Genomic DNA, 144,179 nt, shown 5'->3' with positions numbered 1-144,179 from the left:
TGCGATAGTTGCCTTTAGAGCTAGCGGGTGTAGTTCGGTCAAAAGAAAATAGTTCCTCCATGAAACTGCTCATAACAAGGTCTGTGGATTATCTTGAGTAACGGGGTCATGCTTTCTGGAAACGAGACATTGCTGTGGAGTTGATCAAATGTATTTCTTTGGCACTTTGAGCACCACAAGCCGAGTGCCATCCAGTTCCATTGTATTGGAGAGAAGGCAGAAACTCTGCGGCCGATATCTCCAAAACTCAGGCAACTAACACAAAACGTTATAGATGGATAAATAGCACTGCAAGTGAGAGGGAATGTATTTTGGATTTTAGGGTGAGCTGTCCCTTTAAGTTAATATATTTTCACTGTATTTTCAGTCTACATCATTTAGCCAGATGCCTGTTCAGGTTCAAATAGAAACAATGTGGGCAGTGGGCACAGTTGTTTTCAGTGCTATTTCACAAATCTGGAGACTAGAATGAATCTCGATGCATCCACTGATTTAACTTTACATTTAACTTCACTCAAACAGCATGCCAGGACACTCTTTTTGCTGTTTTATCTGCTTCCTCTCTTGTGTGTGTGTGTGTGTGTGTGTGTGTGTGTGTGTGTGTGTGTGTGTGTGTGTGTGTGTGTGTGTGTGTGTGTGTGTGTGTGTGTGCGTGCGTGCGTGCGTGCGTGCGTGCGTGCGTGCGTGCGTGCGTGTGTGTGAACCTGTCACCTTGTTTGGGGGGAAGATTGGTGCTTACCATGGGGGAGGAGAAGAGGTTAGTTAGGGCAATTGCTTTTAATAAACTCTTGAGCCGGTTGTTACATTGATAGAGGGGGCTTGAGCTCAAGTAGGTGGGTAACGATAGGGGCTCACAATCCGAGCCCTACTGTGGTGCAAAATGCCATCCCATTGCCCCCCCCCCCCCCCCCCTCCCCAGCCTAAATTGCAGGGGCACTGACTGGAAAGAGGAGGCGGCTACCGGGGCTTTAGTAAATCATTTTGATTGGATTAGGGTCACTGAGGCCCTTCATAATGTGAGAGGTCAAAGTGGCTGGATTAAGTGCCTTTGTCAGAGGCCGAGGAGAGTGACTCTGGAGCTCACAGGCCTTTGATAGGGCTTAGTAGGAGAGGGCTTCCATTGCGTTGGATTTGATTGATGCTTGTGTTTGTCTGTGCAACAGGGTCGCTCTCCTCACTGGTGTCTGTGTGTCTGCCGTGCACACTGTTGTGTGTCTGCCGTACACACTGTTGTGTGTCTGCCGTGCACACTGTTGTGTGTCTGCCGTGCACACTGTTGTGTGTCGGTTTCCTCCCTGCCTTTTTTTTGTGGGGGGGGGGGGGGGGGGGGGGGGATGAGAGACTGAAAGGGATAGTAGGCCTTAGATGTAATAGACTCCAGAGGCTTAGCACCTATCAGCTAGCCCATTACCGCCCTGCTCATCTTTACCACGGAGGTTAGGAGCTTGTTTTACAGACATGGATTAAGCCTAGAGACCTCGAAGAATGTCAGACAGGGGATATTTGTGGAGAGAGAGAGAGGGCAGTTTTGTGAATTGAGAGGAGAGGAGGCTACACCTCACAGCAGAATGGAAGACTGAATGGAAAACGTGCTTACAGGTTCGGCCTGTGGAGATGCTAATGTCCTATCCACCCTGTCTCCTCTCGTACGAACACAAATACACAAACGTGGTCATGCGTAATCTCACACACACACACACACACACACACACACACACACACACACACACACACACACACACACACACACACACACACATTGAAATGGCCACACACAAACAAACATGCATCCATGCACGGGCCCACTGTCATGCACAGACACTGCTAAAGAGGAGATGAAAGAGTTAAATAACTCCTTCCTACAAAATGGACCTTCTTTCTCTCTCGCGCGCGCGCGCGTGTGCTCTCTCCCTCACACATGGGCTGGCTGTCTGCCTCTCTCGCTCTCTCTCTCTCTCTCTCTCCACACCCCAAATCACAAGCCCTACCCCGAGGCTATGTCTGCGTCAGCACTCATTAATTTACATTAACCAAAGTGTCAAAACATGCACCGCTGGAATCTGCGTGTGATGAAAGGCAACAGAAGGCTGTGCAGGTGTTCTCAGTCCACAGAGCCGATCCCAGAGCGGTTTCGGCACACTCGGTATTTGCAGAAGATCGACCTATATGGTCATGATCAAGCAACGGTTTATGAGTCATATGACAGTATTAGCGTGTTCAGCATTTTTACAGAAAGTGGACAGTCACAATTTCACGAGTGGCGCCAACCATACAGGTATGGACATGAAGAGTTAGTCACTATTCTACTTGAAACCATTAAAAATTGAATGAGTTTTATATAAAAAAAAATATATATATATACAATATATACAATCCTATTATGTAATCTGCAAAGCACATATACGTAATTGCAAGTTTCATACTATAATCAGTTGTAGCTAACCTCCATTATGTAATAGATTCACACAGAAATTGTCAGCACATCTGAGGTGGCCAAATGACATGTATTAGGAAAGCCACCTTAATAAGCTCAACTAAACCAATCAAACGGAGCCCCATCTAAACCAACTGGGGAAAAAGGTGGGGAAATGCGGGTTGCGACCCATGACCCATGACCCCAGGATGAGAAAGTGTAACAATTTAGGATGTGCTAAGAGGTCCTGTGCTTTTCATAAGCTGCATGTCTCTCCATGCTGGGGGAGGGAGGTTAGCTTAGCACGCCGCTATATCATTAACTCTGGGCCAGAAAGAAAGAAGGGGTGTGGTAAATGGAGTTGATGGGGGGACCTTAGTCCCGCTCCCTGCTGGGCGCTGCTCGGAGCACAATATCTTCGCAACCCAGAGATTAAGCAGGAGAAAAAGTGCTTTTCCCCATTCACACGCCCTTTAGATTGTTTTATTAAAGCATTTGAATAGGGATTTCCCCGTCTGCCGACAAGCGGGGTCCGGCCAACGCATAGTTCTCTGTTGCTATGACTTAACTTGGTCCCCACTAATCACTGGCCGGGGCAAATTTCATATAAAATATCTGGGGCCATTGTGGGCCTAACGCAGCGTGACAGTGGCAGCACAATAGGGGATTCAGCCCCCCAGCAGGTTGTAGGGACCACTTGCCCTGCCAGGGTCTGGCAAAGTTTGGTGGAGGATACCATAAATGGGTCTTAAAACCGAGGAAAGCAGTGCAACTCGCGTGTTTGCAGGGGGACTGAAGGTCAATCCGACTGCAGGTGTATTCAGCACTACATTTTCTACATTCTATCAAACACCGGGCTTGATAAAGACAGTTTAGCTTTTTTGTTCAATTGAATAACATCAAAACACTAAAGCAAAGATGATCTCAATAATATCAAAATCAGGGTTTTATTATAATTGGAACGTTAATTGTCTTTTTGAGAAGTGTAAATGGCTCTACTACATACGGCTCAGCACAAGGTTCACTATTATGGTAGTGTGGTGATTGTGGAGACTACTATTTCCCTCATAACCATCTGAGTACTGTGCTTGCATGGGTTAAAATATTGGGAAAAATCAAAATGAACTGCATAACCGTAATGCATTAAAGTAATAGCTTGTGACTTAATGGTAAGAGTTAGGGCTCTGTAATTAAGAGTTTGAGAGCTTAATGGTCAGTGCATCATGTGGCACTTTATAGACTAGTGTCTTGTCTGGGATTGTAAGTATAATGTCTCAAAACCCTCGCTGTCACAATTCTCTGCCCGAACCCGAGCCCGGCCCGACTGGGCCGATGGGCTGGAATTTCCATTAGATTCCTCGTGCCTGGGTTTGGCCGGGCCGGGCCGGGCTCGTGGTCAGATATAATACATTTTTTATATATATAATTGGGGTAATATTTGGTGTGATAATCAAAATGTTATAACCTTGTAACCTTAAAACCATATGTATTCATCAGACTGATCAGAGAACATGGACATAGTTTAGATTAACAGCCAATTTACTAAGTAAATTTCAGGTTCTGGCCGGGCTCTGGCCCATAAATGCAGCTAATGGGATGGGCTGGGCCGGGCTCAAACAGAATGGGCTCAGGTCGGGTCGGGCTTGCTTTTGGGGGCAATCTAAGCTCTACCCTCTATTCACCCCAAGAACAGCCCAGCCCAGAACATATTTATTTTGCCCCCGATTCACCTTCCTTTTCTCATTTTGCCCCCCCAGATAATCCTCTTTTTCTCTCTCATTCTCCTCTCTCTGCCCCCTTTTGCGCTGCAGAATCATCGTCAGTCAACCATAACGTCACAATTTCCAAAGGCATACCACAGGGTTCCATTTTAGGTCCACTTCTCTTCACGTTTTATAGTTGTAGTTCTGTGAAACATTCTAAAATCCATTTCTACGATGATGAGATGAGACAGTCTTGTATTCCGTAAGCAGCCTCTAAATCTTTGGCATTCCAATTCCAATCTCTAGACTGACTTCACACCTTAAATACACCATTTTATCTTACATCTTTATTGCCCTCCAAACTGTAACTACCTGATTGTATCGCAAACATGGCTCGTGGTAGAAGTGCTAAATAAGAATAAATAGAGAGATTGACCTGCACTATTGTTGGCTGGGTCCAGAACCTTCAAATCTGCACAGTTGGCTGCTTCTGGATCCGGCATCGTGACATGCAACACCGACTAGTCCAATGAGCGCCGAGGGGGACTGACGATTAGCCAATCAGCACCAATAAACGGCGGGACTAACATTGTTGTCAAGCTGTTGTCAAGTGCGCTGAGCCTAATAACAACAATGGCGCTCGCTAGACGAGATATACGCTGCTATCAAGGCTCTTTTAAATAGATAAAAAGTACCAATTACTTTGAAATCCGAACAGCACTCTGCTTTGAAGGCATTTATTCAAAGGGGAGATGTTTTTGCAGTCTCCTCACTGGATTATATTCAGACAGATACGTCGGTCTCTAGTGGTTGGTTAGGGAAAATCGAATCCCCCTCTGGGATTTCCCCTATGGAAATCAGTTAGAGTGGAGGCGATTTCAGACTGAAGAAGGAAATGGAGTGTAACGAGTTGCAAATTCAGTCTGATACTAGGCTAGCACTATTGACTTCCTGTCCTGATAATGTGGTTCTAATCTGACACAGTAGACAACCCTTAGGTGTTCGTAGGTCTTTGGACATTTTAAAGTGACTGGAGAAAGCAGCTTAGGACATTGGTATCCTTGTGCACAACTGCACATTATAGTACTGTGAAGTGTGTGGCGGAGGATGCCAGTGTAGACCTTTCTCTTGCATCATTGTTTCTAATGCCCTTTAGTCTTCAAACTGGTTGGAACCTGCTGTAAGGGAGGAGCTCATACTCCCTCCAGCCTTATATTCCTCCCTTTCTTTCTTTTCCCTCTGTCTCTCAATCTTTCTCGCTCTTTACACACGCAAGCACGTGCGCACGTACACACACACACACACACACACACACACACACACACACACACACACACACACACACACACACACACACACACACACACACACACACACACACACACACAAGCTCAGTTTTGCTGTCATTCCCAAATTTCACTATTGATCCTTTTTATCCTCTGTACTTAACTCTCTGCTGTCTTGCATGCTAATTGTCTCATATATGACCTGTTTTTATGTTTACCCCTGGTCTTTCCACTCTCTCTCTCTCTCTCTCTCTCTCTCTGTTTTTTCTTGCTCTCTCTCTCTCTCTCTCTCTCTCTCTCTCTCTCTCTCTCTCTCTCTCTCTCTCTCTCTCTCTCTCTCTCTCTCTCTCTCTCTCTCTCTCTGTCTTTTCTTGTGGTGTGGTGGTGCAAGACCATACAAGCACATATGTTCAAGGCAACCTCCCTGTCATAATGAATCGTGTTAAAGCAGGGAATGCTGAAGCATGGAATGTCTACAATGGCTCCCCTTGTATCAAATTGATCGCTTGCGATTGCATATCTGGACACTCCGCAGACGACCCCATCTCCCTGTTGTGTCTGACTTGTCCCTTCAGAGTGAGGCCATTTCCTAACCTTTCAAAAGCTTAATTGAGTCTCTTAATTATAGGCCTGTCAGGCCTGTCTCTTCCTCTCATCTCTCTGGAAGTTCCTGATCCCTCTGAGTCATCAGTCAGCTATGTCAGACAGAGACAGGGGGCCTTGCTGGCCTTATTCAGAGGCAGGAGGAAGGATGTCTGGGCAGGATGAGCTGAACCCACACGCCAGTACACCTTGGTGTCCAAGAACTAGACAGACACCAGTCCACCTTGGTGTCCAACAACTAGACACACACCAGTACACCTTGGTGTCCAAGAACTAGACAGACACCAGTCCACCTTGGTGTCCAACAACTAGACACACACCAGTACACCTTGGTGTCCAACAACTAGACACACACCAGTACACCTTGGTGTCCAACAACTAGACAGACACCAGTACACCTTGGTGTCCAACAACTAGACACACACCAGTACACCTTGTCTCCAACAACTAGACACACACCAGTACACCTTGTCTCCAACAACTAGACACACACCAGTACACCTTGGTCTCCAACAACTAGACACACACCAGTACACCTTGGTGTCCAACAACTAGACACACACCAGTACACCTTGGTGTCCAACAACTAGACACACACCAGTCCACCTTGGTGTCCAACAACTAGACACACACCAGTACACCTTGGTGTCCAACAACTAGACACACACCAGTACACCTTGGTGTCCAACAACTAGACACACACCAGTACACCTTGTCTCCAACAACTAGACACACACCAGTACACCTTGTCTCCAACAACTAGACACACACCAGTACACCTTGGTGTCCAACAACTAGACACACACCAGTACACCTTGGTGTCCAACAACTAGACACACACCAGTACACCTTGTCTCCAACAACTAGACACACACCAGTACACCTTGGTCTCCAACAACTAGACACACACCAGTCCACCTTGGTGTCCAACAACTAGACACACACCAGTCCACCTTGGTGTCCAACAACTAGACACACACCAGTACACCTTGGTCTCCAACAACTAGACACATCTCCTAGTCAACACTAATACTGGACTATCTACAGTTAACCACTTGACCACTCTGTTGGTATAATTCTTATGGCCCAATCCCACCGCAGCTAGTAGCGCGGTCCCGCTCCGCTCGACTCGACTTTTGGTCTCATCCCACCGGTATAAACCGGCCCAGCTCGGTTAGATTTGGGGCTGAGCTGGGCTACTTTTAGTACCTGCCTCGTCGTGGTTCTATTCTGCCAACCCGGGTCCATACCGTGACGTGAAAACATTGTAGGCGACTGATTGGTCAGGCAGAATCGTGTTTACTCTCTATATCCTACTGACTGTCAATGCAGCGCTGCATACCAGTTTACCTTCTTTTCTCTTCTATTATGCTTTTCTATCAGTCTTTTGTTTTGCTGCCTTCGCCTCTGGTGAAATAAAATCGGCGCGGTGGTTTCAATTGTCCAAAAGTCCGCTGCTCTGAAGCGCTTGTGTAGTTAGTGCTGCGTCGGCTCCGCTAGGCCGCAGGCGCCTGGTGAAGCCGCGGTTTTGCCTGGTGAGAGGCCGCGGGGGTAGAGGCTTCACTCTAGCGCAACCCCCGTCCCTCGCGCCCGTCCCTCGTGCAGCGCTTGTGAGTTTTGACTAACAACAAAGTGATATCCATTCTCCTGGTCGATTGTCACTTTTGCCCATGTACACTGTAACACCCGCCCAACATGCTGTGATGGTATGAGCTGGCTGCTCAGGCCAGGATCAAGGACTGTGATCATGCCAGCACTGCTCTCTCTCTCTCTCACACACACACACACACACACACACACACACACACACACACACACACACACACACACACTGTAGGTAATTTAGAGGCACCAGTATTTCATAAACAGTTTAAAAGTTCTGTGTATGGATTTAATTGTAACGTTATGTTATAGCCTATTTCAGAACATGGGTGGAGGGCAGATATGCGGTCGCTGTGACGACCAGGTGTGGGCGGGGGCAGATGAAGGGCGGTCGAAGCAGAACGTCCATCGGGTTGAAGCAAGTAGAGCCGAGTGGTGACGGGCTGTGCAGGGCTGTAAAATGTGGTGGAATTGAGCCATTATTGGCTTGAGTTGAGAAAGATTTGCCGATGCGATAATACAAGATGGAACAGTAGCAAGTATCAATAAGCAGGTGGTGACCTACATTCCAACGACTTGTACAGATACATCATACGGATTTACTCCATCTTAGTTATGGCCAATACATGACTCAAGCTTTCTACAAATCTAATATGGAAAATAATCACTAGCATCAGGAAAAGGATGACTCATATATGACAGTTCATGATTATTTCATTCTGCAGTGGTGTTTCTCGCAGGAAGTTGCCTCCCAGTATTTTTCCATGCTGTATATCTTATGCTTATGTACTTCATTTTCCAGCCACACGAGAATCGGCATTTGTTCATGCCATTGCCTCGGCGGGAGTGGCGTTCGCTGTGACCCGCGCTTGCGCCGAGGGTTCGGCCACCATCTGTGGCTGCGACACACGCCACAAGGGCCCGCCTGGCGAGGGCTGGAAGTGGGGCGGATGCAGCGAGGACGTGGACTTTGGCAGCATGGTGTCCCGAGAGTTTGCCGACGCGAGGGAGAACCGTCCTGACGCACGCTCCGCCATGAACCGTCACAACAACGAGGCGGGGAGAACGGTTAGTTGTTTGTTTTTTGCTCTGAAGACTCTTTGAGATGATTGCCAGCTGTTGTTCTAGCAGTAGCAGTTACCTGATAATAATAGAGTGCCTAAGTCATTCATTCATTCCCCATTCATTTTTCCATTGATGTTTTGTAAAATCCTTATAAAATACAATATAAAGAGTGATTCAGCTACGAGATGAATCACGAGTGACCATAATTTTTTTGATTTGGACTCTTTTTTTTGGGTCAGAGTCAAATGTGTTATGGCCATCTGTTATGGTCATAGTCCAAGTAAAACTCTTACTAGAGGAATACCCTGTGTGACCAGTGGAGGCTGCGCAGCCATTGCGCACCATCACAGGTTCGGCCATTAATCTGCGCAACCATCGCAAATTCGGCCATTAATTGGCCCTAGGTCAGGCTTTACACTTCCTGAAAGATTCAGCGCGATCGCACGTACAGTAAAATGGCATCGCGTTGTGGTTGAACACAATTTCTGCTCACTCACTCACTCACTCACTCACTCACTCATTCACTCACTCATTCACTCACACGCAGAGACTTCACATTCTTGTTATCATTGGAGAAATGAATGGGGAATTCACTTCCGGAGGCCCCAAGCGGGCCCGGGAGGTAGGGGGCGGGACTTAAGCACTCTCTGATGTTTGATTAACACCTTGGCTTCTTGCACTCATCACTGTGTTTCTGTATGATTCTCAGTCCCTCAACGACAACATGTTCCTGAAGTGTAAGTGCCACGGACTCTCGGGCAGCTGCGAGGTCAAGACCTGCTGGTGGTCTCAGCCCGACTTCCGGGTGATCGGTGACTACATGAAGGACAAGTACGACAGCGCGTCGGAGATGGTGGTGGAGAAACACAAAGAGTCCCGCGGGTGGGTGGAGACCCTGAGGCCTAAGTACAACTACTTCAAACCCCCCACGGACCGCGACCTGGTTTATTACGAGACGTCGCCCAACTTCTGCGACCCCAACCCCGAGACCGGCTCCTTCGGCACCCGCGATCGCACCTGCAACCTGACGTCCCACGGCATCGACGGCTGTGACCTCCTCTGCTGCGGCCGGGGCCACAACACCCGGACTGAGAAGAGAAAGGAGAAGTGCCACTGTATTTTCCACTGGTGCTGCTACGTCAGCTGTCAGGAGTGTGTGAGGGTCTACGATGTGCACACCTGCAAATAGGGACCTCTCTGGCTCTTCTCGTCTCACCAAAAACTTCAAGACTTTTCAGTAGGCAGAAGAACACATACAAGAACGTACTTGGTAAACGTGAGAGACTCGAACCCTGACTGACCTGTCTGTGGATTCAGCCAACGGCAGGCAAGATGATGGCCTTGTGTTTCGAGCTGTGATGCTGAAACGAGCCAGTCTCTGCCTTCATTTACTGAAACATTTGAGCAGATGTTCATATCAGGATGCATTATCCACATGAACTGTGCATGGTGCTGGGTGATGACGACGACGACAGCAATGTTGCTGTCTACGACGACGATGGCGATGGATGGAGTGGGACGGGGTTGCCGAGTCGGGACTTGCAGGGACAGAAATGGGTTGCATGTCCTGACGTAGGAAAGGAGAACTGTCAGCTAATTGTGTCCAATTGACAAGCACCATATTGGTGAATTTCTCTCTGTGTTCCAAGTAGTTAATGTTGTTGAGAATAGCACAGCACTGTCAATGCTTTCAAGTCTATGGGGCATACAATGAATTCAGTGACCAGTTATTCCATAACAAATTTGTTTTGCCAAGAAAAAGAAGACAACATTTATGAGCAATTGTAATTTTCCATACACTCAACAGCATGCATTCTCCTCCTCAACATTATTAGTATGTATGTTTATATCTGCTAACTAACATGGTGTGAATGAGTCGTTTGAGTGTTCATTTGTTACAGATGTTTGGGTAAGAATGCACTTGCACCTGAGTGAATGTAGTCGTTACACTGTAAAGCGTTTACGCATTTGCAAACTCTTAAGCTAGCAAGTTAATCTCTGCTTTAAATGACTAATTTTAACTGAGAGACGACATGAGCCACATCAACCGAATATTCATGGCAAAATAAGAATATACACCGCCTGCATTTCCTCCTGCAATGTTGGCGTATCATTAAACTCCTGAAAGAGAACTGGAAGCTTTTGTAAAGAGTAACAATGGTTTGAACAGCAGAGTTATGACCAAAGACAAAAAAAAAACTCCACTAAGTCGAGGTGGTCAGAGAGCTGTAAATGAATTTGAAAGGTCAGCACTTGTGTCTTGTTGAGGAATATGAAGCATGTTCTCCTTGGTATTATCAGTATTAGCAACGTCTCATACGACTGGGTGTGGGGAAAAAAACAATGTTATTTATAAAAGGGACATTCCCACTATATTTTTTTGTTACATTCATACCCATATTAATATTCTTTTATTTTGATATTTGATCAAATTGAAGTAAATTTTGTACTCTCCAGAGAAAAAAAAATCACAAATGACAAACCACAAACTAAGCTGTATCATAAGCTGTACAAAGTGGAGTATATTTTGCAGTTGTAAAATAATGACCAAAACCTGTGCATGTGATGATTCTCAGCTGTGGCTTCTTGTGCCCCTGACTAAACAAGCAGCATCACTGAAACTATCAATACTTCCCCTATTTTAATGCTGCTAAGTAAAGATAATATGTGTATGTTTAGGTTCTTTAATATATATATATATATATATATATATATATATATATATATATATATATATATATATATATATATATATTGCGCGTGTGTGTGTGTGTGTGTGTGTGTGCGTGCGTGCATGCGTGCGTGTGCGTGTGTCTATGTTGTATGTTTATGTTTGCATGTTTTGATTCTTTCTATGAAAGAAACCTATTAGACATAGTTTGGAAAAATGTGAAGTTTTTTTTATATATATATATATATATACGGTACATACTAATTCTTGCATACAGTAATTCCCAATTTAACCAAATAGACCAAAATAGTTTGATATATTATTTTAGTTGCAAACTGATTTCCCTATTAGCCTGGTTAAAACCATCCGGATCTGTGAACTCACATTCTGTTTCATTCTGTGAGTCTGTCTGGACTCCGAGCTGTTCACAGTCATGTCAGTGGGTGGAAGTAGCCAGTCCTTCAGCCAATCAGAGTTGGATCCAGTCAAATCCAAATCCATTAGAAAGAACGGCGAAAACGTCTTTTCTGCCGAGGAACTCCGCTGTTGCACGCGTTCTTGTTTAATTGTTGTTATTGAGTCTATTTCTACAATAACTGCACTTATGGCAGTCTAAACTCGTTGCTGCTCGAGCCGGAGAGCCATTTTGCCAGCGGCGTTCCTGATTGGCCGGTTACGATGTCAACTACGAGGCAGGTCCCTGATTGGCCCCTCCGCCTTGTGGATTCTGAAATAGGCCGCCCCGGTTCGGAGGTCAGACGCTCTCGCAGAACGAAACACAAATGTGAGTTCACGTGACCGGATGGTTCACCAGGCTAGTTCACCCATGGTTTTGCAGTCATAGAGATCATTTGAGATGAAATACAGCACAGTATTTATTTATTTGGAAAATGAAAAACTACTGAATGCTGAGACAAGTCGTAACAAGAAAACACTGGCACACATGTTTATGAAAAACTGTGCGTACATTTCATTTCTAGTCTTCACTATGGAGGAACGTGTAAAGTAGCTGACGAATCAATGTTTACAGCCAATGTGATGTTACATCTCAGGCATGTATAGTTCTCAGATCTGAATCTAAATGGCTCCAATGTGCTATGTTTCATCATGAGTGACTCCAAATTATTAATGAAAGGTCATCACCAGTTTCACATTGTAAGACGTCTTCAATAAACGCAGCAACCAGTTATCTTGCATTTATCACGGTACACTCTATATGGTTCTGTGTTTGATTGCTTGTGTGTAGACAACTTGCTTATGTTCTAATTTTTTTTGTTAAGTCTGTAAATCCAAAGTTTTGTACAAACTAGTTTTGACTTTTTATGGATTTCTAAAATTGGATGTTTTTTTTATAATTATTTATTTTACCCTATGTACATATTAGTAAGTAAAAGTATATATTTGCAGATGAAATCCGTTTTTCAAAACAGTGTTGTGACTTGTAACACTGTAGCCTTTTTTACCTCATGTCTGTTTTTTCACTGACTGCACACAGGTAATGTTTGTCCTACTGCCTGTAGTAGATTTCTAGATGTTAACTCTGTAACACCAAAATAAAACAACATAAACAACACAGATTACATTTATTTGTTGCAAACATGAAAGTAGTTGGTCTATAATGCATGACAGAACTGTGGATGGTTGCGTGCCAAAGAACTAGTTATAACAGTTTTATGATTCACAAGTGGTGCAACGTTCTAGAGACCAGAGAGCGTCATCAAACATCACTGCTGTCTGAGTGGATTTGAATGGATATGTTATGGGTCTTGCTTCACTGATGATATCATTAAGGCCATGTTAGTTTAGATTCACGATGGTTGATTGCATTGAACTGCATGGTAATATAAAGTATGATTGCACTATTTTTCAAATATGATCCCCTAATTTGTTTAATGTAATTTTATCATTAATATAGACAACAGAATTGCATATCTCATTAGCTCATCTCATCACAATATTGAAAGACGATAAACAATAATAGGGAATGATTGCCCAGCCTTAATTTAAGAGTATACCCAGTGTACAGAGTGTTTCAATGCAGCTGTTGGTGTAAAAATATCTTAAAACAACAGTTAAAGTCACAAATTCCGCTGGCACCTCCAGAAGTCAGACAGCCATTCCTGTCTTACTTCTCACTGATAAATGATGTTGATTTAAGCGCATGTAGAGGTGAAATCATGCTCAACAGGTGGGAACATCCACGCCTGAACACTCTGTCTTCTTCTCTGTCTGCACATTTCATATAAGGTATTACAACCAACAGCCAAACGCTTCAATCATGATAGATACATTTTCATGGTCCATTTGCAGGTTGCTGAATATTAACAATTTCCCCCTCTGCAACACCCAGGACTATCATCATATAAGTACAACCCGAGTTTGTGTTACCTACTCTACTGTACACCTATGTCATCTTTAAAATATCTCTTTAAAATAAATGATCCCCTTCAGAGTAGCTCTTTGTAAGTAGGCATTACATTTTTCCATTAACATGTTGTGTGATGCTTGTTTGGCATGTCAGACTGGATCACTGTAATACCACACTAGGCCACCAGTGGTTCACACCAATCAGCATCCTATGAGGCAGCCACGGGCGGGATTTAGGTGTGACGCCGGCGAGAAGCCTGTGATAGACGTGACAGACAGATGGTTCATCCAATCACCTGCCAGGTACTTTTTGGAAAGTGCCTGCCCTCTGACACGGTCTGACATTCCCAGATGGTTATGTGAAGAACAAACCATCTGGCAGCATCAAGTTAGGCACGTTGGGCTTCTCAATAATGAGCCCCACAGGTGGGCAAAAGTACAATTCACACAGAAAAGGCCTGAAATGCCTGAAAGCCATTGCATTAGCCATTATTCCTGTCTGTAGATGGGGCAACGTAAAGACGACAATACCTCAACTGCTATGGATACATTGTTGCCCTTCACACACAAAAAAAGGAAAAAAAGAAGAAGAAATCTAATCACGATGGCATAGTTATAATCTGGATGAGCTGTCAGTCATGAACGCAATTAGATTTTGGGAATAGTCGCCCAAAACATGGACACTGCTGCTTCTGTCAATGGTTTTGTGACAGGAAGAAAGAATAGTCATAATTTGATTCTTTTGAGAGTCTCTGTGCTGTCAGAGAAACAATAGGGGAGCAGGAGGAAAAGAGAATCTCAGTGATGAGAGTTTAGCAATAGATGGAGCTTATTGAGGAGAAGGAGCTGATCTGGAGGCAGATTAGGGCTGCGAAGTGAATAGAGCCCACCAGTACGTCGGCTCAGCCCCTGGACCCCTGATAGTCTTTGAGTCTGGCAACAATGTCACCACCAGAGGTAAGGTCTCTCTGCTATCTAACCCCATTATCACAGCGAAACATTGATACACACCCCCTCCGGAGTGGAAGCACCACAAAAAAGTGACACCCTTCCGTTCTCATTCATGCCGGTTCATTCGTCCGCCCACCCCCACATCAAACTATACTTTAAGCCGTCTTTCAAAATCCCTCTTATTAGCAGAACTTATTACTTGGGTCGACTTATTTGAAAATGAATAAAGACGACTCACTGTCCCCCTTTCCCAAGGCTCTGAGCTCCGGGTCTGGGTTTTTTACTGACTCGGAGGCTGTCGCCCGGCTCACACACACCTCGACCCTTGACCCTTTTCACACCATCTGAAAGGGAAGAAAACAAGTACAAAACATGAAACAGATCACAGGATGAACAGAAACTCCGACCCTGCAGCAACGCGCTCCTTTTCGCTGAAGGAAATGGGCCCTTCCCCTCCAGGGCCAGACCCACCTAGTGGCTTTGTCACCCAAGTGAGAGAAACATTGTTAGCAGATAGTTGCCAGGAGGAGGCTGCGGCGGCTCCAGTGAGAGAGATGGCATCCTGACTGTGAGAACTTCGACACGGCCGGAGCCCAAGCGGCACCACCCAATAACCATATAAATGGGAGACAATGGGCCCCCTAATTGCAATCTGCGTTCCCTTTTTTTATGTCCCTGTTTTGGCTGCCGCAGGACAGGGCGAGCGGGATCATGGTTTTCACCCTGACGTTTCACAATAGAGAACGCCACGCATTTGAATAAAGCTGTGTTTTTGGTGGGGCAGACCGGGGCAAGATACGCAGCGGACCGGCGCAAATAAGGCCCACACTCAACTGACACGGTGCAAAACACTCCCACAGGAGTCACACTTCTCTTTCACGTGCTTTCGGGTTTCACCCTGCCTGAAGCTTTTGATGTTGGAACATGGAAATCTCCAACTGTCACGTTTAAACACATGTATATGCACACATGATGACACAGCTGGAATGGTTGTTGAGGAAATGTTATTGTACGCAAACATTATAAAAGTGATTAAAAGTTAATCTCGGACAATGACAAAGAATCACCCACTGTACTAGTTAACAGTTCTAAATGAAATATGCCTTTGACGGAAGGCTGAGGATGGGAAGAATGTGGTCGTCAAAGCTCTTCTTGTGTAGATCATACACAGCAAAAGTGTTTTATCACACAAAGCTAATCACGTATTTACCACTTTTGGATCCGATTTTTCGCTTATGGGCAAAAGAACCAGCTCAGATCGTCTTCTGGTCCAAATCATTCTTCCATAATGAGCCTTTTCCCTCACTTTACCTTCATCGTGGTGAAACATCTTACATCTGCAGCCATGACGGCCATATTTTCTCCTTTACAGCCGAGGAGGGAAACGTGCAAAGTATGTCACCTGCCTTGAATGGAGATGATGGGTTATCTGGGAGCTTTCTAAAGAGGACAGCCATCATCAGAAGACACGTGGCACCTGTAGGACAGCCTTGTCCCTTTTGAAGTGCCTGTTTGTATTGTTGGAGCCAACAAAGACATTCTGCCACCTCTGTACTTACAAGAACACATTAGTCAAACTAGGGAGATAACGGCGGGGGGAGGGGCATATGGAAGACATGCTAACGCACCATACAGTGTGTGTGTGTGTGTGTGGGTGGGTGTGTGCACCTGCATGTGTGAATATGTGTGTGTGTGTGTGTGTGTGTGTGTGCATGAATATGATTAATACATGGACTGAAGAGCCTGCATACATGGTAAAAATAAAAAATAAAATCCACAGATGATCCCTGTGTGTTCAGGTATGCTGCTGTAAGATGTGGTCTGGGTGCATGTAAGGGTGTGTGTGTGTGTGTGTGTGTGTGTGTGTGTGTGTGTGTGTGAGGGTGTTGACAAGAGGTCACACCAGACCAGTGTGGGGTGAGACTGTGGTGGGGAGGAGGAGGCAGCAGCCATGATGATCAGTCACAGTCACCTTTTCACCCCTCTCAAAGCAGTTCAACAGGTAGGATGTGCACGCACGCATTTCCATTCACGGTCTCATATTAACACTTCACAGGCCACTCGTGTCTTTCATCTCCGGCGGGGTTGTTTGGGGTTAAGATTCAACATCCCTCGTATTTAAAACAGACACAGAGTTTCTTGACTAACTTGCGGAAATGTGAATCCTATTGCTTTCCTTTGTTATCATTAGGAGCAATTATATACTGTATACCTGCATGCATACTTTGGGATCGTCAACTTATTATGGCTGACTTACAGTGGTTAGACTAGACTCTATGTGTGGTGCGGCCCACAAATTGTGTGTGTGTGTGTGTGTGTAGTGTGTGTACGTGTGTGTACGCGTGTGCATGTAGAGTCTATGGTGGCATTTCCATGGTACAGCTCGTAAGCAAAAGTGAGAAGCTGCACTGGAGCAAGACGACTGCTCACGCGAGGACACGGCATCGCCACGTGTGCAGAGGAAACGCCATGGCCATGTGTGCAGGTAGTCCCAGCGAGCGCGGGGGCACGCGAGACGCCACGTGGTCTTTGTGAGCAATACTGCAGTTTGCAAAGTAGTAATGCATACTTGAGCATGTACACAACCTGGAGGAGTGAGCACAGTTCATCCCTGTACACACTCTGTCTCTGTGAGCTCTCTAAGCTGTTTTCTCTGTGTGCAAGATTCATATCATTTTGACGATCAGGGGTGGGCTCATCGCTGGAAGCCCCTCAAGGACCCCCTGGGGGTCCCCGGACCCGCTTTGAGAACCTCTGCCCTGAGCAACACGCATGCAGAAAAAGGAAGAGAGGGGTAGAAGCAGGCACTTTTTTTTTGTAAACAATGGCTCTGTCCTGGAGGAGTGCAGCCATATTTTGTGGTAGCACACTCACCAACCAATCACTCAGCCAATCAAAATACAGTGTCAGACAAGGGGCGGGGCAGAGCTGTGTAGATTGCTCTGGGGCGGGGACTTTAGAGTAACCAATGAAATTGATGGACACAGCACACCAGCGATGAGCCCGCCCCCCGACTGTCAAAACTAAATGAAACTTGAGCGCAGAAAAAAAGCAGCTTGGAGAGCTCATGGAGTAGCTTAATTGTGTGTGAGGGTGAGGGATGAACTCTCTCTCCTGGAGTGAGCGCACAAATATGGATGTCTGCTTGCAACCTGCAATGTTGCTCACAAAGACCAAATCCCCTCGTATGAGAGCTGGTACTGGGCTCACTACAAGCACCAGAGCACTCCGCTCCCTACAAGCACCAGAGCACTCTGCTCACTACAAGCACCAGAGCACTCCGCTCACTACAATCACCAGAGCACTGCGCTCACTACAAGCACCAGAGCACTCCGCTCACTACAAGCACCAGAGCACTCTGCTCACTACAAGCACCAGAGCACTCTGCTCACTACAAGCACCAGAGCACTCCGCTCACTACAAGCACCAGAGCACTCCGCTCACTACAAGCACCAGAGCACTCTGCTCACTACAATCACCAGAGCACTCTGCTCACTACAAGCACCAGAGCACTGCGCTCACTACAAGCACCAGAGCACTCCGCTCACTACAAGCACCAGAGCACTCCGCTCACTACAATCACCAGAGCACTCTGCTCACTACAAGCACCAGAGCACTCTGCTCACTACAATCACCAGAGCACTCTGCTCACTACAAGCACCAGAGCACTGCGCTCACTACAAGCACCAGAGCACTCCGCTCACTACAAGCACCAGAGCACTCCGCTCACTACAAGCACCAGAGCACTCTGCTCACTACAATCACCAGAGCACTCTGCTCACTACAAGCACCAGAGCACTCCGCTCACTACAAGCACCAGAGCACTCCGCTCACTACAAGCACCAGAGCACTCTGCTCACTACAAGCACCAGAGCACTCCGCTCACTACAAGCACCAGAGCACTGCGCTCACTACAAGCACCAGAGCACTCCGCTCACTACAAGCACCAGAGCACTGCGCTCACTACAAGCACCAGAGCACTCCACTCACTACAAGCACCAGAGCACTGCGCTCACTACAAGCACCAGAGCACTCCGCTCACTACAAGCACCAGAGCACTGCGCTCACTACAAGCACCAGAGCACTCCACTCACTACAAGCACCAGAGCACTGCGCTCACTACAAGCACCAGAGCACTCCACTCACTACAAGCACCAGAGCACTGCGCTCACTACAAGCACCAGAGCACTCCGCTCACTACAAGCACCAGAGCACTCTGCTCACTACAAGCACCAGAGCACTCTGCTCACTACAAGCACCAGAGCACTCCGCTCACTACAAGCACCAGAGCACTCCGCTCACTACAAGCACCAGAGCACTCCGCTCACTACAAGCACCAGAGCACTCTGCTCACTACAAGCACCAGAGCACTGCGCTCACTACAAGCACCAGAGCACTCCGCTCACTACAAGCACCAGAGCACTCCGCTCACTACAAGCACCAGAGCACTCCGCTCACTACAAGCACCAGAGCACTCTGCTCACTACAAGCACCAGAGCACTCTGCTCACTACAAGCACCAGAGCACTCCACTCACTACAAGCACCAGAGCACTCTGCTCACTACAAGCACCAGAGCACTCCACTCACTACAAGCACCAGAGCACTCCGCGGTGCCGTTTCACTACAAGCACCAGAGCACTCCGCGGTGCTGTTTCACTACAAGCACCAGAGCACTCCGCGGTGCCGTTTCACTACAAGCACCAGAGCACTCCGCGGTGCCGTTTCACTACAAGCACCAGAGCACTCCGCGGTGCCGTTTCACTCCTCTCACTTATTCTTGCCAGTCTTGCCATGGAAATGCCAGTATACACGTGTTTGAGAGTGAGTGAGTGAGTGAGTGAGTGTGTGTGTGTGTGTGTGTGTGTGTGTGTGTGTGTGTGTGTGTGTGTGTGTGTGTAGGAGGGAGGGTGGGTGAGTGAGTGAATGAGTGAGTGAGTTGTGTGTGTGTGTGTGTGTGTGTGTGTGTGGGGGGGGGGGGTGAGTGAGTGAGTGTGAGTGTGTGTGTGGGGGGGGGAGTGAGTGAGTGAGTGAGTGTCTGTGTGTGGGGGGGGGGGTAAGTGAGTGTGTGTGTGTGTGTGTGTGTGTGTGTGTGTGTGTGTGTGTGTGAGAGAGAGAGAGAGAGAGAGAGAGTCAGTGAGTAAGTGAGTGAGTGAGTGAGTGTGTGTGTGTGTGTGTGTGTGTGTGTGTGTGTGGGGGGGGGGGGGGGGGGGGGGGTGAGTGAGTGAGTGAGTGAGTGAGTGAGTGAGTGAGTGAGTGAATGAGTGAGTGAGTGAGTGAGTGTGTGTGTGAGTGAGAGAGATAGGGTATATCAATGACAAGGTGACTAGCAGGGGAGAGGAGAGGGGTTATCATTAGGGGGACTGGCGCTGGCCTCTGGTAGTTCCAGTAATTACTCCACAAAGGGTGCTGCTTGCCTTCCCACTGCTTTTCCCACACACTGCACTGCAGGCTCAGAATTCCAATCGGCCCCAGACCTGCAATCTCCTCGCTTTTAGCCAGCAAATTACTGACAAGTCCCATTCTTCACAGCACTGTAATTGCATTTTAGTGCTGTTTTTATTGGGGCACCCCCAGCGTCCATGTCCCTCCCTCTCTAAAGCCAAGTCAGGGAGGGGGCGAAGGGTTAATATAGATAGCATTAGTCCCTAATTGGAAGGTCTAAGGCTGCAGGAAAGTTGCATACAAATTTAAGCATTTCATTTAATCTCTTAGCAGTTGGGTTGGGCTACTATAATTACACTTATGAATTACTGTGGATGTATGGCATTTTTAATTATCAGAAAAGACTTTTGCTTTTCAAAACGTTTTAATTAAGTTGTCCAGAAAGTCCCCTCTGGAAAAACATGTCTACTCTGCCATACATCCTAATGTGCTTGTTTGCTGCAGGGATGTGATAGCATCGACGCTCTTCACACCCCATACAAAGAGAGGTATTGAGCATCTTGGCTCCTCTACTACTTTAATCACTCAGTGTTGTCTTTCCCACCCCTTTGCATTACGTTCTCAATCTATTACTATGTGGAAATCATTAGCCTCCATGTCAATACAAGCTCTGAGCAGAGAAAACATCTCATTATGGGACTTAAAGAGATCAGTGGCATTCTTGGCTCTGTCAAGCTGTTCTTCTTTGCTTCAATATAGTTACTTTCTTTTCACAGAGAGGACGAATTCTCGACGTTCCAACGCCGGACAACCAAACAGTCGCCATTTGAAATGAGAAGAAGAGAAAGAATGGAAAATGGCCGAGGGATTATCGGATCTAAACGGGATAAAGGGATAGGAGATTCTCGGTGTGATCCAGTTTAGTTTGAAAGATGGAGGGTCTTAACAAGGATTTGAGACTTTAGAATTCATTGTGCCATTATTTTCATCCTATGCGGTTTCAACTAAATTGTTTGCCGTTTGCTGGCCCATACAAGCCTCCCCATTCTTCACACCTTCACATGCAATTGTGCACACAATCTTTTTTTTTATTACTATTATTTTTTCTGATTTCTTCTCCATTTTCTCCCCAATTGTAATTGGCCAATTCCCCCCTGCTGCCACGGCCGCTGCTCCACCCCCCTCTGCCGATCTGGGGAGAGCCGTAGACTAGCACCATGCTTCCTCCAACACATGCACAGTTGCCAGCCGCTTCTTTTCACCTGACAGCGGGGAGCATCACCGGCAGGACGTGGCACGTGGGAGGATCACGCTATTCCCACCAGTTCCCCTTCTGCCCCTAAACAGGCGCCCCGAACGACCAGAGGAGGCGCTAGTACAGCGACCAGGGCGTGCACACAATCTTTGAAATTACATCTGAAATAACGTGCTAATTAGTCGTTCAATCCGGTTTTAAACAATTTCCTGTTTTTGCTTCACATGCTTAACTCTGGACGTGCACAAAACGAATGATCAAGGTGTACTGCACAAGCAAATATGTGAATGAACCAACCACCCAGGAAACAAATTAAATGTCATTTCTGGGTGAGAATTTGCAGATACATTTTCCAGTGGCATTGTCCGAACAACTCCACCATTCACCATGTGCCCGCCCATCTCAGGAACTGACCCGCAAAGAACAATCAATGACATCATAAGAGTATGTTGTTGCCATTTTTATAACAGCTCTATGATTGCGGTGACCCCCCCCCCCCCCCCAACTAAACAGACACATGAACCCAATTTAAAAAGAGAAAATCTAAAGAGAAAATCACACACTCCAACAATCAAAAATACAGAAGGCAATGATGGATGATGATAATCCTGGAGAGGAATCTATACGTCTACTGTCGTTTTCTATCTACGCATCAAACATGGATACCTCCCGGCCTGAGTGGTGGAGCAGCCAAGTGCCCTCGGGCTACAACCTGCAATTGACTCAGGGAGCAAGCTAATTCGCCTGTGCCCTAATGTGTCCATCTCCCTGGCTGTCAGTCTGAGCAGGTTGACACCTCTGACCCTGTGCAGAGTGTTGACACCTCTGACCCTGTCGACAGTGTCAAATGGCTTGTCAGAGGCCTTCAATAAAGCACAATGACAAGCCCACTAATGCATTACCACACGAGCGCCAGCCAGAAATGAGAGGCTATAGCCCTTTGGAGCCTGAAGGCAGACAGGTGCGCTGTTGAACATACACGTAGACAGACAGACAGACAGACAGACAGACAGACAGACGCACGCACGCACGTACGCGCGCGCACGCAAGCACACACACACAAAAACACACACACACACACACACACACACACACACACACACACACACACACACACACACACACAAAGAAGGCTGTGTGTATTGTAGCGCCATATTGGTAGGAAAATGCTTGTGACATCATGGGAATACTATGAATACTGTACTTCCGGGTGGATAACGCGCACCTGTCGTTCGTTGTGGTTCATGGTCAAAACATGCCCTCTTTGAACTCTAACTACTCCTTCATACTTTAAGGTAGAAACTCTTTTCAAACTTTAAACGGGTCACCACTTTTACTACCTTATCTTAGCTTATTTTTTTATATATCTTTTGTACTTTTTGAGAAATCGCAGTTTATAATCACAGTTTATAAGTTTCATACTTTCTCAACCTTTATGGAGCCAGCCTAGCTGACTTATCAGGCTGTACTTTTACTAAATTCACACTTACTGCGACAGTTCACACAATTTTACACTACATACATATATTATACACAAAACCCTTCAGCTTCTGCTCTCACTCACAATGTCAAAATATAAATGTATAGTTTTTGAGATAATATCAACATTTGTTTGCCACCGCTTTTCAGCTTTATTTCACACTAGTTTATTTATTTTATTATTATTATTATTATTATTATTATTATTATTATTATTTTCTGATTTCCCCCCATTTGCCCCCCAATTGTCCCCTGCTGCCCCGGTTGCTGCTCCACCATCTGCGGATTTGGGGAGAGCCATAGACTAGCACCATGCTTCCTCCGACACATGCGCAGTTGCCAACCGCTTCTTTTCACCTGACAGCGGGGAGCTTCACACCGGCAGGACGTAGCATGTGGGAGGATCATGCTATTCCCATCAGTTCCCTTCCGTCCCGAACAGGCACCCGACTGACCAGAGGAGGCGCTAGTGCAGCGATCAGGATATTTCACACTAATTTCTGCTGCAGCACCACAGCGTTATATACCCGGAAGTAAGTTCTTTGTTGCCATGATGTCCCGCTGATTCGTCTTATAATTGTGACAGTAAACAAAATACTGGGACCTAATGATGATGAATGGTTATTTTGCTTCGATGATGGGATAGTCATGTAGTTATTTGAGTCGACAGCTTGTCTCAGTATCTGTTATACTCAAACCTGTCTCCAATGTTCCAAATAAAAAGCCTCCTCATGTTGAAAAACAAATTGATTGTTTCATCAGTGCATCATTATCTTACAGGGGGGGTTACGTTACGTAACTGAGAGATCAGTTGTCAGTAGCAAGCAACTAATCCCCTACCTGGACCACCTTGGGAGCCTGATCGTTTTGTCACCATCAAGCCTCTTCAATGGACCCACATGGCCTCTTATAATCAGTCTGTCAATATCATGGCTGCCTGGAAGATGGAGAAACAGACTTGGTTACAAATCATTTGACATCAGCATGACAATTTGAGGATGCGGTGCCAACTGTATGGACACCTATAGCTGCTCTTGATGCCACAGGTTTTGGTTGGACACCTATAGCTGTTCTTTTTTTTATATATTTTATTTTTACAATTTTCAGAACTTGGAAAACAAAAACAGACTCAGACAAAACAGAACAAAACAAAACAAAAACAAAAATGTACATATATCAACATTCCAATGTTACAGCATTGTGTTATCAGCTGCATCAAGTGCTTATTGTGCTTGTAAGACCTATAGCTGTTCTTGATGTCACAGGTTTGGGTTGGACACCTATAGAGAGCCGCAGGAACGAGTCCGGAAATCATTGATGCTAACACTCCTGGTTCTTCACTGTTTTCGCCTATGGGAGTTTTGAATGGGTTTTTGGCGCGATGCTTCTAATAATCTCTCTGGGCATGATGGCTTAATCAAACACGAACCAGTGTTTAGTAATATCATCTTCACACACGAGGGCCACTTTTATGAGTTTTGAAGCTTTTACGTGCCGTTAAAAGGGCGGCTAGCTAGCAAACGGCTAAATGAGACTACACTGTTGAGTCGATGGGGATATATACGTCAATAACGTCACCACTTCAAAGGACGAACACGGAAATTATCTTTCCCTCACCTGGTTCAGCCCGTTCAGCCCGGGGTAATCAGTGCACACATCAACAACAGTCCAGGTTGAGTGCTGACGTGACGTGGAAGCCTATGCGACAATGTGTAGTTCTGGATTAGCTTAGCTCGAGCTTTTTACTTCTAGGGCTCGCATTTAAGCTATAAAACTCATGAAAGTGGTCCTCATGTGTGAAGATTATCCGACTGAACTCTGGTTCGCGTTTGATTAAGCTTGCCTTGCCCAGAGACCTTATTTGAAGCATCGCGGCAAAAACCCATTCAAAAATCCCATAGACAGAAACAGTGAAGAACCAGGAAGTCCGGGACTTCCGCGTTCTGACTACAAAAATCCCTGGGGCTCTCTATAGCTGTTCTTGGTGTCACAGGTTTGGGTTGGACACCTATAGCTGTTCTTGATGACACAGGTTTTGATTGGACACCTATAGCTGTTCTTGATGACACAGGTTTTGATTGGACACCTATAGCTGTTCTGATGACAGGTTTTGATTGGACACCTATAGCTGTTCTTGATGACACAGGTTTTGATTGGACACCTATAGCTGTTCTGATGACACAGGTTTTGATTTGACATCTATAGCTGTTCTTGATGACACAGGTTTTGATTGGACACCTATAGCTGTTCTTGATGACAGGTTTTGATTTGACATCTATAGCTGTTCTTGATGACACAGGTTTTGATTGGACACCTATAGCTGTTCTTGATGACACAGGTTTTGATTGGACACCTATAGCTGTTCTTGATGTCACAGGTTTTGATTGGACACCTATAGTTGTTCTTGATGACACAGGTTTTGGTTGGACACCTATAGTTGTTCTTGATGACACAGGTTTTGGTTGGACACCTATAGTTGTTCTTGATGTCACAGGTTTTGGTTGGACACCTATAGATGTTCTTGATGCCACAGGTTTTGGTTGGACACCTATAGTTGTTCTTGATGACACAGGTTTTGATTGGACACCTATAGCTGTTCTTGATATCACAGGTTTTGATTGGACATCTATAGCTGTTCTTGATGTCACAGGTTTCGGTTGGACACCTATAGCTGTTCTTGACGCCACAGGTTTTGGTTGGACATCTATAGCTGTTCTTGATGCCACAGGTTTTGGTTGGACACCTATAGCTGTTCTTGATGCCACAGGTTTTGGTTGGACACCTATAGCTGTTCTTGATGCCACAGGTTTTGGTTGGTGCTGGTTGTCCTCAAGGCCCTGCTTCGACATGCTGTGCATTCCAAACAATTATCTACCCCAAGGTGGAACAGGTTCACACTTTTATCTTTGATGCCTCCTCCAATGGGATATAGCTGGATTTAAAACAGGCAATCGGGGTGGGACAACCCTTAAAAACCTGTATACACATAGCAGACATGAATCGACTTCAAACTACCCCGCTGAGGAAAACAAAAGTCTTTCAAAGAAATGGCTTTTATCCTCACTATTGTTTCATCTTGCGATGTCACGTAATGGCCTCTGTGGACGCTTGATGCGAGTTCCCAAGCGGCTCGAATGAAAATGTCCTTTCAGTCAGTAGAAGGTGGTGAGATGTCCTGGAGGTCATTCAATGGGTGTTAAACTCATTGGAAGAAATGGGCCATGGTAACCTCATGTCCAACCTAGTCAACCCTTTACCAGGAAATCCAGCCCCTGGCACAGACATGCTGCTCTATGTGAATCCTCACACCTTGCCAGTAGACATCTACACACCAGCAATTCCCATACTTAATATATTCCCCCTTCCCACCCCAGTGGCCCCCGGTCCCCCCTGAGGAAGTGCGTCCCCGAAGAGCTTGTCTGAACCATCTGTTACGGATGTCCCGGGACATGTCCCATGACTCAATGGACCCCACAGAATACTTTCCTCTCCTCCAGTTGTCATTTAGAGGAAGGAGAGGGTCACATGGGAACTGATTTAGATGACAGGAAATATAGCCGAACACAGCTGTTCCCAAGTATAAAACTGCAATACAGTAAGAGATCATCGGTAGCATCAAGGGTGAAGGGATTTTTAGTTACAGCTATGTTTCCAAAAGGTTTGTGAAAAATATGGTTTTCACCTCACATCATTGACCCATGTCTTTGAAAACTATCGAACACATCGCGAATTTTCCTGCCATTCAACTTTGTGAAAGCACACTTTACCTCATTCCATTTGTTTGCATAAATAGTGTTGACAAAATACATGAGAACATTCTTCATATGGTGAGGACTTAAGATGGAATCAAACATTTCCGTATGCGCCCGGGGGCGGAGTGCAAAATGTTATGTAAATCCCCTTAACGACCTTTTCAGACTGCCGACAATCGGCATACAAAGGTGATTGGCAGCCGACACTGGTGCGCATTTATCCTTTGCCCCAGCCCGCCTCTGAATAGCGCCCCCTACTGTGAGAGGCGTGGGGTAGGCTGCCCAGTGGCACTTGTTGCCAATGGGTAAAGCCAGCATGGCTCCTCTCATGGCAACGATGTGGGTCGCAGTAATAATGTTGGGTTTGTTTCCTGCTTCGCACCTCCTTGGGATTTTGCCCGACCTATAATCCAGTACATGAGACACAGAGGGAGCCCGCTCCCGCTCCATTGTACCAATCACACAGCAGCCCAAGGGCCATTTCATAATGCGTGTCCAGTATCAACATTATTATGACTATTCTAACTGAACCCTCAGGCCAGGATACACGCGGGCACGTCCAGAATGATCTCTGTGATTTCTCAACATCGGGTCCGGGAACCACCAGGGGTCCCTGAGGGGGTTCCAGGGGGTCCCCAGCAAATTGATGAATTGTTCAACTTCACCATTATTTAATTTCCAACAAGTTAGCACAAGTAGAGTATGTAGAAGAACAACTGTTTTGATCATAGTTTCACTGTTATCTCTCTCCTGCAATACAGATACAGTAATCGTGGAATTCTGGACAAAATCATACCTGTCAATAAAAGTATTCTCAGATTAGGGTCAGATAGACAAAATCTCATCAAATGGGGGTCCGTAGCCCTAAGGCGGACTAAATCACGGGTGCTTAATGGTATGAAGAAGGTTGGGAATCACTGACTTATCTAAATGAATGTGAAGGCTCCCGACGCTGCCGCGATGTCAAAATTCCCTGCACAGATACAGTATCCCCTCTCTCTCTAGAACACAGACAGACAGACAGACAGACAGACAGAGACACACACACAGAGACACACACACAGACACACACGCATGCACACGCACACACACACATGCGCACACACACACACACACACACACAGAGACACACACACACACACACACCCACACACACACACGCACAACAGACCAGTGTTCCCAAGCCCCTTACTGAGCGTTTTCATCCCCGCTCAGAGGGGAGCAAGGCCCCTGTGGATTCGTACCCACTTCCTACTTCCAAGCCTGTTTGGCCCCTTGGCGGCCTTCCTCCATTCACACGCTGCAGACGAGCCTGCTCGGTCGCCCATAAATGTGCTGCGATTTGGGCATGACTGACTCAGCGACATGAATAACACCTCATACGTGATGACCTACATACAGTGCCCCAAAATGTCCTATAAGAGCATATTTTCCGCAGAGATGGATAACTTGGGAAATGGTCAGAGGCCTACAGTAGCCAACGGTTCTGGGGCCCTGGTCCCTAGGTGGGGAATAGGTGTCCCGGAGACACAATTCATATGAATAGGGAGAGAGTGCGTGTGGGGGCGCAAAGTGAAGCGTGTGCGCCAACATGGCCGTCAGAATTTGTTTGTGTTTGTGTGTTTGTGCGTGTGTGCTTTGAGGGGGTGTGTGTAAATATATACACCCCCTACTGGCCTATTTGCCTCTGTCCACACATCACAACTGTCAGTATCTGGTGAGATATGAAGCCGAAAGGAAGAAGCCCTTCAAATGGATATTACGGCGCTGTTCGCCTATGGAGTACGGAAAGGTGGATTCAGCTTTACCTGTAGGATCTTCACTGTGCGCCTTCCACTCTCTACATGGTACCTCTAGGATCTTCACTGTGCCTTCCACTCTCTACATGGTACGTTGCATGTTATGATAATGGTTTTTCTAAGATTTTAAAGCTGTAATCTACATGCAGTGGGGAAGGGGGGGGGGATCAGCCAGTATGGACAGTTTCTAACTACAATGAGCTTTTATAAGCTTTGAAATGCATTCATTTACACACAGTATTTAGTATTTTATTTTGGCTAAATACAGCCTATTTTAAATTATTTTGAATCCAAAATGTACATCTTAGAAATACAATGATGCTCGATTCATTTATCGATTGATTGCGTTTCACAAAAAATATCATTGTTTTCAGCCTACGGTAGCAATATTCCACTTAGAAGGATTGGCTCAGCATCAAGAAGATATCAAAATTGGCGAAGGAATGAAGGCAAAAACACAGCAATAATAAAATATCATTTTGACAGGTTTCATTGCAGGTGTTTTCCCCAAGTCTCCCTGTCACACCTCACCACCTGCACCTGTGCTCTTCCTCCCTGCGTGTGGGGGTTTGACTCGTCTGTCTCTCCAGTTGTTTGGAGGTTCGCCCAAGTCAAACAGTGACTTTGTAGTTACATCTGCTTCATTTGTCTTGTTAACTGTGCTTATTGAAATAGCCCCGAGGCACGGGCGGAGCCGGAGTCAATCGCCCAAACCTACGTAAGGGGCGAGGAGTCTCAGAGGAGTGAATGAGTTGAGGCATCTTGCTCTGTTGTCTGTCTCATTCAGCTTCACAGTTGTGAACTGTGCAGACCACACCATGCTGTCATATATGCTGGCTCGAACAGGTTATCAGTGGGTTGCTTGATTTTAAAAGATTGGTACAGGTGTCGAAATTAAAAGAAAAGACAGCTGGTCAACAGTGTTGTTTTTTGTTTCTGTTTTTTTTTGGGGGGGGGGGGCTCACATGTAAACGAGATGTTGTCTCTATATACAGTATAACCTTGTTTGATGACTTTCTGAACTCATTAATACTCCACCAACATTGGCAGGCCTCTAATTCAGTGGTTTTCAAAGTGCGGTCCTGGGGCCCCCAGGGGTCCTTGAGGGGATTCCAGGGGGGTCCCCAGCAAAAAGGGTAATAATTTATTTTCACTATAATTCCATCCATAAGTAACACAATGACAGAATGTATATATGACTGTTTTGGTCATGGTTTCACACACTTTCTGTAATCAAACATTTAAAAGCAAATGTCTTATTCTCAGATGGGGGACAGGTCTGTGGTGACTGTAATTGGTGTCAGTAGGGGTCCTTGATGTGAAAAAGTTTGGGAACCACCGCTCTGATTGATCAAAAGTTAACAAACAAGTAAACAGTTGCATGTGTGTTAACACATATTGATTTTGCAATATGCTTTAAAACCTGGTTTCCTAATTGTTTGTTTGTTCAAACTAAACTTCATTTGGGTCATACTATTTCTGCGAGAGAAATACGGAGACTGGGAGACAGAGTGGAAGACAGACAGAGTATTTAATAGTAGTGTGAGTTTTATAGATTACATTTAATTGAAATTGGACTGAGACATTTCCATGTTTGAGTGCATCATTGTTTGCCACAGATTATTTTTCTCCCTGTGCGCAAGAATACTGCACGAAAAAGAAATCATTAATTTGATGTGATTCTCAATTAAATGTTTGAATCCAAAACCACTTAAAAGAAAAATAACACTAAGTAAACACCTCCAACATTCACAAGTGAAGACAACAGTTGCTGTGAAAATATGCTGAAAGCAATTCCCCAGGCATTTGGCAGGGCAAAACCACAAATTATGCTTGCAGAGTGAGACGGCATTATGAGGCTTCACTGTGTGGTCCGTCACACACTATAGAGACCCCTCTCCCTCCTGCTGTTCCCTCCCTGTCCCTCTGCCCTTCTCCCCTCCTGCTGCCCCCTCTGCTGGGGGTGGCAGGCATAGTTGACCCTGGTTAAAATTCAACCACTCCAACAATAACGCGCGGGTTAGACTTCTCCTTAATGACCTGGTCGTGGATCAATTAAGCGGAAGTGAAAGCTGCAGAGTTTGAGAACAAGTATCTATCTAGATTTTAAACTGTGAGACTATGAGGCGACATTTGAATGGCCCTTTGCCAGATAGGGTGAAAGTTTTCCTCTTTTTGAGTGTTATTTGTAGAGATCAGTGTTTCTCAACCTTTTTCATATCAAGGATGACTAATTTAGTCCACGGACCCCCTTTTTGATGAGATTTTGTCTCTCTGACTTAAATCTGAGAGCACTTTTATTGTCAGATATTATTTTGTCCAGAAGTCCATGATTATCTGTATTGCAGGTAGAGACACAACAGAGACACTATGATCAAAACAGTCATTCAGGTCACAGATCATGAGTCTTTGGTTGCCACCACCATGTTCATGTACCATCTATGCTCAAGGTTTGTTTTCATCCAGGTTTTCCAAGGGACACAACTAGGCAACTAGTCAGTGAGACAGGTGAGACCCTATGGCAGAGTCTCCTTCCCACCAAAACTTCCAATCTCCTTTAAATCAACTAAATTTAGACAAAATAATATTATGACTGATAAATCACCAAAATGACTTGCATGCATACAGCCAGAGGGGATATTGGTCCCCTAATGAGGTATTTGGCTTCCAAAGGGGTTTCCCCCCCATTAGCATAGTAGCCTATATCCGATAAAGCCTCACTTTATGCTAAAATACCCAATTCACTTCTATGACGAGAAATCACTGCTTTTAAAGAAAATCACAGTAGGCTGTAGGCTAGGCCAGTACTTCTCAATCTTTTTCACGCCAAGGAGCCCCTAACTGACACAAATTAGACCACATAGGCTACCCCCATTTGATAAGATTTTGTCCCAGCTCCCCAATCTGATAAGATTTTTTGCTTTTAGATGCTTTATTACAGAAAGTGTATGAGACCCATGATGGACATAATCATAGGCTACATTCTGTCATTGTGTTACTTGTGTTGTGCATTCATTAATACACAGGACAATGTTACTATCCCTTGTGCCAAAGTCCAAGGCAGACACAAAGAAGCCCAATCCAGATCAATGAATGGAATAATGAAAGTACAGTGAAAATAAATCTTCCCGGGGACCCCCTCAAGGACCCCTGTGGGTCCCCGGATCCCATGGCTAGGCTATGCTAAAATTACTGTGAGCCTAGGTGTGACGCTGACTGGCAAGTGGCAATGATATCATATTGCACGAATTTTAGATGTTTTTTGTGTTTGTTATTATGACTGCCACCTTTTGTCAACAGAGCGGCATTTGTCTGTAACCTACCTGACATGCTGTACTTGTTATTCAGTCGACAATGAAAAGCTTCTCTTCCAGTGTTGAGTGTGTTGGAGTTGATTTTGCTCTTGTTCAAGCTCGATGCGCAGAGGTCTGGAACAGTGGAAGCCATGGACTCCCGATTCTGGTCTCACCTAAAGAAAAAATCATATTCACTATTTAATCAAATTTTACCAAATGTTTGGGTCTGTGTAAAGAAAAATAAAAGAACGAACGCACATCTATGTTGAGGTCAAGTGCTGCCTTACGTTACAGGGCAGACACGGGAAGCCGCACATTCGTAACTCCGATGCAAAAGTATGAATTTAATCGACGTTTCAGTACTTGATGTTTTTGAACTAAAGTGGAATAATAGTGTGCGACAGCATGCTCTGCATGTCGTTCTCCTCCCGGTCACAAGGGGCGACATTCTATAGTCTGATGATCGCGGAAGTGTCACTGGAACCTCTGACGTGTCAAATTATCGCCATTTTCTTGAGGAAGGAAACGCCTTGAAGAGGAAAAGAAAGATAACAACTGTGTAAGGGAAAACTTTTTAAAGCCAATTTACCGTTGTTTTTCGTTGAATGTAAACCTAAAAAATAACGATCCCGTATGTAAGTAACACCATGTTTATGACAGTGGTTGTGAAGGTCGGGTACTGAGAAGGAAATATGCTAAAATGTCTTGCTGCTAGCGTAAAAGCTAACGCCGTTATCGGAGCTGATTCGATGGATCAGATGCTTCCATGGAATTTCACGTTTGGAAAATTCGGACCTATTATTCTACTATACGCTGGTTAAAGTACACGAAATTGGTCTTTGCATATTTGAAAACGGGCGTCTTGTGTTTGGTAACGCTACTTGTTGAAAACAAAAACGGGTACATTGTCGCAAGCTAGCATTTGTGTTTACTCAAGTGAGCCGCATTGGGGCCTCAATTGCGAAACAGCTCGTGTCTCATCTAACCCAGTATTGCTGTTAAAACTTGATCAGTCACGTCCCTACGTTACTAAATATAAACGTTACTGACGTTTTGTACTTCTCATGTGGATGGAAGTTGTAATATAACGTTACAGGAGAACAACTTACTGAATAGCAGCGAGATGGTGCACCTGCACCTACCGATATGTGTTGCGGGCACATTTTGGTCTCTTGCCTTCTGATGTCAAGTTGGGTTAGGAATAACGTTACCATACCATAACGTTTACCATAACGTTACATGTTTGTTTTTTGTTTGTTAAAGAATGTCTGTCCCCTACTCCACATTCATTGGTCCCTAGATGTATTTTAGCTTCTGCTATGGCACCCCGTTTGAAACGGCTGATCTGTTTTCCCCTCAGGTTTCTCATACCAAAGTGGTCTCCCATCACCTGCCACCATGGGGAATATGTTTGCAGGTCTGTTTAAAATGTTTGGGAAAAAGGAGATGAGGATCCTTATGGTAGGCCTTGACGCTGCTGGAAAGACAACTATACTATACAAGCTCAAGCTTGGAGAAATTGTGACTACCATTCCTACAATAGGTAAGTCAGTTAATTATGTAATATGTAATGAAGCTTAGGCTGGACATCTTGTATCAAATTGCTTGCTACTTTACTGCTGTAAAACATCGTAATTGCTGTAATCAAATGTTTTAGAAAGCCAGTTCACATGTAATGCTGCCTTATTCTGTATTATAAGAATTTCAAGTAGGATTTTGACGTGACTATCATCTTTGTTTTCAGGTTTTAATGTAGAGACAGTTGAGTACAAAAACATAAGTTTTACCGTGTGGGATGTCGGTGGTCAAGACAAAATTCGACCGTTGTGGCGCCATTACTTCCAGAACACACAGGGTAAGTGTTGTGCCTGAGTCAGTGCTTAGTGACGGTGTGAATTTGACATTTGTTGGTTTTAGATGGATCTGTTTGCCGTGGGATATACTAACTGGATTTCCCAAATGCCTTGTGTGTGTTTCTTCTTCATGTCCTTGTTGTTTCAGGTCTCATCTTTGTTGTGGACAGCAATGATAGAGAGCGTGTGAACGAGGCCCGTGAGGAGCTCATGAGGATGTTGGCCGAGGATGAGCTACGCGACGCTGTGCTATTAGTGTTCGCCAACAAACAGGTATGTTTTAATTTACTTGGAAGCATCCACCATCTCTGATATAGACTGATACAGAATATACCGATAGGCGTAAAGTGGCCTTTCTAATGTTTTTTCGTGTTTTGTTCTTAGGACCTTCCAAATGCTATGAATGCAGCAGAAATCACAGATAAACTGGGACTTCACTCCCTTCGCCAGAGAAGCTGGTACATCCAGGCAACCTGTGCCACCACCGGGGATGGGCTCTATGAAGGACTGGATTGGTTGTCTAATCAGCTCAAGAACCAGAAATAATCACCTGCTATCCTCAACTAATATACTCTATCCACTCTCTATCCTTGTTCTCTACTCTTCTAGTGTTGCAAATTGAGCTACCTTGTCCAAAAAAACAAACAAAAAAAGAGTACTGGAAGCGCCCTCAAGTCAGCTGTAATTACAACAAAAAAATACAGGCAGGGGAAGGGGGATAATCTATTCTTGTAAAGCTGTCAGGGTTCATATTTAATGTTAATGTAAATACATTTGGTAATAGGGCAGCTTGTTGCACACTTAGAAAACCTACCATGGTTCTTTCTCTTCCTGGCCGTTTGGCAGCCACATGTGTATTGAAATGATAAAGGGAGGCAAAGAATAAAAAATTACCGGCTAACTTTGGCCCCAGGACCTCAGTGCAACCTGATGACTTATTTGTATCAGCTTGTATGTGAACTGGTAATGCGTACTGTAAGGAGTGTTAAACTATGGGGCATCAATTATCAATTATAACACTGATGCACTACTTGCAACCAACTGCTATAGTTACTTTAAAATAGAAGGAAAAAAAACTGCTACTAGTATCCAGCCCCCAAATTACCATTTAGCAAACACTGGCATTTACTAGTCGTACTATCTGTACTGTGAGATTGCTCGGTCCAAGTCAAGAACTCCTGTGAACACTTACCAGCCTTTGTTATACAGTATGTCAGTTGTTAGCTTGAATTGAGAAACGCTGCCATGATCTCTCATCTACCTGCTTTATGATTGACAGAGAGGCAGTCTATTTAGTCAACATTGGATTTTTGTGTTTGTATGACTGTCTCAGGTTGATCATGTTCTGCCTTTGCAATATACCTGAATTAGCAAAAATGCATGATGTGGTCTGTTGGTCTTAGGACGTGTAAATGATTGTCTACATGGCACTAGCTAATTGTTTACATCATTAGGCTGCACAAGAACCATTACCCCATTGAGAACGAATTTTAACAGCCCTATACTGTAACCTAATGTATGTACCGTGTGATGCAATGGTAACGAAACAAGTTGCACACTGATGTCCCTAGTGTCCTTACAATAGGCTCCATCAAGAAAAAGACATGCCTTTTGAGAATTGATTAACACAATCTGGGAGGAGGCATTTTGATGGCAATACAAAATCAGTTTGAGATAAATGTTTAGCGTAGTGCTAGTATTTCTTCCTTTGTTGCACATGTCCTTGGGGCGAACAAGAAGCGATATTTATGCCTTCTTATCCAAGACATGTTGCCTTTTATTTTCATACTTATCTAAAGGTGTGGGTGTTCCTTCACTACTGCTCTGGAAATGTCTTAGTGGTGCATTAAACACTTTTTGATTGATAACTGCCTAAATGTATGTTGCAAATTGTATGTTAATCTCTTAGCAACCTTTGTCGCATTTTTTTTAATGTTAAGTTACTTTAGCTTTTGTTTTGTGAAAAAAGCACTGTAATTAAAGCGACTGGATAAAATGGATCTGCTTTTCTTTCATTTGTCTCATTCTATGCAATAAAATGTACTTGCTGAATGTTATGCTTAATGTAGCTTTGCAGTCTTATGTCCTTGTTAAAACTAGTGTCTTTGAAAACTTCTTTTCATCACCTTTAACGAGACTAAATAGAAATAAATTGTGAGCCAACATGAAGCAATGTAGAAGTGTAATAAGACTTCAAAATTGGTGTTATTGCATCCTCCTGCCAGGTCCGTCACCCCTTGACCTGGGAAGAATGGTGTTGGTGATGGCAGCCACCCAGTGTCTGCTAAAACTAATGAATGTGGATAGCTCACCTTACCTATAGGGGTACGTGCTTGCATAGGCGCCAGAGTTGGGGCGGGGGGGGGCAGCAATCTAGGACGTTCTTTCAGGTTGATTAGGCTGCTATGGTTAACGCAGCCAAGCCTATAAAACATGGCAGGAGAGTGTGGTGGTCGTGGAAGGGGAGGGGGTTAGAGTCTCAGGTCCCTTACAGGGTGTCTTTGTCTGGCCTCCTCTCCTGCTGCTCCATCAGCTTGGTTTGTGTGTGGCGGTCTAACGGTACTCGGCCATATAAAAGGACCAGCCTGCTTTTTTGCACTCTTCTTTGTGAATGCCTTGCTCTTTTTAGTGCACCCCCCAGGTGCCAGCCAGCAGAATACCCTCTTTCAGACCAATCCAAGGCAAATGCAAACACTACACTCTATTATAAGCAGTGGAGTGCATTCCAATGGTATCTCACCAGTCAGGGAGCTGATCCTAGGACTGGGAGGGACAATGGAGCGCTGGCATGACTGAGGAAAGAGAAGGACCGGAGCTGCTGAGTAGGGCGAGACGCACAGTGGGGATGGAGGAGAGGTGCGAGGACCAACAGCATCAAGTCTCAAAAGAGGATTTTCATCATACTGTAGGAGACGCTAAAAGAAACACTCAGTTGTTTGACTCCATTCAAATGTAGGCTTGGTTTTGCAGGGGGTATGTGCGGGCCCCAACATTTACCTGAAAACATTTTCATAACATTGTTATGAAAGATAGATACTAACGGGGTGCTGACATCCTTGTCTTTTCCTTCAACATGCTGTCTCTTTGTATGAAAAGCTGCCAACTCTACCATATATATATATATTTTAATCTGTGACATTTTCATCTAAATAAATGTGTTTTACTCTCACTGATTGTTATAGTGATTAAACCTATAGAGTTCACGAAAACCATGGTAGCTGTTGTTCTAAACACCGGGTGTGAGGTAGGTCTTTCCCTCACAGGAGGTGATGTTTTACATTTCCAAATGCAGCAGCAGCACTTTGGGATAAATAGAAGAAGTCAGTAGTTAGTTTGCGTGAGCAGCAAGAGCCACCACAGCTCAGAAAAGCCCACTGCCTACAACTAATAAACAATGAAAACCTACTCAACAGAAAAGATGTCACAGTACTGGCCCCACAGCGTCTGGCACAGACGATGTCACCAAAAATAAGAAAATGAGAGATTACCATGTTAAGAAATATGCAAAACCTTTTATGTCGCCATATCACTTTTCTCAAAATAATGAATTTTGCACAATTTCCTATCCAATGAAATAAAAACAAATATTCAAAACTGGCAGTGATTAAAAAAAAAAGACAAGAAAAAAGGTTTTGTCACCTAAAATAAATTGTTAAAAAAGAAACATCTGTCTTTTGTTTACAACCAACAATTCACAGGACCTGTTGGTTGAACATATCGGCCTTTTTACATCTGTAGTCCACAGTTTGGCTGTCTGGGTAAATGAGGTCTCTGGGCCAGTCGGGCTGCTGCATCCGCGGGTCTCAGATTGGAGGGGGGGGGGGGGGGGAGGGGGGGAAGACATTAGTCGTCCGAGTCTGTGTCGTGGCGCCGCCTGTGGCTTTGTGTGGCAGCAGCAGGGGCCGTCTTGTGGCTGGCGTGGTTGCGGGGGACAGGAGACCCCCGGTCGGAGGAGTCTGTGTCACGCCGCTGCTGTCGACGATGGGGGTAAGAGGGGGGGCGCTCGGCCTTTGCCCCCCCTCTTGAATGGCTGTCATGGGGTCTGGCTCCACTCTGACTGTGGCATGATGGATTATGATGGTGGTGGTCCTTTCTGTGCCTGAAGAGTAAAAGGAAACAAACAATCAATGATTGGGACCTGGGGGGGGGGGGGGGGGGGGGGTCGGATAAGCCGACGCAAGGCTGGGGAAGAAGTAGCTGCCTGAGGCGCTGATCAGTCATGACATTCACAGAAAATACCACATGTAGGTGAATATGACTGGATATTCTCCAGCCGCAGTAAACTTCATAAAGTTCTGTAAAGTCAACCCATACCATTGCTTCCGTACACGTGCCACATGTATGTTGCCCTACATCATGCTTGTATCACCAATTATTTAATGATTACTTTGCAATTATGCACATAAACTAAATTGTTCACTCTGATATGTACCCCCCCCCCCCCCCCCCCAACCCCAACTTGACTTGCAGGACATACTGTAGTTATGGTGTCAGGTTTTAAACGGCAGAATATCTGCATCCCAGACCGCCCCACGTTAAAAAGATGACACTAGCTGTCTGCGGGACAGAGCCTCGGTGCCCTCTAGTGCTGAGGGAGGAGAGATTTCGCCTCACAGTAAATCTGGAGGTTTCCTCAGTTTTGACTCTCCAACAGCAATACATGTGACACACGACAACACGTGGAGAAATGAGCCGACCTTTTTCTGTTGTCATCCGACTCCGAAGAAGAGTCTCTTCTTTGCCTTTTCTTCTTCTTTTCTTTCTTCTTCTCCTTTTTGCTCTTCTTCTCCTTCTTCTTCTTCTTGCTCTCATGTCTACAAGTATGATAAATAATTAGTGCCTCTCTTTATTGTTCAAATCAAACACGATGGGACATCATGTACTGGCCCTTTTGCCCTGTAGAACTAAATGTTATCTTATATCTGAGGTATGTTCTCACTTCCAGCACATTTTCATGGATAACATTTCAAAACTTTTCCAAGACTTTTCAAGAATCTAGAATATGTGAGGCGGTGACTCTGAATCAATACCAGAAATTGCTACACAGGACGAATAGGACACACCTCTTTATAATGGATTTGAGTGCTTTAGAGTCACTGCATCCATTACATGGAAGCTATTCCAAAAATGCCATTATTTTTCACACACACACACACAATATACACTATAGCAATTTTTAGCAGTTTAATTTGTGCCAATTAAACATTAACTTATTGATGGTCCCCAAGTCACCAAGTGAAGAAACGTACAGTATGTAATAGTAAACAAAACATTGCCATGCACCAACACATTAGAGATACGTTACGTCAACAGCTACAGAAAATAAATCTGCTGGAAGATTACTGTAATGACTAATTTCATTCACACAACAAAATTCCATGACTTTCCCAAAACCTTCAAGGATTTTCCCCAATTCCATGACTTTTCCAGGCCTGGTAAACTAGAACTAGACTTCTCCAGGTTTTCCATGACATGAGAACCCTGTGTGTTTAGATTGATTTCATAAGGTGTCACATGTGGTTAGTGTACTCGTGTAACATAGGCTCACCTTTGCTCCATCTCCTCCTTGTCTTCACTCTCACACGTCCGTTTTGTTGAGGTTTCTGGACGATCCTCTGTCTTATGGTGCTGTGAAGAGTGCACATTTTTAATCTTTGCATTAAGTTGCAATTATTATTATTATTATTGTGGTAACAACAGGGGAACGGGGGATACCATCATACTCATAAATAGCTAATAGGCTACACGTATGGGACAGTTAAGAGGCCAGTCTGCTTATTACACCAGGAATCATTTCAGTCCATCCAAAAAGCACTTAAACTAGTGTTTTGTTATTGAGATTAGCGGTAGGTATTAAGTCAATGGTTCACTATGTTGTCAAAAGGTTTATAAACTGCTTGTAAAGTATTGCTTTTCATAAAATGCTCTCTAACCACACTGATTGGCGCTTGTTAAAGGATAAGTTCACCCACCTCCATGCTGGTAGGTCAGATTTTTTTGTCCACAAAAGCTTTGTGGGGTTTCCCAGGGAAAGAGTTACAGGCTTCTCCGAAACAATTGAAGTGAATGGTGACCAACTTTTAAATGTTAAAAAAGGGCCCCATACGGCTCCTCAAGTGCAATCCAAGTCTTCAAAAGCCCTGACATGCCAAGTTGAGTGGAAAAGACGTCCTTTACCCCCAACACTTTTCACCAATTACTGTCCAAAAATCCAGGAAAGAAAACCAGAAATACTTCTAGCATCGCACCTTGGAGCTTGTGCACCCACTTCAGATGGGCTGCACGTGGATGAGGACATGGCTCGGAGCTACCTGGATACTAGTGATGCGTGGGTCAGGGTTTTTTAATGCCCGCATCAACCCAACCCGTCATTGGAGCCAGTCAGCACCGCCCGGCCCGTTCAAATATCTGAAAATGGAGTAGTGCTCCAGTGACTCAGGAGTAGCGCTGCAGAGCTCTCCAAGGTGTCCAAACTCTGTCTCTCTCCCCTCTCTCTCTCACAGATAAAGGGTTAGTCTGCGTGTTTCACTACTCTAACTCTAAATTATTTAATAATGTTGCTTTGTCACGTTCTGAGCCTGCCCCGCCCGCACCCACGATATTTTCCTAATTTGCCAACCCTGCGGTCTGCCTGCGGGGCGGGCCAGCCCGTGGGACCCGGCAGGTTCTGGGTAGCCAGCGCATCACTACTGAATACAGTGAGGATTTAGGCTAAAAAGTTGGGGTAAATTATGTCTTTTCAAGTCAACTTGGCATGTCGTGGCTTTCGAAGACTGGGATTACTTACGCCTGAGGAGCAGTATGGAGGCTTTTTTCTTTACGTTTGAAAGTTGGTCTTCAGTTGTTTGGGAGAATGATGTAAATCTGTTTCCCTGGAAAACTCCACAAAGGTTTTTGCACACACAAAAACTTAATCCGGCATGTGAGTAGATAATGACTGTATTTTTATTTTTGGGTGAACTTATCCTTTAAGAAATGCCAACAACTTCTGCCTCCGATATTACAATGTTTCTGAATGAGTGAAAGGTCGCCCCAACTTCATGATAAGTCAGATAAGCGTAGGCCTCTTATAAACCGGAACCTTCCCTTTAGTTCTGTGACGTCTGAAATAGCAGGGGAAAACTTACCGTGAAAACTGACAGGCCTATTTTAGCAGCCTCCTTCTCTCTTTGGGAGAGCACCATTTTGCGCGACCCTGCGCTGTAGATGGAAAAAACACATGTAAGTACACTCCAATCACAACGCATTGAGATAAGCGGCCCTCTCTCCACCACTTCAATGTCAAGTGGCACATGTTTAATGATTTTACTGGTACCAAAATAGAGCAAGGTGAGAATTACTTGCACAGATAATGCTGTTATTAACACCCTTTTGGCTCTCTCACACAGCTTCCTCACAAACATACAAAGTAGAAGTAATAACATCAACAGGTAGATGCCCTTTGCACAGTGCTGTCAGCCTTTACTTCCTGGTGCAGGTGATGCCAGGAAACATCAGATGAGTAGTTGGAGAATTACAATCACCACACACAAGAAGGCTGAATTGCTTCACTCTAATTCAGCCTTCATGTGTGCAGTGACTCTCCTTCTTCAACTACTCATAAAAAGTAGAAGCCTGGTCCTTTGAATACCTCAGGAATTACGGTTATTTGAATTTATGAAATTAATATTAATTACATTATGAATAGATTTAATATTCAAAAATATGAAAAATGCACAAGTAAAATTGTCAGGAAGGCTTCTGATATTATGTAGATGTTTTTTTTACAATGCATGTGTCTAAACACAAATCAATTCTTTCTGTACGGTTGTATGGCAATTTTTAAAACTGTCCCATGTGAATATACGTATGCACATGTTCCATACACACTAAGGCTTTGTTCACACCATAGGCAGAAGAACTGAAGCTTGAGGCAGGCTCAAGCTGAACTGACGCTTAACCGTTTACACCAGGAGCAGTCTCTTTTCCCCAGCGCCTTGAACCCGCCCACAACTCCCATTGAATTCATGCCTGGCAGCTTCAAGCTTCACGCATCACGCCTGGAAAATAGGACTGAATCCTGAACGATCTCTTCAGCACGGCTTCAGCGTGCGTGCGGCTGGTGTGAACGGTCTCACGTGTTAACAAGGATGCCGAAATGAAACTGCATGGCTTCAGCGTGGCTTTGGCATATGGTGTGAATGGACACTAATTCCACATAATTGTTTTTCAGCATATTCTCATACTTGTCTAATGTGTTATATCATGAATACATAGTTTTCATATCCAAACCTTTGGTATATTTTCACGTGGTAAATTTTGCCCCACATCTTTTTTTTTTCTTTCTTCTTCATCCCACTAAGTTCCTGGTTTGTGCCGCCTCATGATGCTGTAAGTAACCCACATTTTCATTCACATGCTGGAGTGATGCCAGTGTTGGTTGCTTATGTTTATATAACCCATCATTGGTCTGATATAATCATAATTCTATATTCCTTTGCCATCTTATTACTTCCCAAATTATGGGACAATTTCCACATCAGTGTTTTATCTTATATGCTACAACAGCATCCAGCACAACACAACCCTCTCCCTTTCTTGTGTATTTTGTCGGTTTGCCAAATTCCTTTTGATTTGTAAGTTTATCCGGTTCTGATTGCTGAAAGTAAATCATAGCAGTCATCATGAATTGAGTGAAACAAACAAACAAAACAAAATCAGTATGATAATGCAAAACAAAAACATGTTATAGACACCGTGTTTTTATTTTATTTTATCATAGGCCATAAATCACCTGGAGCTTCCCAAGCCGGAAATCCGGTCCACATCTCTCTCCTCACCATCCGGCTCTTCCCTCCTGCACACATCTGCCAGGTCCTGGTATGAAAAGTGGGGAAATTCAAGCCAAGGTCTACAGGGTTGGAGCTTTTCAATTCAGGCAAATGTATTGAAAATGTGGAAGAACTTTGAGAGAATGCAAACCGGAAAAACATGCAATACCTCTTTGGTCAGGCCAGTTGGCTGTCTCTTGATATTCTTGTGGCCTCTATAACGAGAAGGGAAAATGTTATTTGGATCTAATGCTTTGGCCTACATGTGTCAACAGTTATATAATGGATCTGATACATACAGGGCAGCCATCAATGCCTCCTGCTCTGCAGCCCTCACAGCAGCAAGCTCCTCCTCTCTGGACAGCGGTGCGCCTCCTTTTTTGTCTCTCGCGTACCACGACAGATCTTTGCCTTTCTGCCAGCGTCCTACTGGTGCCATCAAAGAGTTCCCTGAAGATAACAAGGTGGCATTCAGAAAGATGGTGCGGCCATGGTATCCATTTAAAATAACACATGTAAGTACTGAGAGCGAGCGAGCGAGAGAGAGAGATTTGGGCTAAATTCGATTAGAAAAATACACATTGTGGAGGGCACATCTTCTCCGTAGTTAGCTGTTGATCTCATGACATCATATTTCATAAACCCTTGGCTGCAGGCAGTACATGTATAGGAGACGATACGCCTAATATGCAAGTCCCCAGGTCATGGCTGCCTTGACTGCTTGCTCCAAATCACTCATCTGTTGAACAAGCTGTTTATACTTTTCTCCTTATGGCAAAATTCATAATCACAATTCTTTTTTTGATTGATATTGGGATCACGATTATTTAACATTATTTGTTGACTTTGGGAACATCATGCATCAGTCACACCATCAGGTAACGAGGGCACAAAATCAAAAGTTGCTGACTAAATGGATCTGAATTTATCTCTAATGTGCCTGTCATCATGATTATGATATCTGTACTTTGGAGTCTCTCGGTATGAAAACAAAAGTGAAACTTCACATTCCGCAGTCAGTAATGGTGATTTTGTAGACGGTAACTCGTCTTCACTGCCCTACAGACATTAACGGTAGGTGACTTGAACGTTACCCCGTGGTATTTTAGTTAGATGAAAATAGCAAGGCTACACTTATTGAAGAATGTCCTCCAAATAAATTACAACTTCTATCAGTCAGTTAGACAGGGAAGATGAGGGGGCGGAATAGCCGCAATCTACTCTCACTTCAACAGTTTAACTGACCTAGGAGTTTTTGTAGGGCAAATGCCATTAGGCAATATTCTTTGTGTGTATGTTCCGGTGAAATGGATCTCTGTGACTGTGTGTTACTGAATGTTCACTGTAGTTTGGTTGTACATGTATACAGATATATTGTGTATATGGAGAGGCTGTGTGCTGCCATGTCACCTGTGTTCACTTGAATGGCCAAAACAAATTTATTTTAAGGGAGACAATGAAGGCTAATCTGGCCTTTGTCCTCGAGGCTGAAGTTGCAATTGTTATGTCATCAGTGATGCTTTGCACGATCAATCGGAGTTTCTCTGGCTCGAGCCGATTTCTTGTCATCAGTGATGTCACTCCGTCTGTGAATTGTGATGTCATGTCACCAGTGATCGAACCGGGCCGCCTCCCGTAAGATTGTATATTGTAGAGTAAATCCTCCACCTGCTCTCTTGACCCTGTCCCCACTAAACTACGGTACATGGGTTTTCAATGTTTCAAACTCTGATCATTAAATGATCAATAACGTAACTTTAAACGTTTTTTTCCCCCTGATGCATTCCCTTTAAAAACAGCTGTTGTGAAACCGCTGTTGAAGAACTCTTATTTGCACAGTGGGGTCCTACGTAGTGTTTGGCATGCTGACATGTTGGAAGCAGCAGTGCTGACCGAGTGAAGCCTCGGCTCTCTGCTCAGACAGCAATGCGAGCTGAGATCTGTCAGGTCGGCTGAGAACGCGGCAAACAGTTTAGTAACACCAGGCGACTCGACCAGCCAAAAGGAAGTGTAATGAGGGACTTGAACACTACGGAAAAAGGTATGGAAAAGAGGCATGTCGGGGACAAAGTTGCAGCTTACACTTTAACCACGCTTGTTGGCAGCTAGCGCTGTTAGTGCTAGCGTTAGCATGTAGCAAGGCTAGCATGTATGCTAACACGGCGTTATAAGTTGGAGTTAGACTTACCGAGATAATTTTCTCTGTGTTTGTCGACTTTCACATCGTCCCAGTTGAACTGGTCTTGGCCTCCTCTCACTCCCCCGGATCTCGAGGAGCCGAACATTTTGTGTCCACAACTTAGCTTAGTTAGCTTAGCAAGCGTCACAGGGATGCTGCCTGTAGCTTCACCCGGCTAACGTTTTACTTCTCGAGCAGTAGCCTCGTCGGCGGTACCAGCAGGCCACTCACGCATCCGGGGAGTGCCACGACAACTGTTCCAATCCTTTCCTGCGTGTCTGCACTTTGACTACGAGTGCCAGCGACTGTCCCACTGCACTGACCCGCGGTGGAACTGTAAGTGTAAAACCCACAGAAAAGCACACAGCAAATAGGTCAACATTCAGCTCAAGCTTGTTTATGTTGGTGCGTGCGTCTCCATGTGAAGAACAAACGAGCCTGATCGGACGAACGCAGACGTAACGTTATTTTCTCACTAAGAAGCTGCACCTATATCAGCCTTCTTCACATATTGTTATTGCCTACTCTTTTAGCTGCAGAATGATCCATGCGACATGTCTGTGTATTGTCGCGCGCAGTCTAGACGCTCGCGAATGTTTTAATGTTTTGGCCCGCAGTGATGACGTCATCACTGACGTCAGCGTACTGTGCTGTGGCTAATGGCTCTCACAAGGAGAGCGAGTAGAGGGAGACACATCCTCAGGAGACAGACACACAATCTCGGATTAAAGTCATTGCCGATGTACATGAGATATTTTTCCAGGCTCTTTTCAGGTAGGACGACGTGTATTTGTTCGGTCGTTGCGTTGTGTCAGTTAGCCTACTAGTTATCTGCCATCCACTGTCATTCCCGTAATAAACCATTGATAGCAGCCAGTTTCTTCTAGCAGAATAAAATGGCTAATGTCTTCATTGTGTAACGATAGGCGATGGAAAGTTTACTTCTTTTTTACATATTAACCGACTATGCATTAGGCTTTCTCATCTCACTATATATTAAGATACTGGCACAAATATCGAGGTACTGAAGGACAGTAATGAAATGGATTTTGAGAAGGTGGCTTAGCTTACTTGTGCACTTTCTAATGACAAATGATGAATGAAACGAGTGGTGATTGGTCTGACATCCCATCCCACTCCAGCATCAGTTGGATGGGAATAAAGATGAAATAGAGGATGACCAGATATGACAGTTATCTTGACAGAACATCCTTGTTGCATGTACCGATAGAAAGTCTCTCTTCTGAGCAATTAACGTTAGCAGACTGAACATGCTGCTCAGTGATCAAATTGAGACCTAATGGATTTCACAAGACACATGAAATAGGTTGGTGTCAGGCAAAGATCAATCACATGGTGTTCGGTGCACATGGTTTGATTGAATCTAGGCACAAACTAGTGTCAAGCCGTGCTCATTGCCAACTCACATGTCCCTCATTTCCCTTCAATACAGTAGTCTACTCTGTCAGGTTTGAAAAGTTGAGTCTTATGTGGACCAGCTGCAAATTTCAGAAACATTGCCAACACGAGATGCAAATCAGATTAGTTTAAAAAAGTGCTGAGGTTCCTTGAGCTCCAGGGCCAGGCCTGCGATCCCACCTGGTATTAACTCCCGAGTGTTGATCAGTTCAATTGACCAAGAAGCCTGCTGATAACGAGGATCTTTAGATTTATTTTATTTTATTAAAATGTTTATGATTATTAATGAACATAATTTGAAAGTCAACAACAAGCAGCACATGATGATGTCGTGATGACACAGTCAAAAGTGTGACAGTCACCAGCATATGTTTTCCTGATGCTAACAGAAAGCTGAAGCAAATTCATTTCTCAGAGAGAAAACCTATTGAACATCCAGTGGGATATAATAGGCTAGTTTAAAAAAAACTCCTGACTGTGTAAATTAATGTGTGACTCACTCACTCCTGTCCCTTTAATGAGCCAAGTTGCTGTTGATGGTAAACATTGAAGAGGCCATTGGAGAATGACTGTCACTTGCAGCTGCAGAGACGACCTCGCTGCCTCTGTTCTGCTTGGAGACAGTGAGGGGTCAGAGTTCATTTGACTAATAAGAGGTCATCAAGCTTCAGAATCCTGAAATGAAGAAATGAACAGCGACTCGCACACTGCAGGCCTCCAGTGTACAATTATTTATTGGTGCAATAAATACTTGGACATTGGAGCCCTGTTGGAGCTGTTTATTTGTTCATTTCAGCATTTGGTCACTTTCGTCTCAGCACCTGCCCTCTTGGGTTTGGATGTGCCGTGCGTGCATATTCCTAAGGAACATTCCTTCGATGTTCAACCAGCTTTGTATCATTACAAAATCAGTAGTATATCAGTTTTGCAGTCATTCATTTAGTTTGGACAGTTATTGAGAGTTGATTTGAGTTCAGTTTTAAGTTGTGGACCAGTAATGTAATTTGTGGGAAACAGTGGATGGATAAATCCAGAAGGAGGTGGTAATGCAACATAAACGATGCCAACTGCCATAAAATACCACAGAAGAAGAAGAATAAACTGATGAAATCACTTCCGTCACAAATCGTGACTGACACTGCCCGGAACCCACTTAGTCAATTTTGACTAAAAGATAATACTACGGTACTGATTTTGTAATGATACAAAGGTGGTTGAAAATCGGCAGTGTTCCTTTAAGCTTCAGAATCCCCCTTAGTTTATATGCTGTTTTTGTTGACTTTTTATTTTATTTTTATGCTTTCATACTTGACTGATGTAAATAATAGGCCTAGTCGCGATGTGTTAACCATGAGGCCGAGTCTTGGTCTGAGAAGATTGCACCAGGGTGGGAATTTCGTCATTTTAGTGGCAAGGCCATCTGGCCTTCGTCATCACACATTTTTTCTAGGGCCAGGGCGGGCACAAAGGCAATTGCTCTATTGACCTCGTGAAGAGCGATTTTTTTCTGAAATGTGTGTTAAAATGAGCCAATGACACATCCTGTGCATAGGGCAGGCTACATTAAACTGAGACCACTGATGCTTTTAAAGCAACTGACAGTAGCAGGCTGGTAGCAGCAGGGCACTGCCAAGGTGGCCTTAGGGATCTCAGGGCATCACGGCCAGAGGGAAGAGGGAGGGGCAACACAGGCCATGGCCTGATGGCCTCTGTGTAATTCCCACCCTGGATTGCACAATGACCTTCATTACGAGACCGTTGTCTCTTCATGGTTCAACTCCAACAATGTTGCTCAGTCCTGCTCCCGTTTTGTACTTATATTAATAGCTTACCAGCCATAACCTGTTTTTTACGTCTAATATTGTTTTGGAATATTTTCACTTTTTTTACCACTTCAGTAATTGAGGGATGGAGAATTTCCCATCATCTCTGGACAGAGTCAGACTGTTTACTGCCACATAGCCATGGTAGTAGTTTTATAGCAGAAATTAAGCACATAGGAAAATATCTCAATATACTTTATTTGAGACTTTATGTTCAACAACAAAAATCACCAGTGCATAATTATTGCCCAGCTCGCTCTCTCTCTCTCTCCCCCTCCCCCCCTCTCCTCCCCTCGCCCCCCTCCCTTCTGCACTTGCCCAACAAGACACTCGCATGCAAACAGGCAATGCCCATTCACTAGAAAAGCCCGTCTGCACACTCACATACTTCTCTACCTACTGAAGGAAGGTAAGGAGGCAGACTAGAGACGTTATTTTATCGCTTCATTGAATAAGGTTGCCTAAAAACATTTGTGGTTAAAGGGAAGTTATATTATATATACGGTATAGAGAGAGTAAGCTGAGTATTTTAGAAAGAAATTGGAAAATTCCCAGTAGCAGAACTAAGCATAATGCTGAGTTAGTGGCTGCCTGGCTGGCTGTATCATACTATAGGCAGTTTTGAACTTATGTTTCTTCCATGTTCTAGTTTTCTTGTAAGAGGATGTACTTCAAATACCTGCTGCTAGAGCTGGGCAATATATCAATATTATATCTATATCGTGATATGAGAGTAGATATCTTCGATTTGGGATATCGTAATATTGTGCATAAATGTTGTCTTTTCCTGGTTTTAAAGGCTGCGTTACAGTAAAGTGATGTGATTTTATGAACTTACCAGACTGTTCTGGCTGTTCTATTGTTTTCCTTTACCCACTTAGGTTATTATATGCACATTACTGATGATTATTGAAAATCTCATTGTGTAAAATATTTTGTCAAAGAATAGATGGGGATGGAATCTCTCTTTTCTTTAAATTTTATTTTGATTGTTTTAATAAAAGTGCTTGTGATATCTCCAATGTGGCTTTGACTTAGAACTGATCGTTTAGTCCACTTTGTAGAAAATCTAGATATATATATATGTGTGTAGTGTATCGCCATTCAGCCTAAAAATACAGAGATATGATTTTTGGTCCATATCGCCCAGCCCTACCTGTGCTGCTGATATTTCTTTAATAATTCAAGTACAAACCTATTTCTTGTAGGCTCTCTGCTATTTTTCCTTGTCACGCCTTTCTTTGCGGCCATCTCAAGCAGGGCCGGGCTCTCCAATTACAGTCGTACTAATGAGTAATTGTTCCATGACAGCACTGCCGCCATGGCAACCACAGGACTTGCTAAAAAGTGATTGCCTCTGCTGCTCTTATGGGAGATGTTTTGGTCTCATCGGTGTGTGTCAGCAGCTCAGCTGTTTGTGAGAACGACAGCCTTGTTATTTTTAATTACACTTTGTTCCACCGGAGCAGGACTAGTCTGAAAGTCCCGCGTTATATGACTCATGCCTTCCTATAAATGTAGCTGAAATCCACAAGCTGTCGGATTCCAGTGGATATTTTTCATCTCTTCACTTGGGTGCCTGTCCTCCTCTCTGACCTGGGTGCCTGTTCTCCTCTCTGACCTGGGTGCCTGTCCTCTCTGACCTGGGTGTCTGTCCTCCTCTCTGACCTGGGTGTCTGTCCTCCTCTCTGACCTGGGTGTCTGTCCTCCTCTCTGACCTGGGTGCCTGTCCTCTCTGACCTGGGTGTCTGTCCTCCTCTCTGACCTGGAGTGTCTGTCCTCCTCTCTGACCTGGGTGCCTGTCCTCTCTGACCTGGGTGTCTGTCCTCCTCTCTGACCTGGGTGTCTGTCCTCCTCTCTGACCTGGAGTGTCTGTCCTCCTCTCTTGCAGCTATGGCTGGACCCAGGCCTGTGGTGCTCAGCGGCCCATCGGGGGCCGGGAAAAGCACGCTATTGAAGAAGCTCTTGAAGGAGTACGAGGGCATCTTTGGCTTCAGCGTCTCCCGTAAGTGTGCTGTTGCCGGCTCTTATGCTACATTGATGCATTTGCCCATTCAGTTAGTTTGATACCATTACATTTACATTACATTACTCACATTAGTTTGATACCACTATCATGATCATCATACAGATTGTTTTCAATATCGATATGTATTGTTTGTATGTTGTCAATGTTGAGTAAGAAATGGAAAAAATGGAAAGAAAGTACCTATACTAAGCAACATTCATAATGTACACTTAAGCTGTAAATATGGGTCAAAGGTTACATATTATGTTAGCACATAGGAATGTTGCTGCATAGGAAATTGTTGTTAGTATAGTATAGGTACTTATCCATTTCTTGCTCTACACACAATATGGCTCACAACTCGCATGCAAAATCAGTACATTACATTAGGTCATTTAGCAGACGCTTTTATGCGAAGCGACTTCCAATATCACATTTTGTCAACAGTAGAGAAATCAACTATGCAACACAATCTATGACAGCTAAGACTTTCTGAAGGGATAGAGTAGCACTTGTAGAAAGTAGGGCTGGGCGATGAATCAATAACAATATATATCGGCGATAGACAATTCATCAATACAATAAGAAAATAGTTCTATATATCTATGTCCCTTGATAATGGCACGCGCTATGAGTGACACTCATTACAGCCAATCAAACAGACAAATCCTAAAGTTTCCACCCGAACATATTTATTACATAGCTGCAACACTCAAATAAGCTGGTTCAATTATATTGATATTGACTGATATGAAATATTTTATATCAATCATTTTTTTGGCTATATCGCCCAGCCCTAGTAGAGAGTAGTTTGAGAAGGAATAAGTAACATTAGTAGTAAATCAGTAATCACATTAATTTTCATCCCATTAAACCAAATGGTGATGTTAGGTTTGATGTCAAACAAAACAGAGATTTTATAATATTTCATATTTCAACCATACCGCATTTTGTCAGTTTTTTTATAAAATGTGCTTGCTATATCAGTTTAGATTAGCAGAATTGTGACACAATATCACCAAATCACATGACCATATGATTCCACTGAAAGACTATATAAAAATCATCAGTGTTCTCTAGTGGACCTTGGGGGGTGTAAATATATACTTATTAAGTCACGCTTATATGCAAATGTATGTCTTTCTATTCAAATCAATCCATTATGTTTCCCAGATACAACAAGAAATCCTCGGCCTGGTGAAGAGGATGGCAAAGGTGCGCTCTCCTTATTCTTTAGTGAATGCTTAGTTAATAACACTGAATCCCCATTTCTCACTTTCATATCCACTTTCTAGCAGCAGGATTTGTACTTTGCCTTTTTGTTGCCCTGTCTCAGATTACCATTACGTCACAAGGCAAGTTATGCAGGCATCGATCGACAACGGGGAATTCATCGAGAACGCAGAGTTTTCGGGCAACATGTACGGGACGAGTAAAGCCGCCGTACAAGACGTCCAGGCCAGGAACCTCATCTGTATCCTGGACATCGACATGCAGGGTGTGAAGAACATCAAACAGACAGACCTCAACCCCATCTACGTCTCCATCCAGGCGCCCTCCATGCCCATCCTGGTGAGGACATGGCGTATCTTTAAATCCATAACCTCTCAACCTGTTTCTGCCAGAAGTCCCATGTAAAAGAGAGCCAGAGGCCAGAGAGCCCAGGTGCCACAGTGGCCCGGTCATACAGGTTTTATATGTTCTGTGGATATTTCCGAACACCTGCGTTGAGTTGAAATCCCTTTCTGATTTTATTGTTTCAGGAAAAACGTTTAAGGGACAGAAAAACGGAGTCAGAGGAGAGCCTCCAGAAGCGTTTACATGCAGCCCACGTGGACATGGAGTTTAGTAAGTTATTTGTGTAAATTCAAGCTTAATAAACCAAATGATACTTTGAAATCTGATAGGTGTAACTTATTTGCTTCCCTTTCTAGGTAAAGAACCTGGCTTATTTGATGTTGTAATTGTCAACGATAGCTTGGAGGTTGCCTATGGGCAGTTAAAGGATGTTCTTCTGGAGGTGAGTTACCAGCCCTGTACATGATTAGATTATCAACACGCAGTGAAATACATTTTAATGCTTTCAGTTGCACATGAAGACACACATTCCGGCACCTTTGCACCATCAATAAAATAGATTTCCACCAAGCAGCATATTTCACTATTTATACCTCTTTGATAAACAGTTGCATTCCTCTGGAGTCTCAGATAAACTAGGTTTTTTGTCTGTTTTTTTGTGAATCACATATAGCACTAAACCACTAAATCTAAAGTATTGCTATAGTCTATTATTGTATTTGTCTGCATGTACTAACCTATATTACTAGGATATATATATAAATGTGTTGGGGCCCATTCCTCAGATTCAAATTTATTTATTTATTTATCTTTTCCAGGAAATTAAGGTTGTCAAGAAAAAAACAAGTGAACGCTCTTCGTAGGGGAGAAGGATCCTTTCCTTTAGTACCACCCAGCCACTCCTTACAAAACTGCAGACCTCCATTCCAGTCCTGAACATTCCCTCAGATGGCGGTCTGTGAAGTTCACATAACTTCCTCTAGTGTTTAACATGTTTAGAAGTAGTTATTATGAAATGATAACATACTGTAAATGAAAGTGGATTTCTTTTTTTACTTTATCATTTTTGTTGTTGCTCATTGACGGTTTTTATTTGGATTTGTTTGACATAGAAGGGTGCTCCAGTAATGGTTACTTCATATGTGACTGAGAGATGGTACGTAGTTTGTTCTCCTTTGGTCTTTATGTAGGCGGGGTTTGCCAAACACAGATATTCCTTGCATCCTTGTTTCAAAGTTACTCTGTTTCCCAGCCCAGCCTAATCCATGCATTTACTGCAAGTATAAACAGAGACATAACTCATTCAATCAGGTGGATAATCTGGTCTGTTAAGCATACAAAAGGGCATGTTTCTCGATATTTTTGGTTAATCATGGACTCAAACCTTGTGATGGCTGTTTCTGTCTGTGATTGGTCATGCTGCATGGGTGCTGTTGGATTCCCATGTAACACACAGTATGGCCTTTATTTGCCAGATGGCCACAGGTTCCTAATCACAGTCTGAAATGTTCCAAAGACAGAACAGTCAGAATCTGCTTTTTGTTTTGTTGAGGGACTCTTGTAGTGGATTCGGGCAGTTAAAAGACGTTAACACTCGGGTCTAAGGCTGGGTATCGATACTCGATACCAGTATGGTATCGACCAAAAATAACCCAGTAACAAGTGGTATCGAAACTTCTCCAGTCAAGCAATACCTGCATTTGATCCTTTTTGTAGACAGATCTGGTTTTGCTCAAAGCCAATCACCGCAAGCGTTATTCGATTTAATGCAACATGATTGGCCCACTACCGCAGCACTGATAACCCATACAGCCTCTGCTCCTTGCTTTCTAGGGAAACATGCAAGCCAACTGTACTGTTGAGAATTCCAATACTGGTTACTACCGTACCTTGTTTTACAGACCAAGCTAGTAAATTATCACATATTGTGTAAATCCTCAAGTTTGGTTAAACCCACAGCAGGATAATAAATGACAGTGATTACCGTCATGCTATAGTAGGATTCAATCCCATGAGATAGAGATTTTGCGTAATATTTAAATGCCCCATTTCGTGCAGTTGTTATCTGTTTAAAACTTGTCTCTGGGGTCCATAAAACAAGGTTCTGAAGTAGGGCTGCAACAACTAATCGATTCAATCGATTAAAATCGATTATTAAATTCGTTGGCAACGAATTTGATTATCGATTCGTTGGCTTTTTGGCCATTTTTTTTTTTTTTTTTTCCATATTTCATTTGAGTTAAATTCAGATTATCGAAACTGGATTAGCCTGACCAGTTCTACTTGTTTAACAAGCTGAAGCATATGATCTGCCTGTAATTCAAGAGAAGTCTGCCTTTTAATTTCATATTTAATTTTAGTTCAATTCAGATGATTGAAACTGGATTAGCATGGCCCCAGTTTAATTAAAAGTTATGACCAGTTTAACTAAAAATCATATAGCCTGCCTGTGATTCCTTTTTATTTCATATTAGTTAAATTCAGACTATTGAAACTGGATTAGCATGACCAGGTTAACTTGTTTTATTATTATTATTATTATTATTATTATTATTAACTTGTTTAAAAACATATAGGCATGTAATTCAAGATAAGTCTGCATTTTATTTCATATTTCATACAGTTCAAATAAGACTTTCTGAGCATGACCAGTTTGACTTGTTTAAATTTAAAAACATATAGGCCTGTAATTAAAGTCTGCCTTATTTCAATTGGTTTTTAGCCCTAGTTGCACTTTTTTGTTCATTTGAAGTTTATAACAGTGCATGAAGGCATTGTGTATTAAATTAATGCGCTATTTTTTGTGCAATTAATTTGAGTGGTTCAAAAAAAAATCCGAAATTTGGGTCGCGACTTCATGACAAGGAAAATAGTGGGTCCTGAGGCTACACCAGTTGAGAACCACTGCGTTAAAGCATTTTATTTAAGAAGATATGAAGATATCTTTTGCACTTACACCATACATTTGTATATATTTTGTATTCGTTCATGCCCTGTCAAAGCTATTTGATGTAGCAAAGCCCGGTGAGTTTTTGTTTAACAAAAAAAAAAGTTGTTTTTCAATAAACGGATGGAAACAATATCAGTTCATTTTTTAATCCGATTAATCGATTAATCAAACAAATAATTGACCGATTAATCGATTATCAAAATAATCGTTAGTTGCAGCCCTATTCTGAAGTAATTTGCCGAAAATTTCGCAAATTGAGTCTTTCTCCAACTGCTACAACTTCCCACTCCTGAACCCGCCCAGGGCTCATTAGGAAATGCGCTGTTCTTATGCATTATTCATGAGCAACTGCTCGGAGACCCCAGGTTGATCCATTTATGGTCTTTTTCTGGTAAACTGTGCTAGCTGTCCATTAAATGGTGTTTTTCAGGTAACCTAAGCAAGCTGGCCATTAAATGGGGTTTTGCAAGTAATCTCTACAACCCCCGGGAAACTGGGTTGTAGAGATTGTACAACTCCACCCCAGAGAATGGGGAAATTTTGATGCAATTCCTTTCCGTTGAATGAGGTGATTCATAGTAGATCAGCTGCCCTTGTTCGTACATCACAACAAGGACTCTCTGAGAACAGACTGTCAGGGGGCGGGGCTATGAGAAGAGAGCTGCGGGGAGGGGGAAATACAACTCAACATAATTACAAGGCTGAGGGATGACAACAGCATATAGAAGGTTTTGCACGGAATGGGACCTTTAAAACTGATATGGAGCATTGAATGTCATTTAAGGATTTTTCTTTTCTTTTTTGATCCCATCACTTTAAAATTTAGCAGTGTAACTCCAGATGTTTTTTTGTTTTACACTTATGTTGTAAATTTGTAAAACTTTTATATTGTATAGCGTTATCATTTTACAGTTTTACTTGTACAGTGGAACAATATTAAATGGACTCTTATTAATAACAAAAAGAGCAATTTAACTTTGAGAACAATTAAACAATGAGATGTTTATTCTGTACTGTATATCTTAGAATCAAGCACACAAGACATCCACTTTTACTTGAAAATTGAGGTAAAATCTGAGATCACTACCAGCTACTTAACTGTTAACATATTTGTAATTTGGTATGTTTTTCCATGGTGCACTGCCAGCGTAGCTTGCAGTGTGGCTACACAGGGCAATGTCAGGTGATAAGGTAGAATGGTTACTGGGTGGCATCTAGAGGGCGGCATTGACTATAAGTCTGGACTGAGACTCCGTCCGCCCGGTGGGCACACCGTGGGAAGTACAGGATCTGTGCTTGTTTCTTTTCTCCCATAACGGTCAAATCACTTCTGAATTTAGTCGATTTATACTAAAAATGTAGTGCCCAGAGTTTTATTCAGTCCCCTTTTAAAAATCCATTCCTTTACGCGGATAATTTTATAATCTATAATTTTGTTTTTTTGTCCCCATAGATAATATTTAATCATGCAAATATTACACCATACTCCTTGAGATGCATGCAGTCCTCTGGTCACGTATTTGCCACTCACCCAGCTCTTACGATCATTTGCTTGTGGAAAAAATATGAATGTGATTATGTATTTCTCAAGTGCATTAAAAGTCAAGTAGTAAGACTGTTTTGCCTTGTCGCCACTGTTTTGTATACTGGAAAGTGTTCAATCTTCGTTCAATATATTAGAATGCATCAATCTGGGAATCAAACTTATCTGTATGTTTGCTGTAAAAAGGAAGCGTAGAAGAAACTGTCATAATTGACTATATGCAGTTAATTTATTTCATTCAACATTGAGTACCCAAACATGTTTTTCCAAGAACTAAACATGTACACTACAGGCAATTACAATCTATTGATGCTTTAATATTGAAATACACAAAATTATCCATGTAATTGAAGAAAATACATTTCAACAATACAAAGAAAAACACCACACATATCTTTGAGAAGCAGTTATTCTATTAATTTTTGTTAATTGCATAGTAAGTTAGTAATTCTGTGAGCTGAAGTACTATGAACAAATGTCTGCGCTCGACTTAGTTTAATCATAGCCTGTTATGTTTTCTGATTACTTTTACTGGATTTAACACATTTGCTTTCAAAAAGCTAATACATGCTGTCACTCATCTAAACATCTACCACCTACACTTTTGAATATTCTGAGGTGAGTTCACTGGTCATTGCACTACATTAATAGACATTAAAATGTCTAAAAAGCAACACCATTTTTGTACAACATTCAGTTCACAATGAACTGCAGAAGCATGCTCCACACTGATACATGAAGCAAACAAATCAAATACAGTCGACTGAGATCTGTATATAGAGCTAGGTTGTCAGTCCACCTCACAAATGATTTACATGTAAAATGTCATATCTGTACAACTTGTACCAACACGTCAAGAAACTTCACAAACAACCAAATCTGTAAGGAACTTATTTTGGATAAGGGCAACATGCCTTTATTTTGACAGCGTACTTGCTTTTATTGAAAGTTTGACAAGTCAATGTAGCAAAACACAACTGTAATCAAAGTTCTTTGTTATTGATTTGTGCACAAGTTAGTGTTTCCTTTCATGGGATTCATTCATACAAACTCATCACTGTTGCATATTCATTTAACTTAGAGCAACACTTGAAAATAACTTTTACATAGCATGACACCTTGACTTCATTAACACATTTGCTGCTCCAGGAATCTGTAGCCAACACTGATGTTAAGGCTTTGATTTTACAAACTACAGTATCAATCACTGCAAAAGGAAACCTTGCTTGAAAAGTACAAAAGTAAAAACGGAGGAAAATATGCCTATAGTAACTGTGATTCAAAGTGAAAGCACGTGGCATCACTAAGGATACCCAGAGCAGTTAATATTGATGGGTGACAGTTCGTGAACTTGTATGAAGGTATGTATATGTAAAGTCAAAAGTGGCTTTAAACCTTTTATTTTACAAACTTCAACAAGTGACAAGGGAAACCGCAAAGGTATCGCCAGCACAGACACCGAAATGGCATTCACAGCATCTGCCGCTTAACAGTTCAATAGTCAATCCTGAATTTCATATGGTGTTTGTCCACTGCTGAATATTAAACAATATTGTAATATGTCATATTATGTCATAGCATTGTAACAGAGCAGCATATAACTGAAACCTGCTTACATTGACATCTAGCCTACATGATTATAACTAAATATTCCAAACCTGTTTTGAAGTTTTTCTGACTTTAACCATTTGACAACGGGCAAAAACTCACAGGACGGGCCAATCACTTTTCTGATGGGTTGCTTCAAAATGGAATGGTTTGTCATATGCAGTAAATGTAAAGGTTAGAATATGCTCTTTTTTTTTAAAAGTAGAAATGTCCCCATTTAAGACTAAAAGGGCTGTGGTACCAAATTAAAATAGCTTCTCCTCCAGTTATTTTCAAAGCTATTGGTTCTGATAGCGGTTATCACTAATTTGAAGAGTGACTGGGTTGCCCACTGACGTGTAGCCGTAGGTCTGGGTGGACACTTTGGTTTTAAAGCTCTGCTGCCTGCCCTCGACTCTCTGCACCTCTGAGCAGTACGAGGGTTTGACCTCCAGCTTGGCGTGGCTCACTTGGATCGGGATGTCCCTCGCTCTGCTGACTTGGGGGGCGGCGGACGAGAAAAGGCTGCTGGAGAGATGCTCCCTGAAGCGGCTGAAGAAACCGGGCCTCTGCCTCGGGGCCACGACGGGACGGCCCACGTTGAGGAGCACCGGCTGGCCCACCGCGGACCCGCCGATCTCCCTCTGGAGCACAGAGATCTCACAGGGCTTTTCGGTGGGGGGGCGGCTGGTGTCGGAGGAGCCGTAGGTCTCTCCTTCCTCTGGGACGTAATCCTCCAAGTCCTCGAGGGTCAGCACGTGCTCTCCTTGCGTCAGGATCTTAGGCGCCCGCTCTCCCAGCAGATCGCTTTCACCGTCTTCGTCATCGGGCTCGAAGATGACAGTTTCTTGATCGTCCGGGTCGTTGCTGTCCTCTCCATCTGCAGTCAGGACGGATGAGAGCTCGTGGATCTCTCCAGTGATTCCAGAGGCAGAGCCAGAGGGAGCGGCGCTCTCCTCTGCCTCCCAGGAGAGAGGCTGGCTGCTGACCTCTCCCTGCAGCTCGGCCTGCGCCTGCTCAACCAGCTTGTTGTTGGAATTGTTAGCGTTGGGGTTGTCTGGTGGTGACCTCTTGGGTCTGGCACCAGATGGAGTGCTTCCTCTCTCAGACCCTGCTGGTGAGAAGCCTCTCCTCCTGGGCAGCCTGGGTGATTTATTCACCTTGTACTCAATGACCTCTTCTACCTCCACCCACCTTGGCTTGGTATCCATCGACCTGGACGGAGCACGCTCTGGCTCAGTGACATAGAGGGTGGGGATAGTGGTCTTCCTCGGAGTGGGCATTCTCCTCTGCCTGGCTGCGGGAGGCTCTGGGGTGGAGGTCTCAGAGCGGTGGGCCCCAGTGATAGTCATACCAGGGGACTTGTGTCTCTTCATACGCGTGTTCTTCACCACAGTGGTTATAGTCTCCTCACTGGAACAAAGAGAAAAAGGATAACCGGCATTATCAGAGCTATAGAAAAAGATTTCCCCTTCAAAATGCAGGACTGCATCACACTGTTGATCAAAGTTTACAGACAGAAAACTCCACTCCTGCTGTAACTGTAAAGTACTGGAATTGAACTAATTCACTTCCATACACCAGCGTCATTTTCCTTGAATTAAACATAGCTAAAAGCTGTTGTGTGGTGGGCTGCGAAGTTATTTTGTACTCCCGAGCAAAACAAGGAAGCCATTGAGAATTGGTGAGAAGAAAAATGTGGATCTAGCTGTCAAGGAAGTAAGTTGGAATGTTCATCTTCCGCATATATGATCTTTGTGTGCAACACATGACATAGGAGAACGCCAGGATTGGGGGGTGTTTTGGGCGTGGTTTCTGAATGATGTCGCGCTCCGCAGTGTCTCATACCCATACTGGATGCCATTTAAGGCCAAAGTGAGACGCTCTGCCCAAAATGGAATACAAACAAAAACAAGCCTATTCTCATTAAACAGGACGATCAACACAACAGTGTAAAGTCTTGGTATCAAATAAATGCTGCAAATGTAAGGCTGCTAGTTATAGTAGGCAACACCACAGTGAGAACAGCCCCTCCTTTCATCATCCTTGTGGTAGAGCCCTTCACACTCACACTTTAAATACTACATGATAATGCATACATGGGGCCAGGGAAAGAGAGGCAGGCACACCCAACAGACCCTTTTCACGGGGGCCATTTTGTGTCGAAAAGGCAGGGTAAACACAGCTGCAAGCAAAACAGTAATGAGGGTTTCCAGCTAACAAAAAATGGAAGTTGGAAACCTTCAATAGTGTTTTGCTTGCACCTGTGTTTGTTTACCCTGGCTTTTTGACACAAAATGGCCCCCATGAAAAGGGTCATTGGCTGTGAACTGAATAGAGCAGGTGCACATTGATCCCATCTGCCTACACAACATAATTGAGTCCATGGCACCTTTATCAAGCTTTGTCTAGATTGCTAGGCCAAAGAATGATGCATTCAGTTGTGTCACAAAGCCAACAACCGCAGTAATAGTCTTTCCAAACCTGAAACTTGTTAGAATATTGTGCATGTTATCAATCATAAAGTAGAACAATTTACCTCAAGATGGGAATGCTGGGTTCAATATATAAAACCCATTAGGCCAGATTTGATCTTTTTGGATCCAAGATGAATGTCGAAAAGTGAAAAGTCGATTCCCTGTTTTGTTTGTTTGTTTTTTGTTTTTGTTTGTTTGTTTTGTTGCTGCTGTTGCGGCTGTTGTGGTTTTGTCTTTTCTTTTATTTCTCTAAAAAAAGAAAAAACCTATGGCAGTACATATCTACAATGTATACAATGCAAGTATGTAAAGATAATAATCTGTCAATAAAAAGTAAAAAAAAAAAAAAAAAAAAGTGCATGTTGACAAACTAGCTCACAAGGTATATTTCTTGGTAGGATGGTATAAGATGCAGAGGTGTTGTCTCCACTACAGGATGGTAGGATGGTATAAGATGTAGAGGTGTGTCTACACTACAGGATGGTAGGATGGTATAAGATTCAGAGGTGTTGTCTCCACTACAGGATGGTAGGATGGTATAAGATGCAGAGGTGTTGTCTCCACTACAGGATGGTAGGATGGTATAAGATGCAGAGGTGTTGTCTCCACTACAGGATGGTAGGATGGTATAAGATGCAGAGGTGTTGTCTACACTACAGGATGGTAGGATGGTATAAGATGTAGAGGTGTTGTCTACACTACAGGATGGTAGGATGGTATAAGATGCAGAGGTCTACACTACAGGATGGTAGGATGGTATAAGATTCAGAGGTGTTGTCTACACTACAGGATGGTAGGATGGTATAAGATGCAGAGGTGTTGTCTCCACTACAGGATGGTAGGATGGTATAAGATGCAGAGGTGTTGTCTCCACTACAGGATGGTAGGATGGTATAAGATTCAGAGGTGTTGTCTCCACTACAGGATGGTAGGATGGTATAAGATGTAGAGGTGTTGTCTCCACTACAGGATGGTAGGATGGTATAAGATGTAGAGGTGTTGTCTACACTACAGGATGGTAGGATGGTATAAGATGTAGAGGTGTTGTCTACACTACAGGATGGTAGGATGGTATAAGATGCAGAGGTGTTGTCTCCACTACAGGATGGTAGGATGGTATAAGATTCAGAGGTGTTGTCTCCACTACAGGATGGTAGGATGGTATAAGATGTAGAGGTGTTGTCTCCACTACAGGATGGTAGGATGGTATAAGATGTAGAGGTGTTGTCTCCACTACAGGATGGTAGGATGGTATAAGATGTAGAGGTGTGTCTACACTACAGGATGGTAGGATGGTATAAGATGTAGAGGTGTTGTCTACACTACAGGATGGTAGGATGGTATAAGATGCAGAGGTGTTGTCTACACTACAGGATGGTAGGATGGTATAAGATGCAGAGGTGTTGTCTACACTACAGGATGGTAGGATGGTATAAGATGTAGAGGTGTTGTCTACACTACAGGATGGTAGGATGGTATAAGATGCAGAGGTGTTGTCTACACTACAGGATGGTAGGATGGTATAAGATGCAGAGGTGTTGTCTACACTACAGGATGGTAGGATGGTATAAGATGTAGAGGTGTTGTCTACACTACAGGATGGTAGGATGGTATAAGATGCAGAGGTGTTGTCTCCACTACAGGATGGTAGGATGGTATAAGATGTAGAGGTGTTGTCTACACTACAGGATGGTAGGATGGTATAAGATGCAGAGGTGTTGTCTCCACTACAGGATGGTAGGATGGTATAAGATGTAGAGGTGTTGTCTACACTACAGGATGGTAGGATGGTATGAGATGCAGAGGTGTTGTCTCCACTACAGGATGGTAGGATGGTATAAGATGCAGAGGTGTTGTCTACACTACAGGATGGTAGGATGGTATAAGATGCAGAGGTGTTGTCTCCACTACAGGATGGTAGGATGGTATAAGATGCAGAGGTGTTGTCTACACTACAGGATGGTAGGATGGTATGAGATGCAGAGGTGTTGTCTCCACTACAGGATGGTAGGATGGTATAAGATGCAGAGGTGTTGTCTCCACTACAGGATGGTAGGATGGTATAAGATGCAGAGGTGTTGTCTCCACTACAGGATGGTAGGATGGTATAAGATGCAGAGGTGTTGTCTCCACTACAGGATGGTAGGATGGTATAAGATGCAGAGGTGTTGTCTCCACTACAGGATGGTAGGATGGTATGAGATGCAGAGGTGTTGTCTCCACTACAGGATGGTAGGATGGTATAAGATGCAGAGGTGTTGTCTACACTACAGGATGGTAGGATGGTATGAGATGCAGAGGTGTTGTCTCCACTACAGGATGGTAGGATGGTATAAGATGCAGAGGTGTTGTCTACACTACAGGATGGTAGGATGGTATAAGATGCAGAGGTGTTGTCTACACTACAGGATGGTAGGATGGTATAAGATGCAGAGGTGTTGTCTCCACTACAGGATGGTAGGATGGTATAAGATGCAGAGGTGTTGTCTACACTACAGGATGGTAGGATGGTATGAGATGTAGAGGTGTTGTCTACACTACAGGATGGTAGGATGGTATAAGATGCAGAGGTGTTGTCTCCACTACAGGATGGTAGGATGGTATAAGATGCAGAGGTGTTGTCTACACTACAGGATGGTAGGATGGTATAAGATGTAGAGGTGTTGTCTACACTACAGGATGGTAGGATGGTATGAGATGTAGAGGTGTTGTCTACACTACAGGATGGTAGGATGGTATAAGATGTAGAGGTGTTGTCTACACTACAGGATGGTAGGATGGTATAAGATGTAGAGGTGTTGTCTACACTACAGGATGGCATGATGTCAAACCAGGTAACAGACATGCTTCATGCACATGCTTCATTTGAGCCTAATCACACTTACATGATGATGGTTTTCTTTGGCATTTTAGTCTCCTGCTCAGTGACTACGGGGAAAACACAACCAATGAGACTTAATGGACAAAGCAAGATGATTAGACTAGACTAGAGTTAAAAAGAATTAAATCTACAATATGAGATGCATCAAACTATGCATCTATAAACTGGCATTATTATTATTATTATTACATATTCAGAGACTGAACAAAGATGTGCCTATTATATTAAGAGAATGAGAGAGAGTATGAATGTGAGTTCCTACCTTCAATGCTGATGGCCTGCTCTCCAGTGCGAGCCACAGCAGAGGGCAGGGCTAAGTCAGCAGCACACTTGGCACTTCCAAGACGATTGGACAACTGGCAACGGCAGGGAATATATTTTTAGGCTACTGAACAAATGGGTGTTATTGTGTTTAGATGGTGTCAACGGACTTAAATCAACCCTTCAGTGCATAACTAAGTATGATCCAAAAATGATCCAGAGTGAGCTAGTGTTGGTGCTCATTATTTTCTGTCTACATCAGCCATTCCCAACCTGTGGGCTGCGAAGCTATTGCAAGTGGGCCACCAAATCATTAGCAAAACATTACGATCTTCATGAAAAAAAAATATATTATTATGTATGAGAATGCATTTTCCATTGGTGAATTATTATTTAATTTCTAATAAATTATTTGTTAACAGCCCCTCACATTTAGTTTCTGATTTCTGTGTGGTGCTGATGGACAGTTCCTTTTATCGTTAATATAAAAAAGTGCTCTGAGAATGCATTATTTGGCCTCAGTTGGATGTGGGCCACAAACATTGAGATTTTCAAGTGGTCCATGAGTCGAAAAAGGTTGGGAAGCGCTGGTCTACATATTAATTAAAATAACAAAGATTTGAACATGGTGTTTGATTGTAGACCAACCTCACACTCGTAGTGTCCCAGGTCTCTCTCTGTCAGGCATTTGATTACCAGGACCAGCACTCCACTACGTTTCTCACTGTAGGTCTGATACTTCTCCTGGTCAGTCAGCAGCCTGCCGTCCTTGAACCACCTTGACCACACACAAGTATGTACAGTCAGAGACGAAAGGTAACACATTAGCCGTTTTCCCACATGCGTACCAGAAAATTACCTGTAAGTCAATATCGGACATTTCCCTTCACACTTCGGCTCGCGCATGTGGGAATCTAGCCTGGGTAAACCCATCCCCCACGTGACCTGCTCTCAGACCTGTTCAGTGACTGGGAACTGAGAGAGCAGGTCACGTGGGGGCTGGGTTTACCTAGGCTAGTGGGAATCTATCAGCGAAATTGCCTGTATGTTGGGGGGCGGGGGAGGGGGGAGCTTGTATGTATGTAGAGAAAGCAAATGCACGAAGCGAAATGTGGAAGTAGTTTGCTTTGATGTGCGCGAATGATTAGATGATGCACTTTGAAGAAGTTGGGATCCGTATCTGAGAGAAATAGTTGCTGGTTCGATGTTTATCCGTTCACCTGCGTCGCGTTGAAGCACTTTTTACAGACTGGCTTCGTTTGATGTGTCCGGGCTTGCCTTGCCTTCGGAAATCAGCACGCCCACACATGAAGCTGACATAGGCTACCGCTCTTATTATCACAAGATCATTTCGCCAGTTTGCTTTAATGTGCGCGAATGATTAGATTATGCCCGCTGGAACATTAAGCAACATGTGTAGGCTACACCTCGCCCATGAGAGAAGGACCGCTGTCGCGGAAAATGACTGGACCCATTTCCCGCTTGGTCTCCCTTAAGAGCATACCGCTCTTCTGACTGGCTCGAAACTGGTGAAATGTCGGCGACGACGGGGTCGCGCTTATACCGGCACAACAACTTTCCCACATGCAGGCAATAGACCACGTTCCGGTCATTTAGCGGTACAAAGCGCATGTGGGAAAACGGCTATTGAGTGACAGAATGAAGGACCTACATTTCATCTAAAGGTTATTATGGTCATATATAGCGAGTGATGGGTGCCTACCTGATCTTGGGGCTGGGTGCACTCTGTATGATGCAGGTGAACTGAGTGTCCTCACCAGCAGCAAAGGTGGCATTCCTCAGCTTGTTCACAAAACGAGGAGGCACTGCAAGGAACACCTCAAAATGTAATACACATTAAAGCCTCTAGAGAGGGGTTTTCATCAAGTCCCCCCAATTCCTAAACCATCACTAATTCCAAATGGTCAACAAGAATCTTTCTTATAGTGCATTATAATTTTAAATAGAAAACATTAGGGTATCAAATGCCACTTACCCTGAACAGTGATCTTTCCTAGAGTGCTGGCGTTGCCGGCTGAGCTGGTGGCGAAGCACATGTACTGTCCAGAATCATCTGCTGTCATGTTATCCAGGATCAGAGTGCAGGAACCATCAGGATCCTCAATGACAATGTGATGAGGGTCTGCCTCCACTGCACGGCCATCTGAGTCCAACAAGTACACACACACGCATTGATGAATCATAGCGTAGTCACATCATCCATAGTTTGGTCTCAGATACTGTTTTTTATGAAGGTTACTCAGTCATTTAGGGCATGTACTGTACCATTTTTCCAGAAGAAGAAGAACACTCAAACACCCACACCCACCTTTGCTGTTACTCCTCATTATATACTGTCCAGTTAAGCAGAAATGGTGGGGGGGGGGGGGGGGGGGGAGGAGTCTCTTACCCTTGTACCACGTGACTGTAGGTTTGGGCATTCCAGTGGCCTTGCAGGCCAGCTTAACAGTCTGTCTGAGCTCTGCTGTGCAGTCTGCCAGAATTTCATCAAAATCAGGAGGACCTGGAAGAACAAGCTGAGTGAACAAGCTGGGAACATGCTCCAACATCAGCCTCCACTTGGAGCCTTGCCGACGGCAGCTACACCTATATACTCGAACATCAGCTTGACAAGCGGGTCCAGCAATATGAGTAAATTGTGTAATTTCACTAGGATTTCAATGACTAGAAGTTAGCCCAAGGAGAAGATGTAGTGCATGTACTTGGTAATAGCGTTCACTCTCTCTCTACATTATAATATTATACTTGCTGTTCGTGTCAGCTACATCGAGTCACATTTTCGGGGAGCTGCACGGCAGCTGCGCCGGCAGACTCAAGATTCAAGATTCAAGATTTTTATTGTCACTCCATGGTACAAGTACCACGTGTGAAATTCTTGTGCAGTGGACTCCGTTTACGACATAGTACAAATAGGCAACAAGCAATGCGGTGCATTCGGCGAGGGCTTTGACTCTGTAGCTTGTTTTCTGCATAAGCGTGAAAGGTAATGACTGGATGTGGATTTTGAGAGAATATTACGATACAAATCCATAAATTACTGTAAATATATACAATATGGGATAGAAAACAGAATGAGGCAAAGAACAAGAGTCAGATATGTATGTATTTGTGAGTGTGTGTGTGTGTGGGTGTGTGTGTGTGTGTGTGCGTGCGTGCGCGTGTCCCACTCACTCCATGCAAGCATGCTGTAGCGCTCCTGCAGTTCTCGGAGGTCTCTCAGCCATGAGTTCTTGATGATGACGGTGCGGGCCTGCACGGTGTATTTCCTCACAGAGTCCTCACGCTCATGCCAGATCTCAAAGGCACGCTCGTCACCCTCCACCGTCTCATTCACGTCAATGTTATTCAGCTGCAATAGAACGAAGAATGCAGCAAACATCAGTCAAGCTGCAGACCATGAGAGAGGAAAGATGACAGTAAGAGCCTTAACACGAGGATGAGGACAGAGTAATTATAGCAAAGGTCTTACCTTCATCATGTTCTTAAAGACATAGGCCTGTGTATCAGTGTTGCTGTCCCTCTTGGGTTTGCAGATTATACAGTAGTTCTTAAAGAGGAAGAGGTGGCGGTGGTGACCTCTAGAAGACGTCCTAACTCCAGGAGCCCCCTCCCACACTTGGAAGGGTCCCTGGTGCAAAAAACAAACAAACAGAATAAACCATCAATCAAACAAAATCAAGTCCTAAATATAGACTTTACAGCTTGAAGTGGCTTCTTACGAGCTTCCCGAGCCAGAGCGGTTAGTTGACTTTGTTGGTGAAGAAAACAAAGGCCTGGGTTTTTAAAATGAGTGCATTAACGTGATGCTGTAAAGTGCAACGTGGATGAGATGGATATGCCGAGCAGACGCTGGCTGCTGCAGCACAGGCACAAAAGCTCATGAAACTAATTGTAAATGAGATTTCTATCTCAATGCTTTTTATCTGGTTAAATAAACGTTAAATACAATAAAAAAAAAAATAGGAAAATGCAGACCGAAACTAGCAGTCTGCACACATAAAGTGAATGAAATAAAACAGTATAATTATTATTATTATTAATATAATAAAATCACTGATGACTCAGACTCCAACTTACTATTACTCAGCACTGCCATAATAGCTCTTACCTGTCTAATGGGCTCTCCTAGTACGTCCAGAGTGGCGGGATAGTTCTCGATCATGGACACATGGTGGGTGTTCTCTGAGCGCTGAGGAAGCGATGACACCATGGCATAGGCTTCCTCTAGGAGGCAGCAGTTCTGACCATTTTTCGCCTTGTTCCGGATCAGCTCCTAAAGATGGGAAGAGTGACAGGTAGTATTATAGGGAAGCAGGGATTTCAAGCAAAAGTCAGATGGAATTTTGTGAAATTACAACGGCAACTATATCTGCTTTCAAATTCTTAATAAAAACAATAAGATAAAGTGACATGATGCAATGAAGACTGGATCAAATCAGAATACCAGTGAGTGGCAGACAGCTAAACCTCACAAGATTCCACTGTGATTCTACTGTTAAAAATATTTTACCTTGAGGATGGCTTTGTACTTCTGAATCCTCTCCAGCGGCCGTTGGAGGTAGGCATTGATGCTGAGAAGAGGAGGCTCTGCAGGATCTGCACTGGCCTGCTCTTTCTCAGTGTATTCCTATAATATAGTGAAAGAAAGAATATTTTTTTTAACCCACGTAATTGCAACAGTAACCCTTTTCCTTATACAGACACGCTAACGATTGGGTATGTACAAGGTAATGACGACAGGGTGGTAAAAAGTAAAGTAGTTAAGTTACCAAATAAATTACAGCTGTAACTAAGTTAGTAAATATTTAAAAACAGAATTGGTAAAAGATGATTTGGTGATTTATAGATTTTTGTCAGTAATTGAGCTGTTTCCAAGTATTAATCTAATTAGTTACTACAACTATAATTACTTGGTAACTTACTATTCTGACTGGTTCTATATTTTACCTATATTTTACCTGGTAAATACCTAGTAGTTAAGGTGACTGTAAAATAAAGAGTTGCCATTACAATAAAGTAATATTGCAACGTATTGTACAACCCACAGTTCAACAGGAAAGGAGTTGTGTTACCTTGAAGAAGTGGTGGACGGTCTTGTCACTGACAGCAGATTCAGCCAGACTTTGACCGACAAGATACTGGAGGTAGTTCTCGAAGCCCTCCTTGTTCCTCAGGAAGCGCATGGCTACATCATCATCTGTGTCACACTCGTTCAGCTTGGGGAGGAATGACCTACAGAAAACAGCAGTAGATTGAATTGATCAGTTAAAAAATAAGGAAACCCTATATCTCAAAAGTCTTCCACTGACTTGTTCGGATGAGACGATGCAAATTATTCTCTGGATACAGTGTGCCACTCCCGACACACACAACAACACAGACACTCTTTTTTCCTTCCCCCCTCGGATTTCCTCCCATTTCCTCCCCAATTGTACTTGGCCAATTCCCCCTGCTGTTCCGGTCGTTGATCGTGGATCACATTATTCCCCCCAGGTCCCCTCCCCCCGACGCCAACCGACCAGAGGAGGCACTAGTGTAGCGACCAGGACACATACCCTTAATCCGGCTTCCCACCCGCAGACACGGCCAATTGTGCCTGTATGGACCCCGACCAAGCCGGAGCACGGGGGCTCGAACCTGCGACCCTTGTGTCGGTAGGCAGGGAATCTACCGCTGCACTACCCGGACGCACAACACAGACACACTCTTTCTGTCTTCTTTTACTACATCAGTTGAGTAATGTAATGTAATGTAATGAGTAGAATGCCACTCACTCGTTATGGAAAGCCTTGATATCTCCAATGTTGCGGAATATGGCCTCCTTCTGGCTGGTGACATCAGACGGAACTTCAGGACTGTCCACATGCTTCAGGTGATGGGACGTAAAGAAGTCCATCTCTTTGGCAAACTCTGCTTCACCATTGATCAATTCCTGGATCAGTTGGCTGGAGACGTGGAAGAATATGATGAAGCATGTTGGTTATGGTGCACCTTTGGTTGCTGTTTTAGAATACTTGCTAAAGGCCCATTCACACTTAACACAATAATTATAAACTATAAATCGTTATAAGTAAATAGAATGGCTCTCAAACTGCAACTATAAAACATTAAAAAAAAATAACTATAACTAAGTGTGAACGGGTCCTTAAGTGTCTGTAGATGCATTGTACTTACGATAGTTTCCTCTTGTATTCACCCTCTGAAACCTCTTCTACATGTGTCTCTGGAAGGTCACCCGTATCGACAGAGAGCTGGAATAAGAGCACCATCATTAAGTCATTTTTATTTTCACCTTTCCAAATGGCTTGAAGAAACTCAGCTAATGCTTGTGAAAAGGAGAGTACAGATGTTGCATTGATGGGGAAAATGCTATAGTCTTGAGACATACTTTCAGTTTCTTGTCCAGGTAGGCAGGCGAGACCCAGCCTTGGCGGGATGGGGTCATTTTGGTGGGTTTGGTCCGGACTAGCCATTTGAGTGGATGGGCTGAGTCCAGCACCTCGACATACTGGCCCTCCTTTAGAGAGATGGATTCTTTGCTTGCGATGGTCGGGTTGTAGTCAGCCGTTGCCACATAGATGTCAAACATCTGTAGATGTAAAGTAATGCAGACATATGTATTCAACATAAAAGGGGCTGTCAGTCTGCGTTACACAAAAATGTCATGTTATCTCAATCTAATATGTTGTTATACCACTCTATCTGATGTACTAATATACCACTATATAGCAGACTGAGGGTCTCCATAGCTCACCTCTCCCCTGGCATCACCCTCATCAGACTCAGAGGAAGAGTCAACGATGAGGGAGGGAGGACGAGAGCGACCGTGATGGGGTGACGGGGAGGGGGTCTTGGTCTCGTCATCGCTGTCAGCACCTGGGACGCGTAACGAGGCTGGGGCAGCAAGAAGGAGGGAGGGCACAAATCAGAGGAAGACAGGTAAAGTGTGCCAAACACAATCTAGGTACAATTAAGATAATTTGCACTAGTGCCTCCTCTGGTCGGTCGGGGCGCCTGTTCGGGGTGGAAGGGAACTGGTGGGAATAGCGTGATCCTCCCACGTGCTATGTCGTGTCGGTGAAGCTCCCTGCTGTCAGGTGAAAAGAAGCGGCTGGCAACTGTGCATGTGTCGGAGGAAGCATGGTGCTAGTCTACGGCTCTCCCCAGATCGGCACAGGATGGAGCAGCGACCGGGGCAGCAAGGGGGAAATTGGCCAAGTACAATTGGGGAGAAAATGGGGAGAAAAGGCAAAAAATAATAATAAAATCAAAAACACATTTCAAGCAATAATTGACTATGTGCCTCTTATAGCGCTGAATTAACATGGCATTGAATGAGTCCTTCAAAGGAGCATAATCATTACTTGAATCAACAAAGATATTGAATGATGTTATTAGTTCAAAATAAATAAATTTCTTGCAAATATAAATTAGTGCTGCTATAAATTGCACAACAATGGATTTCAAATAGTATAGTGGCTGTGTTAGTATTCTAACAGCATGCAAGAGAAAGCTACAATGCAGGCAGCACTTGTGTGATCTGAGCTCTGCACATACATGTCTGCCTTAACATGTATTTCAGTCATCAGCTGGTGGGACTCCCTAGTCACTTCAAATCCATTTTTCACAAGACAGCAAAAAAAACTCAATGATGATGCATAACGAGGTATGAGAGAGCGCAGAACCAAGAGAGGGAAAATATGTTTACTTTATATTTCATCTTCATATCATTTATAATCTTGATATGGCAAATGAGGGAATTGTTGTGATAGCAGCGGTGTCCACCAAATAATCTTTTCCTATAAGAGGATTTTTTTTTTTATCTTTATTGATAGGAGAGTAGGCAGAGAGGAAAGGTGGGGTTAGAGAGAGGGACTGACATGCGGTGAAGGACCACGCTTCGGATTCTAACCTGGGTCGGCCACACGAGGGACTATGCCTCCGTGGTACACACTAACGGTAACGGGTGAGCCCTAAGAAGACTTTTTGATTCTGAGAATAAGTCTAAGCCAAAATGGTTTCCTCAAGTCATCTCCTCAGACATATAATAATACCAAAAAACCTTCTCATCACTGCGCTTATTTTATAAGAGAACAAAGTTAACAAGTCCTACTCCTTGTGGAAATAATTTGCTATGGTGAAGGTTGATGCACTGGGGATACATACTGGATGTTTTGGGCCATGATTTCATCCACTGGAGCACTTGCTGATTCTGTGAGCTGTCTGAATAACACATTAATGCTTAGATGAGTATTTGAATAGTTGGATTGTTGAATTGGTGGATTGTAAAAGATGAAAATGGAATGATGTGAGGAAAGGAGAGGCAGTAAGGCATACACGCATGGATGCCCAGTACACACTGAAAAGCAAGCACTAGAGAGCAGGGAAGAAACACTCCTTTTCCATCAGGTTTGTTGGCAATTCCTTTTATATTCAGAAGTGAATTCTAATTCAAGAATTGAAGTGTTAAAGCATTCAGATTAAATGAGGCCTTCACAATTCTTGAATCAGGAGTTTCAATTCACTGAATTGCCCCAAACCTGTTTTCCGATTGCATTTGCCACGTAACAAAACAATGAGCAAAAGAAGCTCTGTATGTAATATTATGTTGGAATTGTTCATATACTTGTAAGCATCTTTAGCATTAACAACTGGCATAACCATTCATACCAGTGAGGACACAATTAATGATTTATCGTAACATGACATAACCTGTGGTTCTATTTAATTCCTCCTGACCACCAGAGGCAGTGCTTAATGCTGGATATTATCCGTCTCACCCACGTGCAAGTTGACTGTACCAATCAGTGGGCAAGCCCACCCTGAAGAGGCGGAAGTCTTTGTTTAAGCTGTAATTCCTCGAATGGCCACTTGAGGCAGGACTCAGAAGTCCCGTCATTCCTGTTAAAATGCCCCACTTTGTAACAGTAATTAAACATCTTTACAGCCTGGCCCTTAACACGGTTTTGGTCTATATAGCTAATTTCACCTTTTCATAACAACTGTAGGGGGGTCATATATAACTCGCCCGTTTGGAGTAAAATAGATGACAGAAAAGGGGGTGATTGACAGATCGCCTGTCCAGTGATCGCGCAGCTTGCAGATCATGGACCAATAGCAGGCGGAGCTGCGGCTCTGGGAAACTCCCATCTCACGTGAGGTGCGGAAGGACTCAACCCATTCCCTCCCACTCTGCTGACGAAAAATCAAGATGGTGACGGCCAACGTTTCAACTCCAAACGGGAGACCAAGATCAATAGGATAGCTCTGCCCATATTATTTAGGTCAGTGGTACCAATACAGTAACCTGTGACCTAGGATGACATAGGGAAGCAATAAGCATGAAAGTATGTAATCTCCCATCATCTGTTCCTTCTATCTTCTTGCAGATAATTTGCTAATCCAGGTCGAGTCAAGATAATGTTCCCTACAGATTTAGAAGTGGCTGGCGGCTTATCGCTTTGTCTACATGGAAGCAACAGCTGGCATTGGTGTTTTTCACAGCAGCCATTTTGTGTCTAAAAGGCAGGAAGTAACACAGGTGCGAGCAGAACATTAATGAGGGGTTCCAACTTCCAATCCATTTAGGTGTTCCAGTGTTGGGGCCCTTGTTAATGTTTTGCTTGCACCTGTGTTACTTACTGCCTTTTAGACACAAGATGGCTGCTGTGAAAAAGCTGGATTACTGGAGCATCTCTGCTTTATACATGGCTTTGCTGGTATGACCTTGACCTGCATACATAAGACAAATAATATCCAGTCTTGAGCATCTGGCATTCAACCAGAATTCATAGAACTGTAGTTACATCCATAACTCTTGTTAATTGTTATAACAAAGAGCAGATAGTTTGAGATAGCATTATGCTATTGCCTTTGAATTCAGACTTCACCAATTATATATAAAAATGTTAACAAAACACTACTACAAGCCTTTCTGTAACTTCACAAGGTTGTGAGTTACAGAAATCTTGAATGGCTCTCTTCTCTGAAGCAAGTTATCACAACAGATTGTCCAAAAGGTCAGGACATATCTCACCAGTGTTCAGTACGTACCGTATATAGGAGGAAGTGCTGTAAATTGGAATTAGAATGTCTGTGAAATTAAAATCAATGAATCCAATATTTCACAGCACAAATGGAACAGTCCATGGCTCCTACTCACCTTGACTGATCTTAGCGGATACCATTTCAGTGATCTGGGTGGTGAGTTTCATGAGGAATTCCTCTGAACCAACGTCACCTAGGTAGGTCATTTTACCTTCTTGAAGAGGAAATGAATAACACCATCAATATTGTAATTATAACAGTATATATTATATATCATATTGGTAACTTAATAGCTCACCTTTTCCTCTGCTAACCTCCTCTTCAGGAGGACTAACTGTAATCCCAAGAACCCTAAACAGAATGAAGTGTTTCATTTTATTATATATTTACATGCATTTGCAATGTCTATATACCGGTATGTCACATTACTTCCTATATGATTCCAAATCTCCAACAAAAACTTACGCTGGGACTTTGGTCTCTGGCGTTGGCCGTGGTGCTAGGAAGAAAAAAAAAAGAACATGTAAATATATATGTTTTACCCTCAACTGTTTGTCTGTTAGCAAAATACCTCAAAAAGCACAAACAGATCTGGGTAAAATTGTGACAGAGAGCCCTTAGCCCTAGGATCAGTTGAGTAGATTTTGGTGATGATACGAATTTGGGATTTCCGCCATTAGACGATTTTGTTTTTTGTTGTTGTTGCTATAACCATTATGCTGTGTGCATGTGCTAACGGGAAGGTCCAACATCATTGCATTCACATTTCATTTTCTATTAAACTCAAACAGACAAACCAAGGCTGCAGCTTTGCAAGTTGGGGAATTATTCAGCACTGGCAGATCTACCGACTGCCGTCTGATTTAAGGGTATACTTATAGATCAGTGTAATTTCCATCTTAAGTGCTGAGTTGACTTTTTTCCTTACTGTCATCAACCTCTAGTTGAGCAGTGCAGATGGACTGTCCTGCCCTGTTGGTGGCGATACAGGTGTAGGTGCCGGTGTACTCTGTGCCCACGTCCATCAGGATGAGGCTGTGCTGGCGTCCAGAACTTGCTACTTTGTACCCCGTGGTATCTGGCTTGATCCATAGAACATCTTCCATGGATTCCTCCTTCAGCCAGTTGACCATAGGAGCAGGAGAACCTGGGAGAACGGAGGGGAGTATTGAGAGTTTTGTAATGTATACAGCTTGACAGATAAGCTGACAACTAGTGCAACTCTTAAGATGCATTACTGAGTCCTCATCCTGCTATCATGAAATCTCTTTGGATCTCTCCAGATTAAGAGATGCAAGGAGGCTGAGGTGGACATTTCTACAGGCAAAATCAGGCCTTTTCAGGTTCCATGTATTTTTTTCTTTCTTATTTTGATACGTTTTTTTTCTCCCATTTTCTCCCCAATTGTACTTGGTCAATACCCCTGCTGTCCCGGTCGTTGCTCCATCTTCTCTGCTGGGGAGAGTTGTAGACTACCACGTTTCCTCCGACATGTGCAGTCGCTAGCCGCTTCTTTTCACCTGACAGTGAGGAGTTTCAGCAGCAGGACAGCGCGTGGGAAGATCACGCTATTCCCCCCAGTTCCCCTCCCGCCAAACAGGTGCCCCGACCGACCAGAGGAGGCACTAGTGCAGCGACCAAGACACATACCCCACCGGCTTCCCACCCGCAGACACAGCCAATTGTGTCCGTAGGAACGTCTGACCAAGTCGGAAGTACCGCTGCCAGGAATGGAACGCGGGTCTCCGCAGTGGTAGGTGAGTGCTTTTAACTCTACTACCCAGACACCCAGTTTGTATGTACTTATGATGAAGCTAGGCTTAGCACATTGACCTGCACTAAAGGAAGACATTGAACACAATGTTTACAATGTCAAACAGTGAGGAGAACAAACCTTCCACTCTGACAGACAAAGTGATGCTGGCTCCTTGTTTCACCTTCCTGTTGGTGAACCTCTCAAGGAAGCGTGGTGGGACCAAGGGCTCCTTGGAGTCTGCAAAAACGTTGTGTAACATCAGAGCAGTATCATCATATAAGATATCATAAATGTACCTCGTTCCTATTACCTGTGCCTGTCTGTATGGTAAATGTCAAAGTACCTTTTTTAGTATCTTGAGGCATAATCTCCCCCGGACCTGAAGTGAAACATAATTTATTACTGTATCTGTAAACCTCAGTGCATCACAGTTACAACTTGTAACGTTAAATTAACATAAAATATCTCATGTTCTTTTTACATTGTGAATTATTTAGGCATATGCAGCAGACATACTCAGAACTAGCAGTCGTGCAGAGGAGTATGCAGAACCGGCGGCATTGCTGATGTAAGCAGAGTACTCTCCCATATCTTCTCTCTTCACCTCCAGGATCTCTAAGCCATGAATATCCCTGTCTGCCTGCAGCAGAACCCTCTGTGAAGGTCGCAGAGGGTGGCCGTCTTTGAACCAGTATACCCTGGGCTTGGGGAAACCTGGAAGACAAATGAATCATGTCGATCTTTCTAAAGCACTGTTTGATATTTTGTTGACCAGAGGTGAATTGACCTTGATTAATCAACCTACCTTTGACTTTGAGCTGCATCTTAGCGATGGGTGAACCTGGGCAGACATGAACATCATGTAGCTCATCCACCACTTGGGGTAGCTGCTCATCTTCGGCTACAGACTCAAAGGCCTCAGTCTCCCTGCTTGAGGAGAGAGGAGAGAACAGTGCAACCTAAAGCATGCAATATTTATCCATTTCACTGTGTATGTCTTTCTGAAGACTAGCTGGGAAAACAGAGATTGGCATGAAAAAGGGTGGTAAATTCATAGTAAATTCACCTGGACACATAGCCCTTGGCACTGACGTAGGAAGATGTCTCAGTGGCATCGGCTGCAGTGTCGTAATCAGAGCTGCAAGACACTGAGGGAAGAGATGGATGGATCGTTTTATACAAACATGAGTGAAATCAGGGGCACATTGTGTGTGTGTGTGTGTGTGTGTGTGTGTGTGTGTGTGTGTGTGTGTGTGTGTGTGTGTGTGTGATGTTGTGCTACCTTTATGAGAACCAGTTTGAGTTTCAGAAGTGTAAGCTTTAGTTTTACATTGTTAGATCATCAATCTGTGATTTTGAATGCATTCCAGGAGATACTTTGTGATTAAGTGTTGCCATTTACACAATGTGTGTGTGTGTGTGTGTGTGTGTGTGTGTGTGTGTGTGTGTGTGTGTGTGTGTGTGTGTGTGTGTGTGTGTGTGCGCGCATGTGTGCGTGCGTGCGTGCATGTGTGTGTGTGTGTGTGTGTGTGTGTCACACTCACTGTCGACCCTGAGTTCAGCCTTAGTGGCTGCGATGCCACTGTTGTTCTCAGCCATGCAGCGGTAGACCCCCATGTCAGTGGGCAGCACAGTGGTGATGATCAGCTGGTGGCAGCCCTCCTGGTCTTCATTGATCATGTAATGGTCATTCTCCTCCAGCACTTTGCCATCTTTGAACCAGCGCACATTGGGAGGGGGCTTGCCAATGACCACACAGTCGAAGCTGACCGGGTAACCATCTGGGACGTCCTGGCTCTGCAGCTCTGTCAAGAATACCGGGGCAGCTGGAGTAACAAGAAACAAATGGTTTAAAAAAAAGTTAAAAAGTTAAAAGTTTGCTCCAAAATGACTGCAAATAATCTTTTATGATTAGGGTTAAATACAGTTTCCAGTACAGATAGGTCAAATTAAATGACATTGGTAACAATGACAAGTACAAATAATGTTACCTTATGAAGACATGCAAGGAATAATGAAAAAAAGATAGAATGATACGCATGATTGAGTCAATATTAGAGACAAGTGTCTCGAAATGGGTGCATACATTGAGAAATACATACAAAAGTTAAGGGAGAAATTGCAGCATATTAAAAGCAAATGCATACTAACATCCACAGCCACATAAAATGCTAAAAGAATACTAAACTTAGGGTGAGTAGACGACAAGGGAAATGTGATTTGAAACAGCTCAGAAAACACAAAACAAACTCACCAAGTTAGTAAGGCTCGCAGCAAACACACAAACACAACAGTGGACAGTAAAGCAGGAGAGACAGCGGAGTGTGGACAATATGGACATCACATGTCACATTATGGACGTCACATTTATTCAGCAGATACAAACTTACTTTAACAATTAAACACTCTTAATATGATTAAGTAGTAAATTAATTAACAGACTGATACAAGCAGAACATGTTAATGATCTGACACTTTCTTAGTATAACAGAAAATGTACAGAAAATCTTGTTACTTTTGATGATTGAATAAAAACCTATATAGTACACAATTAGTAACATGTTTAATCCTTAAGAAAGAGTAGCTACTCTTGTGTTTCCTACCAGGGGCTCCAGCCATGAATGCAGGCAACTGTCTATCTTGCGTGGGGGTCTGTGTGCCGTCTTGCGTGTACCCCATCTTCATAATTCGCAGCTCCACTTTGACGGGCCCCGCCTCCAGGATGGTCGTCTCCACAGGAACCCCTTGGGCCGTGAACATCGTCTGGAACCTCTGCGAGGCCACCTCCGCATCGGCCCGGGAATCAAAGCGGATGTAGATGTAGCGCTCGTCCTCGCGGTACGAGTGGGGATCTGGGGGACGCAGGTCTCCTTCGTCCGCGCTGAGGAAGGGTTCTTCCTCCACATCGGGTGGGAGTCGCGTGCGCAGGAGGCGACGCAGGCGTTTACTGGCCTGCCTCAGAGACTCGTCCATCTCGCTGCCCGAGGAGCTCTCGGGCTCGCTGTCAGCACTGTAGCCCACCGTCAGTGGCCGTCGCCCGGATGATTCTCTCACTGTTCCCACGGTCACCTTACCGCTATGAGAGGTCACTCCAAATTTGTTGGTGACCTCACAGATGTAGACCCCAGTGTCCTTGGTGGTGACGGCAGTGATGACAAGGGAGCAGGTGCCGTCATTGTAGATGTCGATATGGTGGTGCTTGCCGTCGGTCAGGGGCTCTCCATCCTTCAGCCAGCGCACCTTGTCAGGTTTACCTTCTGCCACACACTCCAGATGTATGGTGCCATTAGGTTCCTTAGTCTGGTCCTTAAAGACCTCTCTGAACACAGGACGCATGTCCTTGCGGGCCTTGTAGCCCTTGAAGGCAGCTTGTATCTTAATGGCAGCCTCTCTGAGCTCAGGCTCATCCTCCTTAGTGATCTCCATGATGTCAGTCTCTTCTATAATCATCTGTTTTGCATCTGTCTGCTGAACTGTAGTTGTTTTCACCACGGTCTGCTGCACTGTTACTTCATCGGACATCTTGAAGTGTGCAAAGAACCTGTCCTCAGTGGACAGAGTCTCTCCCTGAGTGGCTGTTGAGAGAGAGGACTTGCTGCTCTTCTTCAGGTAGGACACAAGCGTCGGACCGCCGGAAACGGACTCATCCTCGGAGCTGATGTGCAGTTTGGGCTCTGGCTGCTTCTCAGCCACAGCAGCCTGCTCCTTCTCAGCCACAGCAGCCTGCTTCTCAGCCACAGCAGCCTGCTTCTCAGCCACAGCAGCCTGCTTCTCAGCCACAGCAGCCTGCTTCTCAGCCACATCAGCCTGCTCCTTCTCAGCCACAGCAGCCTGCTTCTCAGCCACAGCAGCCTGCTTCTCAGCCACAGCAGCCTGCTCCTTCTCAGCCACAGCAGCCTGCTTCTCAGCCACATCAGCCTGCTCCTTCTCAGGTGATTTAATGTCCATCTTCTCTGGTGCCTTAACCTCCTTCTGTTCTGATTTACCTTGACCACCTTTACCATCCTCCTCAGGTAGTTCAGAGATGGAGTCCAGAGTAGGCTCTCGGCTCATACGGCGTTTCTTGGACAACACCTCCCACAGCTCATGGATGTCACCTTCGTCAGCAGCCTCCGGGGGCAGGCTGGGCTGCTCCCCTTCCTCAGTCTCTGCCTCCTTTACCTCTGTACCTATAACCACAATGGAGTATCCAATAATGCTATGTAAATATTTTATATTATAATTATATATTTAAAAAATATATAATTGTCAGTATCCATACAACACAACTTACCTAACTGGTGGCAGAACCGAACTATTCAAACTCTACTTACCAAAACTTACCGTAATAAACACCCTTCCCAAAGGCCTTCAATTGACTTAGAGTGGGATAAGTATATAGAGGTCTATAACATAATACAACTTGCATAAGTTTCCATATTTACCTTTCAGGTTGAGTTTGACAGAGTTCTTGGCCTCAGTAGAGGCCATACGGGTGTACACACTCTGACCAGCAGCTTCAAAATCCCTAATCAACAGTACCTGTCTCTTTCCCTCTGTGGCCAACTGGTACTTAAAGCATATGTCCACCAACTGCGGTACGGCTCCATGCGGCTGCATCAACAGACCCACACCCATGTAATCTTGTCAGAGGCATGCAGGTCCGACAGAAATAGAAGAGGTGCGTATTTTTGCCAGATCAGATGTGTTGCCCATCTATTACATGTGCAAGAGTCTGTCCCGGCACCCGTCCCACGGCCACACAGAGCCGTACTGCAGCTGGTGGACATTGGGCTTTACTCCCTACCTCCGGCTCTTTGTGCCATGTAACTGACTTGCCCCCCACCCATAGGAAAGTGTCACACCACACGCCATCTTACCTGCCAGCAGGTCTAGGGAGGCTAGTGGCTGTGTCACTGTCACAGGTGCTTCTGTTTAACAACGAAAACAGAAACATATATTATACAGTAGATGGCAACCTGGTATTTTTCTTTTACAGTGCTGTAATTATTCATAAGACAAGTTGGACAAATTAGCTTTTTAATATTAGGCTAAATTAACAAAAATATATATATTTTTTTTTATTATGTTCTTGAAGGAACAATAGCCTATAACCAGTAAACCCGATGAGACTCACAAACGTCATTACTGTTTGAAGGGACCATAGGCTAAGATGAGCAGTAAACGCACAGTCACTGTAAATAGATGGTTATAGTCAGCGGTTAGACAGCATTGCCCTACAAAACCAACAACTAAGTCCTTTTTGTGTGCTCTAAAATGGTATGACTCGATTTCATATAATCAAAAAGCACATTAAATAATGTTATTGAGTATTTTGCACTAATATTGTTAACAATAGGATATTATTATTTTTGTTTTACAGTTCCACTACGTGTGCAGTTACTGTTCTTCGGTTTTATAGAGGAGAGCTGAGCGAACAAGCAAGTGCACCGTTGACAGTCAGTCTATTTCATGAATGAAATCACATCCACTCACCAAGCTGCACTGTCTGAGGCAGCTGGACAGGCTCTCCAGTGCCAGCTCTGTTGATGCCCGCCACTCTAAACCTGTAGCCACTTCCCGGGATGAGGTTTTCAGCCACAAACTCTGTGTTACACACAGGTTCCGAATGACACGGCAGCCAGAGGGCACTGTCTACCAGCCGCATCTCCACCCTGTAGCCCAGAATAGGACTTCCTCCATCATGTAGAGGAGTGAACCAGGAGAGGGTAACAGACTGCGTCGTCTTACTGAGGACCTCTGGATCCTCTGGAGGATCAGGTACAGCTGTTGGGAAGAGGAGCAACGAGAGTGAGAGGCATCTATGAACACTGAGAAAGAAGAAAATAAACTGTGAATTCAGTCTCTCAATAAAAAAAGAGGATTACTGGAATTCTTTTTAGAATCATTCAGCATAACACTCTTCTCTAGCTGGACTGTTTCTCCAGCACTTACTGATGATGGTGAGCTTGGCCAAAGACAGAGCATCTCGAGCAGCAAAGGTGATTTCCTGCTCGGGCAGGAGAGGCGCCTGTCTCAGGACGAGGCGATAGAAACAGCCATCGGCCCTCATGGCCCAGAGGTCGCTGGGCTTTATCTCAACACCATTAGCATACCAGGCTACCTCCGCCACAGGGACGCGCTCAGTCAGCTCAACACAAAACTCCACCTTTTCCCCCACCGCAGCCACCTTGTCCTCCAGGCCCTTCAATATGTCGAGTTTCCAGCCTTAGCAGAGAAAACCCATATTATGAAAAGGTAATTATCCTGAGTTAAGGGCTTATCATATTTATTAGACCATGTTTTATATTCAGTGCAAATATTACTATGAATAAAATTCATCAAGGATCTGGCATTGATTTGGATGACTTACCCTTGACAGAGAGCTGGGCAGATGAGGAGGCTGTGCCAGCTTGGAAGGTCACTGTGCAACTGTCTTCGACGTGCAACTCTTTCAGCAGGAGCAGATGACGACAGCCGCTCTCGAAGGACACGATCTCAGCATTAGGTGACTCCTGCACTGGTTTGCCATTGAGAAGCCAGCGGGCGCCTTTGGTCTCAGGACGGGAGAGAGCACATTCAAACAGCGCTTCGCCACCATCGATGGTCTCCATGTTCTCCAGGCCCTGGACAATGTCAATGGGTTTGGCTGTAGAGTGGAAATGTGAAAGTGAAGAAAAAACGAGAGCACAATAATAAAAAAAAAAACAATCAAGGAATAACCCAAGTTCTTAGGAAGGTCAATCCTTTTGAGTTGTTGTTGACAAAGGACACAAGCTTTGTGATGTAGCCTATTGTGATGAGCTTTAGGATTTGGTCAAATATATGTGAACATATTAGACAGACACTCAAACAGAAATGAGAGCTGAAAACACTGCTGCATAAAGTGCACATAAGCTACACATTCATACTTTTATAAGGGTTGATGTGGATGTGCAGTTGGACAACCCTATGACTACATTTTCATGGGCTACAGTACTGCTAGATATGACGCTGCCATAACAGCCACCAGCACCAGAAACGTCTCCGAAGCGTTGAGCAGGAGCCTGGCCGTTCACACCAGAATCGCTCCGTTTTGCTCCGCGCCTCGCTCTGTTTTGCTCTGTGTCGGTCACAACTTGTACTGACTTCATGCCTCACTGCACGCAGCCGCTCGTGGCTCGCATCAAAAATAGACCAGACTTGGAAACTCGTGAGAAACTCGCAAGATGGACGCCAAAATGAAACCGCTTCCGCGTCGGGGATGCTTCTGGTGTGTTCCCGCTGTAAGACTAATCTTCAAAGCTTTAGGAGAGGGGAACTTCATGAAGGTAGGGGCTCTTTCCATGTGGAGGGAAGCTCACCTTCCACATGCAGTGAGGCGACCACGCAGGTCCCCTGTGCCTCACAGGAGTATGTGCCCCTGTCCTCAGTGGACACGCGGCTAATGTACAAGCGAGCCACATTCCAGTCCTGCTCCACTACCACCCTTCGACCATCAGGCCGCAATGGCTGCCCGTCTCTCCTCCACTGAGCCTTGACTGGCCTGGAGTACTGGCAGATGAACTCAGCCGGTTGGTCTTCGACCACCTGTAGGTCCTCCATCTCGCTCACCACTTCCACTGTGGGATCTGAGGGTGGGGTCGGGGGTCGGGGGTCATGGGGTCAGGGCTCGGCCATAAGATATAATAAAGACATGCACAGGACATGCCGAATGACATATGGGCTTTATAACCCCCAGAGCACCTTGGAGTGGTGTTGATATGCGAGTGTTATCATCATGATGTTGGGCAGAGTCCACCCAAAGTGTATGACTATAGCACCATGTAGGGCTGGGCGATATGAACCATTTAGACTGAATGGTGATACACTATATCATTTCTATCCTGGTATTTTCTACTGTACAAAGTGGGCTAAATTGTGCAGTTGTAACTTGGTGCTTACCCAAGATATGTACAGTACACAATGAGATGTTTGATCGTTAATGTGAATATAATGACTAAAGCGAGAAACATACTTCAACATAGCCTCGAGTTTAGGACTAGACTAGACTAGACGTATGTCTAGTTAGACATACATACTAGAACGTCAGCTTGACGAGGGGGTCCAGGGGAATCCCCAGCAAGTTAGCCTACGGAGAGAATGTAGTATATACTTGGTCATAGCTTTGAGTCTCTCCTGTTATCCCCCCATCTACAAATAAGAGAACAACTGGAAGAGTCTGGTAAGTTCAGGAAATTACATCACTTTACTGTAATGCAGACTTTAAAACCAGGAAAAGATGACACTTATGCCATATCACTATATTGCGATATCCAAAATCTAAGACGATCTCTAGTCTCATATCACGATATAATATAAATATATTGTCCAGCCTTAGCACCATGTACAAAATTATACATTGCAGTATGTTTGTCACATGTGTCAAACTCAAGGACCGGGGGCCAAATCCAGTGAGGGCTAGCAAACAATACAATTTGTGCAATACAATTCCAATTCTCATTAGCTCTAATAGTTGTAGGGTACTAGTTGTCTGTTTGCCATTATTTTTCCTATAATTCTGCTTTGAGACCTAGTTATTAATTATTAAGTAATTACTCAAAACCAATAATAATTGAATCAGAGACAATGTAATATTATAACAAGTAGGCTGAGGACAACCATAATGCTGATGTGGCCCGGGATGAAATTGAGTTTGACCTCTGTGTTGCCTTATGTGAACTCCCAAACTGAAGAGGGGGTCAAAAAGCCCAACCGCCAAAGGTCACAACCGAGGGGGGAAGTGCTGGCAGCCAATTAGAGAGGAGGCATGATAAGTGGATAGAAATACCAAACTCATGTTGATGATGGAGAGTTAGAGGTTTTAGTGCTTGCAGGTCAGGGGCGGGGCGGGGCAGGGCGGGGCAGGTGGAGGTGAGAGTGAAGGTGAGTATGGGACAGTGGCCGCCATGGCCGGCCTGAGTGGATGGGTGGAGCAGCACTTCCCTAATACATTTCTGTCATCACTGCTAATTTGGCTCACATTCTAACTCTATATAATATCAGCTGCATCAAACCTCAAAGATCACCAACGCAGGCCTAATCCAGATATATTTGTAGAAAGAAATGCTTAATGGCTATGTTGTCCATTGAATCAAATCACCAATAATGCAACAATCAATCATCATACATATTACCAAGGGTTACATAGTTCCTATTGTTACATACACTATATAGAATAGAAAGAATTCAGAGAGAATCCCCCCAAAATACAGAGACAAAATGTGTGTAAATGACAGATTTCTGTTGGACAATCAAAATAGATGGAAATGACTTGATATAAATGCTACAGTATTTTCTTTATTTTTTCTGATCTTTCTCCAATTTTCTCCCCAATTGTACTTGGCCAATTCCCCCTGCTGCCCCGGTCGCTGCCCACCCCCTCTGCCGATCTGGGGACACACACATTCTTCCTCCGATACATGTGCAGTTGCCAGGCGCTTCTTTTCACCTGACAGCGGGGAGCTTCACCAGCAGGACGTAGCACGTGGGAGGATCACACTATTCCCACCAGTTCCTTTCCGCCCCGACCAGGCGCCCCAACCGACCAGAGGAGGTGCTAGTGCAGCGACCAGGACACATACCCTCATTCCAGCTTCCCGCAGCATGAAACAGCTTATCGCGCCTTTATGGATGCCCGACCAAGCCGGAGGTAACACGGGGGCGTGAACCTGCGACCCTCGTGTTGGTAGGCAGGTAGTCTCGCAGAGCGAGACTAGTAGGCAGGGAATCTAACGCGACACGACCCGGACGCACCTACAGTATTCAAATTTGATAAATCTTGTGTCAATGACACACGATGTCATTTAGACTTGTTTAGACATTCTTCTGCTCTCTGATCTAATGACACTTTCCGTGGTGCTGCACCCAGTTGTATGTTGGATCAAAGCACACAGCATGGAACACTAATGCTATTATTATTATTAATGGAATGAGAAACAATGTCTGCTCATGCATGGATGAGGATCTCTTTTTTGGACACCTGCAGGATAATTCTTCTTAAAGAAACAGTGTATCAAATAATATTTGGTTACTTCACATTTTGAAATGACTATCTCAAAGAAAGAGATGGGAAATTTGGTACTGTGCGCGTAGTCTCTTGAGCCTATTATACTGTAAACAAAATAGCAATAAATATTGTCACTATATCAACATTGTAGTAATAACATCACAGTACAATCTTGGCTTTAACATGAGCTACAAAGATTATGTTTATACGATTTGAATCAGTGAATTAAAATGCCGCAGGGTCTGAAAAAAGAGTGCAACTGAGATGCTCTCCTGCTCTCAGTTTCTTTAGCAGTTATATTTGCTACTGATGCCCTGATACCTTTGACTAAGAGCTTGGCTGTTGACAGCACACTGCCGGCTTTGAACGTGACCGTGCCAGAGTCGTCTGTGGCCAGGTTCTTTAAGGTGAGTGTGTGGATGTGAGCCTGGCTCAGCCCCATCTCACTGACGGGGCTGTGCTCCAGCAAGGTGCCATCCAGCCACCACTGCACCTCGCCGGCTGCCCTACCAGACAGCTGGCAGGAGAAGGTGGCCCATTCCCCCACAAAGACGTCGATGGTCTTAAGACCAGACACAATGAAGACCTCTTTCACTGTTGAGCGAAACATAGATACACACATACAAACACTGAGGTTGTAATAATACTCATACATTGAGTACATGTCATGTATAATGATGTTAACGTCTATATAATCTATATTTTGATTGTCAACAGTCCCTTTTTGTCAACTTCAGTGGTAGAACAAAATTGTATCACATCAGACAGAAAATGCCAACATACAACATCAGAGTTTACAAAGAGATAAGCCTGCCGAAATACCTATTATTCCATTTGTTGCAGTAATTAATTTGCAATTAGCCATTGTGCTAATAATGTATGCTAGTTAATTATTGCATAATTTTAATTTATAGGAATTATCTTAAGCAAAACTAATTTACTGTCATGACAAAGAGCAAAGATGAAAAAGCACTATGCCAGAATCCAGTCAAGATTAAATTGGCTGGCCAGTAAAACCAGAGACAGACGCAACAGTGTTGATGTGTGGACTACCTTGCACTGCCAAAGAGGCTGTAGTGAGCTGGTCTCCTGCATCACAGGTGTAGTAGCCACTGTCTTCGGGCTCCAGATCCCGCATACAGAGCTCGTGAATGCACCCTTTCTGCCTCATCTCATACTTCTTACTGGGCTGGAGGGCCGTGCCTCCTTTCCTCCACTCAACGCGCACGCCTGGCTTAGACAACTCACAGTGCAGCGTAACATCATCGCCCTCTATGGTCTCCTGGCTCTTCAGCTCTTTCTGGAAGAACGCTGGGGCACCTGGTGAGAATTCAAAATGGGAAAATGTGGCATCAGATGCTGAGATGGCAAGTGGAGACACACATCTGTGATGGATGAAAGAGGGGAAGATGGCTTTGTCGAGGCACAATGATGGAAGAGTGGGTGCATGGTAGAGGGCAAGGAACATTCAAGAATGTTGTAGGGGGTTCATTCCAATCCTATCTTGATCCACAGACTTGAATCTGATCAACAGAGCTGGCGTCGTTCTTTACCTTCCACAGTCAAGGTGACGTCACACTGTGCGTCTCCTGTATCGCAGGAGTACGTTCCCGAGTCCTCGGGCACCAGGTTGTGGATGCGGAGCTGTTGGAATGCACCCTCCTTCCTCAGGTCGTACTTGAGACCTGCTTTGACGGTCTCGTTGTTCCTGATCCAGGTCACCGTAGCTTTGGGGTCTGAGACGGTGCAGGCCAGAGTGACAGTCTCACCCTCTAACGCCACAGTGTTGTGTGGCTTCTCTAGTATTAGCACTGTAAATATGGGAAACCCGAAACTAAGTTCAATGAGAGCATTGACGTATATGATACTGTAGCATTACTTACTGTCTCCCTGCCTCTTCAGTCTAGTGTGAATTATTTCTATAAATACATATGCATGCAATGAATTCTACATCAATTTAAAATTTTGAAATGCATAAAAAATTAAGTGCATATAATTTCTTTACTAAAATGTGTTGAAACCATGTTTATTATTCTGATTTCAGGGTGTACTAAGGCAACATTCTGATTATTGAAATATTGCAAACTGCCCTTATTTGAGCAACACTCACTTCACAATCTATTAAGCAAGGTGACTTAAGTTCTTTAATCTACTTTAAGCTTATCTACTTTAGTGACATTATTCTTGTTAGCATTTGGATAGCATTTCTCCTCATAGCGAATGCTATAAAATGAATGCAAGGGGATGGAAAAAGTTAGGATGTTGAAGATGATGATGCCAGCAGATTTCCATTTGCCAAGGTAAAGCTGTTTGCCGGTCGATGGAGAAGTGAGGATTAAACACCTCTAGTGACCTTATCGCCATTACCTTTGGGTTTCTCCTCCACTAGAAGACAGGCCACACTCTTCTCTTCTCCCACTACGAAGGCCACGTCTCCTGATTCATCTGTGGTTACCATCTTCAGGGTCAGGCGGTGGACTCTGCGCTGGATGCTCATTTCATTAAGATCATTATTTTGGAGAAGGTTGTCTGCAAGCCACCATTCCCCATTCGTTACCCCAGAGTGTGACAACTGAACCTCAAAGACAGCGTCCTGTCCAGTGGTCACAGTGACATCACAGAGCTCTCGGATGATGCGCACACGCTCTGAAGGTGAATGGGATGATGGGAGGTCAGTCATCATTTGTAAGAAGGGCTTCGGGATGACATCACTAAGAGGGTGTGTCCACCACCAAAAGCACCACTTTAAATACTTACTGACTTTGCCTTAAGGGTGATCTGAAGAGAATGGCTGTTGTGCTCTGGCGTGTGTCAGTCTAATGAAAACTAATTAGACTATCCTTAATAACACTAGATTTTTACCAAAAAGATGTAATTAAATAATAATACATCAATCACTTAAACAAACTCACATTAACATTACATTCACTGTATGATATTGTAGCTTGCATAACTTCAATCACACCCCCACAACAACAACAACAACAACAACAACAACAACGACGACGACGCAGAAATTAATTTGTTCCATTAACATCAGATAATTATAACTCAAGTAAAACTCAAATTTCACGCCAACCAAGATGTTACACTTAACTCTACAACTGTGGAATCCAAGAGAAAAAGATTCTGAGTAGAAGATTTGATCCAGAACTTGATAATGAGATGAATGAACTTAGGATGAACTTCAGTCAAGAAACGAGACAAGACACGACATGAGGACGTGCTCCGTTACCTTTCACGGTCAGGGCAGCAGTGCTCTGCTTGTCCCCTGTGTCGCAGGTGTATTCTCCAGTATCCTCCACCTTCAACTTGTGCACCACCAGGGTGTGGGTGGAGACTCTATGCTCCATAGTGTATTTCTCCCCCTTGGTAAGCACGGCTGAGCCCTTCCTCCAGGTCACCTTGCCGTCGGGGCTGGAAGTCTCACAGGACAGGGTGGCCGTGCCTCCCTCCATGGCCTCTTCACTCTCCAGCTCCAGCTCCTTCTGGAATACGACAGGTGCCGCTGCCAGAAAGACCATCACAGGTTAGAGCCAATACATTCAGATGGTTCAAGGGTGAACGCGGCCACCACAACACATCGTCTACTCAAAAGAGACAATCAAGTTTTCAATTATTTATACTTACAACTATTCCATAGCATCAAGAAGCGTAAAAGAGAACAGATACAACACTGTCAAAAGTCACATTGTGAACCTACCTACAGGCTTCTCCCACTTTGACATTTTATGAGAATCAGTGACAGATTGAATCAGAAAAATATGCAGCAGTCAAATGAATCAACTGGTATATTATCAATAAATTACTTGGCTGATACTTAGAAATTAATGAACCTTGCTGCACCTAATGTTCAAAGTTTGTCTTTAGGGACTCAGAGAGGAGTTCTCATTTCAAGGGTCCGAATGGAAACAAAGTAGTGATATTCACACAAAGCTATCAAATAAACACTAGCATTTGCCAGTTTGATTATGGCCCACTAAAAGTGAGTGGAAAGATGAAAACATCTGCAGTAATCGGTGAATGAATTATGCAAGTTATTTGATTAAACTGAGAAAACAGCTCAGTGATGAAAGTTTGAACACGACATGAAACTTTCATGTTGCTTATCAACATAAATAATAATAAATTCTAAAGAGAAATAGGTCGAGGCGATGTCTCGTCATAGACGCTGGGTTAGCTGGCTCAGCCTGGCTGGGGGCGTGGTCAGGGTGGGGGTCAATCCCCCGTTCGATCCATTCAGCAAAGTTAGAATTTAGCTGCTAGCCCAGCCCAGGCAGACACGAACAGGGATTCAACCACCGCACTAAACGCACATCTGAATAGACATCTTGTGTTCTGCTCTAGAATCCCCCAAAACTGTAGTGTAGAGCCGCAGCACCTTCCTTTGGTGAGTCAGCCCATTGAGATATATGGGCGGTTTTACCCTACTCGCGCGCCAGCCGTATAACATTTTGTGGGCGTTCCCACACATGCCGACTGTCTCTATAGACACATTTCATCTCAGTTCAATGGAACATGGAGGTGAGAACATGCATATAGAAATACAGTATGTTGGGATAGACCGGAAAATAGATATTACAAAAGTGAGGAGGTGAAAAGTGACAGTGAATGGGGAACACCTCAATCAAAAGTGAACTGAAACGCAGGTGTCCCACAAGGAAGATGGAGATGAAGAGTTTGAAATGAACTGGGAAAGCGTTACTGAAGGAGCAAAAAGGTTGAGTGTTAGTTCTTGTCAACGCACTTGGTTAAATGGCGCGAAATGTTTCCCTTACCTCTGACTGTCAGAGAAGCAGTGGACGTGTGGTTACCCACTGTGAAGGTGACTGTGCCTGAGTCTTCCTGGGTGACACCTCTGAGTGTGAGGCTGTGCACCCGGCCCTCAGCCCGGATCAGGTTCATCTCATTGTCCTGTAGTGGGACGTCCTGGAGCTTCCACTGGGCGAGGGGTGCCTCCTCATGAGAAACCAGGCACTCAAAGTGGACATCTTCTCCCTCGCGCACGACACAGCTCTCCAAGAATTTCACTATGGTAACCTCAACCTCTGTTTGACGAAATTAATTTGAGTAGTTCAGTTATATATTCATTGGTTGACATCAGCATGCTTGACAAGGAGAAAGGTCACCTCTCTTGCAAATTGTGCTTACAGATTTCCACTGTGCTGTTATAGATTGAGCGTGAGATAGTATTACTGTATGTGAAAGAAGACCAAAGAAATGAGATGCGATCAGTGGAAAATGTGTGAGTAAAGGTGCACTGAAAAGTGTGAAAGCGCAAACAAGGAACAAGACATGCAGTAGTAGTGGGGGGGACGACATCAGCACTCTTGTAGTCAGGAAGATGCCAAACAGAATCTCTACATGTGAGGTGGGTGCATGTCATGCTCAAGTGGGAAAGTGGTGAGGAGACAAAGAACGACTGAGGATAGAGATGACATGACTCCAGAGATGAGATCAGAAAAAACAATCCTGAAAACAGAATGCTTACCCTGCACAGTGAGAACAGCTGAAGTCTTCTGGCTGCCCGTGTCGCAGGAGTATTCTCCCGAGTCAGCGCCGTGTGTTTTATAGAGGACGAGCTCCACTACAGCCCCTTCCTGTTTAAGCTGGTATTTGAGGCAAGACTCCAGCACCCTGTCACCAAACCTCCAGACCACGGTGGCTCCTGGCTGTGTGGTCTCACAGCGAAAAGTAGCTGTCTCCCCTGCCTGCCTCTCAAGGCTCTCCAGCTGGGCCTTGAAAAAGACAGGTTGGGCTAAGGGGGAGGGGGGGGGGGGGCAGGAGGAAATGAGTAGGGAACGTTAGGAGAACTGAGACAGAGACATTTTTAGCCCACCACACAAAATATGAGATGCATGAAGAAGAACAGTGTCCAACTGGCATACCCTTTACTACTAGCTGTGCCGTGCTTTGGAAGTCCCCACTGTCACATGTGTAGCTCCCAGTGTCCTCTAGGTCTACATGATGGATCACTAGTGTGGCGACGTGCCCTGTCTGTCTCATTTCATACTTGGCACACGGGCAAAGACCCAGTTCTCCTTTCCTCCAGTCCAAAGGAACCCCAGATTTAGAGAGCTCACACTGCAGGGTAACACTGTCCCCCTCATCAGCCATTTGGCTCTCCAGCTCTTTTGTGAAAACGACCGGAAGAGCTGATGAATGAAAATAAATAAACCAAGATAGTTTATCTACACCATCAAGACTGAAGACACAGATATACAGTGAAAGAAAGAACGATGAATGAATGAACAGCGATGGAAACGGTCGCCATCCTACCATTTACTATAAGAGAGGCAAAGCTTTCCGTGTCTTCTGAAGAGCATGAGTAGCTCCCCGTGTCTCCGGGCTTCAAATCCAAGATCTGCAGTTCATAAGTGCATCCGGTTTGTTTCATCTGGTACTTTCCTCCAGACTTCAGCACCTGTGTGCCCTTCTTCCACTCCACAGGGACTCCAGCTTTAGAGAGCTCACAGTGCAGAGTAACACTGCCTCCCTCCTCAGCCTCCTGGCTCTGCAGCTCCCGTGTGAATATGACTGGAAGAGCTGGGATTAGTACACTAGAAATTAATTAAGAGGACGGCCACAAAAGGCTAGACACCAGATGAAGACAGTATATAAAGTGCACAGAAATACCTTAATGACAGTTTACTCTTCCTTTTTATGTAAATTCTCAATTGACCAGATGCTGACTATGATCTCTACCAATACCAAGACAAACAACACAACAAAGACAAATGTGTGATGGGTAAAATAGACATACGTGAGAACACAAACACACAAACACACACACACACACACACACACACACACACACACAAACACACACACACACACACACACACACACACACACACACACACACGCACAACACACACACAATGCTGCACAGCAAATAATTGCTACTCCAAATCAAAATAGGGAGCCAGTGAAGCATACAGTATATCGTGTACATAAAACAAAGCTGACAACGCTTAGGAACCAAGAGGAGACAGCACAAGCTAATTATTGGCTAATGGCAAACCAGTAGTTTTCTTTTCCTATTGAGTTTCTGGTTGGGGAGCAGTGGGAGCATCGGATAGAGCTAGAACTATAAATGTGTGTGCAAAATTGACTGAAATAATGACATGGAGAACATAATGCTATGCTAAAACAACAGGGAATACACGCTAAAATGAATGTGTGCCACAAAACCTCTACCTGCTCCTTTGGCTTCGGACTCCAGCTCTGGCTCTGAGGTGACTGCAGACACAGCGGGCCTTTCTTTCTCTGCTGGTGTAACGAACTGAATTAAACTTCTTAAATATCTACTGTCATGAACAGTAGATAACAGGAGGACAAATACATCACATAGTGGTTGTAACCTAAGACTTATTCAAAGAGAGACATAGCATGTTGCTGAACTGATCAATTCCACACACAAGAAACACCAACAATAATGAAATTCAATCCAAATAATTTAACTAAGAGCAAATGGCAATGAGCAATTTCCAACTCCTAAGACGAACAACAACAAATGAGCCAGGCTGTTCACAAAACCCACGAAACACACAACACAAGGCCGTTAGAGTTATGTCACAATCACCACAATGTCTTCACAGCTGTGATTCAACTGAATTATAAACAAATACAGTAGGTTTTAACCTAACTTAACTTCAATGCAAAACTGCATTCAACAGTATAGCAAACTAAAAGCAGTGGGCCACATAAGTCTAAGAAGCACAAACAGTAGTATTTTCATAGTCATTAGCATGTAGACAGTTCATTTGGCTGAAACTGAACGGGGCAAAACCTCCTCTTCGTCTGAGGATGATGCAAATATCCACAATGATGCAAGTATCCATGCAATATGCAATAACAAATTATAAAACCAACTCAGCACATGGACCCATGGCAATGAAGCAATGTGGCATTCAGCTCTGATACAGCACCACATGAAGGAGAACACTTGTGAGGATTTGGGTTCATACCTTCCAGCACTTTCCTGGACTCCTCAGGCTCTTGTTTGGCAGCAGCTGGAGAAGTTGGCAGCTTCACTGCTGTGACAAAACATTTGAGGCCTGATTAAACCTCAAGAGAAACAAACTGTCGATGACGGTGACACCAGCCACACAGCTCATTCTGCTTTATTTAGCCAGTGAATCTTTGCTATTCTACAGAGTACAATTCTCTTCTGTCATCATAAATCAGGCATCAGTATGACCTTGTGGCATCATTAAGTTACTGGAGCCCAGGTTGAGATAGTTCACAGTGCAGAGTAACACTGCCTCCCTCCTCAGCCTCCTGGCTCTGGATTAGTACTACTGTTACGGATGCGAGTTGGCGCCGCCTTATTTTCCTACTTCCTTTCCTTTCTATTCTGATATGAAGCACTGATTTATCAAATTTAAGATGACAGCAGCTTTATGCTCTTTGGTAATATTTGTTATGTGTGCCGACTGTCATAAAGACTTCAATTCAGATGATTCCTGGCTGTGACATGCGCACCTTTGCGGGCTGGTCATTGATCATTGAAGAAAGCTGGTGAACAGCGAGCCTATAGCCAACAAGCAGAGGACAAGCCGACAGGCTAACAGAGCCCGGACACAGAAAAGCTGCTTTATCATGACACACAGCAAAGGCCAGAAGAATGAGCAATTGCTGGCTCTGACCCGGCACTGACTATGATCTCTAGCAATACCAAGAGAAAAACAGACGATGAAATACAAGCTGGTGGTTGAATGCCTCTGACAACAAGCCTGATTGGTGGCCCTGCCAACTCCGTGGAGGAGGTAATGAATCCAGGCATTCATGATATATCGCGTTCATGAGAATGGGACGGACGTGAGTTCACAGGGACCTTGACCTTTGACCACCAACATCTAATCAATTCATCCTTGAGTCCAAGTGGATGTTTGTGCCAAATTTGAGGAAATGTCCTCAAAGCATTCCTGAGATATCCTGTTAACGAGCATGAAACGGACGGACAACCTGAAAACATAATGGCTCCGGCCGTGGCTGTTGCTGGTGGAGGTATAAAAATGTGTCACGAGTTATGTAAACATAAAATCAAATATTCTTTTGTGTTTTTCAACTTTGAGCAACAACTTCCATGCACAACAACTCCCATGGAAAACAGACGCTATGCTATGCTATGCTATGGTCGTGACTGATAAAAGACAGAGATAGTATGTTGCTGAACAGATAAATTCCACTCAAAAAAGACCAACAATAATGAAAATCAACGAAGAGCAAATGCCAATGAGCAATTTCGAACTCCTAAGCCAACCAAGAACAAATGAGCCACGCTGTTCAGAAAATCCACACAACACAAGGCCACTAGAGCGATGTCACAACTGATCAATCTGGATGTTTAGCAACACAGCAGGGGGTTTGGAAATACCGCGGCATACAAAAAGCGACAAATGCAAACAGGACCGTGTTCATGGTCAGCACAATGGTCACAGACAATGCACTAACACGTATTTTCAAAGTCATTACCATGTATAAAATTAATTTGGCTGAAACTGACAGACAAATCTCCATGCAATATGCAATAATAAAGACACATCTTAAAACCAACAGAAAACATGAACAACACCAAGACCAAATAGAGTGGTAGCACATGGACACATGGCAATGAAGCAATGTGGCATTCAGATCTGATACAGCACCACATGAAGGAGAACACTTGTGAGGATTTGGGTTCATACCTTCCAGCACCTTCCTGGACTCCTCAGGCTCTTGTTTGGCAGCAGCTGGAGAAGTTGGCAGCTTCACTGCTGTGACAAAACATTTGAGGCCTGATTAAACCTCAAGAGAAACAAACTGTCGACGGTGACACCAGCCACACAGCTCATTCTGCTTTATTTAGCCAGTGAAGACTTGCTGAGTACACAAAAAGATTTGGCAACACTGCTTCATATTTATACTCTCTCATTATCGAAGATTAATTGAATCATGTATAGATGTAGATTACTTTCCTTCCTAAACTTCATTTCCCGTTTTGCTCTTCTGGCATCATTACTCTGGCATTAATATGGTATGTTGGCATCAGTAAGTTACTGCAGCTAGGGGCATCAAGACATAAAAACACGTTTACTGCTGTGGCAGCACCGTGGCAAAATGTCCCAACGAAATGAGTAACAACTGTAGGGGCCATGATGGAAGGAAGGCCTGTGTGGGTTACCCCCCTCCTCTTGTGAAGAGTGCCAATAGGATCTTTATTGACCCTAGAGAGTCAGGACCTCGGTTTAGCGTTTCGTTCGAAGGACAGTGCTCACTCAGAGGACAGAGTCCCTGTCTCTGGCCTGGAACATTGAGGATGAGGATATGATTCATGAGACCTGAGGGAAGAGCACCTCCTACTGGTCCTCCAACACCACTTCCAGCACTATGATCTCCCATCCAAGGACTAACCACAGTCAGTCCTGCTTAGCTTCCCGAGCAAGACAGTGATTTAACGCAGGAGCCACAGTGGTGACTTAACAAGCCCCAACAAACAATGGGAGATAGTGAACTGCATTACAAGGGAAAGAACATTTACAATAATTGAAGTAGCAGCACAAACAAAGTTACATCCAAACATGTGGCACATTACTAGTAGATGTACCGTACAGTAAGGACCATCGGTGCAGCTGTGTAACTGCCTTTGGCAACAGACACTGAAGCCGTTTTCACACATGCGCTTTATACCGGGAAATGACCAGAAAGTAATGCCTTCATGTGTGAAAGTTGTTTTCCGGTATAAGCGCGCCCCCGTCATCGCGGACATTTGACCACTTCTAACCTTGTGATAAGACCGGTATGCCGCGATACACACACACGAGACAGAGCCAGAGAGAGGAGGAACGGAGGAGAGGATGACTTACTTTTAACAAATGGTTTAACACAAACAAGTGGGGTCTTCACAGTCCATGTGGAAGACGCGTGTTGAGACGCATGATAGTTGAAACACGGGGGAGATCGATCTCTCAAAACACGGAGCAATTTAAAGTATCCGGACTCCGGAGAAAGCCTAAGCGAGAAATGTCGTTTCCCACTGCCTGCCTGCAGACAGCAGCATTCATTTGTATTGGATCGCGTTCACGTCGCCATGTATCCCAAGCATACTGTATGTCGCCGTAGTCTGCACGGGGCGTTGTCAGAGGAGAAGTCTGCACGGAGCGTCATCAGAGGAGAAATGTTTTGTTTTCCACTGCCTGGCACTCAAAGAGCAGCATCGCACAATTCACATCGTACTTTGTCACCTTTCTGGACGAAATAGTCCCACAGCGGGCTGTTTTAAACATGCTTCGACATGTTCCTTTCTGTTTCTCCTGTCCCATTCACTCATCTGCTCAAAGCAGAGAGGAGCAGAGGGGGGCGGGGGTGTGTGGAGTACATGCTGCATGGTCTGTTCTGCTCTGTGTCCCCCACCCCGCCCCCCAAAATACAGCTTCTTTCACGGCTATTTTTACACATGTGATCCCTCAGGTGTGAAGGGAAATTCCGGGAAATAGCCGTTATTGATTTACTGTACAGGCAATGTTCCTGTACGCATGTGTGAAAACGGCTCGAGTGGGATGTGGCAGGGAAATGTGCAACTAGGGGGCGCCAACGAACATCCTTCATTACCTTCTACTGCCTCTTTGATCCCCTGCTCCTTTGTATCTTGTTTGGCAGCTACTCCAGCAGCAGACTTCTCAGCTGTGAGAAAATACAATCTTAACCACAACAACTTACAGTAGGGGGTGCTATAGCCCGAGAAGCAGACAGCAGCGAACCAGATCCATATGAAAACAAACACAACTGCCACAGTCTCCTACCTACCTTCATCTCCCACTCTGGGTTCCTCTTTCTGGGACTTTTCTTTGGGAGTCTCTGTGGTGGTTGGTGTCCTCATAGCTATTTTTCAATATTGTATATTGGCTAAAGTCAGTTATACAGGAAATGTGTTCAGTTCCATACAAGCATCAAAACTAACCAACACCTGGGAGACCAGAAACTTGTAATCAAAAATCAAGCCACAGGCAACAGCAAGTAAAGCTTCTCTGCACAGATCACGATCAATATTCCAAAAGACAGCAGCGATCCACTGCAGTACTGCCACAGTGCCACAAACATGGTGCATCAAAACATCTGACGTTCAACACACAACTGGTATAAAACATATCACTAAAACAACTGGACAACATATTTACAATAGAATAGACAGAATAGCAAAACAGAACTAATAAGAGAACAAAAACGCCTTGCTTCATGTTTCAAAACGATGTATAAAAATTAATCAAATGTGACAACAACAAAAAAAGCACTTTCATCTAAAGACTAAGACTAAATCTAAAATATCTGCCAAAATTAACACTGTAGGTGGCATGCCCGTTGCGTGGTGTGACGTTCTACTGGCCAATCAGGAATGGCGTAGGGAGATAAAGATTTTGTAGGGGCGCAGGGAGGCTGCTTCTCATAGCGAGACACCTCGCGCATATTACTCATAGAACCGGGGGTTATGATCATCATAACCTTCAGTTTTAACCTAACTTCAATACAAAACTGCATCAACAATATAGCAAACCAAACGCAGTGCACCACAAAAGTCTAAGAACCACAAACAATGTTCAAGACAATGCAGTAACATTTACACAGAGTATTTTCATAGTCTTATCCATTAGCTGAGACTGACAGGGACAAAAGCGCCTCTTCATCTGAAGATGATGCAAATCTCCATGCAATATGCAATAATAAAGACACATCTTAAAACCAACAGAAAACATGAACAATACCAAGACCAAATAGAGTAGTAGCACATGGACGCATGGCAATGAAGCAATGTGGCATTCAGCTCTGATACAGCACCACATGAAGGAGAACACTTGTGAGGATTTGGGTTCATACCTTCCAGCACTTTCCTGGACTCCTCAGGCTCTTGTTTGGCAGCAGCTGGAGAAGTTGGCAGCTTCACTGCTGTGACAAAACATTTGAGGCCTGATTAAACCTCAAGAGAAACAAACTGACGACGCTGACACCAGCCACACAGCTCATTCTGCTTTATTTAGCCAGTGAAGATTTGCTGAGTACACAACATTTTTTGGCAACACTGCTTCATATTTATACTCTCTCATTATCGAAGATTAATTGAATCATGTATAGATGTAGATTACTTTCCTTCCTAAACTTCATTTCCCGTTTTGCTCTTCTGGCATCATTACTCTGGCATTAATATGGTATGTTGGCATCAGTAAGTTACTGCAGCTAGGGGCATCAAGACATAAAAACACGTTTACTGCTGTGGCAGTACCGTGGCAAAATGTCCCAACGAAATGAGTAACAACTGTAGGGTCCATGATGGAAGGAAGGCCTGCGTGGGTTACCCCCCTCCTCTTGTGAAGAGTGCCAATAGGATCTTTATTGAGCCTAGAGAGTCAGGACCTCGGTTTAGCGTTTCGTTCAAAGGACAGTGCTCACTCAGAGGACAGAGTCCCTGTCTCTGCCCTGGAACATTGAGGATGAGGATATTATTCATGAGACCTGAGGGAAGAGCACCTCCTACTGGTCCTCCAACACCACTTCCAGCACTATGATCTCCCATCCAAGGACTAACCACAGTCAGTCCTGCTTAGCTTCCCCAGCAAGACAGTGATTTAACACAGGAGCCACAGTGGCGACTTAACAAGGCCCAACAAACAATGGGAGATAGTGAACTGCATTACAAGGGAAAGGACATTTAAAATAATTGAAGTAGCAGCACAAACAAAGTTACAGCCAAACATGTGGCACATTACTAGTAGATGTACCGTACAGTAAGGACCATCGGTGCAGCTGTGTAACTGCCTTTGGCAACAGACACTGAGTGGGATGTGGCAGGAAAATGTGCAACTAGGGGGCGCCAACGAACATCCTTCATTACCTTCTACTGCCTCTTTGATCCCCTGCTCCTTTGTATCTTGTTTGGCAGCTACTCCAGCAGCAGACTTCTCAGCTGTGAGAAAATACAATCTTAACCACAACAACTTCCAGTAGGGGGTGCTATAGCCCGAGAAGCAGACAGCAGCGAACCAGATCCATATGAAAACAAACACAACTGCCACAGTCTCCTACCTACCTTCATCTCCCACTCTGGGTTCCTCTTTCTGGGACTTTTCTTTGGGAGTCTCTGTGGTGGTTGGTGTCCTCATAGCTATTTTTCAATATTGTATATTGGCTAAAGTCAGTTACACAGGAAATGTGTTCAGTTCCATACAAGCATCAAAACTAACCAACACCTGGGAGACCAGAAACTTGCAATAAAAAATCAAGCCACAGGCAACAGCAAGTAAAGCTTCTCTGGACAGATCATGATCAATACTCCAAAAGACAGCAGCGATCCACTGCAGTACTGCCACAGTGCCACAAACACGGTGCATCAAAACATCTGACGTTCAACACACAACTGCTTTAAAACATAGCACTAAAACAACTGGACAACAAATGTACAATAGAAGCAGCAAAACAGAACTAATGAGAACAAAAACACCTTGCTTCATGTTTGAAAATGATGTATAAAAATCACTAAAATGTGACTAAAACAAAAAATAAGCATTTTCATCTAAAGACTAGACTAAATCTAAAATATCTGCCAAAATTAACACTGTAGGTGGCATGCCCGTTGCGTGGTGTGACGTTCTACTGGCCAATCAGGAATGGCGTAGGGAGATAAAGATTTTGTAGGGGCGCAGGGAGGCTGCTTCTCATAGCGAGACATATCGCGCATATTACTCATAGAACCGGGGGTTATGATCATCATAACCTTCAGTTTTAACCTAACTTCAATACAAAACTGCATCAACAATATAGCAAACCAAAAGCAGTGCACCACAAAAGTCTAAGAACCACAAACAATGTTCGACAATGCAGTAACATTTACACAGAGTATTTTCATAGTCTAATCCGTTAGCTGAGACTGACAGGGACAAAAGCGCCTCTTCATCTGAAGATGATGCAAATCTCCATGCAATATGCAATAATAAAGACACATCTTAAAACCAACAGAAAACATGAACAATACCAAGACCAAATAGAGTAGTAGCACATGGACACATGGCAATGAAGCAATGTGGCATTCAGATCTGATACAGCACCACATGAAGGAGAACACTTATGAGGATTTGGGTTCATACCTTCCAGCACCTTCCTGGACTCCTCAGGCTCTTGTTTGGCAGCAGCTGGAGAAGTTGGCAGCTTCACTGCTGTGACAAAACATTTGAGGCCTGATTAAACCTCAAGAGAAACAAACTGTCGATGACGGTGACACCAGCCACACAGCTCATTCTGCTTTATTTAGCCAGTGAATCTTTGCTATTCTACAGAGTACAATTCTCTTCTGTCATCATAAATCAGGCATCAATATGACCTTGTGGCATCATTAAGTTACTGGAGCCCAGGTTGAGATAGTTCACAGTGCAGAGTAACACTGCCTCCCTCCTCAGCCTCCTGGCTCTGGATTAGTACTACTGTTACGGATGCGAGTTGGCGCCGCCTTATTTTCCTACTTCCTTTCCTTTCTATTCTGATATGAAGCATTGATTTATCAAATTTAAGATGACAGCAGCTTTATGCTCTTTGGTAATATTCTATTTCTTATGTGTGCCGACTGTCATAAAGACTTCAATTCAGATGATTCCTGGCTGTGACATCCGCACCTTTGCGGGCTGGTCATTGATCATTGAAGAAAGCTGGTGAACAGCGAGCCTATAGCCAACAAGCAGAGGACAAGCCGACAGGCTAACAGAGCCCGGACACAGAAAGGCTGCTTTATCATGACACACAGCAAAGGCCAGAAGAATGAGCAATTGCTGGCTCTGACCCGGCACTGACTATGATCTCTAGCAATACCAAGAGAAAAAGAAAAGAGGAAATACAAGCTGGTGGTTGAATGCCTCTGCCAACAAGCCTGATTGGTGGCCCTGCCAACTCCGTGGAGGAGGTAATGAAATTCCCTCCAGGCGTTAACTCATTGAGTGCCAATGACGTCGATCGACGTCAAAGTAAATAGTGACGTAGAGTGCCAATGACGTCGATCGACGTCAAATGCGTTTTTTGACGGTGGGACGTGGATCAAAGCCTCCTGCATCTCCTGTACAAATATTGTAGCTATTGAAGGTGTATAACCTATTTTACGGACTCATTAGGTGGCGACAGTGCTCTCCAGATTAGAGAAAGGTCAGGAAAACAGCAGGAAAAAGCCCCGTGATGAAAGAGAAACCGCTCATGCTGCAGCCAGAGCCATATAGATTGCTCTGGCTGCAGCTGACGTTGGCTGTGAACAGCAGTCAATCCGCTCCCACAACTGAGCCCCTCTGCCTCTGTCTGTCTGTCTGCATAGTTTCTCCACACGATTAGCCGCCAGAAAAGCAGCACCCGACACTGAAAAGCCAAACCATTCTCAGCAGTCCGGTTTGGCTTTTCCGTGTCGCGCTGGGAGCCGGCGCACAAAAATGGAGCACTCCGAAAATAGACGCTGGGTGCGTGAGGCTGTGTGTTAGTGTGGGGAGGAGTTTGCAGCTGAGGGGGGGGAGAGGGGGGTGGGGCACGCAGGGCACCACACAACTACACCACGTCACTACATCAGAAAATATTAGCTAGAGTCAGTGAATGTGCTTGAAATGCTTCATTTCACAAAAGGCTGAATAACTTAGCTTCTAATTTGAAACGCCTGAAAACACTGAAAACAACCTATATTCTCCGGCTCATAACTAAAGAACGGAAAATGGTATCAATAAACTTTTTTTTGCTGATGATACAATAGAGTCTCCTTGTTCTTTGTGCATGTTCGGTGTTTACATAGTAATATCACACAATATTCTGTGGGCCTCGAGAAATCACTGAAAACGCTCTGAAACTCTGGCACTGGGAGCGTCCGTTCTCCAAAAGTGGCTGGCACTCAATGAGTTAATGATATATCTCGTTCATGAGAATGGGACGGACGTGAGTTCACAGGGACCTTGACCTTTGACCACCAACATCTAATCAATTCATCCTTGAGTCCAAGTGGATGTTTGTGCCAAATTTGAGGAAATGTCCTCAAGGCGTTCCTGAGATATCCCGTTAACGAGCATGGAACGGACGGACAACCCAAGAACATAATGCCTCCGGCCATGGCTGTTGCTGGTGGAGGTATAAAAATGTGTCAAGAGTTATGTAAACATAAAATCAAATATTATTTTGTGTTTTTCAACTTTGAGCAACAACTTCCATGCACAACAACTCCCATGGAAAACAGATGCTATGCTATGCTATGCTATGCTATGGTCGTGACTGATAAAAGAGAGAGATAGCATGTTGCTGAACAGATCAATTCCACTCAAAAAAGACCAACAATAATGAAAATCAACGAAGAGCAAATGCCAATGAGCTATTTCCAACTCCTAAGCCAACCAAGAACAAACGAGCCACGCTGTTCAGAAAATCCACAAAACACAAGGCCACTAGAGCGATGTCACAACTGATCAATCTGGACGTTTAGCAACACAGCAGGGGGTTTGGAAATACCGCGGCATACAAAAAGCGACAAATGCAAACAGGACCCGTGTTCATGGTCAGCACAATGGTCACAGACAATGCACTAACACGTATTTTCATAGTCATTACCATGTAAAAAATTAATTTGGCTGAAACTGACAGACAAATCTCCATGCAATATGCAATAATAAAGACACATCTTAAAACCAACGGAAAACATGAACAATACCAAGACCAAATAGAGTACCGTAGTAGCACATGGACACATGGCAATGTGAGGATTTGGGTTCATACCTTCCAGCACTTTCCTGGACTCCTCAGGCTCTTGTTTGGCAGCAGCTGGAGAAGTTGGCAGCTTCACTGCTGTGACAAAACATTTGAGGCCTGATTAAACCTCAAGAGAAACAAACTGTCGACGACGGTGACACCAGCCACACAGCTCATTCTGCTTTATTTAGCCAGTGAAGATTTGCTGAGTACACATTATTTTGGCAACACTGCTTCATATTTATACTCTCTCATTATTAAAGATTAATTGAATCATGTATAGATGTAGATTACTTTCCTTCCTAATCTTCATTTCCCTTTTTGCTCTTCTGGCATAATTATAATTATTAATAATTATTATAATTTGAGATTGTTGTCTGTTTGCTCCATCGTCTAGTGTTGTTGTGATCGCTGTGCTGCAAACTGCACAAAGACAAATTCCCCGTTTGTAATGTGATTATTACTCACTATGGCTATTAAAACTATCTTGTATCTGTATCTGGCATTAATATGGCATTCTGGCATCATTACGTTTTTGTTTTTGCTTTGTTTTTATACAGGGGGAGTCTCACTGAGAGCAATGCTGAATGCTCTCTTTTTCCGGAGTGCCCTGTTCACATTCACGCACACATTCATACCTGGAAGCTGACCAGTACAACCACAGTCTGATCTGTTGGCCACTGAGTAGCTCCACTGGACCGGTTGGGGTTAAGGGCCTTGCTCAAGGGCACCTCAGTGGTGGTAATGAGGGAGGGGCAAACACTGCAGTATAAAGTTACTGGAGCTGGAAGCTTCACAAATACATACTAATTTCATATAACATCCGACTAGCATTTATTAACCCAATGGCAGACCAGTACCATAGATGGAAACTTAGACAGAGAATTACCAGCCAAGCTGTCTTGTAGGGGTGCTCCAAAAAATCGATTCTGAAAGGATCGCGATTCTTAATGCCACGATTCCTGGATCGATTCCAAACTCCCAAGAATCGATTCTTAAAATCGTTAAAAAAAAAAAAAAAAAAAAATGTTACAGTGCACCTGAACGCAACATGCAAGATACCGGCTGAATAAGTGTCCAAATGTTCATGTCATTTGTGTACTGTACTGCCACGGTGCCACCACCTCTTGCACTTAAGAACTCTGGTTAATGTATTCCCCCCAAAATCTATAAATCCTTCTCAAAGTCTACAGATCCCCCCCAGCCTATAAATCCATCTTATCTGAAGAACATAAGGGGGGAATTCCCCCCTAGTTTGCAAAATGAATTTAGGCCCTGACTGTAATACAGAAGTTGAATTTGAAGTTCAGCATGAATACATTTGTCATTTTATGTCTTATATTTACCTTTGTGTGTTATTGCAATATAAAACTACATAATTGAGAATCGATTCTAGATTCTGGAATTGAGAATCGTTGGAATCGAGAATCGTTGGAATCGAGAATCGATTCTGGAATCGGATCGTGACCCGAGGAATCGGAATCGGATCGGATCGTGGCTTAGCCGGATCGGAGCACCCCTACTGTCTTGTCCCTCAAGGGGCCTCGTGTCAGAGTGACATGACTTTTGAATTCAGCTACATGAGAGCAACAGATGACAAATAAGTTGTTCTTTGCTCTCATTCTTTCAATCATGCCATTGCCACCAAAAGCCTCAGCATTACAAAGGGAAATAGCAAAATACATTTAAAATAATTGAAGTAGCAGCACAAACAAGCTACAGCCAAACATGTGGCACATTACTAGATGTACCATACAGTAAGACCATCAGACGCTGAGTGGGATGTGGCAGGGAAATGTGCAACTAGGGGACGAACATCCTTCATTACCTTCTACTGCCTCTTTGGTCACCTGCTTCTTTGTATCTTGTTTGGCAGCTACTCCAGCAGCAGACTTCTCAGCTGTGAGAAAATACAATCTTAACCACAACAACTTCCAGTAGGGGGTGCTATAGCCCGAGAAGCAGACAGCAGCGAACCAGATCCATATGAAAACAAACACAACTGCCACAGTCTCCTACCTACCTTCATCTCCCACTCTGGGTTCCTCTTTCTGGGACTTTTCTTTGTGAGTCTCTGTGGTGGTTGGTGTCCTCATAGCTATTTTTCAATATTGTATATTGGCTAAAGTCAGTTACACAGGAAATGTGTTCAGTTCCATACAAGCATCAAAACTAACCAACACCTGGGAGACCAGAAACTTGCAATAAAAAATCAAGCCACAGGCAACAGCAAGTAAAGCTTCTCTGGACAGATCATGATCAATACTCCAAAAGACAGCAGCGATCCACTGCAGTACTGCCACAGTGCCACAAACACGGTGCATCAAAACATCTGACGTTCAACACACAACTGGTATAAAACAGCACGAAAACAACTGGACAACAACATATTTGCAATAGAATAGACAGAATAGCAAAAGATAACTAATAAGAGAACAAAAAAGCCTTGCTTCATGTTTAAACCATTCATCAGGCAACATGACCAACAGATAATAAAGCCAAACAAAACTGTATCCTGCCTCTATACCTTCCAACACTTATTTGTGTATTCTCTATTTCTGTCAACCTCATGTTACAACCAGATACTCCCTCATGGCTTTCTGATTGGTTTTCAGACTGAAGGGGTTGGAGCTTACAGGGTTTGAGGAAGCCTAGAAGGAGGACTTCCGGTTAAACTCTTGAGGGCTGCTTGAGGAGAGAGTGCATGGCTGGGAGCCATTTTGTGACAGGCTGTGTGGGAGACAGTTGCCCTTTCTCAATATGGGTGCTTGTTTGTTCTTGTGTTCCTTTTGAAACGTCATGATGAGTCACAGTGGCAGCTGTAAGCTCCCCAGACAGATTTTTTTTTTTTACACATGGGTTCCCACTTCCCAGATTGTGTTATGTGGGCTTGTGACCTAGCAAGTTCATTCTTCCAATAACGACTAGCAAGAACGTCCTCCCCAAAAACACAAGTCTGTACTTTGCATTCTTGGTATTGAGAAAGGGCCATCTCTAATGCTCTCGGTTTCTCTCTGTAAGATGGAGTCGGGCTAACTGCTGCGATGGACCATGGACGATGTGGATTCCCCTTTCTTTCTGTAATGGCGTTTGTTCCGGGGGTTTTTTATGTCCAACTGAACTACCAAATGGACACCGAGGAGTAAAGTGCCGGTGGATCCAAGAAGACGAGTTGGTCGAAGATAAGCGGTTGGAGTGATGCCAGAAGCTAACCTGACCGTAGCCAGATTTGTTCTTCGTTCGCATCGTAACTTGCTCGGCGACAGCATCACATAACGTTACTATCGTTACTATGAGGTAAAGTACCAAGTGATTAAAACGGTCTCTTGCCGGTTTCCAATGTCTTACCGCAGATTTGAAGATCTTATATTCGTCAGAGTAGTTTGTCCGGCAGAAACAACTATTTAAAAGCAGTCTTTCCACAGCCTGTGCCAAATTTAGGAGAGGAGAGGCGCCCCAGTGCCGACAGGAACCTTGGGAGTTTGAGTATTCCATGTTTTGCTTCCCAGGTACGCTGGAATTGTTCACTGCAATGTTGTTTGTTTGCCACGTGCAAGCGGTGCACCATGATAGTAATATCCAACACACTCTGCTGTCAATTCGGCACAGGCTGTCGAAAGACTGCTTTTAAACGGTTGTTTCACCATGGAATATCATGTAACACCGCCGGACAAACTACTCTACAAATCTGCGATAAGATATCGGAAACAGGTAAGAAACCATTTGAACTACTTGGTACATCATAGTAACGATACAATACGTTATGTGACGCTGTCGCTGAGCGATTTGCAATGCGAACAAGGAACAAATGGGGCTAACTTGACCTAGTACCAAGCTTGCACCTCGCTCAGTCCGAAATTCTCTTTACATTTCTAAATATGTTTATGGAGGATAGGGCCGCTAGACAGCAAGATAATGTTCCTGAGAAGTGATTGTGCCCTGGGCTTGTATCTGTATACATACAGCCTGGATAAGAGACAGTAGCAGACAAGAGGCATGCGAACAGCGGTCTGGTGTCTATCCCTACCTTCACCTCCCACTTTCAGCTCTGCTTTGTGGGGCTCCTGTTTTTGGGCCTGCTGTTTTGGAGGAGTCTCTTCAGTAGTTGGAAGCCTCACAGCTATGGAATTAAACATAACATCGATCGGACCCACAATTTTAAATAGCCTTAGATTATAGAATCCGCAACATGCAATGCACAAGTCTTAAAGCCACCAAATCTTGAGGAGCCAATCACATTGCATGTGCATACAGTAAGTGGCATTATACACCCCAGTAATGCAGTAAGTAAAGCATAAGGATTGGAACAAAAGCTTATGGTCATTCAAATAAGTCGACGCTACAAAACAAACCCAGATCAACAAAGCTGAGATCACAGATGATGATGCGGGGGGATCCACGGCAGTGGTACAAAGTACCAAAAAATGACAGCAGAGAGCAAGAGATTTAACAGCTGGCTAAAAGAGCTACCAGCAGAGTAAATAGGCTAGCTAGACCAAAACAGTATAGGGGAAGGGAAAAAGAAATTCTAGTCTTAAAACAATTCTTCAAGCAAAAATACACAATGCAAGTCAATTAATCAACCCCAAAAAGTCCTGACATCTGTCATCAGCGAAGAGATGGAATTAAGACGTGTTTTGACGACACTGGATATCTTAGTATGGTTTCTCCCAAACAGGTTGCTTAGAGAATGTTGATCACCTCTCTAGCAGTGAGAAGAAGAGCACGTCTACTCTCCACTTTTGACTTAATTTCACAAAGTGATGCGCACACATCCATCACATATACTGTCATGCACAAAGGCTCAATCAAGAGGCAAAGCCAGGAATCTTCTACCATTTACCTTCTACGGCCTCTTTGATCTCTTGCCTCTCAGGCTTGTCTTTGGCAACTACTGATGGAGCTTCAGACGTCATTGCTGCAATACAATATGATATTATGGACAAATGTGTTGGGAGTTCCAGCACTTGGCAAGAACCATGTTAACATCCAAAATAGTCTTGCATATTGGTTGCAAAGTTTTACATAAAAACAGCCATATTAACTCATTGAGTGCCAAGGACGGACATGTTCGTCATTTCAAATAGTAACGTAGAGTGCCAAGGACGGACATGTTCGTCAATTGCGTTTTTTGACGGTGGGGCGTCGATCAAAGCCTTCTGCCTCTGATGTACAAATATTATAGCTATTGGATGTGTCTAACCTATTTTACAGAACCCTTAGGTGGCGACAGTGCTCTCCACATAACAGAAAGGCAAGGAAAAAACAAAGAAGAAGTCGTTATGGAAACGGAAATCGCATCGCATCCGTATGCATCGATATGCTGAAGCACGTTACTGCAGCTGTGCCTGCAGCAGCCAATCTGCTCCCACAATTGAGCCGGACAGCACATCCGCACATCCACACCGTGGAGTTGTTATTATTCTCAACTGGAAGCATCGTTGCCGGTGACAAACACACGCGGAACGCTGTAAAAAAGCAGGATGTCGATGTCCCTTCACTGTGCGCACAGCAAACTCAGCAGAGAGCCACCACAGACAGGAGGAGGAGTGTGCAGTTGAGGCGAGGCGGGGCGGGGCGGGGCGGGGGGGGGGGGGGGGGGGGGGGGGGCACGCAGAGCAGCGCGCAACACCCAGACAGACCCAGGCAGCAGGACAGGATTGACAAACGCAAGCCAGAATATCCGATGCCCACCAGCAGCAAATCAAGACCAGCAAGAAGCTGCAACCAGCAGCGCACGCAGGGGCCAGCGCTGCTGGTTGTAGCTAAAAAATATTATTCTGCCAAACAGAATTCCCTGGCCTTCACTGTTTTATTGAAGGAAATTATTTTTGAGGTGTGACTACATTAGAAAAGATTAGCTTCAGAGTCAGTGATGTGCTTGAAATGTTTAATTTCACAAAAGGCCAATTATCTCAGCTTCTAGAAAAAAATTGCTATTTTTGGATGAATCAAGCTATCTTCTCCGGCTCATAACTAAAGAACGGAAAATGGGATCAGTAAACTTTTTTTTGCAGATGATAGAATAGAGTCTCATCGTTCTTTGTGCGTGTTCAGTGTTTACATAGTAATATCACACAATATTCTGTGGGCCTCGAGAAATCACTGAAAACGCTCTGAAACTCTGGCACTGGGAGCATCCGTTCTCCAAAAGTGGCTGGCACTCAATGAGTTAAACAAGCGCAAATACATTGAAGCCCACGGCGCAATTATGTGGCCATTCAGCCTTATGGCACTTTAGGCAATGTTTTGGAGGTACCGCTAATTGGTTTCAACAAGGAAAATTGTCCTAACCCTAAACCCTCCCCCTAACCCTAATCCACCAACATCCCCCCAGCCACTCCCCCTACCCACCCCTCGAACCCTGACTCTCTACAACCTTCCTTTCCCCAGCTGCGTCCCTTTTCCCTCCCCCTACCCACCCCTCAAAGCCCGACTCTCTATGGCTGCGTTCCAATCAGCAAGTTTAGTTCCCAGCGAAGTGGACTACACACGCACAGGGTATTCAGTCATGTTAACTAATATGGCTGAATACCCTGTGCAGTCCACTTCACTGGGAACTACTTGCCGATCGGAACTTAGCCTATGACCTTCCTATCCCTAGCGACTATTCCCTAGCTCCTCCCCCTTCCTGACCACGACCCTCTCCCATCACCCACATCCCCCTAGGCACCCCCCCTACCCACCCCCCGAACCCCAACTCTCTATGACCTACCTATCCCTAGCTACTGCCCCTATTCCATAGCCCCACCCCCTTCACTAAACGTCTGAGTGACTGAGTAAGTGTCCTGACTTTTGCATCTTCTGCCAGCCCCAGCCAGGCCTGCTGCCAGCTATGACTATAATGTATGTATGTGTGTGAATGGCACAAATACAATGATCTCTGCAGTCTTCTTCAAACATTAAGCAGGTATATGCTAAAAGCGCCATGCTACACTGAAATAAGCAACGCTCATATAATCTCCAAGAGACAACAGATACCATTCTCAGAAAAAAGCACCAATAACAAACAAATAAAGCAATCCCACATTGGGGGGGGACTTGTGACAGGCAATCCCATTATCAGACAGACTTGCCAAAGCAGAGGCACAGAAAACAGCAACAGAACATTTGGTATCAAAAGCTATAGCATTGCACAGCATGTGCCAGAACAGATACAGGTCCAATTTTAGAGCAGACTGGACATGGGGACAGACGAAAAAGCCACTATCAATAAACTGGACAGTGCAGGTAAAGCTGCAAGCCAAACTGCCGCTAAATGCCATCTTCTCTCCATACCTTCCTTTGTTTCTTTGGCCTCCTGCCTCTTAGCTTCCTGTATGGCAGCTGATGCAGGAGCTGGAGGCTTCACATCTTCCTGTATGGCAGCTGATGCAGGAGCTGGAGGCTTCACAGCTTCCTGTATGGCAGCTGATGCAGGAGCTGGAGGCTTCACATCTTCCTGTATGGCAGCTGATGCAGGAGCTGGAGGCTTCACAGCTTCCTGTATGGCAGCTGATGCAGGAGCTGGAGGCTTCACAGCTTCCTGTATGGCAGCTGATGCAGGAGCTGGAGGCTTCACATCTTCCTGTATGGCAGCTGATGCAGGAGCTGGAGGCTTCACAGCTTCCTGTATGGCAGCTGATGCAGGAGCTGGAGGCTTCACATCTTCCTGTATGGCAGCTGATGCAGGAGCTGGAGGCTTCACAGCTTCCTGTATGGCAGCTGATGCAGGAGCTGGAGGCTTCACATCTTCCTGTATGGCAGCTGATGCAGGAGCTGGAGGCTTCACAGCTTCCTGTATGGCAGCTGATGCAGGAGCTGGAGGCTTCACAGCTTCCTGTATGGCAGCTGATGCAGGAGCTGGAGGCGTCACAGCTTCCTGTGTGGTAGCTGATACAGGAGCTGGAGGCTTCACAGCTTCCTGTGTGGCAGCTGATGCAGGAGCTGGAGGCTTCACAGCTTCCTGTGTGGTAGCTGATGCAGGAGCTGGAGGCTTCACAGCTTCCTGTATGGCAGCTGATGCAGGAGCTGGAGGCTTCACAGCTTCCTGTGTGGCAGCTGATGCAGGAGCTGGAGGCTTCACAGCTTCCTGTATGGCAGCTGATGCAGGAGCTGGAGGCTTCACAGCTTCCTGTGTGGTAGCTGAAGCAGCTGATGTAGGAGCTGCCTGTGTGGTAGCTGAAGCAGCTGATGCAGGAGCTGCCTGTGTGGCAGCTGATGCAGGAGCTGATGGCTTCACAGCTGTGATGAAACAAGTTGAATTCAGAATCTCATCATATACTCGACCAATGACCGCATTGCCATAAAAACGAAACAGCAGCATATAGCAGAACAGCTCACAAAGTTCAATTTAAAAAATTCAGCAATCCACAAGCGCCATAAAACACAGCTCATAACTAAGATATGAAAAGAATATCTACAGGCTTTTGCAACATTGATCTAACCAAGTTGGTTTTCTATGCAATAAATGACAACGCACAACAGAAAAACTGGACACTCAATCTCCTAATCTCTATGATGGTGGATAAAACAGATCAAACTAATTTACGGACTCGTGTAGAGACATCCTCAATGGTAAACAAATCAAATTAAAATAAATAAACATACAGACAGACAGTGTCTGGTAAAATGCCAAACCATGTTAGCATATAATATAAATCAGATGCTCCTCCCACAATAGGGTTTCCACTTTGGAGTCATTACAGGAGCTACAGGCTTATAGCTACAACGATGTGTACAATTTTGAGCCGTGATCAAAGATCAGGAAACTAAGGACGAGAAAAAAAGTGAAAACTACTGAAAGTTCAACCATTCAGCTGCTTGCATACTGAGCAGCACAGATGTCAGACAGACAGATCCAACCATCACACGCACAGACAACAATCTGGTGCCTGTATACACCCACAAAGACTGAAACAAACACTGATATTATATGCAGTTGCAAAACAGCTGCAAGACATTAAAAGACAATGAGATAAAATAAATGACAGGAAAAGTGAAAATGGTTCAGTCAAGACAAAACCATTAATACAACAGTTCGAGATGAAAGTCTAATACAAAATGTACCTCCTTTCAATTCACCATCAATCTTTACAGGAAAAACTGTGATTAAGTTTGAAAAAGTGACTTCTAGGCAAAAATATCTTGAAATTGCTGAAATTATTGAAACATAGTTTAATATACAGTAGTTAAAATGACAAACCGTCCTCCTACCCTTGACGTTGAGGCTGGCTGTGGTCTTCTGGTCTCCACACACACAGCTGTAGTCTCCACTGTCTTCTGGCTCCACTTTGCTGATCAGGAGTTCATTCACAGAGGCTTTCTGCTTCATCTGGTACTTTTCTCCAGACTTCAGCACCTGTGTGTCCTTCTTCCACTCCACAGGGACTCCAGCTTTAGAGAGCTCACAGTGCAGAGTAACACTGCCTCCCTCCTCAGCCTCCTGGCTCTCCAGCTTCTGTTTGAAGCTCACTGGTTGGGCTGAGGAATCATTAGTTTGTTAGTAACCAATCACAAACCGTCAACAGAAAATAGCCACATACAACAAAAAGGAAATGAAAGAATACATAAAAACAGGATGAAGTACAATTATACTAGTTCAGTCAACAATTAACTACATTATAATACACTGAATAATGAAAAAAATAGAGGGTACTCGGTAGAGTGCATACCGCCGCCAAACTTTCTACAAAGTTTTGCTGTATTATGTGAATCTATTTGGCAGTTAGCCGCCTTTTTGTGATTGGCCACGCCCATTGCCACACCCCTTTTTGGCCAGTTGGCGTGGAAAGTCAATGAGTTCTAAGATGGCCCATGACCTACTTTTCTACAAAGTTTTGTTCAAGTCCGTTCATAACTTTGTGAGATATCCTGAGGACAGACAGACCTACAGACAGACAGACAGACAGACAGACAAGGCGAAAACATTACCTCCCGGCTAGTGTCCTCTAGAGAGAGAGTGGCGTCAGCGGAGGACCAAAATGCGTGACTCATTAGCCAATGAACAGCCAGGAAAGGGTCTCGCGCTACTTTTGCATGCTAAAATAAAGCTGATAATGTACAATTGGATTCAAAACAAAAAAAAAACTTTCTAAGTACAACACAAACTGTCCATTTTGCTGCAACTCGACAGTGCTGCTTAATCCAGGACCTTACTTCCTGGAACTCTTGAGAGTAAAAAACTGGTCCATTGGAGTGAATGGAGATGTCGGGACTCTTCTATCTACACGGCTCTGCTCCCGGCCAACTCCGTGTGCGGAGGTAACAAAACACAGAAACAACTCAAATACTGACATAAACGAAGTAGACAGAACAGACATCACAGAGGTGACTGCAGCACAGACATGATGAGCAAAATAAATGTGTCGAAAACAACAAATATGCGCATTTGAAAACCTGTTAGATACATTTTTCAACACTAGATCCATGGACTGACTCGTTTAAAAACCGTCCTCCTACCCTTGACATTGAGGCTGGCTGTGGTCTTCTGGTCTCCACACACACAGCTGTAGTCTCCACTGTCTTCTGGCTCCACTTTGCTGATCAGGAGTTCATTCACAGAGGCTTTCTGCTTCATCTGGTACTTTTCTCCAGACTTCAGCACCTGTGTGTCCTTCTTCCACTCCACAGGGACTCCAGCTTTAGAGAGCTCACAGTGCAGAGTAACACTGCCTCCCTCCTCAGCCTCCTGGCTCTCCAGCTTCTGTTTGAACGTCACTGGTTGGGCTGAGGAATCATTAGTTTGTTAGTAACCAATCACAAACCACCAAGAAAACATAGCCACATACAACAAAAAGGAAATAAAAGAATACATAAAAACAGGATGAAGTACAATTATACTAGTTCAGTCAACAATTAAGTACATTATAATACACTGAATAACAAACAAAATAGAGGGTAATAATCGGTAGAGTGCATACCGCCGCCAAACTTTCTACAAAGTTTTGCAGTATTATGTGAATCTGTTTGGCATTTCGGCACCTTTTTGTGATTGGCCACGCCCATTGTCACACCCCTTTTTGGCCAGTTGGCGTGGAAAGTCAATGAGTTCTAAGATGGCCCATGACCTACTTTTCTACAAAGTTTTGTTCAAGTCCATTCATAACTTTTTGAGATATCCTGAGGACAGACACAGACAGACCTACAGACAGACAGAGACCGACAGACCGACAGACAGACCGAGACAGACAGACCTACAGACAGACAAGACAGAGACAGACAGACAGACCGACAGACAGACAGAGACAGACCGACAACAGACAGACAGACAGACAGACAGACAGACGTACGAGGCGAAAACGTTACCTCCCGGCCAACTCCGTGTGCGGAGGTAACAAAACACAGAAACAAACCAAATACTGACACAAAAACTAGGTAGACAAAACAGACAAACCTGTTAGATACATTTTTCAACACTAAATCCATGGATTGACTCATTTAAAAACCATCCTCCTACCATTGATCTTGAGGCTGGCTGTGGTCTTCTGGTCTCCACACACACAGCTGTAGTCTCCACTGTCTTCTGGCTCCACTTTGCTGATCAGGAGTTCATTCACAGAGGCTTTCTGCTTCATCTGGTACTTTTCTCCAGACTTCAGCACCTGTGTGTCCTTCTTCCACTCCACAGGGACTCCAGCTTTAGAGAGCTCACAGTGCAGAGTAACACTGCCTCCCTCCTCAGCCTCCTGGCTCTCCAGCTTCTCTTTGAAGCTCACTGGCAATGCTGTACAACCAACGTTTGAGCACTTCTTAATGATGTGGTTTGGTTTCACAAAACACAAATCTAACAAAAACCTAACACTTTTATAGGCAAGAAAATACGAGATAACTTTTGTTTTATGTTCAAATTGGCTGTCTCAATTAATGAATAAATCCATACCATCAACGTTGATAGTTGCAGCGGTCTTCTGGTCCCCACACTCACAGGAATACTCTCCACTATCTTCAACCTTCAAATCCTTTATTTGAAGCTCAAAAGAGGTCTCTCTTTGTTTCATCTCATACTTCTCTCCCGCTTTAAGAATTTCAGAGCCCTTCTTCCACTGAACTTCAGCCCCAGGCTTGGATAACTCGCAGCAAAGTGTTACTGTCTCCCCTTCCTTTTTAGCCTGGTTCTTTAGCTTCTCTTGAAAACTGGCAGGCAGGGCTATAAGAAAATGGACAATGACTTCATTATATTAAGCACATCACTGAATATCTTGGGTTGTGATGGAGAAGGCAAAGTGATGAGAAGGATGATGGATGAATTGACGTACTCCAGTCTTCCAACGCTAGCTTTTGGAACCTGAACATGATTCCAACAATTGGGTTGATGAAAAAACATGATTGTTTTGATGACGCTTTTGCTACAACAGTGCATTGAATTTCAATGCAAACAGAAACATGACAGTACAACACTGTAGAAAAGATGACCAACTTTGAAAACATTTGGTCAAGCAGTGAGCAGTGCTTTCACAACAACAACAAAATGCATTGAGGAATGAATCCCGCGGAAACACTGGCACAGGTGCTGATGGAGCTGGACAGGTGCATCATTTGTGTGGATGTACAAAGCATTCTCTATCCACTTGAAAAAACATGCAAATCCCAAGACAAATATGATAGAAATGGCATTGAAGAAAACAGCAAAGCCGACCAGCCAGGAATGCACTCACAATGCAAAAGATAATACACGTAATTTGTGCCAGAAAATATAAATAACAACAACAAGCAAAAAACTTCAACAAGACAAGAATAGATGATGAGTGGGGGGGCCATGTAAATTACCTTTGACCACAAGGGAGGCGTATACTTTCTGGTCCCCGGCAACCACAGAGATGGTGCCCGAGTCCTGTGGACTCAGCTCTTTAATGGTAAGAGAGCGGTAACCCCCTTCTAACACCACAATATCATTGAGGGGGCCGGGCTGCAGAGGAGTTTGATCTAAGCACCACTGTACAGGAGGCAGATCTCTAGGGCTGACTACACAGCACACAAACGTAGCAGCTTCCCCCTCAAAGCAATTAACATCCTGAGGTTTTTCCACTATAAGCACTGCCTGATCTGGGTGGAATGAATAATAGACCAAACAGACTTTGGCGTAAAGCACAAACAAAATCACACCGCAGGCTAAAGCAAAGTACCATCCACCACTAAAAGTGTGGTGTAATGCCATGACCAAACTCAAACAGTAGCAAACCAAAAACACAAAATCTAATAAGACATGATGCAGAGAGAGTACTGTAACTATACGGTTTCTACTGAAAAATAAATAAATAAATAAGTAAATAAATAAATAACAGATGTATTTTATAGATACCAGTTAGTTATATAAAATTGTTGAAAAAGCAAATGATACGCTGCCTTTAAATAAACGTTACAAAAGACTGCATAATACAGGTATACACGATTCAACCGCTAACATTTCATTATGGCAGATACTGAGAGGCAAATACTCAGAGGCCATACTCATAATGGGTGAATGTTGCCTAATTTGCTTGCAGCAAACAAGATGAAAAAGTCAGAAGTGTTAAATGCAAAGGGGTAAAATGTATGAATTGCCTATCAGGGGAAAAACACATTAAACACATATACAAATACAGGAAAAGGTTCAATGGGCCACTTCAGTAAAGACTGAACCCAAAGAGAGGACTGGAGCACACGAATACATTATTTAATAATGTACCCATTATTAAATCATTTCTAGTGATTTCGTGTGCTCCAGTCCTCTCTTTGGGTTCAGTCTTTACTGAAGTGGCCCATTGAAACTTTTCCAGTGTTTTGTCCTCTTCTGAGAGCACCGACCTCCCTATGTGGAGGGGTTGAAGCGCAAGAGACTCCCTCTACCCACATATACAAATACATTTCAAAATAGACCACAGTGATAGGCTTCTGTACTACATGTACTCTGTAGTTCAGGATAAGAGCTGTGTGTTTCAAGCTTAGTACTATATTACTATAATACTATATAGTATATATATATATATATATATAGATGCAGAATGTTGTACCCACCTACACCATATGCCAGCATTCATGATAGCCTATCACTGGGTGTGCTGAATTCCAATTAATGGCGGCAGCGCCAACATTGGAGCATGATTTCATAATGGTAAACACTCTGAAAACTGGTAACAAACTCAAGTTCTTACCTTTGACTGTCACCTTTGCTATGCTCTTGGCAGTACCCACGTCACAAGTGTAGATGTCACTGTCTTTGTCCTCCAGATGCTTGATGGTGAGCGTTAAGACCCCCTCCTTCTGGGACATCTCATATCGTCCTCCGGCCTGGAGATCTAAGCTACCTTTGAACCACGTCACCTTGGATGAGCTTTGTGCCGTCTCACATTGCAAAGTCACCGAGCCCCCCGCCTCTGCTTGGCTGTCCTTTAGCGCTTTGGTGAATTTATGGAGTGGCTCTGTGAAAACGAAAACAACTTTGTTGCATGTTTAGACACTGTATGAAATTATACGATTAAAGTCAAACTGTGGCTTGAGAATATGAGATTACCCATGAGCTGAATCTATTTTTAGTATTCACATATTGATTATATTATATGTTATATTATTTCTATATCAAAAATTCTCAACAGTAGTTGATTTATTGAGTTATTGTTATGCTTGTCTCTTAAACAGTCAAAGATCAACACTGTCCTCAGATAAAAGTAGATAACTAAGAAAAGTCTTCTAAGTCATACCCTTGAACTCCAGCATAGCCTTGGTGGTTGCTCCTCCAACAACCTCACAACTGTACTCTCCAGAGTCCTGAGCAGAGATGTTATGGATCGTCAGCTTCATGACCTTATGCTCTTGGCTGATTTCATACTTCTGGCTCTTCCTGATGGCCTTGCCTTCCTTGGCCCAATTTACTGTTGAGCTAGCCTGTGTTACCTCACAGGTAAACACTGCATCTTCCCCTGGACCAGCACTAACATTCCGTAGTCCCTTCAACACAGATGAAGCTTTGCCTGCAACAAGGCAAGACAACAAGTTTTATATTCATGTTTACTTTTGTCATTTCAACACTTTGATTCATTCAGTGTCTCAAGTCTGTCTAGGTATCTTAAAAACAACAGATAATTTACCTTCAACTGCTAATGTTGTTTTGGAGCTCAGGTCTTTAATGTTGAAAACCACCTCTCCAGCATCAGCAGGGGTGACATCGTTGATGGTCAGCATGTACTTGCGTCCTTTACTAGAGATGGTGAAGCGTCCGTTTGCCACGGTTTGGCCATTCAGCATCCAGGAGCACTCATCTGTGCTCTCCCGTGACAAGATACACTCAAAGCTACATGTCCCTCCCTCATTCGCCTCAGCTGACTTCAGATATTTGGTAATTCCAATGCCAATTTCTAAAGTCAGGGCAGAGAGCATAAGGTGTGTTGTATCAATGGAGGTTTTGATCAAAATAAAAAATAAAATAAAACAAAAACAAAAACAAAAACAGATGGCATATCAAATGTAGACTGTAGAACAAATAAAATCAATCAATCAATAAATACATAAATAAATGTCTTGGGCTTTTAATGAACACCATCACATAATTTATGTAAGCGAGCACAGATCCTGTACATGTCATGGTGCCCACCGGGCAGCCATGGTACAGCCTCAGACTAATCAATGCCGCCCTCTAGAGGCCACCAGTAACCGTCCCCAAGTATCCGTCCAAGTATCTGCCCTATCACCTGATATTGCCGTGTGTTGCCACACTGCAAGCTACGCTGGCACCGTGGAAAAATATGCTCAACAATTAGGGATGGGAAAGTATATCAAAATATATCAAAATCACCTTACGAAAGTGTGATGATACATATCATGGGGTAGAAAAATAAATTGACATTAGCTCAATTTTATTCTGCTGTAGTGACATTAGCAAAATTCTATTCTGCTGTAGTTCTGCTTGTACAAATAGGCATTTTTAACTTGTTTACATTCTACAGTAGCAAGTCAATGACATTACAGAAATAAAGATAATTCTGCAGTCAGAATTGTTGTCAATTGAACTTTTATATATTACATCTTATCGTGGTTGTATCAAATCGTGAACCCCATATCGCATATAGAATCGTATTGTGAAATAAACATATCATCCCATCCCTCTAAACATTACATGTATATAAACAGGTAAAATAGCAAACAATATGTACACTCTATGTTAACAATACTAACCTCTTACAGTGACCTTTGACTTAGAAAGCTCAGTTCCCAGGTCACAGATGTACTCTCCAGCGTCTTCCTTGGTGACATCCTTGATGATCAAGCCCAAGGACTTGCCTGTGTGAAGCAGCTCATACTTTGGTCCGGCCTTCAGCACTTTAGCCTCTTTTTTCCACGTGGGGGAAACTCTGGGCTTGGACGCCTCACATGCCAGAGTTATCATGCCCTTTTCCTCTCCAACAACATCATCTAGAGACTTGAGGAACACCGCACGCTTCTCTGGAGAGCAATTGAGAAAGGTATACATGATTTTAAGAATATATTAAGTTTGCCTTTCCTCACTTGACTTGCTTAAGCCATGATCACAGCTCTTACCTTTCACTTTCAGGGTGACAGACTCTGTCACCTTGCGGACTTTAAGGGTGATAGTGCCCCCATCCTGAGGGGCCAAGTTCTTAAGCGTGAGCTTGTGAAGTTTTCCCTCGTGAGTGATGGTGTTGACCTCATTGGTGAAGAGCACCTTGTCATTCAGCAGCCACTGTACCTCTTCATCTGGATAGTTAATCTCACAGGTGAACACTGCATCGCTGTCTTCATCAACCTCTGTGTCTGCCAAGTGCGTGGTGATCTTAATTTCACGCACTGGACAGACAAAACAGGGATTTTAGTTTAATGAGTGATAACTCCAAATAAAATGCTTGGTGAATACATTTTCAATCCAAAATAATATTCTAATGCAACAAATGATTCGCACACGGTACCTTCAACAGTAAGTGTTCCTTTGGTCTCAGCAGGTCCAGACTGACAGCGGTACTCTCCACTATCTTCTCCGGTCAACTTGTGAATGGTGAGTTGAGCCCGTGAAGCATCTTGCTTAATGTTATACTTGTCTGATGTTGCCAGAGGTGCTTCACCTTTGAACCAACTAACCTCTTTGAGCGGGCCAGAGAATTTGCAGCTGAGTAAAACTGAGCTTTTCTCCTTGGCCTTCACGTCTTTGATGGGTTCTGCAACCTCAAGTGGACGCTCTAAACAGGAGGAACAACAGTATGTGATTAGATTTGACTGAATAACATTAAGTCAACTAGACCTGTTTTGCAGCATATAATTTACAGTAGTAAAAGTACTGTATACAATTGGTTTGTACCTAAAGTCACATTTTTACCTTTGACTGTGAGTTGGGCCATACATTTGCTCTTGCCAGCATTAAACTGCACAGGTCCTGTCATGGAGGCTTTGGTCTTTTTGAAGGTGAGGCGGTGCATAGTGCCTTCTTTCTCCATCTCAACATCAGCGCTCTCCTGCACAGCGGCTCCATTCAGTGTCCATAGAGGAGGCTTCACCAATTCCATACTGATTTCAACTTCGAAGACAGCAGCAAAGGGCTCTGTGACTTCCACTGCACTCAGCTCCCGCACAATGCTGATTGACTGTTCTGGAGGGGCCGTGAAAAGAGAGTAGTCTGGTTTGAAGATGTAGTCGATGTGACGTCAGAAAGCTAAATACATTGATGTTTTATAGAAGTTAACAGTATCTAGTTGAAATTATCAAAAGCTTTACTATTATTCTAGTAGTATAGAGGATGACAGTATTCCCCCCAGTTCCCCTCAAACCCAAACAGGTGCCCCGACCGACCAGAGGAGGCGCTAGTACAGCAACCAGGACTCATACCCCACCGGCTTCCCACCCGCAGACACTAATTGATGCCAATTGTGTCTGTAGGAATGTCTGACCAAGCCGGAAGTAGCGCTGCTGTGAATTGAATCTGAGTCTCTGCGTTGGTAGGTAAGTGCTTTTACAGTACCTCTACACTACCCAGACACGCACTTTTACTATTATTAATAACATTATCTCTAACCAATACAAGAATCCCTTAGTAATTAGTAATATAACATCACAGAAATGTGTTTTACTTAAATAAACTAAGCAAAAATAGCATAGTATATACAAATTTAACTCAAGTAGATAAAGTGAAGATAATGTGGTAAAGGATAATGTGAATGCTCTGGAAATTCTGTATTTCTTTGGCCCATTCTGTATCATTATTGAGCCATGCGCAATTTTAACATTACGATGACACTGCAGTGGTGCTACAGTAAAGTTATGCTAATTTAGTTGTTGCTTGACTAATAATAATTATTATTATTATGATTGTTGTTGTCGTCATTTATTTGCTTGGATTGGCATGTTACAAAATGGGCAAAAAAAACTACAAATCAGCATGGTAGTCGCATACTTCTCCTTTATCACATACAGTACTTGACCATTCTGACTGACTGACAGACAGACAGACAGACCGACACAGACAGACAGACAGACAGACAGACAGACAGACAGACAGACAGACAGACAACTTATTGAATAGCAGTCTAATGGCATTGTTGATGGCAAATGTATTTATATAGTCATATAGATGCCTTATAATTGACCATATAAATACAAGTTAGCTAAACCTGACACCTCGGTTTACAATAAACCTTTGGAATCTTACACCCTGTTACCTTCCACAAGCAGTTTACAGGACGTCTTGTCATCAGTGGCGTCACAGGTGTATGTGTCTTCGTCCCCTTCGGCCACATCGTTGATGATGAGTTTTCGGTACACATCTTCACTCTTGATCTCGTACTTCGTGCTGGGCTTGATCTCCATCTTGTTCTTGTACCACCTGACCTTCGCACTGGCACGTGACACTTGGCATTCAAGATGACCACGATGCTTATACATGGCTATCTTATCCCTGAGCCTCTTCACAAACTTCACAGGCAGCTCTACAGCAACAACAACAGCTTATCAGTACAAACCATTATGTATGTCACAAAGATGCTATTAATGCCAAGGCCTTGCCAAAGCCCTTGCCTAAGTGCCCTATAGAAAAGAGAAAGCTCAGAACTAAATCATGCTACTGTATAGCCATAGCAAATGGGCCTAAAAACCAGTGAAAACTAGCACATTTGATGCACCATTCTAACAGATTGTCTGCAAAAGCAGGTAGCAGGCATGTTGTAGGAATTACTGTATTTATTAGCTATAATCAGTATTTAAGTTTGAGTGTGTAACTCTTACATATAAATGAACGTCTGTTACATTCAGGCATTGCCAAATTAGTTCCCACAATGCTGATTCAGCCTATCACCGCCAGATAGGGTTAGTCCTACCACAGGCCACTAAACTTAACCCAGTCTTACCGAACTAGAACTAACCCTCCTCTCCAAGCTGATGATTGCTCGAAACCAATGCAGTGTCCCCACAATGGGATCCTTATACAGTATCAGTGGCTCCCTCTGCCTTCTCAAAGGAAATAGGAGTGGTTTCTCGTTCAATACCAGTTTCTAAAATGTTTGAGGCTCTAAACAGCTACACTGTTGTTGTTTATTAGTACTTATTACTGAATTGTCGATTGAAAAAACATCCCACTTTGAGGATGAGAGCCCACCAATCTATTTCTTTAACTTCATGGAGAATAAACAAAGAAAAGCTTATTTAAGTGCTTGTGCTTATTCTTGACAGAATAATCCTGAGCCTTTTTCCATCCAATTACGGTAAGTTAATTCCCGTCTAAAAGGAGACATGAACAACAACCATGCTGCAGCAAAGCCTCAAATGAACCCAATTAGCAAAGAACGGACTACTCATGTGTTCTCTGTGGACGTCGATACACAGGACCATAACAACAGTCAATCAATAAAGCAATGACAATACCCAGGAACAATCCCAAACATCAGCTAATGCTAAGAAATAAAAACAGAAAGAGTTGTTTTCCCTTTGCCATCAGGTCTTAATGAGCCATAGATGCCTGAACATACAGTATGATAATGTAAATGAAAGCTGCAACTAGATCTTCTGCCTCACATGACTGAAAAGTTGTCACAATGTTGCATATTTTTTATTTTTTATTGATTTAGCAAGAAACTACTCTCTATGCCGGTCTGACAGACATTACATACATGTACACAACATTTAACCTGGCTACTATTCCGAGTTAAATGTTGATTTAAGGTTATTTGAAATACTGTACCAGGATTTGGATTATCAGGTTGCATGCCACCAGAATCTGCACACAGCCTAATAATCAGTTTAGAGTAGTCTAATTCGTCCCAATTGTATTTTTTTAAGTGATTTCAGCTGTGCTAAGCACAACTTGGCAACTTTCTGACCACTTTAGTCATGATGATTACAGATAATCCATTTGCAACCTGCCTCTGAACATTGAACACACAACATAATGGTTAAGTAATCCATAGAATAATATATCAGTTATGTAATTTCAGCACACTGTGTTTTCATGATTGCTATCTCAAATATAAATGTGTTTGCTTGCTGTATCATACTTTAGTGGACAGACACTGATTTGTATAATGCACTATATAAAGCCACACAGGATGGTCAGGATTTGTTTACCTTTCACTTTTAGTTGTGCAGTTGAAGAGATTTTCTCAGATGTAAATTTAATCTCGCCCATATCTTCTGGTGTCACAGACTTAAACAGCAGCACATAGGTTCTGCCTAGGTTCAGAAATAGAGAACACAATGTTATTATAGACAGTCATCACTGATATATATATATATATATATATATATATATATATATATATATATATATATATATATATATATATATATATATATATATATATATATATATATATATATATATATATATATATATATATATATATATATACACACACACAAATATATACAAATGTATTATTTATTATTGATGTAATTTCTATAAGATTACATGAATGTATTTAGATGCCATCCATTTCTCAATTGTGGCCTCACCTTCTTGTCTCATCTTGATGTTGTCACTGACTTTGAGTTTGGTATTCCCTTTGGACCACTGGAAGTCCACCTCATCATGTGACAGCTCACAGACAAATGTAGCACTTTCTTTCTCCGTCACTTCCACATCCTCCAGCTTCTTAACAAACTTAATCTCTCTGGCTGTGGGGGAAATATTCTTAAGCATCACGCATGATGTTTCTATTGTGAATATTGTATGTGAAACATTGGAAATCGGCAGACTAGTGTACCAAAATTAACAGCACCAACTGATTTAAGTTTTCCTACATGGCATGATCAATAATCTAGAATTACCAAGAATGGTGAGCTTGGCTGAGGTGTTATCATCAGCAGTATGACAGATGTAGGTGCCCTGATCTTCAGGTGTACATTTGTTGATGATCAGAGTGCGCTTTCGGCCCAGGGAGTGGATGCCAACATTCTTTGTTGGTTTCAGCTCTATGTCACCCTGCCGGAAAATAAATGTCTTTCAGAGGTGACATATGGACTGTATGCCTTGTTCTTAGCACATTATAGCCAGTGGCTATGTTATTCTGTCACTATGCAGTGTATATTATGTATATTATGACACTACTTATGAATTCTCACCTTGAACCACTTAACGTCTGCGTTGGTTCGGGACACTTCACATTCAAAAGTGACCTTCTCTTTCTCTGGGACACTCACATCCAGGATAGGCTTAGCGATCATAGCAGCAGGTTCTGTAAAAGCAATTCACATTCATCAACAACAACAAAATCACAAACACAAGCTACAGCAAGGCAGTAACCTCCGTTTAAAGGATCATTGCTGAACGAAAAGCATACCTGTGACAATTAGTTTGCCAGAAGTATGGACACCCTCTGCTTGGAACGCAATTGTTCCCGCATCCTCCATCTTGAGTTGGGACAGCGTAAGGGCATGCTTCTTTCCAAGAACTGTGACGCGGCAGTTGGTCCCTGTCCTCATCTTGGCCCCGTCCCTGGTCCAGGAGCCTTCCACATCAGCCTGGCTCACTTCTACCTCAAGAGTTACTGTCTCCGTCTCGTGAGCCTTGGTGTCTGTCAGGCCCTTTACGACCTCTATCTTCATCACTGAAGGGAGGAGGGAAGGTTTGAGTGTTAGCTTGCATGCATGACTAAACTTATAAATCCGCCTGTGAACCCAAACAGGTGCACATTACTGGACAATTAAATTATCTTTCTCGTGCTAACATATGTGCTTGAATATTGTACACTTGCAATGCAAACTTGAAAATTGGGCTCAGTCTTACTCTCCACAGTGAGCTTGGCCTGGGTCTTGTCATCCAGAGTTTCACAGGAGTAGAAGCCACGGTCAGCGTATGTCACACTCTTGAAGACCAGACTCTGCTTGGCTCCATCGACCCGAATCTCCATGTTTCCTGTGGGCTGCAGCACTACACTGTTCTTCATCCACCTGACTTCAGCTGATGGCCTACTGAGCTCCACCTCCAGCTTCACTTGACTCTGCTCCTCCACCGTCAGGTTTTCTAGCTTCTTCTTAAACATCACGGGCATCTCTGATGGAGACACAAAGGATGTTTCAGAAAGAGAATTAAATTAAATTGCAATACGCGTTTACAGAAGCTTTTTTTTTTTTTTTTCAAATTAAAAGCGTGTTCTTACGTTGCACTTGCAGAGTAGCTTTGCAGCCTTTGCCTTCTGCATCAACGCTGATCTCCCCAGCATCCTCCTGGGTAACAGAGGTGATGGTGAGTGAGTGGCTGTTGCCACCATGCTCAATCTTATACTTGGGCCCAGCAGGGATGGGTATGTTGTTGCGGAACCATTTAACATTGACGTCTGCCGGGGTGACAGTGCACTTGAAAATGGCATCTTTTCCCTCCACGGCAGCCACATTGTTCAGTTTGGCAGTCAGCCTCACTAGTCTGGGTGCTGAAAGTAAAGAATAACATCGAATTCACTGGATTGATATAAAATAATAATGTGCCAATTTTAACACTGTGCATGTTTGATCGTTTCTTTTCTAAATTCCCTGTAGGGAGCATTCAGAAGGGCTTCTCATGCATTTCAAGTTTAATGAAATATATAGTTACCCTTTGAGGAGACTTTAGTAGAGGTCTTGTCATTTGTACATTCACAGCTGTATTCTCCCTCGTCTTCCTTCGTCATGCCAGTCACCGTAAGGACCCGCTTAGCGCCTTCTGTGCTAATACAGAACCTGCCACCAGGTTTGACCTCACGGCCATCACGGTGCCAAACAACATCCCCTGAGGCTTGGTTTAGTTCACACATCAGGCTAAGTGTGCCACCCAACTCCACGGCAACAGACTTCAAAGGCACCACAAACTTCAAAGGTAAATCTAAATGGAAAAATGGAATTTAGACATCAGAAAATGTTCTCGACACTAAAACATTCCTTTAAAATTCATAGAAAAATGGACTAACCTTTGACCTGAACTTTGAACTCCAGTTTGTCATCAGCAGTGTGACAAGAGTACGTTCCACTGTCTTTGGCTTCGCTGGATTTTACTATCAAAGTACGAGAGAGGCCGTCTTTTTTCATCTCATACTTGCTGCCCTCCTTGAGCTCCACGCCATCCCTACACCACTTCACACTCGCACTCTCTGTGGTCAGCTCAGTGGTCAAAATGATCTTCTCACTTGCTTGAACAATAAATGTATCCTGGACAGACTTCTTCTGGAACTTGGCAGCTGAATCTGAGAAGAAAGAAACATGTTTACAGTGCTTTGTGCACAGAAGTAGTCAAGTTAAAAAAAAAGACACACAAAATGATATTTTACCTGCCACCTGCAGCCTGAACACCAGCTTCTCTGTTCCAACCTCACAGATGTACTCCCCAGCATCTTTCTTCTCCACCTTTTCTATCACCAGCTGACGACTCTTGGCCTTTGACTCCATGTGGACTGCCTTGCTGGAAGTCAGCAGCTTGCCATCCTTGTACCACTTCACCTCTGTCTTGGCATCAGAAACCTCACAGCTCAGAGTGGCTTTCTGGGAGACAGTAGCTTTCACCTCCCTCTGCACCGACTCCTTGTTGGAGAAGGTAGCTGGGGCTTCTATTGAGAAGATGATGTATGCCAAGTGGCAGCAGAATAATATTCAATTAATTTCAGAATTATTTCTGAGCAGAATTCTGTACTTATATCTAATGCACATTTACATACAATCTAGCAAAGGCCAGGGCACCATATTTTTCCTACCTGCCACCTGCATCTTAAAGAGCAGCTTCTCAGTCCCAACCTCACAGATGTACTCTCCAGCATCCTTCTTCTCCACGCTGTCTATCACCAGCTGACGACTCTTGGCCTTTGACTCTGTATGAATCGTCCTGCTGGAGGTCAGCAGCTTGTTATCCTTGTACCACTTCACCTCAGTCTTCATATCAGAAACCTCACAGCTCAGAGTGGCTTTCTGGGAGACAGTAGCTTTCACCTCCTTCTGGACCGACTCCTTGTTGGAGAAGGCAGACTTGGCTTGGATTTCTGCAGAGGTAATAATGGAACTGTGTGATGGCAATGTAACCCCTTCATTTAGACACACTTCGTTATAGTTACAAGTAGCAAAACAATGCAGGCAAAAATATAACCAGGAGTACCAAGTACAACATCAAGCCATTCACACAGATCAACAAAGGAAGACAGATATAGATACAGTATAGCCAAGAGCAGCAAACAGCACTGGCCATGCAGCTATGTAACTAAAACAACTTTAATAAAATTACAAATAACAATGTATGCCGGCAACTAACATTCTCAAATTAAAAGAAAACATCTAAGCAAAACCAACTGTTTCACTTGAAATCTTCTGATAGACAGGCATACAGACTTGAACAAATTTTGCACAAATTATAGTCCTATGAGAAAGCGCATTCCAAGGGACGTCCCCCTACCTGTCACCTGTACTGTAAATGCCAATCTCTCAGTTCCAACCTCACAGATGTACTCTCCAGCATCCTTCTTCTCCACGCTGTCTATCACCAGCTGACGACTCTTGGCCTTTGACTCTGTATGAATCGTCCTGCTGGAGGTCAGCAGCTTGTTATCCTTGTACCACTTCACCTCTGTCTTCATATCAGAAACCTCACAGCTCAGAGTGGCTTTCTGGGACAGAGTAGCTTTCACCTCCCTCTGGACAGACTCTTTGTTGAAGAAAGCAGACCGGGCATCTGGAGGTGCACAATGGAGACGTGAAGAAGAATTCATTCAGAGTGAAAGACCGAAACACCGCACGAGACCTGACAAACAACGGATCCACAAGACACCAGAGCTGCCTTAGCAAATCACATACTACAAGAATGCCTCCCTACTGAAGCACAGTAGTGCACACAAACAAAGAAAGCCAACGAATTCAGATAATCTCAACATCAATTAACCAAGAAAACAAGTCAATGTTGTCCTATAAAAGCTTAAGCCGCAGAGCTTGGCAAAATAATATCCCATAACTGATCAAATTTAGACAAAGACCAGATGCAACCAATAATGCAGCTACACAGCACTTTTGATTGAACAGTCTAAGCAGCAAGACTACAGACACAAACAGGACATTCCACAAAGAAACCTGCAGATGGTGTTGAATATCATGCAGTCTGATCGTGGCATTAGACATACATACTGTATGTAGTGCATCCTCCATACCTTCCACCTGCATCTTAAAGACCAGCTTCTCTGTCCCAGCCTCACAGATGTACTCTCCAGCATCCTTCTTCTCCACGCTGTCTATCACCAGCTGACGACTCTTGGCCTTTGTCTCCATGTGAAGTGTTCTACTTGAAGTCAGCAGCTTGCCATCCTTGAGCCATTTCACCTCTGTCTTGGCTTCAGAAACCTCACAGCTCAGAGTGGCTTTCTGAGAGAGAGTAGCTTTCACCTCCTTCTGGACAGACTCCTTGTTGAAGAATGCAGAAATGGCTTTGGCATCTATGAAGGTAACCATGAAAGGGTGAGAAATCAAGCGCAGAGTGGATCCTTCAATGTCAGACAGACACGCTTGTGGACTAGGCAAGCATCATGGCAAAGATGCCAAATTCAGTCCATTATAAAGAGAAAAAAGAAAAACAAACAGAGGCTAGATAGACAATGAAGATTACGTTTTGTTAACTGAAGCATTTTCTTTTTTCAGAACACATTTTCTAAAATGTTTCACTCTGTTGGTTGCTTACAACTTCACATTTCATATCCTGTGGAAAATGCAACTTTATATTTGTTCATTTACATGTTACTAACAACATCTACAACATCTGCTACGCATCTCAATCAACAGGAAGTCAGTTAAGCCAGTTTCCACCTACCTGCCACCTGCATCTTAAAGAGCAGCTTCTCAGTCCCAACCTCACAGATGTACTCTCCAGCATCCTTCTTCTCCACGCTGTCTATCACCAGCTGACGACTCTTGGCCTTTGACTCTGTATGAATCGTCCTGCTGGAGGTCAGCAGTTTGTTATCCTTGTACCACTTCACCTCTGTCTTCATATCAGAAACCTCACAGCTCAGAGTGGCTTTCTGGGAGACAGTAGCTTTCACCTCCTTCTGGACCGACTCCTTGTTGGAGAAGGCAGACTGGGCCTCTGATGGGGGAAGTCATGGAGGGGAAAGTATCAGGTGTGATTCATTCAGAGCAAAACATCAAAAGAAGGATGAACAAGACTAAATGAACTGTGGAGTGGTGGACATTTATCGAGAATATATTCAGCCATGCAGAGATACCGTACCTATACAGGCACAGATCATTTTACTTGTTCTGGACAGACTTATTGCAGGAGAAACACTGAATTTCCAGTGCAACAACAATGAATGTGCACAGTGGTATCCTAAATGTTTTATCCAGAGCTATACACTCAAAGCACAAACAAGGCTAGGCAAACACAATAGCAAGGTGGATGACACAGAGCCCTGATCAAATCTACTATTGAACGGCAATAGTGCAAATGGGCAACTCAGGTGTCCACATAAGCCACAAACATAAACAATACTGTACAATTCTAAAACCAAATGAACCATTTAAAATGTTCCTTGTAATTTGACTTACGTTTACTATATTACAGTATATTACCAGAACAAAATTCCACCGTGTGACATGCTGCACTGGATGACTGAGACAGTGTGGACAAACACACTTCATTACTAACAAGCACCCAGTAGGTAAAGAGAATATAATGAGTCAAATTGACTCTCCCTTACCTGCCACCTGCATCTTAAAGAGCAGCTTCTCAGTCCCAACCTCACAGATGTACTCTCCAGTATCCTTCTTCTCCACGCTGTCTATCACCAGCTGACGACTCTTGGCCTTTGACTCTGTATGAATCGTCCTGCTGGAGGTGAGCAGCTTGTTATCCTTGTACCACTTCACCTCAGTCTTCATATCAGAAACCTCACAGCTCAGAGTGGCTTTCTGGGAGACAGTAGCTTTCACCTCCCTCTGGACTGACTCCTTGTTGGAGAAGGCAGACTGGGCCTCTGAGGTTAGAAGACAGTGAGAATCACAATATAAGGATAAAAAAAAAATCAACATTTAAACTATCACTATGTCAATTAATCTCAATAGGTCCTGCATCCAAAAATGGAATGTACAAAGATCGTCAAATGTGTAATCTAGCACCTTTATAGCCTCTCCAGCATCCGAAGCCAAACACAGGCATAATTATACCCATTTACAGTAGTTGATCAATTGATCAGACCTACCTGACACGAGTATCTTAAAGACCAGCTTCTCCCCTCCAGCTTCACACATATATTCTCCAGCATCGTTCCTCTCCACCTTTTCAATCACCAGCTGACGAGTGTTGCCTTTGGTCTCTGAGTAGATCATCTTGCTGGATATCAACAGTTTTCCATCTTTGTACCATTTCACCTCTGTCTTGCCATCAGAAACGTCACAACTGAGAGTGGCTTTCTGGGAGAGGGTAGCTTTAACCTCCTTCTGGACTGACTCCTTGTTGGAGAAGGCAGCTAGCGCTTTGGTTTCCGTGGGTTTCTTGGTTTCTGTTTCTGTGGGTTTCTTGGTTTCTGTTTCTGAAAAATGTAGGTTCATACATATCATAAGATCTGTGATGGACAAAAGTGAAGTACCATTCCATGATGTCACGCAAACGCATCATAGTCTTACCTTTTATCTTGACCTGGAATGTGACTTTGTCCGCTGCCGTCTCACAGGAGTAGTGTCCTTCGTCACTTTTCTTGGCACCCTTGATGACGAGTTTCCTTTGAGTCCCTTTAGAGATCATAGAAGTTCTTTGGTCCTCAGTGACCTCCACCTGATCTTTCTTCCACACGACGACCCCGCTGGCAGGAGACACCTCGCAGCTCAGCTCAAGGTCTCCTTTGAGGGACGATGTCATTCCCATGGTACCTCTGGCCTTGTTCAGAAACTTGGCAGGTTCATCTTGGAGAGAAAAAGATGGAAATTAAGTCCATGTTAAATTACTTGTTTAATACATTTTCTATGTACGGTAATAACAATGTAGAATTGCTTTTTATAACATATATATTTTATAGCTGTAGAATATGTTTTGTGAAGACCCCATGACGACTACTTGACTGATGGAATACACATTTGATTAAATAAATAAACTAGAGTCTAGTGCAGGTGAAATATTTGTGACTGAGAGAGATTTGTGTGATATTGCCTATTAATCACTTTGAAAATAGCTATAATTTAATTTTCTAAAGTTTGCTATCTATTCATGCATGGGAAGTGCATGACACGGGAGGGAAAGAGTCATACTGTCATACTGGAGTTGATTACATGATGACAGAGAGTTCTTTCCTCTTGTCTGATGGCTCATGAGCACCTGCTCGCAGCCATCAGAGCAGGTCATGTTCCTGTGTCACGTGGTGCCAGAGAGGCAGTCTGCGTTATGCAAGCTACAGATTGGGCACGAGGTGTGTTACACGCCCCATTCCCTTTGTCCAATCATGTCGCACTGCACATGAGGTGCACGTGATGTTTAGTAAAAAGTAAAATAACAATAGAGTACCAAAGTCACAACCTCTTCCATGTTGGGCATGGAACCAAAGAGATTTCATTCCCCATTCATTTTTTCATAGACATTTCATAAAATCTTTATAAAGAGTTATACTTGGTCAAACCAAGCGATTCAGCTATATTCTGAAGAGAGACCATCAAACATTTAATTTGGACCAAAAATAAAAAATATGCATAAAAGATAGATAGATAGATAGATAGATAAAGTAGATAGATAGATAGATAGATAGATAGATAGATAGATAGATAGATAGATAGATAGATAGATAGATAGATAGATAGATAGATAGATAGATAGATACTATCTACAGTACCTATCTATCTATCTATCTAGTAGATAGATTGATAGATAGATAGATAGATAGATAGATAGATGGATAGATAGATAAATAGATAGAGAGATAGATAGAGAGAGAGATAGATAGATAGATATAGGTATATATAGATAGATAGATAGATAGATAGATAGATAGATAGATAGATAGATAGATAGATAGATAGATAGATAGATAGATAGATGGCTGAATCTTTTGGTTTGACCAAGTAAAACATCTATGGATAAATTAATGGGGAATGAAATCTCTTGGGTCCCCTGCCGAACCCGGAAGAGGGCGTGACTTTGGCACTCGATAATGGTAAGCAGAACACATTTTCAAATGTAATCCATGGCCGATAGATTGTTGATTTTGCCCAGCATGGAGGTAAACACATGTGAAAGTTCGAGTGTGACGGATTTGGATTGAGTGTACCTTTAAGAGTGAGTTGCAGGGACATTCTGTCAGCATCCAAAACACACTCATAGACGCCCACGTCCTCGTCTGTAACATTGTGCACCATCAGGATCCTCTTGCGGTCTACAATCACATACTCATACTTCTTCCCCACTTTTACCTCTCGGCCATTTCTCATCCAAACCACCTGAAGAAACAGAGAAAATAATAATAATAATAATAATAATAATAATAATAAAATAGGCATGCTATCGGTGCCGTTAAAGGCATATTAACTGAACACATTTTGCTGAAGCTGACGGAAAAAGACAAAACTGGATACGAGGTGTTTTCCCATCACACACCTGTGCATCGTAATCAGACACCTCAGTGGTCAGCTGGGCAGTGGCTTGGGCACTGCAGGTCACCACCTCCATCTGATCTGACTTACTGGTGAACCTAACAGGAGGGGCTGCAAATAGAGGTGTCAAATAAGTGGGTATTAGAGACTTGCTTCTCACAACAAAAAACATGTCAATGGATTCTAATTTGCCTTCCCGTAATCAGCCAATGTCCCTTAACTCATTGAGTGCCAGCCACTTTTGGAGAACGGACGCTCCCAGTGCCAGAGTTTCAGAGCGTTTTCAGTGATTTCTCGAGGCCCACAGAACATTGTGTGATATTACTATGTAAACACCGAACACGCACAAAGAACAAGGAGACTCTATTGTATCATCACCAAAAAAAAGTTTATTGATACCATTTTCCGTTCTTTAGTTATCAGCCGGAGAAGATAGGTTCAATCATGAGAGGCCAGTTCGTAGGATTTAACAAACTTTATTTAGCAATCGGCATGCATGGCAAATGCTTTGGCGCATGACTCCATTAGCCAGTGGCGCTGCTCTTGAGGCAAGAGGAGGGCATCTGCTTAGGCTAGGAGATCCCCCCCCCCCGTGGGGGATCAGGAGTCACGACTCGTTGGTGGCGGACTGGGGAGGTGGGTGGGGCAAAACAACGCTCCGGAGGAGGGCTTAAGGGAGATGGACTGCTGTGAAGCTGCTGCTGTTATGATCGGCCAGAGAGAGAGAGGTGACGTAGAACCCTTGCTATATATATGAGAATTAACTGACGTCATATCTGACGTCATTACGGACGTCATACTAAGACTTTGACTGACCACGTCATACTAGAACTTGATTGACGTCAGGGGTGATCGGATTAGATTATGCACGAATGGCCTTCTGCTTGAACTATGGTCTAGAGACCTCACTTCAATCATGAGAGGCCAGTTCGTAGGATTTAACAAACTTTATTTAGCAATCGGCATGCATGGCAAATGCTTTGGCGCATGACTCCATTAGCCAGTGGCGCTGCTCTTGAGGCAAGAGGAGGGCATCTGCTTAGGCTAGGAGATCCCCCAAAAGGAAGATCTGATTACCGGAGGTTAATTGAGATCTGCGGGCACCGGTAGTTGATTGTACTTTTCTGGCCTTCGACCTTTTAACGACTTATGGCTACTTGCGGCTGGCGCTTCCCAACTCGGTCGGGCCTTCGATCTTGACCCCCCTACTTGCGTTGCGGCTGGCGCTTCCCAGCTCGGTCGGGCCTTGCGCGCCGCACGACTTGGCCTTCTGACTGACCCTGACTCTCTCTCTCGACTCTCTCTCTCCCCATCGGCTGCTGCACTGGCTGGGCTGTGGCGAACGTGGGGGGAAAGGGGGGGGGAGTTTCCAGGGCCCTCAGACGAGCATCCACTGATCTGCTAGCATCTAGCAGGGACAGCAGAATGGCTCTTGACGACCCCTGTCGGCTCGGCGGAGCTGCGAATGGTGCCGTTTCCGCTTCCGGGGCGGCGGCCTGGAGGTCAGTGCGGCCAGGAAGGACATGGCGTCTCGCGGTGGCCCCACGGCCTGTATTTCCCCGGCGTCTCCCCGCTCTCGGAGCGGCTGCCTCTGCTGATCTTCGTCCGCGGCCTCTCGCACGTCCACGCCGAGCGGCCTCCCCCTCTGGCACGCTCGCACGCGTTCTTGGGCGACCGGGCGCACGCGGCACTTCGTCATCTGCTTTCCTTCCAAGGGCCGTCGCAGTGGCGCGCCCCGTGCCACGGGAACGCGCGCCGGGCCTTTTCATCGTGGCTGCGTTGGCGGCCTGTGGTCCGGCCGCTTCGCCAACGTCTTCATCAGACGTCTCGGAAAGCAAGAACGCACCGTGGCCGATCTGGAACGGGGTCTCGTTGGCTGAGCTGCTGTCGCTGTCCATGGACTGCTCTGGCTCGGAGCTCGACATGCCGGGAATGGAGTGGGAAGCGTTGAGGAATATGCGGGGAATATCTGCGTTGGATTTCCACGGGTAGAGAAGGCTTGAGGGTGCTGATTCGGTCTCCGGATATGGTGCAAAACAACGCTCCGGAGGAGGGCTCAAGGGAGATGGACTGCTGTGAAGCTGCTGCTGTTATGATCGGCCAGAGAGAGAGAGGTGACGTAGAACCCTTGCTATATATATGAGAATTAACTGACGTCATATCTGACGTCATTACGGACGTCATACTAAGACTTTGACTGACCACGTCATACTAGAACTTGATTGACGTCAGGGGTGATCGGATTAGATTATGCACGAATGGCCTTCTGCTTGAACTATGGTCTAGAGACCTCACTTGTTTTGAGCAAAAAGAGACGTTTCAAATTAGAAGCTGAGATATTCAGCCTTTTGTGAAATGAAGCATTTCAAGCACATTCACTGACTCTGAAGCTAATATTTTCTGATGTGACACCTCAAAAATAATTTCCTTCAATAAAACAGTGAAAACAAAGGAATTTTGTTTGGCCAAATAATATTTTTTAGCTGCAACCAGCAGCGCTGGCCCCTGCGTGCGCAGACCCTACACCTTCTTGCTGGTCTTGATTTACTGCTGGTGGGCATCAGATATTCTAGCTTGTTTGCCTGTCTCTGTCCATCGAGCCTGCTGTCTGGGTCTGTGATTACTGTCAATGGTTGTATGCTGCCCTGCGTGCCCCACCCCCCTCCTCCTCCTCCGTGGGAGTGTCTCTGGTGGCTCTGCTGCGTTTGCTCTGCGTTTGCTCTGCACTGAAAAGTGCGCTGCACCCTGCTTTTTCACAGCGTGTCGCCGGCTCCCAGCTGAGAATAATGTAACTTTTCAGAAAGACGCTGGTGTCGGCAACTAAATCATATGGAGGGGCTATCGCAGCGGAGACGGAGGGGCTCAATTGTGGCAGCAGATTGACTGCTGTTCACAGGCACAGCTAACGTTATGCTTCATGCATATCGATGCATACCGATGCCGTTTCCGTTTCCATAACGACTTCTTCTCTGTTTTTTACTCAACTTTCTCTAATCTGGAGAGCACTGTCGCCACCTAATGGGTCGGTAAAATAGGTTATACACATTCAACATGCCCCAAAATTTTACAGGAGATGGATCTGGCTTTGATCCACGTCCCACCGTCAAAAAACGCAATTGACGACAATCGTCGTCATTGGCACTCTACGTTAGTATTCGAATTGATGACGATTGTCGTCATTGGCACTCAATGAGTTAATTAAAAGCAATGGTAAGGATGAATATTGTTGTTATTGTTGTTATTATTATTGTTGTTAATATAAATGGGTCACCACATCAAAGTAAATAAATGCTATCAAAGGGATTTAGAGTGTTTCTCTCTGTTGGTGGTCTAATTGTCTGGGGTCAGGAGCATTACCCGTCACGCTTAAGGTGCATCTGGTCTCCGAGCCTCCGCCCACAAACTTGACTTCAACTCCGTTCATCTCCACGGACACCAGGCGGATCACCAGGGTGTGTGTGTTCTTGGACCTGGTGATGAGGTACTCTGCCCCGCTGCGCAGGAGGCGGCCGTTCAGCGACCAGAAGCCGGAACAAACAGCGGACAGTTCCACGCAGAGAGAGGCCTCCTCGCCACAGAACACTGTACTGTTCATCAGGCCCTTCCTCATTTCTGCTGAGGGTTCTGAAGGAGACATGAGGAAAGGCATCTCGATATGTACTGTTCAGGGTTCCCACACCTCTTAAACATCAACTTTTCGTGGACTTTCCAGGCCCAATTCCCTCAAATTCAAGGACCCAGCATGGCATAGTTTGAGACACGGATCTAGGTTAATTACTGTTACAACACTGAATATTTTATAAGAAATAGCAGGCTTTACAGAAGCTCACAGACAACAAAAAGAGAAAGAGACTTGAATACAAACACTTCTCTGTGCTGTGTTACAGTGATGGATAAATGTATATTCTTGCACAAAATATATAAATTCAAGCACTATCAAAGACCCATGTCTATTTATGTCTATGCTCAAAAAGGCTTTCAAGGCCTTGATTGCCCCCCTGCCCTCAAATCCACAAAGTTTCAAGGATTTCAAGGAGCCATGGGAACCCTGGCACTCAATATTCTCACAGTCAACAACAGCATTGTTAGTGAAGAGTGAGGAATGCACAGCGGCAGCGGCCTTACCGAGGTAGAAGCTTCCAGGCACCTCCAAGTAGGGACTCTGGCCAAAGTCGTTGATAGCAGAGATGCGGAACTGGTAGCTGGCCTCTTCAGTGAAGTTACTGATAGTCACCTGCGTTGAGACAACGGTTTCCTCAGCGTTGCACCTCATCCATGTCTGAGTGCCCACCTTCCTCCTGTCCATGACGTAGCTCTTGATGGGCACGGGGCGGTCGCTGTCAGGAGGACACCACTGAAAGGTGATGGACGAGTCCGTCTTATTCAACACCACAGGATCCACTGGGGGATCGGGAGGATGCTTTCTTGCAGCTGGAGCAGAAGGAGTGATGGTCATGCTTTTTGTCTGATCACATTAGTATGGAGTTATGATAGTAAATGAGACAGACATTTCACAGAGAAGCATGTATCATCACCCGTATACATTATATTTTATAGTTTGTTTTATCCTAGGTGCCAGATGGTGCTGCATAATGCATAAATACAGAAGAAAGTTCAGATAAACACCACTTTTAGTTTTACAATAATCCCAAATTTATTACTTTTTATTTCCTTTTCATATATTCTATCTTTTTTTACTTTATTTTATTTTATTTGTTGCACTTTGTATTGCAATCTTGCATGAAAGATACTATAAATAACGATTGATTGATTGATTGATTGATTGATTGATTGATTGACTGACTGATTGATTGATTGATTGATTGATCAAAAAGTATTAAGTCAGTTTGTATAGTTTTCTGTGATTGAAAACTTACCTGACACTATCTGAATTGTGCTGATTCTGTAAACCCTGTCCATATGCTATTGCAATAGAGTAAATTCTGTATATTTCTAAATAGTATTTGACCTTTGACCCAGGTCTCCTCACCAGTGACAGAGAATCGGGTGGAGGTCTTGCAGTCTCCAGCCACAAAGGCCACTTCTCCGGAGTCATCTGCCTGGCACTCTCTGATGGTGAGTGTGTACTGTCTGAGCACGCAGGCCATGGCAACCCGGGAGTCCTGCTTCAGCTTCTCGCCGTTGCGGGTCCAGTAGGCATCTGGGCACGGCTGCTCCAGCTCCACACAGAAGATGACAGTGTCACTGATGGGAACAACGGTCCTCCTGGGAAGCTTCTTGGTAATGTTGCCTGGGATACAAAGAGATGCAGGCATTAGTCAAAGAAAAACACCATTCAATAGCCTACATGTAGATGCACTGGAAAAGTATAAATGCTGCCAAAGTGGGGAGCAAAGACATTTGAGGGCAGAGGGAAGTTGCCAGGGATGAGGAATGAAATGGATTCCATTGTATATTTTCAATGTTTGGCAGTATTTTAGTATAATAATTAATTTTAATAATGGCACATTAAGTCTACTGAGGTGAAAACATTGTGATGCTTGCACACAATATCAAACCAAGAACAAGGAGTAGAGAGAGAAACAAAAGCACGTAGGGCTGCAACTAACGATGATTTTCATTATCGATTAATCTGTCAATTATTTTCTTGATTAATTGATTAGTTGTTTGGTCTATAAAATGTCATTCAGTGTTTCCTAAAGCCCAGGATGAGATCCTCAAATGTCTTGTTTTGTCTGCAACCCAAAGATATGCAGTTTACTGTCATAGAGGAGTAAAGAAACCAGAAGATATTCACACTTAAGAAGCTGGAATCAGAGAATGTAGATTTCTTTTCCTTAAAAAAATTACTCCAAGTGATTAATCGAATATCAAAATAATTGCTGATTAATTTTCTGTCAGTTGACTAATCGATGAATGGTTGCAGCTCCATAGACACGCCTCCTTCGTACCCAGTACAGTGAGCTCGGCCACGGTGCGACTGCCCTCCTTCATCTCACAGATGTAAACAGCATCATCGTTGGTGGTGACGTTGTTGATGGTGAGGCGGCGCAGGGTGCCCTCTTCCTCCATGCGGTACTTGATACTTTGCTCCAGCCGTGTCTCCTCCATGAACCAGTTGGCGTGGGTGGCAGGCACAGGCACCTCACACATCAGCGTGGCTGAAGCCTTCTCCTGGACCTCCACATCTTGCAGCTTCCTCCTGAATGGCACCTTAGGCTCTGACACAATGGAGGACCACAGAACCTTCATTAGGTTAAAGTTAAGCATAAATTGTTCACATTATGTACTTCATATACAATACCAGCCAAACCTGATTGCATTATCTTAAAGCCATTTTGACCTGAAGGCTTCTGCTTAAAGGCTTGATTTTTTAAGACAAATATAAATAGCGAAGTTGAGACTATGTATGAATTTCTTTCCAAAACCTTTGCCTTTCCATCAAGGCAAAGGTTGGCTACTTTAAATGATCTAAAACATAAGATTGTTTATTGTATTTATCACTGCATAATTCCATTTGCGTTATTCCCTAGTTTTGATGTCTTTACTATTACTCTTAAATATGGAAAATAGTCCAAATAAAAATAAAGAAAATGTGTTTGACTGGTAGTGTATACAAGTCGCAATAGATGTGACCACATTATGCGAATTTCCAAAAAGCCCACCCTACAGTAACTCTGCCTCTATCACCCTGCATGTTGAAATTTGCCCCCCTTTTTTAGCCAATTGGCATGAACACAAACACACACCTTTACACACACACACTTGACCCCCCCCCCATGCCAAAGTTCAACCACCTGCCTCTGCCACCCTGCATTTCAAAATCCCCCCCCCCTCCTCAACGTCCCCCTTTTAGTCAATTGGCATGAACACAAACACACACACACACACACACACACACACACACACTTGACCTCGATGCTAAATTTCAGCCTCCTAGGGCGAAAACTGTGGCCGCCAAAGGGGGGGTGAACTTTTTTTTTCCCGACCGGCCAACCGACAGAGTGACTTATAGAGCTGCTGTGGTCGCAGCTAAAAAAAATGTAGGTTATGTCAATAGACTGTAAAGCTTAAGATGTGAACACTTATGCTCCTAGAACACACACTACAGTATTTCAATGGAGAATGCAACGTAAATCTTGTACATTTCCTCTACTGCTTGTGTTGTCAATTGTCTTATTGTACTGTAATGTACACCACTTCAATACTACAAACATGGATTACAACTGCATAATGTGTCCATCATCACACTGTAAGCTAATACTCTGGATCCAAGCCAACAGTTTGGCAGTGTTGTTGTTCATCAACGTGTGGCACTCCAATCTGAGTTATTGGACATGTCTCCTGGGTTCAGTAAATCATTCAAAGTATTCACATAAAGTAAAACTAGGCACTCTCAACATTTACACTCTCTTGGATCTTGTGAGGAATTTGTCAATTGAATATTCTTACTTGGAGAATATCAAGTTGTGCAAAATGACTGGTCATACACTAGAGAGGATCGAAGTATGTCAAATATAGTATGGCTCCAGAACAGGGATTTGGCTTGTGATCTAGTCCAAGGCTTTGACAACATACATACACAAATATCAGCAGCGCTTAAAACATATTAATTCTCTCCATTAGCATTAAAGATAATAAGTGTTGATGTGTAGACACTGTGGAGTAACCATAATAATCAATACTTTAGATATGATTTGTGTACCTTTCATAGTTGTGGTCTATGTTAAGTTAGTTATCCTTTATTTATCCCCATGGGGAAATTCATCCTCTGCGTTTGACCCATCCTCTACTAGGAACCTTCCTAGAACTAGGAGCAGTGGGCAGCCACAGTGCAGCGCCCGGGGACCAACTCCAGTTCTTTTGCCAGTGCCTTGGTCAGTGACAGGGGCACTGACAGGAGCATTAACCCTAACATACATGTCTTTGATGGTGGGAGGAAACCGGAGCACCCGGAGGAAACCCACACGAACATGGGGAGAACATGCAGATGGGGTTTCGAACCCGGGACCTTCTCGCTGTGAGGCAACAGCGCTAAGTGCTAACCACTGAGTCACCGTGCCCGACCTTTCACAGAGGTGCTGGCTGCACACAGGGGCTATCAAATGATCTGAAGTTGCTGGGAACACCAACATTTAAAGGGCAGAGGGGTGTGAGTGTAATCCTTTCCATTGCAAAGCTTCCTGCAAAACAACAAGTCAGAAGGCGGGCATCTGACGTTTCTATTTTCTTGCACCAACAATGACCAGGCACATCAATGGCGCAGACATCACTATGAAATTAAGATCAAGATTTACAGCTGTCATTGATAACTCTACGCTTCCGACCCTTGGCCAATATCTGCTCAGAGAGAGCGACACGAGAGCAGTGGCGCCCAGCGGCTACAGCAAGTGAGTGACTATCTTAGTAACTGTGAACTACTCATCACCCGCAGAAAATAGACGCAACGCAACACAACACCCTCCCTTCATAGGATGAGCCAAAATTCAACCTTGTTGTGGAAAAGCCACGCACATATCAAGGCGTCAAAAATACAGCTATGTTCAGTTGAAGTTTGATTCACCTTCATAAAGTATAGTGATTTTGAGAACACTGACAGCCTGGTCAGCCTCTAAATTTGTGCAAGTCAGGCTCTTAAATTGTTTTATTGTATGCTGATAGATGTTGCTGTTAATTCAAGTATATCTTATAAACATTTATTGATGCTCCACTGGATAAGATTCTCTCAAGGCACAATAAAACACTAACTGTGCTATCATGATGTGGCATATCCTGTGAACTGTTATGTGAGATGTACGTAACCAAAAAAACACCCAGATGACAAGAGATCTTCCTATCATCCACCATTTCTTAAAACAACACTGATGATGTGCATAGCGAGACCAGATTTAGGCCTACCATTTTCCAATGCTTACCTTTGACAATCACCAACACAGCACTGTAGGTCTGCCCGGCCATGTTGGTTGCATTGCAAGTGTAGAGGCCATTATCATTCTGCTTGCAGTACAGGATCTTGAGGATGAAGTTCTCAGCTTGGTCCTCATAAATGGCATGTCTGCGGCCCTCGCTGATGTTGCAGCCATCCTTCCTCCAGATGATTTGGGGCTTGGGGTGACCGGTCACAAAGCAGCTGAGTTTGGCGTGTTTTCCCTCCGTCACCGTGCAGGTGCGCGTGAAGACACCTTTGGGCAGCTTTGCCAGCGTAGACGCCCGAAGGTCATGTTCCAGACTCAGAGCACTCAAACCATCGGTCATCTTGGTTGTGGTGGAGGAGGAGGAAGAAACGGAGGAGCTGCCGTCTTCGGTGCGATAGATGGAGATGTCCTTTCCTCTCATCTCCTCTTTGCGCTTCTGTAGGTGAGAGAGGAGGGAGGTCTTATCAGCACCCAGGTGGCGGGAGTCCTGGACGTCCACGACAAGCGCCGCGGCGGTGTTCGCTCGGCCCACCGAGTTCTGTGCCCTGCAGGTGTAGGTGCCGCTGTCCAGGTTGCGTACACTTTGGATCCTCAAGGAGCTGCTGTCACTGTCGGAAACGATCTTGATGCGGTTAGTCTCCCCCAGGTAGCGGCCGTCTTTCTCCCAGTCAAAGTTGGCCTCAGGGTGGGCTGCGACCCGGCAGTGGAAAACAACATCGCCTCCCAGGCCCACGCGTGCAGAGGTGGGCTTGACCATGAAGACCGGGGCCCTCTGCGCCATCTCCGCCGGCAGGGCCACTTTGAGGGTGACAGCAGCATAAGCATCCCCGACATTGTTTTTGGCCCGGCATATGAACTGGCCACTGTCCTCCAGTGCCAGGTCATAGATGGTCAGGCGGTACAGATCTCCATCTTCCACGGTCTTGAAGCGGCCCCCAGACATCAGCTTCAGCTTGTCCTTCTCCCAGGTGACCAGCGGGGTGGGGTTGCCCACGATGGTGCAGCTCAGGTTGGCATCCTTGCCCACGCACACGGAGAACGCCTTTGGCCGGGTGAGAAACCTGGGCACTCCTCCAAACAGGTTGGGATCCATTATTTGTTCCTATATTCAAAGAGGAAGGGAAGATTCAATACAATACCAGGCGGCAATTAAAGGACATAGAAGGCAATTACGTTGGAGGTGTGTCACACACAGGTGCCAGCTTTTCACAGCTGGCATTTAACAGGTGACAAAGCTACTGCCAATTTACACACAATTAACACAAAGATAATTCGATACTAATATGGGTCCTATGACTATATAACATTGGGTAAAGAAATAGGCTAAAACAAATGCTCAAGAAAGACAAACTCCACTACAATACAGGTGGAGTAGTGCAAGTGACTTGTTCTGCCAGGCAAGAGTCAACATTTTCCAGGCACTTTTGAGAAATCTGATGTACAAATGTATCTGTCGACTGATTGTTTTTCTCAGAATGCTGTAATCATGCTGCTGACTAATCCTAGATAGTGCTGTGCGATACCAGTCACATCTGGGAACATTGCTACAGTTGCCTTTTATAGAAGCAAGGTTTCCCTTTTTATATTGTTGCTGTATTATTGTTTTGTGTTTTCTTTCTGTTGTATGCCTTTTTTATGGACCCTGAGTCTGAAACAAAAGTTGATTGATTGATTGATTGATTGATTGATTGATTGATTGATCGATCGATCGATTGATTGAATAACATAGCTGCTGAACTGCCACACTGTATACTATATGCCCACCCCCCACTTCATGTATCATAGCAGCAATTTTCTCTTACTTTCTGGCCACAGATTAGATTACAAAGAAACAAGGTGTTTTTTTGCTGTAAGAAAACCACCAATAACTGTATCCCAGCCCATAAATGACATAGTTTATGCCATAGTTTGTATAAATAATGCTGTGCCAATACTCATAAATCCACATCTGAGGCGTCATATTTATAGCTGCCTCTGACACCATACACAGGGCCCTGCCCTACACACAGACTTACTTCATTACTTCCATGCAGCATATAGCTACTACTCAATAAATGAATCACACACAACAAATAAATGCATCTATAACAAGGTCAAATAGAGTAGATGTGCCTTTCAAAGGGTGACATTTGCCAGCTTTGTCGCCTCAGTCGCTTGAACTGCCTGTCCCAAAAATAACCTCAGCTGTCAGACCCCGTCTCTGTCCATTGCCATTTGTAGAAGCAAAGGGACATCAGCTGTTTGATAAAGCTCCCACTCCCCAAACAAACTTCATTTTTCACAATGCTAGTTGTCTTTAAGCTAACTTTCTAGATTATTAAATTACAGATTTTAATCGCTAATTAAACTTGTAAAAATTGGAGCAACGTAGGCTAATTCAGCAATTTAGCACAGTTAATACAAGTAACAGTTAGCCTAGCTTAAACTGGAAGTTGTAATCCAAATCATGCATTCATCATGGTTGCCAAATTTCACTATTGTGAAGTATAGATGCATTTACCGATGTAGCATAATTACATTGAAGCATACTAATGTTAGTTCAACTTTACAGCTCTGAATAATTGATATTAATTGGGCTCTTTTGGTAATAATATCGTTTCATCACTTTCAGCCTAGCTACTTTTTCACCTTGAGTCTTCAGCCACACTCAGGTGAAACAGGCGCTGAAACATGTGGGCTAGAACGTCACTTGGCTGTTCAGGTTTTCGGGTGGTAGTCCAATATTCCAGTCAAAACTTCTTCTTTGTGGTCAAAATATCCTTGAAATGGTTGTAAATCCGGGATGGTGGACCCCCCC

General features: G+C 44.0%; 5 protein-coding genes across 6 annotated transcripts in view; 3 read left to right on the top strand and 2 right to left on the bottom strand.

Annotated features, from left to right (window-relative positions):
* Window positions 1–9,861, top strand: part of wnt3a (wingless-type MMTV integration site family, member 3A) — a gene marked incomplete at both ends in the record, with an annotated part of 19,915 nt that extends 10,054 nt beyond the window's left edge. The window contains 2 exons of the mRNA XM_083653560.1: window positions 8,410–8,675; window positions 9,382–9,861. Of these exons, the coding sequence (XP_083509686.1) occupies window positions 8,410–8,675; window positions 9,382–9,861 (746 nt within the window). The remainder of the gene's footprint in view (window positions 1–8,409; window positions 8,676–9,381) is intronic.
* A 22,249-nt stretch (window positions 9,862–32,110) lies between these two features.
* Window positions 32,111–35,478, top strand: arf1 (ADP-ribosylation factor 1). 2 transcript variants are annotated; one of them, XM_083653388.1, is made up of 5 exons: window positions 32,111–32,184; window positions 32,986–33,168; window positions 33,370–33,480; window positions 33,627–33,751; window positions 33,863–35,478. In XM_083653388.1, exons 2-5 carry the CDS (start codon window positions 33,024–33,026, stop codon window positions 34,022–34,024), a joined length of 543 nt encoding a protein of 180 aa, XP_083509514.1. In that variant the 5' UTR covers window positions 32,111–32,184; window positions 32,986–33,023; the 3' UTR covers window positions 34,025–35,478. The 2 variants fall into 2 exon arrangements, with proteins under 2 accessions (XP_083509514.1, XP_083509515.1); XM_083653389.1 differs by having other exon boundaries at window positions 32,153–32,260.
* Window positions 35,479–37,118: 1,640 nt separating this feature from the next.
* Window positions 37,119–44,999, bottom strand: cUnh1orf35 (chromosome Un C1orf35 homolog). The gene is made up of 8 exons (XM_083653861.1): window positions 44,477–44,999; window positions 42,588–42,738; window positions 42,458–42,503; window positions 42,252–42,334; window positions 40,606–40,678; window positions 39,027–39,106; window positions 38,176–38,292; window positions 37,119–37,577 (listed from the first exon to the last, which is right to left on the bottom strand). Exons 1-8 carry the CDS (start codon window positions 44,571–44,573, stop codon window positions 37,322–37,324), a joined length of 903 nt encoding a protein of 300 aa, XP_083509987.1. The 5' UTR covers window positions 44,574–44,999; the 3' UTR covers window positions 37,119–37,321.
* A 158-nt stretch (window positions 45,000–45,157) lies between these two features.
* Window positions 45,158–53,426, top strand: guk1a (guanylate kinase 1a). The gene is made up of 7 exons (XM_083653862.1): window positions 45,158–45,241; window positions 49,601–49,714; window positions 50,891–50,932; window positions 51,054–51,289; window positions 51,481–51,565; window positions 51,652–51,737; window positions 52,114–53,426. Exons 1-7 carry the CDS (start codon window positions 45,208–45,210, stop codon window positions 52,156–52,158), a joined length of 642 nt encoding a protein of 213 aa, XP_083509988.1. The 5' UTR covers window positions 45,158–45,207; the 3' UTR covers window positions 52,159–53,426.
* A 3,054-nt stretch (window positions 53,427–56,480) lies between these two features.
* Window positions 56,481–142,475, bottom strand: obscnb (obscurin, cytoskeletal calmodulin and titin-interacting RhoGEF b; the record flags this gene model as incomplete). The annotated part of the gene is made up of 78 exons (XM_083653515.1): window positions 56,481–58,788; window positions 62,738–62,780; window positions 62,996–63,089; window positions 63,643–63,772; window positions 64,718–64,820; window positions 64,991–65,158; window positions 65,405–65,518; window positions 66,187–66,364; window positions 66,485–66,643; window positions 67,124–67,288; window positions 67,526–67,642; window positions 68,088–68,247; window positions 68,790–68,960; window positions 69,190–69,266; window positions 69,404–69,604; window positions 69,770–69,909; window positions 71,182–71,238; window positions 73,178–73,276; window positions 73,361–73,413; window positions 73,528–73,561; window positions 73,991–74,209; window positions 74,957–75,055; window positions 75,162–75,197; window positions 75,335–75,532; window positions 75,624–75,745; window positions 75,885–75,966; window positions 76,363–76,644; window positions 77,422–78,496; window positions 78,731–78,987; window positions 80,294–80,584; window positions 80,753–81,025; window positions 81,171–81,446; window positions 82,141–82,407; window positions 85,146–85,418; window positions 85,878–86,144; window positions 86,378–86,635; window positions 87,192–87,470; window positions 88,060–88,332; window positions 89,603–89,872; window positions 90,316–90,582; window positions 90,713–90,979; window positions 91,104–91,370; window positions 111,744–112,010; window positions 112,989–113,255; window positions 113,986–114,252; window positions 114,409–114,675; window positions 116,660–116,926; window positions 117,206–117,475; window positions 117,593–117,859; window positions 118,677–118,943; window positions 119,040–119,306; window positions 119,426–119,692; window positions 119,830–120,099; window positions 121,166–121,432; window positions 123,063–123,167; window positions 123,450–123,611; window positions 123,765–123,918; window positions 124,059–124,171; window positions 124,277–124,543; window positions 124,723–124,989; window positions 125,096–125,365; window positions 125,527–125,793; window positions 125,879–126,151; window positions 126,236–126,511; window positions 126,656–126,937; window positions 127,345–127,620; window positions 128,090–128,371; window positions 128,743–129,018; window positions 129,632–129,907; window positions 130,133–130,462; window positions 130,557–130,832; window positions 132,185–132,353; window positions 132,511–132,617; window positions 135,864–136,130; window positions 136,632–136,937; window positions 137,497–137,757; window positions 138,419–138,688; window positions 141,383–142,475. 78 exons carry the CDS (start codon window positions 142,473–142,475, stop codon window positions 57,675–57,677), a joined length of 19,110 nt encoding a protein of 6,369 aa, XP_083509641.1. The 3' UTR covers window positions 56,481–57,674.
* Between the last annotated feature and the right edge of the window lie 1,704 nt (window positions 142,476–144,179).

Source organism: Poromitra crassiceps (genome assembly GCF_964638095.1).
Source record: "Poromitra crassiceps genome assembly, chromosome: 17".
Taxonomy (NCBI): Eukaryota; Metazoa; Chordata; class Actinopteri; order Beryciformes; family Melamphaidae; genus Poromitra; species Poromitra crassiceps.
The sequence above is the reverse complement of the archived record's forward strand: the minus strand, read 5'-3'. Positions and strand labels throughout refer to the sequence as shown.

Coding starts and splice junctions, on each gene's coding strand:
- arf1 (XM_083653388.1), top strand. CDS start 33,024: ATGGGGAATATGTTTGCAGGTCTGTTTAAAATGTTTGGGAAAAAGGAG. Junction 33,481..33,626: donor TTACTTCCAGAACACACAGG/GTAAGTGTTGTG, acceptor TTGTTGTTTCAG/GTCTCATCTTTGTTGTGGAC. Junction 33,752..33,862: donor TAGTGTTCGCCAACAAACAG/GTATGTTTTAAT, acceptor TTTTGTTCTTAG/GACCTTCCAAATGCTATGAA.
- cUnh1orf35 (XM_083653861.1), bottom strand. CDS start 44,573: ATGTTCGGCTCCTCGAGATCCGGGGGAGTGAGAGGAGGCCAAGACCAG. Junction 42,335..42,457: donor CAACTGGCCTGACCAAAGAG/GTATTGCATGTT, acceptor TTTTCATACCAG/GACCTGGCAGATGTGTGCAG. Junction 38,293..39,026: donor AAGGAGGAGATGGAGCAAAG/GTGAGCCTATGT, acceptor TCATACTTGTAG/ACATGAGAGCAAGAAGAAGA.
- guk1a (XM_083653862.1), top strand. CDS start 45,208: ATGTACATGAGATATTTTTCCAGGCTCTTTTCAG. Junction 49,715..50,890: donor CTTTGGCTTCAGCGTCTCCC/GTAAGTGTGCTG, acceptor TATGTTTCCCAG/ATACAACAAGAAATCCTCGG. Junction 50,933..51,053: donor TGGTGAAGAGGATGGCAAAG/GTGCGCTCTCCT, acceptor GCCCTGTCTCAG/ATTACCATTACGTCACAAGG.